At 33.6% G+C, this 144179-nt stretch overlaps 3 protein-coding genes and 1 long non-coding RNA gene across 12 annotated transcripts; 3 read left to right on the top strand and 1 right to left on the bottom strand.

Moving 5' to 3' along the window:
- The first annotated feature begins 10061 nt into the window (after window positions 1-10061).
- On the top strand, window positions 10062-78403 carry LOC123715180 (LIM domain only protein 7). 6 transcript variants are annotated; one of them, XM_045670090.1, is made up of 17 exons: window positions 10062-10081; window positions 28529-28695; window positions 41364-41447; window positions 51293-51493; window positions 55180-55319; window positions 68769-68901; window positions 69122-70774; window positions 72050-72364; window positions 72488-72817; window positions 73310-73465; window positions 74598-74723; window positions 74949-75385; window positions 75509-75629; window positions 75834-75950; window positions 76099-76232; window positions 76346-76476; window positions 76725-78403. In XM_045670090.1, the coding sequence occupies exons 2-17, from the start codon at window positions 28594-28596 to the stop codon at window positions 76910-76912; spliced, it is 4368 nt and encodes a 1455-aa protein (XP_045526046.1). In that variant the 5' UTR covers window positions 10062-10081; window positions 28529-28593; the 3' UTR covers window positions 76913-78403. The 6 variants fall into 6 exon arrangements, with proteins under 6 accessions (XP_045526046.1, XP_045526072.1, XP_045526037.1 ...); XM_045670116.1 differs by lacking the exon at window positions 10062-10081 and adding an exon at window positions 27619-27709 and having other exon boundaries at window positions 69122-70591; XM_045670081.1 differs by lacking the exon at window positions 10062-10081 and adding an exon at window positions 27619-27709.
- Window positions 78404-81271: 2868 nt separating this feature from the next.
- LOC123714089 (transient receptor potential channel pyrexia) lies at window positions 81272-84456 on the top strand. Its single transcript, XM_045668213.1, has one exon. The coding sequence runs from the start codon at window positions 81288-81290 to the stop codon at window positions 84198-84200; it is 2913 nt and encodes a 970-aa protein (XP_045524169.1). The 5' UTR covers window positions 81272-81287; the 3' UTR covers window positions 84201-84456.
- Window positions 84457-85824: 1368 nt separating this feature from the next.
- LOC123706720 (protein unc-79 homolog) lies at window positions 85825-141744 on the top strand. Of its 4 annotated transcripts, none has more exons than XM_045656108.1 (56): window positions 85825-85987; window positions 87401-87520; window positions 88264-88425; window positions 89045-89215; window positions 90023-90115; window positions 90699-90884; window positions 91828-91987; window positions 92317-92389; window positions 92937-93019; window positions 94660-94791; window positions 95379-95504; window positions 96680-96801; window positions 97126-97315; window positions 98063-98162; window positions 98478-98633; window positions 99197-99299; window positions 100392-100513; window positions 101598-101703; window positions 102696-102817; window positions 103243-103371; window positions 104219-104299; window positions 104977-105114; window positions 106040-106186; window positions 107254-107390; window positions 108418-108600; window positions 109037-109193; window positions 109494-109695; window positions 110057-110263; window positions 110945-111073; window positions 111733-111832; window positions 112495-112629; window positions 113305-113410; window positions 115452-115598; window positions 117703-117832; window positions 117974-118070; window positions 118389-118494; window positions 118717-118803; window positions 120605-120681; window positions 120838-120941; window positions 121313-121393; window positions 121632-121749; window positions 122962-123053; window positions 123360-123465; window positions 129024-129127; window positions 129590-129700; window positions 130184-130322; window positions 130543-130697; window positions 131271-131398; window positions 132299-132511; window positions 132878-133106; window positions 133783-133949; window positions 134659-134849; window positions 135786-135930; window positions 139783-139986; window positions 140780-140902; window positions 141008-141744. In XM_045656108.1, the coding sequence occupies exons 1-56, from the start codon at window positions 85933-85935 to the stop codon at window positions 141194-141196; spliced, it is 7476 nt and encodes a 2491-aa protein (XP_045512064.1). In that variant the 5' UTR covers window positions 85825-85932; the 3' UTR covers window positions 141197-141744. The 4 variants fall into 4 exon arrangements, with proteins under 4 accessions (XP_045512064.1, XP_045512055.1, XP_045512046.1 ...); XM_045656099.1 differs by having other exon boundaries at window positions 111703-111832; window positions 123363-123465; XM_045656090.1 differs by having other exon boundaries at window positions 111703-111832.
- Window positions 141745-143028: 1284 nt separating this feature from the next.
- On the bottom strand, window positions 143029-143918 carry LOC123706742. Its single transcript, XR_006753421.1, has 2 exons — window positions 143795-143918; window positions 143029-143184 (listed from the first exon to the last, which is right to left on the bottom strand). It is a non-coding gene; the product is annotated as an uncharacterized LOC123706742 (long non-coding RNA).
- Between the last annotated feature and the right edge of the window lie 261 nt (window positions 143919-144179).

Here is a 144179-nt window from a genome sequence, read left to right as displayed (position 1 = left end):
ATTGTTCCTAATAGCGCGTTCAACCAACCGAATTATTCAGCCATAATATATTTATAACTGTATTTAATGAACATTTAAAACAGTTCTCTGATCTTCTTTGACACAAGAGTAAGGAGATAATCAAATTTAAAGACAAAAGATCATATTCTCTCTCAACACGGGTTTAAAATGTGATAAGGAGCAATAATTAGCGACATTTACTTTCACTGAGTTCGGTTGAGTTGATTGACGTTTTTTTTGATAACGTGCGAGCTGGGAAAGTATTACCTTGAACTTGATAAACACGCCATAAGTGAATACAATTTATTCAAATAGTCATTGATTGGATAACAATAGATGTATATTGTTCAAGACTGTATACAATATTGATACTTTATTTGTTTACACGTAGCATTCTTGTTTTTTATTACTTTGGAATTTTGCGTGTCGTATTTAATTCAAATCTTGAGAGTTTGTTGTTGTTTTTATATTTCAGTAGTTTAAATATGGAAAATATTCAGGTAAAAGAGAAGAATACCCCCTAGAAAATAGTGGTAAGAAGCCATGGATAAAGGTTAGGAAAAAGCCAAGAAAGCCTTACCCAAAAAAGGTTTTAGATCAATGGTATTAAAAGTTACAACGAGGTGTTGTAACGTTGTTGTTTAGAATCATATACAGGAAATAAACAGGCATTAGTACCCTATTTAATTCACTTGCAGCTATTTATTTAACTTCAAAACTTAGAAGGAACTACCCTCAACATTATGCTGGTCTATGTCTCACTGTTTGGTAAAGGCACTGTAAGGTCTACGTTATTAGGTTTGAATGAGGAAAAACAGCGATACAAAATTCAATTCAGTAGCTACTTAACGATTATAAACAAAGAAACATACAAAATAATTAACAAGTATCATACGGCATCAATCCTTCTACAGTCGTCAAAATGCACATCTGTCATCTGTAACTTTCATATTTTAATAGCGTTATTTCGTGATGTTATTTATAAACAGTGTGCCAATTAAACGTATCTGTGCCAGTGAGACATTAATTGAAAATAAGCCTCGGAACTGGAGTAATCCCTGATTGGCCGCCGACGCTTTGCACGTTGAAATGTCAAAGTTATTAGCACTAGGTGAGACACCGATTAGCTAAAAATGCACACGTCCATCATGGAATATCAATATTTTAGTCAAGATTTTCATTATTCACAGATCAAGTAATTAATGTTAGTTTTGCGTCGTATAAATTGTGTTGATAAATATTTTTAAAGGATTGTTTTATATCCGGCATTAAATGAATTGAAATACATTATTTATTTTATAATTTATATTTTTATAGTCGTACTACCGCTGGTACCTTGAGTTAGACCTCTTAAATACCTTATAGGAAACATGTGTTATAGCCCCATTTTTAAATGTTAAGGTCAACAAACGGGCATTACCTACATCTTGTTATCTCTTTTCGTTATTTAATGTAAGAATGAGAGACAAGAAACACTTTCCATCACTGGACTAATGTTCTACAAAAAACCACTTGATCTTATGTCGCAGAATCAGGGTCTCTACTTGCCATATCAAGTGGTGACAAGCGAAAAAATGTCAACTAATTACCGAGCAACGACAGCTGTGCGCAAATGTTTTTGCCCAACGGCGGGTGCCTTATTAGTGGCGGCAACGCAGTGTAAGCGTTTTTGTTAGCGTATGAAATGTATGGGGTGTATGCGGGTAGGATTCTTAAACTTGATATGTTTCTAGTTAAACATGGATTTCCTATTTATTTATGAACTATTGTAACATGATGTTATAGTTGCAGGGTTTAACAAACGTAAAAAAATCTTGGCTATGAAAAAGAGTGACGGAGTTTATTGCGTGTTGTTCTCGTCCGATCTACGCCATCGATTTGAGAACTCACAGTAAATATAAATTTAGAAGTATACATTTTTTGCGACGTTTATAAGAGTACCCTACGATACCTACAAGAATAATAATTTCATACCTGTTATTCAGTGTGGCGAAAGATTAAAACCTATATTACCATTTACAAGTGCCTCGGGTCTATGCTCTGTTAAATAATTTCTTAAATTTTTTTCAGTCTCAAGTTCTAGAATTCATGATAGAACAATATATAACATATCGAAAATATAACATAGATAAATACAATAATAACTGCCTCGCACGAATTTACATTTTACAAGTAATTTGATTTTGTTTTTCATTCGGAAATATTTAATAGAAATGCGATCACTTCTTACATACATATCGCAATCATTAATCGTTTACTCATCGACATGAAAGTAAAAATAATATTAATAAACTTGCAAAATCATTTGGCAAAATTGGTAGTTTGCTTAAGAGTACGGTTACCAATTACATGCTTAAAATTCCTGCCATTGCCTGTTGTTCAATGGAATTTGATCAATTTTTACAATAGTCTACAATTTAATTTAAAAAGTTAAGTTGGTCGTAGTGTTAGCGATATAATATTCTCAACCATGTTAACCTTAATTAATAAGTCCTTAAGTACCTTAAGTAAAAGTTAATTTTATTAATAAGTAATAAGAAAAACAGAGGGCAACTCTGTTTTTCTTTATATAGTATTTTGGTAACAATTGTTAAGTTATAATTTCAGTAACCCGTTAGAAGATTGGAGTACCCTGATGTACAGGTCAGGCTTAGTTCAGGGGCTCCAATATCTGCTACACAATGTAACTATGTAACTTGTTATTGAATAAAGAAATTCTGAATTTTGAATATTATATGAGATATATATATTTCCGTACCTAAAATCCTATAATGATATAGTAGCCACTGTTCTTTGTTGAAAAATTTGTAATATTAGGGGAATTTAGCGAATTAAATTAAATATTACTTTCTTTTAACATTCTCATTTATGGTTTATCTTCCTGCATATAATTTGATGACAACTACTACACTATTAAAGATGAATAAAGCTGTTCATGTACGTAATTTTTTTATATTCCAACCGAAACATATCAAAATGTATACCCGCTTCTACTAAGCGTCTTCCCCGCTGTAACAACAACCGTACAAGAACCGCGCGGTGTCGTGACTAGTGTCAAACAATTCGTCCCGCGGATTGACCTACTGTCGGCGCGTGCGTCGATTTTAGACTTTTATTGTTCCCATTATTCTTAATCGACTGATACAGAATTACAACAACACAACTCAATCAAATCAGGTTAACCAATATCCCTTCTCAGATGAAATCAAGATTGCGATAGTGATTTAAAAAAATAATGTTGTTAGAATTAGAAATGTTTTGTAACTTATTTAAATTAAATTTCATGAAACACGTTTTGTTTCGAGTCTACTTTTGTATATTAAACTAAACAATTTTTAAAATTTAACATTCGCCTATGGAACGAAATGGATAACATACATTCACAATTACGCAACAATCGCAAGCGTATAAGCAGTTGGCGAAGAATTTTTGAAATAAAGCCTTATTTATAAATAAATTTATTGAAATTACATAACACTCGGACAATGTTTATGTTCAGTCTGGTACTCTGTTTAATAAATAAACTTTGTAATATTTAAATACACCAACCCAACGTCTAGCGTGAAAACCAATGGCACTACAACCTTTTAAAGTCTGGGCTTCAGATTTATGTATGTGTTTCATTATCATTTGTTATTCGAAGAGCAGTTTTGGTCTAATGGCTTCAGCGTGCGACTCTCATCTCTGAGGTCGTAGGTTCGATCCCCAGCTGCACCAATGTATTTTCTTTCTATGTACGCATTTAGCATTCGCTCGAACGGGGAAGGAAAAAATATCGTGAGCAAACCGGCTTGCCTGAGACCCAAATAAAAATCGACTATTCGAATAACAATCATCATGAAACAGATACTAGCATTACTAGCATTTAAATAATCCCATTAATATAATAATAATTGATACAGGACTATGTGTGTTAAGTCTTACCCAAGATCATCTAAGTTCATAGTTGGTTAACAATAAATAATTTATTCATTGTTTATATATTGTATAATATAATTATTAAATTACGAACAATCAACAAGTCGTCATTTCATCTAATAAGTATAATTCCACCATTAAAGTGATTGAAAATGTAATGTCAATGTGCCCTTAATACCGCGAATGTGACATTCCCATGTTGGAAATGACTTCGGTCAGCGGGTCAAGCCGGGCCAGAACACTTAACAACTCATCACTTTGATGTTGCGACAGATGCTAAGACAATGTATACTTACTTGGAGATTAACTATTATAAAATCTTAATTAAGAAAATCTATTAGAGGTTTATATAATTAAGGCGAATTTAGTTTCGCATTAATTAATTTTTTAAATAAACTGCTAAAAAGTAACTTATATACGGAACATTTTCGTACCCCTTTGAAACAGTTCGCTATTCCCGAATAATAACCTAAGTACATAATTAATTTTATTTCTCTGTAACAGAATACTCACTTTAAAGTTAAATAAAAATACATGATTTGGTCCAGATCTCTGCGCTTAGCAACATAGTTTAAGATTCATGTTTATTTATATCTAATGGATAGATTTACTCGTTTATAATTCAACATAATCAAATGTTTGTAAAATATGTACTGTAATTGTATAATTATATAACTTTGTATTATTGCACCGCTTAAGGAAATAAATACGACATTTTTAGTATTTGTACGAATAAAATTAGGCTACCTTTAAATAGTTCGAGACTGTGAATAAATGCGTATTATCTCAAAATGGTAACAATTACCTTCAAGAGTTCTAGACAGAATCGCCTACTAACGCAAGAACGGCGTCGACGCAAGCGCATAGTTTTTGCGCGCCGCCCTAGCTTACATGTTGTCTCGGTAATTGGCTTAACACGCATCTGCCATGTCCCGGACCTCCACTGGCCTACTGTACTTAACTGCGAACAAGACTGCTTTATTATAACGTAATTTCGTTTTAAGGTACGCGGTCGATCGAATACCTGGAACAATTATTATCATCATGATTATTCAACTCATCTATATACTGTAAGGAATTACCTTAAGCAACACCTAAGACCGGCATGTCTACCAACCTGCTTCGCTCATTTTTTTTATGTAACAGGAGGCGAACGGGCAGGACGCTCAACTGAAGAATGTACCCCGAAAGAAGATTGTAAATTAGTAAAAAAAATTACTACAAACATCTTACATTAGTTGTATATTGGACACTCGTTTCTACAGTTTCTAAACCTTATTTTTCATAAAAATAAAGTCGTAACATTGTCTTTAGTAAAATAGACAATTGGACGTCAAAATAAATGAACACATAGCTTTAGGAAAATTTTCACATAACACCGACATCTAAGGGACTAAATAAATTGGCTCTGAATTTGAATTTATACTACTCTTTCGGAATGTACAGAAATATGGCTCCAGCCTTAACTCTATCCATCACCTTAACTAAGTCATTTAGAACTGTAATTGCGAAATATATTCATCTCTTTCAAGCCGTTTGACACGTGAAAAAGTGGAATAGTGTTTCACGATACAGTTTTGAGTTGCGTTCGATCAACGTCGATTTGAATTAATGATATTCGAAATTAACGACGGGGACTTGCATTTTTGCGTATTATACAGGCTGTTCTTTAACACAGTAGTTCATTCTTTTTAAGCATTACAATGTGTAAGATTTGGGAACCATTTTAAGTAAAAAATACCTGCGTCAGGATTCCCAGCTCTTCCATAACAAACTTAATTATACATTCCTTAAATATATTTATATATAATAAATTGATATAATTGTTTAAAACAGAAAATATTATTATTTTGGTTTGATAAACAAGTATTGCAATAAAACAAGAAAATGAATACTTTTTTTAAGTTTAATTTAGTTTATATATTTAGCCATTTTTAATAATAATAATAATTATTATATTTTTGTCTTTTTGCGGTTTTGCATTGACATACTGTATACTCAAGAAAGTTGTCGGGGCATGACAAAGATCTGTTTATGTGTAACTGTATTTTTCGTTAATGCGTCAATTATTGCAAACATTCAAACCACATTAATACCTATTCATGTATGCCTCATTAATTTGTCAGATTTTTAATTTAGTTTAAATTCCATGTTAATCTGTAATACATTTAATTGAAAAAGTATTCGTGATTACCTACAGTGGGTACTTATTTAAGGGGCTTAAGGACTTATTAAAACCATAAAGACTAGATGGTTTTTGACAGCTGACAGCGAAAATAAATAATGTAATGCGATTTGATTTGTCTTGATATGTCTTTATATCATTTACCCCATTCGTTCGTTTATATTAATAACTAGCTGCTACTTAATAAACGTACACAACAATAAATAAGTGTGTAAGAACGCACGCATAAATATGTGACAACTAATATATGCCAATAGTTTTTCATTATTTACATTATTCTACATTAAAAAAAATATAAAACACGCCACTTTCCGAATATTGTCGATTCGAAACCTATATTTAAATACGTTCTTTAATTCGAATGAGTTTACCGTATCGACGGTATGTACATTAAATGTTTGACAGATACGAAATAAGTAAAACAAAATAAACATTATACACTGTAATTTGTTTTTCGTAAATTTTTCAATGTTTTATTAGTTATTTGAAACGGAGACAAGAAGCATGAATCGGTGCAGTTACTTATGTTTTCATTCAACATAATCAACTCTGTTTGATATAATAATTGATAAAAAAATATACAGCAATTTTCGAATATACCATATATCTATATATGTAATTGTAAATTCACAAAAAATCATGTTTGCAACCGGTGCCATCAAACCGATACACTTCTCATAGTTGAGCGAGGAGTGTACCGTTTGTCAGCCACACGCTACTTATACCACACTGACCTACTCGGCTTTCCTCTTATGGACGAGATTATTCAATTATCTTTTTAAAATGTAATCTGATGAGTCAATGGTAATACATATTATCTATAGCCAAGGCCGCATGTGTCTGCGATCTTAGTCATAGTTGTACCCCGAATAAACATAGTGTTCTATACTTTAAAACATTATCAGCATTAGATAAGAGCAGTGTTCCCGGCTGTTCCCATGAAAGAAAAAATCGACAAAAAGTCGACAGCGTGTGTCAGACAAAGAGGACTGATCACCTACTTGCTTATTACGAAAATAGAATTATTATAAGACGGATTCTAAATCCTGAAGCCAAGGCCAAAGGTTGTAGCGCCGCTGGTTTTTTCACCAGCAGATTTCTGAATGTTAAGTTAGCGAAATCGGTATTATAGATATTTAAACAATATCGAAGGTTTCCTTAGATGATATCATAATTATTAGAATCAGTATATCACAGTAGAGGTGACTGGAAAAATAAGAGGGGTGTGTTAAGTAACATTTGAAAACCTTGTGTAACAAATTTCCATGATGATGATGAATGATGACGTCATTTACACCTTATCATAATCTATGAAATATTAATTAAGTGTATACCAATCAACTGTATTTAATGTTATAACTTTTTGTTGCAGGTTCTAGCTAATAAAGGATTAACATTAGTATGTATTTCTTAATAATTCACTAAATTATATTTTTTGTAACACATTCAGACCACTAACATTTTAAAAGTTTTAAGAGTTCTAATTTTAAACTAACTATTGAATGACCAGCGCTGTGGAACAACTCTGTTCCTCAGCATAATGCTGAGCCAGGGCCAATTACAACCACAGCACACACGCATTATACAATTAAACCTTTTTATACCTTTTAATATTTTTATTTTTTATTATTGTTATTTTATGTGTTTCTGTGTGTGTTTTGTTAGTAATAAATGTTATGCCTATGTCTATTTGACAGTATTCTTTGTTAGTTTACTACACAAACCATTAGAAAAGGAAACTTAAAAATCATGGTTCTCCGTAAATCGTACGTTAACTGACTAGTAGTAGCTGACTAAATTATTTCCATAATATTATTCTACGCTTGTGTCTCTCTATCTCGTAGCGATTTTATATAGCCTGAAGTGTAAACTCATATTTACACTATTATTATCACTATTCGATCGATAATTGCGTTGAAAAAAAAACAACCCAGAATTGATAAATTCTTCATTAAAATAGTTAATCCGTCACCATAAGTCCTATATAGGCGCAAGTTTATCAGGTACCTGGAAAATCGTCACGTCACAAACATTCCGTCGCATTCAGGCATACATCACGTAGTTGCTCCACTTTCGATATTGTCAAACATTTGTTACTTTTTTTATAACACGACCGGTCGAGCTATTAATGTGGTATTTAGAGAAATAACTGCATTTTTATGTCGTGCCGGGCTTGTTAAATTTTTATTTGAGTTACTTGAAATTGGGATACTTAAAAAAATGTGTGATAATTCATAAATTCGAATTAAAACTTAAAATTGTCTGAACTCAATGTACTTAATTTTTTTCATTGAAGAGGATTTTGGGCCGTTCAAGTATTACGTACGCAAAATTACTGCAATTTATCCCAAACTCTTGTCAGCAGTAGCCAAGCGCTAAAAAATAATAGTACATAAACGTATTAATTCTTTGTAGGATGCCTCCTACAAATGCATTTAGTGTTCAACCATAGACAATGTGTGAGTAATATGTATACAAAAGTAAATAATTACTGTTGACGCAATCACCAAATAAGAAAATCAAGGAATATGTCGATGACAAGCCCGTGGGAAGGTGTACTTTAACCATGTAAATAGTTCTAACTGCGATATATTAATATGCGTTACAGTAGGACATAAATAACAGTTCGTAATCGGCATGTGCGACCCAAATACTTCGTAACGGATCATTCATGTAATTTTGTGGATATAAAATGGCAAATTTCAAATACATTGACTTATAGAGATTTTATTTCTTATAAATTTACCAACTATTTGTTAGTAATAAGTTTTTGGGTTTTCTAATGGTATTAGGGGCGCACATGTTTACTAAAATTCGAAAATCCTTACTCCCTAACGCAATAATAATCCTGTAGCGCTTCAACCCTAAATGGGATTGCATCCGTTATTTTATTTTGATTAGACAAGTAGGTGATCATCCTCCTGTCATATTTGGTGTTTGACAAATGCCGGTTTTCTCTCTTTGTTTGTCTTCCTTAACAACAAGTGCTAATTGTGTACGCTTTGATTCGAACACACGACCTCAGGGTCGCTTAATCCACCAGGTCACCACTACTCTCTATTCTAAAGCATCACCAATCTTTAGTAGATAATGGTTCGACATTGTTTACCGCCGCGTTTTCTAGTGACTCTTGATAGAGTTTATATTGCCTTCCATTTTTTGACTGGTTTATTTGTAACTATTAAGGTCTTTGAAAGATATTAGTATTTGAGTTAAATCTTTAGAAAACAATCAGGATCTTAAAACTATTCACCAACGTGGTAAATAAAGCATAAACTATACCGTTGTAACGGTTCACGTTTGGACCCTAATTAACTTCGCCACTCGATAATTTTAGAGGCTGTGTGCCTAATTAGACAGCTATACAATAGTTTACTGTCCTCAAGAGATGAAGTTATAACGAACTATATTCAGGAAACTCGTACGGTATTTTGAACGACACTTCAATAAAAATTAAATTAAAAGTATTTAAAAAAGTGAACACCTATTAACAAATAATTTTAATTTACAACAGTGTTTATGCGTTATTCTTTTTGGAATAATTACTACATCGAGCTAATTTAAATTTGGTAAAGAAAATATATTGTCTGAAGCGAATCCTTGGATCGCATTAAAGAAAAATTAAAACATTGTTATTTTCTTCCCTAATAATAAGTTACTAAAAATCTAGTACATAAGATACTATTGCATAAGAAATATTTCAAATTGTGTCAGGGGGCTATCTGATTGTTATCCACCTGTCATCGGGTCTTTACTTGGATGATTTCAAATCTTACGTAAAAATGATATCATCTTAGCGTTAGGAAATGTTATGTTCAGTACGCGACTAGAATAATTGGAAGTAGGTTTTTCTTTTGTTTTTATGTACTTACTCAAAGCTGGTCAAGGAATTCGAGCTGGCATTTCGATTTTTGTTTGTAGAATTGTTTCATTATTGCGGTTCTTAAAACAATGTGCGTACCAGGAGCTTGGGTTTGGGTAAGTCAATGCCAAAAACAGATTTACAGCTACATACTTATTTATTTCGTAAACCTACAGCTAACAAATTATATTATTAAACAATTACACTAAAAAATATAGAGATGGAATACATAATATTCAGATACAAAAAGCTTTAAAATATTAAAAAAGGGTACAAAGAATAAATATTATTTAATACATTTAACTAAGTGCCACCTTATTTGGCTGTGTTGTTTGATGGTGTAAAAGTATGGGTAAGTACATGAAAGTGTGTATTAGGGTTATGCTCATGATGCAGGTGATTGCGCTATGGATATTTTTAATACTCCTTTTAACCATATTCCGCGATAGCATAGTGTTATTACTGAAGTAATATTAGTTAAATAGACTACATCGTTATCAGCGCCAGCAAAGTTCTTGAGGAGACCAACGCAAACCTTCATTAGACATCATACTTCTTCGCATAAATTTACCGCTTAAATTTTTGACGCCGATTTGCACATCGCAATTTAAAAAAATTGTTTCAAAACTTTACAACCCACAAAACACGTGGAAACCCTAGCAGAACTTAACTTTTTACACTAAAATATTTTCTTTAGTTCTAATTCCTCGTCCCTAGCGTGTACCAACGTAGCCACATAACGGTATGTAACAACCGGCATACCGCACAGTACATAATGTGTAACACTTCGCGACCATGCAAGGTCAACACTGCGTTCGCACATTTTGTTCTTGTTAACTTTTAAGGCACTATTTGCACAACCACTATATCGAATCAGATGTCAACTGAAATATTTCCGAAGCAATTCGATCTAGAGTCATTCAAAAAAACAGCGTACAAATTCTTAATAAGGTCGGAAACGCACTTGCGAGTCTTCTGGTACGTTTGCCCTCGGTTCTATAAAAAAAACCTTATTTTAGGTATGCGATAATTATCATTTGTCATTTTATTAAAAATAAAACTAAATATTTGTTTCTGATGTAGTTTTATCACTTTAAATGTCGGGTATATATCTAAGGTCGATCTTCGTTGCATTATTAATATGTAACTAATTGTAGCTATTCCCAAGATAGTATATAATCCTTGTATTCATGATAGTCAGGTTTTCCTTTTATCTCAAGGTAATGTAAGTATCTTAGAATCGGCATGCATAATGCACTCGGTAACAGAATAACAATAAAGACTGGAGATTTATAGCGCGAAGACACGATTCTAATAAAGTCTTTGTTTTCAAACTTGTTTATTCCTTGTGGGTAGATTGTAAATATTACTTCAGTTCGAAAATTCTTAGAGAAGGCAAAAGCCCCGTCACTGGCGACTGTAGAGTGACTTGAGTGACACTTGAATCAAAGCAAAAGGAATTATCATTTCTGTCAGTTATATGTACTTTGAACTCCTTACGGATAATGCCCTCGTAAGGCCTACAACAACAATAAAACATATAACACCTTTACATGAATTCGATTATACATTCAAAACCATCCTCAACAATTTCGCTTCGATTCGATTAATTCGTGTCATTGTAAATTGATTTACTAAAACTTAATTTAAATAAACTTCACAATTTGTCACTCAAATCAGATCGTACCTACAACATGATAATAACAAACATTACTTGGGCTCAATACAGCAACATTGAACTTCTTAATAAAATTTATTCGGCTTAGGTATATAAATGTATTTTTTCCAGATATTTCATACTTATTCGAGCAGAAGTCGGTAGCGGCGTGGGCGTTAATGTGTTTGTTTACACAACTACACGTCCCACTTAGCGATGGTAAACTGAAAACACGTCTCTTTGTTTCTGTTCCTAATAGCTTTAGAAATAAAGCGAAATATGTGGGTAGTAAATTGGGATGTCAATTGTTCGAAATTTCGTTTGCCAAGCTCGTTGTGTAGCGGTTTTATTTTCACCTGTTAAGAGATTCAGACGTAGATACGATTGATCGATATACCTACCGTGATAGTAATGAGGATGTCAAAGAAATGGATTTCGATTGCCAAGTATATTTTATTTTCGATCACCACCAGGAACAACAATAATGAGTCGCCATCGCCCACAGTTTGTTTTTCTTATTCTTCTTTCATAGGAATTTCTTAATCTTCTTTTCATAAATCAATGAATTTTAATAATTTGTATGTTTGAATTGAATTTTTTAAGTAATATAACGTGTAAAACGATACAGAAATCCGAACGTTTACTTTTAAATTAATATAATGTAAGAATATATTTAATTGTTAGTGTTTTCGTTATATACCTAATCTAATTTAATGATTGACATATGTCAAAACGATTTGTTAGTAACGCTAAATAGACACGACACAGGTTGCGTTAACCAGAAATAGCTGGCCATAACTTTGTTCAATTCACAGTGCAACACCCTTGAAAGTTTATTTTGAAAGCTAAATACGGCGCTCGCGCAACCATATGTTACAACGGGTTCCGATCAATGTGTTAGAAGATTCCCTTATAGATGAAAACAATCCCGGTTTTACGATTTTTCAAATGTGTAGGTACCTCCAGCAGTAAAGTTTAATCAGAATAATTATATATTTATCGCTTCACGCAGAAGATGTTTCACCGTTGCGAACCAGAGGCCCATGAATAAATGTTAGAAATTTTAGTGGAATGAATTTTTCAGACATCTTAATATCTATCTTATATCATCTTAATCTGAGCTAAACCCTACGAAACCTATATAACCTTTATTTTTTATTAGTGTGTATCGCCACCAACAAACTGCGACTACAATCACTTATGTTGATGTCTTAGTATGAGTCCATAATCGCGCTTTCACAGATTTTCCGAACCCTAAGTATGTATATAACATCTCGACATCATCCACTTGGGCCTTCGGGCCGTTCAGTCCGAATACTGATTCAGGATGCTTTAGATTGGAGAAACAATAATCTATACATATACAACTTGAAAATAAATGATGTAAGTTAACATTGCTATCTAAAATCTATATTATATTTAATTTTTCAACGTTGATTTATAATACTTATAGTACTAGCTATAATCTCTTCCGCCTGCGATCTCACTTGTAACTTCGAATACAAATTAGCCTGCTTCCCTTGGGCCCCTAACTTTCTTATGTCTGCAATGTAGCTTCATTATGTACTGTGGATTTAATTGTCATCCTCTAACAGTATTATTTAAAACATATTTGAATTATATGCAATTATCTACCATTCTTTACAGACACAAACAATCGTATTATAGAAATTCATCATTTTAAAATGCCAGATGTAAAATCACTTGCACAGATTAAACTACCGATGGCAAATCTAAAATTGCGTAGAGCACAGATAATGAATTTCTTCAAAGACAAGTTCACGCATTGAACTTTGAACTTTGTATTGCGTGATTTAAATCATTTGATATAATTGTTTTAACGAACTCGCATAACGTCTGTAATAAAAATTAAATACTAGTCATTTTAAGTACTCATGCCAACTTGAATGTATAACCCTTATGCCTGCATATTAAGGTTTAAAATTAATATTCTAAGTGAATTCTACAAAGTTATTTTTAAAGCATAAAACACATTATGAAGACAGTTAAGATGATCTCAGAAAGGTGTGTAGATTGCAATGATAAATTTGCTGGATTTAAATTATAAGCTTTCAGGTTTCTGTACAAGGTCTGCGATATTACAATTTTATTTAAATTGTATCTGTCATTGTAATCGACTTTAAAAAAATCATTTTAAGAAATGTATGTATGTACGATTGTCTACCAATTTGTTGTAAGAAATAAACTAAAATCAAAGACAATTAATGTTTTTAATTATTTAATAATGTTGGTTTTAAGTTTTTATTTACTATGAATTTAGTATGATGATTCTACAGTCTAACTTAGGGAATAGTCAGACGTATCATTGAGATATCGGAACATAAATATTGATATGGTTTGATATCATTTACGATAAATTGAAAAAAAAACCTTTTTTATATGTAAATTCCGATTCCACTATGTAACGTACCTCACATAGGTAAATTTAAGCACAGAATAAAAAAAGTAAAGCATTACTATTATCAATCATAACGATAATTGTTATCAATTATATTAAGTAAGCAATTCAAACTACAATTTATCTCGCAAACAAAACTGGTAGTTACCAAAATTACATACAATAAATAACAATTAGACGAGCGATTTGAATGAAACCTTTTAAACCTAATATAATTATAGTAGCCACGATGTAAACGTTACCACACCCATTTCACAATGTTTATAAAGCCATATTACTCTTGTATACATTGTTGCTACCGTTAGATTGTGTATTCGCAAACTGAAATTTACGCAAAGTATATGGAAATGTTTTATGTTTGACTAATGATCAGTGACAGTGCAGCGGTCCGAAAAATAGAGGCATTCGAGATATGGTAGAGACAGAGACGGAGATAGATGCATTTTGAGATGTGGCATACAGAAAGAGATAGAAAAGAATGTTGCGGATACAATGGCCTGCGAAAGAACCAACAAGTCTATACTCAACCGACCAAAGATACCACCCCAAGCCTGTCATCATTTACAAATGGGTGCCTAGCTACTTTAGGCCATATTGCTAGGAGAGAACATAATAAGTCTGGACAAACTGGTAATGGAAGGGAGAAGTGATGGCAGAAGTCAATCGCCTACCTGTTGCTCTGACAGGATTAAGACTATTACACGTCTCCCTAATGCACTGAGACAATCGAAAGATAGAAAAAGTGATAGCAGCCGACATGACGGTTAAAGCTTTTCAAAACGCAACTTACCTAATGAAGACTACGAAGAAGAAGAGTGATCGCGCTTTCTAATCCCGCCTGTGCACCAATTGATTTTTCTTTCTATTTAAGCCTCTAATACATAATGAAGATAAATATAAGGAAACTGACCTGTCGGGATTTAATGCAATTACACGTATTATGGCCCCCGTAGTTTAATCCAATAATTTTTTTTATATATACTTGGCGCTGAATCTCGTCTAAATATCGGGCCGGACGGCCTTTTAATCTGTGGTTAGTCAAAACTATCTTAAGTTCAATAACGAGCCATGGTTATATGCTGCTAAAAAAACATTATTCGTTCTAAAGTGTTTTCAAAGCCGATGGAGTAACTTAAAACAGTAATCGAAAAGTATTCCAATCTAGCGCATTGTATTAGCAATGACAATAGCTGGGCTTGCGACACGTATACTCTATGGTGAATTTGTGGTAAATGGTTTTCAACCTGCATATTACGAAAGAGCGTTCGTATAGTCATTGTTATTGTAAAATTGTAAAGATCTTTTAATGTTTTTGGTAAATTATTATAAACCTTGATTGCCATACAAAAGGTGTTTTTCCTATACAATTCCAGATAATTTATTGGTACAACCAACTTCTTCCTATGTTTACTACTATTCCGTTGTCTATTCTCGTTGACTTAAAAATATTTTTGTTTTTGTGAACCATTATGAACGTAAATACAGAACGTCCCATGACTATGGGACATTAAGAAGTACCTTAAATATCGTAAGATATTTACCTGAAAAATACTTTATTTTCATAAGTAAGTACTGCATTCAATGATTTTATAATAAAATACTTGTCTCGTCTGGAAATTGAACCGTCTTAAATGTGAAAAAAAAACACCTTATTTTTTTGATGCCCATCAAGAGAATGGACCAAAAATTCTTCTTAAGTAACATAGTATTTTTAAAGAAAGGAACGTGAACTTAATTATGTTACGTGAACTTCATTTTAATCAAAATAAAAACATAGATGAAACTGGCAAAGTCAATAAGGTAATTTTTAGGAAATTTGTTAATTATATGCTGAAAATGTGATTCCAAGAGGAATCTAACGCAAATCGCAAATCTTGTAACAAGTCCGCAACCTGTGGATTTTCTTATCATATTTTGAATACTCTATACGATATGGCTTTAGCTTCGCCTTGAAGCCCCATAGTTTTGGGACGCCCTTTATGTTATAATATGAAGCACTTGTGTCTGGTCTGTGAATTTAAATTATTTTTATCTATCTACAAAGTAATGAAACATTAAACCAATACAAATGGATTTAATATACAGAAAATGGATAAAAGTTGCGTCATAAGCAGAGAAATACCATTTCACTCTACTCAAAAGCATTTGCAGTTCTCGAGTGGGCACTACAGATAACTTTTTCAATTTCACTGCATTTCTGTATACGGAATTCTCTTATTTAATCACTAAGATATAAGACGCATAATAGCGTCACATGAACCGGCTTTATCTAACCACTTATGATAAAATATATTGTTTCGAAATTTCATACACTCCATCATGTTGTCAAAAGGGAAATTCTTGGATGAAAAGTGAAAACTAAGATTAATATAGGTTTCGGTTTTTAGAGTGTGACATGTAGTTCCTTGTTTAAGAACTTTGTTAATTCTGATTATAATAAGTAAGAATTTACACGAACCAAGGGTAACTAAAAAACGGAGTCTTAATGGCAACACATAATATTTTTAAAAATGATTAAAAAACATTAGAATTTACATTCATAGTACCAACTTTACTATTAAATGTATGCATTAAAACGAAGTTAAACCAATTATTAACTATATTTTTTTTCGAAATAAACAGTTGTGCTTCTTTGTTTCCTTTTATTTAATTTCTATGATATGGTTTATAAATAATTAATGTAAACCTGAAAGCAACACTACACATGACGTAATGACATCATTATATGTGACGTACATTAAATTTGATCCAACCAAATTGCACTCGTAACAATTGAAAGTGGTTCATACCATTTAAAATTGTAACCCCTTTTTAAGAAACACGCCTAAAGGGCTTTTAATTTATAATTGAGATAATAGTGAAATCTAATTGGCAATTACGAGAAATTCTTAATATAGTCCATTTAATCAATCATGGCAATTAGTCAACATATTATGTTATTATTAAATAATATTTCAATTTAAAAAAAAAACTAAAGAAAATGTATGAGCAGTCATTGATAAGTGGCTTGATGTGCGCCTTACGTTCAAATGACGACTGGCAAATAGACTTTTCTTTCTTATTGCGCTTTACGGTGAAGGAAAACGTCCCGAGGAAACCGGCATGCCTTTTACCCAAAAAGTAGTATCCAGTTTTTTATAATGATAGAAAAGGTACATCTCTTGTTTCATGTCATGTATATAGATAGATATATGTCATATATATATGTGATGTACAATTTAATATATTATAAAACCAGAACATGCAAATCTTAAAAACGGTGAAAGCGTTATGAATAGCTATCTGCTTTTTTAAAGAATTATTCTTTATCGTGTGCAAATGCGTATTTGTAAAATCTTTATAACTTACAAAACCTTCAAGCTTTAGAGGCTAAAAGAATTGCGAACATTCCAAGAATATTGGTCCAGCGTGGGTGGATGACTATATAGGATAACCGATGACTCAAAACAGATACAAAATATTTAATACATATCGAAGGTTTTGTAACAATTCTTGAAACACTTACAAAACGTGTCGCAATGAAGAAGTAAGAAATATTGGCAAATTTTTACTGAGAAATCTTTACTTAGTGTAGTATTAAGCTATTAAGGTGCAGGAATGCTATCCGACCATACTGGTACCTATCAACCTAGATTTAAAGAAATTTCTTGATAGCAAGTTTTATAGAATATAAGCTACATATAGAAACGCGTGCGATACAAAAATTGTATAATATTTATTAATAGTTTGCTTTCACAAAGCGCCTTAAAACCTTATGACTCAATTAGTAGACAATTTGCTTAGACATGTCGTGTCTTACGACGAGTACAAAAAATCACAAATTAACAGATTATCAGACGCATAGACGCATCTACATTTGCGGAATTAAAAAGATTATCTGCAAGAGTTTACAATCCAAGCGTCAAGTACCTTATTTGCCTAGATCTAAAATAAGCTGTCTTGTTAGAAGAGAGTTATTTGCAGTATAAATCTATGCGCTTACATTGTTTCGAAAACGACAAATTGTAATTGGCAACCGTCATATTTCAAAAAGTCCATTAGTTTCAAGTGCATCCTCAATAATTTACTAAAATATGTTCAGAAGAAAGGAAACGCATTATCTCCGAGAATCTCGTAAGCGTTTCTAGCCATTACTGCATGTTCATAAGGGCGATAGTTGGTTGGAGTATTAAGTAATTTTGCCATAATGTGTAAGCAAATAAATTTCACCTACAGGCATTCAGAATCGATACGTAAGGAAGATCTTGTAATAGCGTTGCCAATTGTGGAATTATGATATGGTCAAAGCACACGATATATTTTACATAAAATTATTTATATTCCGCAAATAAGGTTCTGTTTTACTCGTAAAGTGAATGCAATGCGATAAAACGCATTAGGGGTTTCTTTGACAGGTTTAATAATTTTTAATACCGGATTCCTTTTGAACCAGAAAGTAATAGCCGTCTTTGATTGATACATTGAACACAATTTTTTTTTCAATTGGGTGAAATTTATTATTGAAATATTTTTGTTTGGTTATTTACTATATTATATTATACTCCTCTGAAACGAGAAACGCTGAGGCTTCCCGCGAATTGATAGCTTTCAGCTGCAGCAGAAACGTCTGACGATCCAGGTATCGGACCTGGCAAAATAATAAATAAAACATTATTCTATCGTTGCATTATTGTGCATTACTAGGCTGTTCTGATGTACAATAAAGAAAATTACAAAAATGAGTAGTTAAATATACAAACAAAAACCAAATATACAGTTAATGAAAAATCATGATAAATTTGAGTGTGGGGAGTATGGGTGTGTAATATGTATGCACGTGAAACATAGTATGAAAATGGCTCGTCATTGTTAGAGTCTCGGCTTAAATGTAATACTGGACTGCTTAATAAGGTATACCAAATTCTAATTCGAAACCATGAATTGTTTAAGCTTTATAGCAACTAATCTACGTTATGTCCATGTAAGCCGCGCGGCAGATAAACGAGTTAAATATAATATCAGAATCTGGCACATTATACGCGGTAGCTGTGTCGTAACGGCATTTTGTTGACTTGCAAGTGCACAATACAGCGCGGACATGATTATAGACTGGCGCTCAATTATCTACTCATTTGAATGTTATTATTGCAAGATGTGTTACATTGAAGAGATTTCATAAGGTCCGGTACTTTTTGGGGTTATGCTGTGCGGAAATGGTTGGTCTGACAAAAATCTGTTAAAGAAAGGTACAAATACGCCTTCAATATTAATTACCTTTTTGATTTTACGTTATTTAATTATATGTTGTCTGGAAGAGGTTGTTTGATAGATAACGCCAACCAGTGTCGCCAAGTATATAAGTTTCTTGATTGTTTTAAATATAAAAAAACACGATTACTATTTCGATCCAACCGTGCTTTATAAAATCTAGCTATCGCGATGCAAAAGTTACACTACAAAGCCATTTTGTATTTATTTTAAAGAGATAGTAATTCACATCCGTAGAAAAATTTCTTAATTTTATATTAAGGAGAAGCCCTATAAAAAGGTTATCTTGAACCAATATACATCATAAGCTAAAGAATAACAGGTATCGTTTTTCGCAACTCCAATTCGAAAACAATTATTTGAATAAAAAACTTTGATTCGATCTGTTACATTAATGATAGAATAGCCATGGTGAATGTAAATTTTTGTTGCGAACGCTGCGAGGTCGTTGCCCTGGCCGCCATATTTGACCATAGACTAAGCCATAGTGTTGGTTACCAGAGCATGACCATAAAATATAGAAGGCAACATTAAATGTTTGTTATAGACATAAAGCGATTACCGGTTTGAGGTTTTTCTAATTCTAATTGCAGCATTGACCGTTAGTTCTTTCACATGTTCATAATCCTCTTAAATTTGTATTGTTAAAAGGCATGGTATACCTACAGATCAAACAACTTTCATTAAATTCAAACACTTTACGGTCAGATTGTCGGACCCTATATAGTTCTTGGAAATATTCATTAAATTTTTAAAAACTTTTTTAAATAAATGTAGAAATTTCTTTTAATCAAATTATTCGTGTTTAAGCGTTGTGGCGTGCGTCAGCCGTCCCTGAAGTCGTGCGTAATCCCGGCTGTAAGGCAGTGGATTTTCCTTTCCATGTGCGCAATTAACAGTTGCTCGCACGGTCAAAACAATAATAAGTCTTTAAAAAATAGTCTATGTGTCAGGCAAAGGAGAATGCTTTAATTAAAAACTTGTCAATAGCAGTAAAACACCGATTTGACCTTCTTACACAATTTTGCTCTACATTCCGCATTACCGAATTTCCGTCACCTTCGTCCTTGCAAAATTTTATCATCCCATGAAATATTCAAATAGTCAATTTGTATTCAGGTTAAGTCTATGTCAAGTGTTGCAAATGGCAAATTGCCCACAGTGGTATAACCTTTTGTAATCAAGATTTTATTAACTTGGTCAAGTTGCAACTGTTTCAAAAAATGTATTGCCAATTAAAATTAACGAGTCGGTATTTTTATATTATTAACGTGATATCAATCATTAGTCCGTTACCCAGCAGTAACAGTCGGTAATGTAATGTAAAGTCTTGACCGGCAACAGTACTTCAAACCACGTACGTGTCTCCAAGGATGTCTTCTTACGGGCCGACTATTGTAACGTTTTAAAAACGCTGGAGACGTGCTTAGCCAGGCATCGTTTCATTTTGACAACACTAAACAAAAGACAAGCGTATAAAAAGCATCATCGCTTAAGATTATCAATGATTATTGCTTTTTAAACAATATTCAATTTCATATAATTAAAGCGCCTTTCCTCTAGCTCCCATAAAAAAATGTAAATATTTCATTAAAAAATCACATTATTCCGGTAAAGTGTAGTTTATTCTATAGATGTGCGTATATTCTAATATATGAACTTTTCTTCTCTTAGTCTATTGAGTATTAAGAATAATATTATTAGTTTAAAGTTAAATTTAGTTTTTAATAATAATTGTCCATAGACCTAGATTTTAAATATCCTAATTGTTAGGCGGAATCGTGTAATTGTTTTCTCTGATTAAAATATTTCTTAATGTTAATAAAAAAATACTTATTTTAAGACATTTAATTTATCGTGTTATTCGCTTATATAAAATATAACTAAATCGAAGCATTCCATTCTCATCTAGGCTAAATATAAACTCGACCAGCTTTCAAACTTACTTACTTTAGTACTATATTCTCTACCTTAATATATTGGTTACTGTTCAACATAAATATCTGTGGGCATTTCTAATGAGCTCTATATATTCTATGACACAATGACCTGCGCCCACAGTTTATTCGAAAATTAATAATTATTATGAAGGTTTATAAGATATTTTATCTAAATCTTTATTGGTCGTCGCTATTTCCCTTATTATGGAAAGTTTATTCACTTTCCGATATTTTTATTTATAAATACATTCCGAAAATTGTAAGCTATTTTCGATGGCTGCCTATAGATACACCTAGATCATATGTATTATGATTTAATTTCCTTCGCTCAGATCACAACTCACACACACATTTCTTAATAATATTTAAATGGCAATACAATGTCAAAAATAGCTATGATTACTACAGACAAATAACGCGTATAATTGTTTAATTGCAACTATTATCTTATATTTAACAAGGCGTTTTGTAAGTCACGATAGCTATCAGTATTTCGCAGTCAAATTATATTGAAAAGAACGCCCTCTTGTTTCAAAATATGTCAAAGTATTTATATTTTAGAAATTGCTGGTCAATAGTTCTACTCAATAGAAATTGTTTCAGTAAGATGCTTAGCGCATAGTACTTTTAAATTATCTGTTATGACAATGTATTGGCTTAAAAGACATATAACACACACCTACATAAAAATATGAAGCCGAGTGAATCCGAAGAATGATCCTGTCTGACCTCATTTTCATTATTTATCTTATTTAAATAAAATTTCGTAGTTAATGTGGTACACTCGTGAAGTAAAATTTAGAATTTTTCAAAATGAATACGTGAAGTAAATATCGTAGGCAGGCGACGTCCGTGTAACGGACAACCGTAACCCCTAAACCTTGAAGAATGAAAAACTGTTGGCTTTACAATTATATAAAAAGAGACTCGTGTTTAAGATTTCCCGTGCCAACTTTCATTCCATAAAAATCCATCCTCAGAGTTCAAGGAATAAATAAAAAATACTTGAATTGATCCAGCCGTCTTCTAGTTTTGAGCTTAGCAACATATTTTGCGATTCTTTTTTATATACAAATTTAGACAGCGCTTTCTAAAGAAAACATGGTTACATGAGCTTAATCGAGTTAACTGTTAGCTTATCACGCAAAAATCTTAACTAAATTATTGTCTTAAAAATTGTTAGTTCTCCGCCGAGCGCCAGAAACCTCAGGCAATTACAATTTTATGCATTCCTAACTGTATGTAATACCGTTGTTTCAATGTTTTGACAATACCATAAAATATTATTGTGCTCTGCATAGCTTGGGGATCGCTGCAGAACAGTCACATGCGTCAAGCAACACTCAATGAGAGATTCTTGAAGAGCTCGAAACAATTAGAAAGGTTATACTTTTGATTATCTTATTTATATTTAATTTATAATAATAAATTGCTTTAGAATGTGATGAGCAGCATAGTATAATGGTTTCAATTCCTTACAGAAAGCGAAACCTGATGATTTAAAACAGTAAGGGAGAGTTTATTGTTTTTCTCGTCTGTTCTATGCCTGATGTCTTCTTACACTGGGGAGTATTATCTCGAATCTAAAATATTATTAATCGAATCTTTGTGCAAGCATAAATATTACTGAAACAGGCATTTTGTAGGTTATGGTCAATTTAAATTTAAGAACGTTCCCAAATGCATTTAATAGCTTTATATTCGGTTCTGGTTCGTTGTACTCAAGATAAAAAATTGATTTTAGTTTTATAGTGTTCAATGTTTGAGTAATATCATAAAATTTGATTTATAGCCAATCAATTTGGGCATTGTACTTTTAAGCATCAGCGATATATGCTGACAAACAAATTCCTGAGATCTATAGAATCTATAGAAAGGCAATATTTTTTGCTTAAACCGCTTCTAGATTAAATTTTATAAAGATAGTATAGCCGTGCATATGGGATACGTTTTAAAACATACTTTATTGTTCGATGCAGTTAGGAACTTCACTACAAGGATTAACGACGATTATGGATAAAGTTTGCTTTGTAAAAGGATACTAATATAGCACTTAAGTCGAAATTGTAATAAAATCATTTAATTTTAACATTATATTTCTCACGTTTGTTAGGCATGAGGCTGGGGGGGGGGGTATCGACGCACCTAAGAACTAAATTTGTAAATTGTGCTTCGTTTATGTGGATAAGCAGAATCTGACTAAATGGTCAACCCTCTCAGCTGTCGGCTAAGATGAAATTTATATGTCTATTGTACATTTTAACGGAGGTAAGTTAAGTAGACAAGAAGAAATAAAGGTATTTGTTCGCGCATAAGTTACCGGGTCCTGTCTGGGCCCCTTAAAAAACCAAGAGCGACTTGAGGGATGAAGGAACTAGAACAACTTTGTCATAGGAAATTAATCAACATCACAATAAAATAAACATTGTCGTTCGAAACCACGTGTGTGAAAAGTAAAAGTTATTAGCATAGTGTTAAAGCCAAAAGTTATCAAAACCCGTCTTGATGAAAGTCTCGATATCCAGTACTATAACCTGATCAGAGAATAAAATTTCCCTTCAAAAACCATAAAACTTCGATACACATCCATATTGGTCAATCAGCTTTCATTAAATTTTTGTATCGCTTATTGTTATTCTTAATTAACGCATGTTTTTTTTTATAGCACTATCTTATTCGACGAAAGTTACTTTAAATAAATTTTAGTCTCGCAAAACATTCGTAATGTATTTTGTTTTTTTTAAATTTTTATTCTTTTAGTAAGGTAGACTATTTTGCTACAAGAATATGCGAACACAATGGTTAGGACTTTTTTCTAGTAAATCCAGATTGTACCCAAACACTCGAGGCAAATAATTGAAATCACAAAGCTGAGCCCCAAAACACATCCATCAAAAACCGGCCGCATACCTCTGGAGGGGCAAGAGCCGGTATGTGGCCTAGTGTACCCCAAGGTCGTACGTATAACCGCTTCCATACTTTTTGTACCTTTCTTTCACCTCCCCGGCAATTTTCAACTCTACTCACACTCAATACAATTCAAAGTTCATTGCGCCCTATACAATTTTTGCAAGTTTTTGTGATAATGATAGGTTCGGACGCGCATCTGATTTCGGTGTAATGTTCAAGATGGTTCAAATTTTAAAGATAAAAAACCTTTGTCCGAAAAAATTTACTGTAACGGTGTAGTAATTTATAATGAGAGATTAATCAGGCTTGAAAAAAATACCGCGAAATAAAATAATTGAGGCTTTCAGCCCATTTTCCGTTATTTTAAATTTTTAATAACGTATATTTTAAATATATTCAGATAATGATTTTAAGATTGTGATGTTAATGAATTACCACTACAGCTCTGTTAAAAAGTATTTCTTTATATATTATATTCTTTATCACATTAGTCACAATAACAGACTTACCAACGCAAAATCTCTATAAAAAAACGATTTCAAAAATCAAGTATATATAATTTTTTTGAATTTAGTTACTATCAGAATATTAGCGAGAGATTACGTTCAAACAAGTACTACCCCCAAGTAAGGATACTTCATAAACTTTATTCCATTCGTTTCGCAAATTCTTTCCTAACCGTACAAGAATTCGATACTAAAGATCTGCAATGCAATAGATAAGTGATAACCTTAGGACCTGTTAGACTTGTCTTAGGTAATAGGTTTCTGGTTTCGTCATTTTACGAGAACACTTGTTGAATACCTAAAAAGAGGTGGAAGTATTAGAGTTATCTAGAGGACTAATTTAAACTATCAATTCGTAATTATTGCTCTATATCTCTAAACTCCTGCAATTTAAAACGTAAAACCACTTTCACATATTTTGTTTATTCCTCAACTACCTTCAAATTATATAAACACTACTATCTGTATGAATTAATATTTTAATACATTTAATTAGTATTTAGTTAGTTTTATTATTTAAATAATATTTTATATCTTTTTGTACGTCCCATAATTAATAGCAAGTTTGGTTCGTTAAGTTTCTAATTTATGCGCTTTTTTGACCTTAACTTTCGTTGACATTGAATATATTTGTGATGTTACAAGTGCATATTCAGTTGATGCAACCTTGCTTTCGAAATCGATAAAAGTCTAACTGTCAGTAATTCTACGACCGTAGGAGGTAACTTCAGGGCCGACCGAGTTAAGGGTTAAATTATAACTTTATTTTTCTAAAATTAGTTAATCGATTTTTGTCTTTATTTCGTCATGGGAAACCTGAGTTAAATAATATATAAGATAGAATAAAGTATGCATTATTTAAATTTTACTTTCTCTACAGGAAGTTCAGATTTATTGAATCACGTGTAATCATTTTATTTTACACTGTTTTAAGCCCAGGTGTTCTATCCAAATTCCACCGCAAATTACAAGCGTGTATCATTTTACGTTCAATTAACCAGTGAAGGAAACTTAAAACTCAACACAAGGCCTGTTGCCACGACCTACATGTTTTGTTCAATGTGCTGTAATTTAGTAAAACGCGTAAATTGCCACTGAATTCGAATTTCAAATGTTAATTATCTTAATACAATATGGTATATTAAAAAAAACGTGTGACATTAGTTTTTGGAGAAACAAATGAAATCTAAAGCCGGTTTGGAATATATATATATTTAATTAAGTACGATTTATAAAACTTGGCTGTTCAGGGTCGCTTGGAATTGTATGTCCCCTGATTTCCCGTTACGCTGCCGTTCGCTTCTACAGTTACGGTTGTACTATAAGGTTGACCAAATGAAAGAAGAATATATATAGAAATTAAACAAAAAAAATAATATATATATAATAAACAAATTCCAAAGAACCTTTGCAAACAGCTTTAAACTCATTCTTCTTTCGAAAAAAATAATAACTTTTCTGCTATAAATTTTTACGAAAAAGATCATTAGAATAAATAGCAGTAATTGAAAGGAATTCTTTGAATTTTATTACATATAATAGTGAAAGTATTATGAGTAAAACTTTAAAATAAATGTTTACTGTCCCCACTATTAAATTATTATCGTCAGTTCCATCACGGCCAAAGCTATGTCTCCATCCCGTAGTAATATGAATCTTCCATCAATTATCTTTACAATAACAGACCTAATCATTTCCCGGAAACATATCAAGCACAGATGATAAATAAATCACAGTATTCCTGTGAAATGTCAATCAGATGATTGCAAGAAACCATTACTCTGCGTCAAGTATATAGGCTACCATACTTTATCGGGAAGCCGCTTTCTCCCCATTGTCCTTTAAACAATACCAATTTAATTTCAAAGACAGTAGGTTACAATTTGAACTTATCTAAGGATGTTGTCAGGACTACTTTCTAGTTTCAATTGCCCTTAGAAGCCTAGTTCTGAATTGTGTAGGCTTTCCGAGCGTAGACACATTTTATCTTATTATTGATTATAATTTTAAAAAACCTTTTGAACTTATCTTATGCCGAAAATGAAACTGTCTTTCTTGTAGTAGTAGTAGAATTAGCTGTTACTTCAAATACGCATGCCAAATGAAAAAACTGGCAGCCCAATGAATCCTCATGGATATTTTTTTTTTAACTGTGTAAAAAGTTTTTTTACTTCAAGTTTCTGTCTGTTTATTTTTTTTCTAATAGGCAAGTAGATCAGCCTACGGTAACACACACATCGTCGACTTTTTGGGTCTAAGGCATGTCGGTTTTCTCACGATGTTTTTCTTCACCATACGAGCGAGTGTTGCGCACATAGACAGTCCATTGGGATACAACTATTCGAACCCCCGATCTCAGGGATAAGAGTCACACGCAAGCCACTGCTTTTAAGTAGTTATTGACCGAAAAATTTTCTCTATTTTTGCTAGATCTTTAGTAGTGTTTACCACTGTTCCGTTGACAGTAAGTAGGGTGTCAGTACAAGCAACTAAATCCCGATAACATCAGAAACAGCTGGTGTGGTGGATGTTGCGACAGTTACAATTATAGATTGTTACAATGCTCAATAAAATGTGAACTACATTCGACACGACTTCTTGGACTTGTTAGAGTCAGGAAGTGGTATAAATAAACTTGTAGTTTCAAATGAGAAATGTCGATTTGAGAGATACATGCAGGATTTGCATGTTTATAATTTAAATCAAAATCCTAATTAACGCTTTTTACACGTGCAGAATTAATACACTTACATTATAAAAAAACAAATTAAGCAATGTTCGACGTTCAATAAAATCAGTGCTCATTTCCAATTCGCTTGTACTCATCAATTTAATTTTTATGATCCTTCTCAATTTATGCAAGTTATATCAAAGATTATCGTGCCTCTTGAATCTTGACTGAGTGCTATCACTCGATCAAAATTTGACGTCAGCTGCCTGAATCACGCCAGTACAGTCAGTTCGTTTCGCGCAGTTTTACCGCGCGGTCGTGTCGCTTGCTAGCGCGATTATTTGCTTGATATTCGGCACTTAGTAAGCGTCGTCTGTGTATATGAACTGTTTCGGTAATTAGCATTGATACTAAATTATAATTTTCCATTACGTTTGCCAGTGTGAGTTTTTGTTGTATTCAAGTGGTCTTATCAGATAAAGGATCTTGATATGGACTCTAGAAGTATCTTATTAATCATTTTTGTACTGCGGTTTCGTTTTTATCGTCCGTCCATTTCTTAAAAACATTTTCAGCTAATTAGTTGTATTGCTAATTTTGACAAAATTATACATAATCAATTGAATACAATATTAATTAAGAATGTCATGGTTAGCAATCACTGATTATCAATAATGAAAATTTTCATTACGAAATACGCTAGGTATAAAATAAATTGCGAAATTATGCAATTCGTTGTGTAAAAAGTAATTTAAGTGAACAATAGGAAGCTTTGCTTAATGACTACTTATACACATTACCTCATTATTCCATGTAAATGTAAAATGAAGCTTGTAAATATGCAATGAAATTCCGATAGAGAAATAATATATAAAATCTAGTCTCATTGTTGGATTTGTCCTTTTATATTTACAACGACCTCCTTTTTATACCTTGTTTACCTTATATCGTTTTTAAATCAACCCGTTCAGCTCAATCTAATTACATTTTAAAAAGACATCTAATTGTTGACACCCCTTTCGAAACATTTGAAATATTCAATTAAACGATGTTATATAAGTTATTGAATTTATTAACCAGTAATAATTGATGATTCACTTTCAATTCTCGATGTTGTTTAAGATAATTTCACACGTTTTGCGTTAAATTTTTCGATTTAAACTCGATAACATACTTACTACTATACTATACTTACTGAGATCTTTCGTTCCAGATATATCCTTACAATGGACACTGAGGAGGTGTGCAGTGTAGTGTAAGTGATCTAGTGATGTGACTATGCCCTCGGATAGTGGTACAGCGTGGTCGCCGCCTGCCTCCACGGAGCGGCGACTCAGCAACTCTTCCGATGGCAGTGCCGGCAGCGGATACTCCAAAGCTGTAAGTATTTTCAACCTCTAGTGATAGGGTACTGGATACTGAAATACGCATATTTGCATGGTCAGGAATATTCAGACGTAGTAAGACAGCCTGATTCGCGATGAACAGATAAATATACAGAAGAGTAAAGAACGATTTTATAGGGTTTAAACTTTTAATTGTAAACGATGCCTCTATGCTGTTCTATAATCGTTTCTTATCTCTTAAGCTATAAAGTACATTCCATAATTTAACAGAAATAATTTTATTCAACTGAAAATATCAGGTACTTAAGAGTGTTTATAATTATTTATTCTTTATACAGAGCGGTAAAAACCTCGTTATTTCACAAATACTACGATTGAAGTTAATTTGCAAGTGATTCGTAACGGTTAGCGTAAAACGTTATTTTGCTGTAAAAACTGTTTCACTTTCGACGGAAACTGCTTATGTCGAAGTTTTTTACTCAATCTGTTCGTATTTTTTTGCAAAATATACCCAGAAGTTGGTATTTTTAGATCACCAGCACGCTTGTAAAGTTACAAAAACGGGAAAAACGACTATGTTTTTGTGCACGTTGTAGCTACCTAATATTTTTTATTTGGAGTCATTCGCTATTATAAACTATTTACATCTATTAAACACTGCGATAATTAGTTTATTGCCAGATATTACTGATGATAAAAATAATACATCTTGACTATACTCATTTTTATTTAGGTATCGAACAGGTTTTATAAAAATTATAAATAAAATAATGGTACATGTTGGTACTAACAAAGATGTACCATGAACGCCTACGTAAATATAATACTTATAGATATTGTTCCACTGTGTTTGTGAGATGGTGTGTGTCACTATTTACTTAATAAATTTTGTATATCATGTTACATATTTTCTATATTAAAAATGTCCAATTAAGAAAATAAATTATTGTACTAGGCACAAATTCTCGTAATATTTTTTTTTATTTGTCCTCAAACAAATATTTTTATTTGTGCTAGCCGAGAAAAGAGTGTACTACGTATGTCTTGTTCTCCGTCTAAGGAATCGTTTATGTTTTGCTTAAAAAACGGGGAAAGAAAATTTCAAGGACATAATGCATTCTCTCACCAGATAAATAATGAGTAATCGTTATGGTGTTAGTATAATACGCCAGGCAAACGCTTTTCTCGAAACAGTAAGAGGATGCAGTTGATTATTCAATATTTGCATATCCTGTGCTTTCTCACGATTTATATGTTCAATGACTAGCCATAAACTTCGTAACTAAATATTATATCTACTGGTAGTCTGTTCCAGAATTTACAATCTCTGACAGCACACTAACTGTACGGCCTCAAGATGATGAAATTATCACGGTATAATATACAGAAACTGCCATATAACATGAGAAAGAACCAAAGTGATCTTATTCATTACTAGCTAAATAACTACGTAATATATCTAATCAACGAAACCATATTCCATTAATAACTGTTGAAATTGTAAAAAGTATAACTTTTGCACTAAAAATGTTTAAAAAAACGAAATAAAAGTACAAATCCGGGTGGGTCGTAAAGCAATAAAATAAATTAAAAGTTGGAGTTAAGAAAAGGCTTCGAAGGTTGCCGCCCGGTTTTTATGCCTTTCGCTACAAAATTGTCACATGCCAAGGGCATCTGATATGTCAGATAATGTTTCAAACTAGTTATTGAAAATCTTGTATGAGATATTAAAATATAGTGCAAAAATACTATTTTAAGTTAAGAGCGTTTTCAAAGGCAGTTTTTGCCGCGCACCACCGCTATGTGGAACCAGCTGCCCACTGAAGTATTTCCGAACCAATTCGACTTAGGGTCCTTCAAGAAAAGAGCGTAGCAATTCTTGAAAGATCGGCAACGCACTTGCGAGCCTTCTGGCAATATGTCCATGGGCGGCGGTATCACTTAACATCAGGTGAGCGTCCTGCCCGTATGCCTCCTATTACATAAAAAAAAAGTTTACTATGGAATTTGACGTTGTGTTGGGAGTTAAAGAAAATCGTTTTAACTAACAATATGTAGATAGGATGTTACTACAAATTGCACTTTAACTGTACAGATCCCTTACATAATTGTATAAACGAGTATTGAAGTCGGACGAGATCCCCATTATCCTTGATTGTTAATAGTAAGTTAATTCTTTATATCTGTATACTCCTGTCTGACATAGTCTGTGCTTATTAAATAGATGCTTATCTGTGGTCAAAGATTTGGCGGCTTTATTTTCCTAATGACATTTTATGGCAGTTGTGAATTTTAACATTTTTAATTGTATTAATAATAAATAGGGAATCATCTTGTATGGTTTCTTCCGCCCCTTAAGGGTGGTTACCGCAAACACGGACATCCGATACGAAACCTTACAATGTTTTTAACAGATGAAAACTATTATGTGATTTACAATTGATTGATTTACTTGAGGAATATTAGTAGGTTAGTAAATTTTATCGAAATCAAGTCCGCGTATAAAAGTTTAGACGCATTTTAAATAATAATACGTTCGTTCATAGCTACGGTTGTATAAGGTTGCGCATGCACCTGTCTATATGACATTTGCCGGACGACCTTCGAGGCGCCACTGATTTGAGCTCAAATGTTATGGGTCGACTCAAGAATTCAGATATATACGAACTTTTTACATTTTCTACCATTATGGATGTGTTTTGTGTTACGGGTTGGGTTAGTAATATTTTACAACTTTTACTTACATTTTACTAGGTACTGATTCTCTATCTATATGTTCTTAGGAGTGTCAAAAATGTGTAATTTTAGTTAAATAATGATGAAGTATAATAAGATCTAATAATTTGTTATGTTTGTAGTATTTCCTTAATTTTTTAGGGCATGTTACCTAAAATCATTTTACCACGAGACGGTCGTTTTTATATGTTCACAGCAAAATCAAGTGTATTTTTAATGTATAATTTCTTATTAAGGTTGTCAGTAAGTCTTAAATACGCGATTCCTGATTTTAACAAAAAAATTATCAATTCAGCGAGGAAATGCTGCCAACGTTAAAGTTACACTGTCACAGGGACTAAACTTTTTAAATTTGTTTTCAATTTTCAATGTATTAATTTTTAATTATTATTACTGTTATCAAATTATTGGTGTATTGCCAAATTAAATAATTTTACCTTATTTATTTTTTGTTAAATAATGTATAACGTTACTTAATATATATCTTGAAAATCTAACATATTGCGAATTAGGCTTTTTATTCTCGACACAAAAGAGACATACCAATTGACAATTGACAGATAATCTGTGAATTAATAAGTACAAAACCACGAGTTATTTATAAACGTTAAATTTATAACTTTATTTTTCATTTCGTATTTTAGCACTTTGTCAGGGTAATAAATGGCAATGAATACAATTTAAATAAACTATCAGAATGTTGTTAAATGATTAATTGTCAGAGATTGTTGTTGATATTTTGCAAACAATGAAAATATCTTTGAATACTGTCATTGAACTTGATATAAACAACAGAATTATCTATATAGTGTATATTTTAATTTAGTTTTCACGTCAACTGAGCTTTTGTTGTTTCCTACATAACAGTAAAATAATAAAAAGTGAATTTGGTTGAAAAAGTGTACGATCATTTAATTAACAACTTATTAAGAAGAATGTACAAATTAAATTTCTATAATACATGAAATCTTTTAAGTACATTATTGCACTCAGGGTCATCTAGTACCCTTTCGCTGATCTTTTCTTTATCAAAATAACCAGCAATCTATTACCTTCCTGGTATTTGCATAAATACATGCCTTCTATAATTTACGCATACGTAAACACTGTAAACATACTCAACTAAATAACAAACTTATAGTAGAATTTTTTGCGCTAATGACGCAAATAGTTTTGAATATCAAACAATGCCGTTAATAAAATTACAGTCAAAACCGTTTACACATCGTTTAAAACAACATACCGGTTATATTGACCAAAATCAAAGGTCCCGTCGGCTAAAAGTATTAGGTACTTAATAACAATATCATCCTGTTACTATTATTGGTTTTCACGACCAAATATGAGTAGTCCCTTCGTTATAACAGTATTGACTGTACGTTAAAAGCGTATCATGATGACAATTAACATGAAACTCATTTATGTATATTTTTTTATTTATTTACAAAAAAACAAACACGAAATAAGTAAAAAAACTTGAGAAATGAGTTAGGAAAAGAATGCTAAAGAATTGACTAAGAATTTAAAAGTATCCAACTATATAGGCACAAATAGTAGATCTTTTGTCAGTTCACCCCTATGGAATTCGTTGACTAATGTAATACAGCGAATCATATGTACCCTTGTAAGGTCAGTCCTAGCTTTAGGCACGTGAAGTAACGGCGGACGATGTCGCCTTCTGAGGATGGGTACATAATCATCATCATCAGGCACATTGAAGCTTTGCCACTGTAGTACTGACAAATTACTGTCCTTGTCATGTAACACTTTTACATGATGCAACAGAAATATAACTTTAGATATGACCAAACCTGGACTGACTTATTATTAGACGTTAATGATTTTTTAATAGAAATAACACCATTTCAAGCGTGATCTAAGATCGTGTTACCTTCTGTTCGTGTTCTAAGATGGTATAATGTAATGGTTAAGCTCTGCACTGGCATTTCTTACAAAATGTCCAGAATGACTGAGAGAAATTGGGAATAGGGTATAACCCAATTCTTCTCGTCCGTCCCTTAATGTGAATAAATTATATTTTGACTTAGTCTTTATAATACCAAAGTCTTAAAACATTTAGAAAGTTATCATTTTAAGTCACATCATACACAGTTACTAGAAACAATGTGTTGGATCTGATAAGGATGTGGTTCACAAACACCAATCAATCACCGTTGACTGCTAAATGTGACCCCGATCAAGGTCCTCGATCTAACGCGGAAATTATAATGCCTAATATCATATTGTTATTTTCTAAGGGTTTAGACATACTGTTTGTTGGAAATTGGCAATATTTTTATTTAACCCTAAACCGGTGTGTTATTTCAATCACTTAATTCATTACATCATTTCAGATTTTTATAGGATAGACTAAAAAGGTTAACGCCACCTAGTGACGTTTAAAAAGGCAATTGGTAAGAAAGTGCCCACAGATACACCTATGAACAACAAAGTTCAAAAGTACCATATTATCCGTATGCTACGAAACGCCTTGTCGATAAACCTACCTCTCCAAATAGCTGATTCAGGGGGTTCCCAACGTAGTAATTCTGTCGACAACACAAGGCCCAAGTTGTGGTGCTAAGTGTCAAGTGCCTATTCCAAACATGTTCTGTGTTCCCATGAATTTGTTAGACGGTAAAATTCCGAGTCCAGACTTCGCAAAAATGTTTTGAATTTTTAATTTAGAGTTATAACAGAGCTCCAAGTTGAAGACATAGTTGCCCCAAAACGCTTGCGTACACCCGTCTGGTAAGTTTTAAATGAATTGAAGTTGACGTCTCACTGATTTAAACAGGAAGAAATCGCTTGTTAGCGATAAGGCCGCCTGTTGCCTAATAACTTATGTAACCTACTTACTTTTTTGTTTTTTTTTTTATTTGTATAATTATTTATATTATGATAACAAAGTATAACAATAATAAATAAACGTATGATGAATGAAGTAATCATTCAACCAAGATGATTTCTAGTACAATACTATACGATACAGTTAATATATTTTGTTATTTATTCTACATTCGTATATTTTTATTTGTCGTTTAGTATTTCCCTTATATGAATTGAAGTTGTACGCCTAAAATGTGACATCGTTCCACACTGTTAAACGCAGCCTTAACATTAAGAATTCACTTTCTGCTCCAATGGTTAAATAAAAACGAATCTTATATAGACAACGATACAGTTTATTTTCTAATAAGTGTTCGCGCAATTGCAAGCTATTGTTATGTAAATAAGGGTGATATTAGTATAATTAGAGCGACACAACCAGTCGTATTGAGGTCAAGTGCGACAATCACGTTTCCTGATCGATTTTACGGTTTAAATCTTCTATAATACCTCTGTGTCAAATATAAATAATAAATTTATACGTTGTATGCGAGTAGGTATTGAGAGTTTCGTGTTAATCTTCTGCGAATAAAGAACTGTCACGCTGAAATTCCCATAATTTAAATTAATAAGTCTTACTCATAAAAAAATCCTACAAGAAAAGAGCGTACGTGTGCGACGCAGTGGCAACGCTCTTTCGAGCCATCTGACAATGTTACGGGCGGCGGGGTATCACTTAACATCAGATCGGCGTCCTCCAAAATAAAATAAAAACATTTTTGTTGGTGCTGTTTGCGACTAGTACTGAAACTTAATAGGTATCTTTTATAAACTTAAAAATCTACTTATATTTTTCTTAATATTTACAAGAGCAAATTGCCATAAATTTTAGACTTAGACAAGGTTTCTAACAAGGCATTATATCTTTCATGGAGCCTTCATTTTCTAAACTAGTTAACCTAAATTGCCCGAAAATCATTAGAACATCTTTTCGACATTAATATGCGCACTGTTTTACAGTTAAGCCGTGCACACACTCCGCGTCTTTTTTTATTAAATTAAGATAAAGTGTTAAAACGCTAATTCGAAAAACATTGATCTTCCAATGATGAAGCCTTTCAATATAGTTCATACAATATACAAATTTTATTTATTAGCATATTAAAGTTGCTCGCTACTGAAGTTACGGGGTCTGAACTTCAATCTGGGTGAAAGAAATCGTGTAAACATTTTATTATACTCTGATAAGACATCGCCGTTAACGAATATAGATAATTAAAATTGAGCTTACAGATGTATTTCACTTACAAAATCTTTCTCGACTATATAATCACTGAATATAGGTGAGATAAGTATCCACACACTATGAAGAACATTAGTAGCTTTCATTATTTTCGTTCCTGCGAAGGTAGCTATTTGACGTATAAAATATTATTGAATTTTCTTGTTGTTTGTTGTTTGCTGTATTACATTAGTCAAAAAATGTTTAAAATATCTGGGCATTGCGCATACGTCGAAACCGCTTCATAGACGTCGCGTTCCGACCGTCCAGTTTAATCACCTCATCGTCGTGACATAATCACTTTCCTTCCGAGATTGTTACCAAAAAAGAAAACCTCTTCATGTAATGTCGGTCTTATTGCATTTTAATGTGTGCGTGAGTGCCGTTTATTACAATAAAATTTAATGTTTAGCTTTTTTCATGTACAACAAATACTGAAATTAAAATAATTTAGTTCACATATATAAATGATTTTAAACTCGTTTTAATTTATAAGATACTATATGGTGGTACCGGTGTCTGTTTCCTTAATAAGCAAAGTCACTTACCATGTGATTAAATCTAAAATACCTGTTACTAAATAAATACGGTTAGTAAATTTCTGCATACAAACTAACGTATAGAAATTCCATAATCTCCAATGTCCAAAAATAGTTTTAAAAATTCCTTATTATTAATATTTTCCAAGTCATAATATGTAATAAAAGTTGATTACATTAGCAAATCTTAAGAGTGCACATTTAGCTCAAGGTTAATCACGATAACCCCAATAATTACTTACTTATTAATTGCGACTAGTGTTTACATTATACGTATTAATATTATTATAAATATATAGTTAATACAACGTTTCCTTCTTTTTTTCTAAAATATTATATTTATTTTGGAATTTATTTACTACAAGACAAAAAATCACTAGATTTCCCGGCTTTATACATATAAAAATAAATATTTAACGAAACATACAGAAATCTAAGGTTTAGTCCGAAGTATGACTTCCGTATGTCAAAATCCAATACATTTTTGACGTAGGCAGACTTAGCGCTAAGACCTGCCCTTAAACTTGAAGTGTAGGCCGGCTTTTAAAATTATGAATCTTGATTTCACACATCTAATGATTTTTCTTAGATACTTCCTACAGAGGCAGATTGACCATCCGTAATACTGCGTGGTTACGGGACTTTATGGTTAAGGTATGTCTCCAGTGTGTCTACAATCGATTCATTGAATACAACTTTCAACACGTTATTGCCGCCTATTGAAACGTTGCTCCACAAAGTGTAAGTAGAACGACCTACATACAGTGTTAAGTGATGACACTATGCAAATGTTTGCTATGGTATAGGATTAACGTTTCACGAATTTATGCTTTACAATAATTTTATTACACAGATTCCATTATCTTATGTTGCTAACTTCCTTGACTATCTTCACTGAGGGACTTTGTAACAGCTGCAATAACTGCTGCAAACAAAAACCTAGATAACATTTTGCTATTTACTTCTCAAATCCCAAAAATAGTTGAATCGAGTAAAGGAGGCTTTATTGCAGTTTCTAGCCATCAACTATACATAAACATACATTATGAATACTTTTATCAATTAATTATCATTTGTGTTATCAGTTGTTATATATACAATATTATTCATAGGATTAGTGTTTATATCAAATAGGAAAATTTCTAGTCTTAATCTATTTAATTACCGTATACGTGAATAATAAACCTATAGCGACCAAGTTCGTTCATGTGACAGTCTTCTTTAATATATTTTTTGTAATTATTACAATGGCGTCCTTCCGTATTTTATTTGTTTTTATCTTTTAATAATAAAAATAAGGACACAGTTGAAAATCGCTATTTTATATTATCTTGTTTATCACAGTTATTATTTTGATAATGCAATGCGCGCGAGTCAATAAATTTATAACGAATGCCCGGTACGTTTTTATGTTTAAAAATAACATTTTTTTTTTCTAATGTATTGCCGTTTGTATTACGTCCCAGGCAACTTTCCATTTGGAGCCGTAAAATCATCAATCGACAACTTCAGTATCACTATCCAGCAACTGGGTAGTTAGCCTACGCTTTGATTCCTATGTTAAAATATTAAATACATTCAGTACAAGAAAAATATTACCTGTAAGGTCATCGACCTCCAATTATCGCATGTCCGTCTGTTTGATATTGACATGAAACATTTACTTCCGCAACGCATCGTGTGAACTTCACAGGAAACGCATTCTTTATACATTAACATAACCATTCTTGTACAACCAATTTCACATATCCAGGCATCTTCGAAGAAAATGTAAAGAACTGTATTAATAGGTTTGCTGTTGAGGTACAATTCTACAAAGCATCTATTACTAAATAGAATAAGTAACGAACGGATGTTTGTATTGTTTTCATCAAAATGTTGCTATGTTTGAAAAGGTTCGCAAACACTTGACATACAGGAAATTCACGCGGGCGAATCTTAGGGCGGATTACATGGAGAAAATAAAAGAATTTATATATAAGGCAAGCTTATTGGATAATTATAGTGTTCAGTACACTCAATAACATAGCACTGAAAATTTTCTTTTAACAAAAATTGTTTCTATATTGAAATATATAGGCTGTCAAGTATAATTTGAAGTTCTTGTGGTATTTTACTTTGTGTTAACTTCATTGTTCTTTGCAAACTCTCTTGAAAACAATAAGTTTTTTCTATGTTATACTGAACACTGAACAATTGTCATTTGTCAAAGAATCTTTTTTTCACCACATAAACTAATACAGACTGTAGACGATTCGAATTTAGAAAATCACTGTAACAGACATTGTTCAAGAAATACACTTGTTATAATGAGTTCGTTAACGGTTGCGGCTTCCGGTGTTGCTTGTAGGCCAACAAGCAAAAAAAATGTTTACGTTATTATCTATTATAAATTTAACCTACCTTTATTCTAAATACTGTTATTACAAAGAATTAAACACTTATAATTCAACAGTTCATGTAATAACATTCGTTCATAGTACAAAACAGTAGCATCCAGGCAACATTGGTAGGGAAGTTTATCGGAAAATACAAACTCTTGAACATAATAATATTAGTGTTTCCACTAATTAATAAAGCAAGAAAGCCGGTAAAGACAGAATATCCCGGGAATTAGGAAGTAGAACGTATCTACGGGAAAACAAAATTAATAGAAGTACCTTAGAATAACAAATATTTTTTTATAATGTACGTAAACTTCATGCAGATAAATAAGGGCTTATTAATAATAACCGAAGTGACATACTATATCAATGTATACATGAATAGCTCTGTACATACATATGTTTTGTACACATAGTCATAATAAAGAAATATTTATTTTTGAAAGCTTCACTTTAAATATCGTAATAGCAGATAAACAAGTAAAAGCTAGACAAATGTTCATATGATATCGCTTTCATCACGACACACAAGTCTACTTTATCATCTGAACTGTTCCTTTGTTCTTTAATTAGCGCTATCTATCTCACTCACACGCCGCATTACAAGTGCCAAGATCACCAACATTTGGTAACTGATGCATTTTCAACACTTTTCGTAAGACGTGTGTCAGATTTTGACATGTAGTCGGCCAGTTTGTTACTATGTTATTAATAGGATTGTAAAAATTATCACACAAAATTAAAGCCTATCTATTTTTATTGCTTTTTTCTTGTTCATGAAAAGAAGAGTGTATCACGCTTGACTTTTAAGAAAACTGTCTACGTATACGTTGTATAGACCATTGGCAGTGGGCCATGCAGTTTATGCTTGAATATAAACAGCTTAACTTAGTTTTAATCATTTTTTCCCACTTTAATGATGTATTTGTACTATTATTTAATTCGTGTTCATATCAGGGCAACAAAAAATTTCAAAATTAAATGAAAAAGGATGACTCGCAAAAACGCAATGATTATCAATTTTCATTTATAATTTCGAAGGTCAACATCTAATTAAAGCAACAAAAGAACCTCTTCAATAATCGAACACTCAATCAGCCCACATAAATACTTATATGTTTAGTTTCTGAATGTTTATTTTAACACACGTGTCAAGGACATCTGCTAATTTACCGCTGACAGATTGACAGGGAACAATGTTTGAATTTATGAAAAATGTGTTTGACACCTGACTTTATGTAAATTGAGGCTTATTAGTTAATTGCGAAACTGGTGATTAGTTTTTCTTGTGAAATTGTGAATCAATATGATATTGTATTCTTAACTATTTTCAAGGTACTTATTTTCGACATAATTATTATTTATAATTGCATTATCTTGCTTTTTTTTAAATAAATGGTATCTGTACTGAGACATCATTTAACATTAAATTCTAGCCTAACTTAAAACTTTTAAATACTTTAAGTTTAACGACTACTTAAGACTAACGTGCACTTACATTAATTATTTCGAAAGGTTTTGGCCTTTTCAATCTTCTTCCTAGGCCCGTGGTGTCAATAAATTTATTATATTCTAGATAGTCATTGTATTTAAAAACGCAAAAAAACAATATACTATTTATGTATATTTTCATTTATTTTATTACTAGTAATCTTACAGCTAACATACACATTATAAAACAAAACACTTAGTCAAACAGAACAGTCTTACAGAAAGCCAAAACAGATTACATAGATTAACAATACATATGTAACAGAAAACAAGTAAGTACATTTACAGACAAAATATATTTCAAAAAAAAATTAAAATAAAGAAAACTGAAATTTAACATTTGAAACAGCAAATAATAATTAATATTTTAAATTACTGTCATTAGCTATTATTAATTAAATAAATCAGTAGCGCTACAACCTTTTTGTCTGGGATTTCTGTATCTGTATCGTGATCATTTGTCATTCTATTAGGCAAATAAGTGATGAGCCTCCTGCGCCTGTGTGTACACAGGCTGACATTTTTTTTGATATATTCCTTCACCCTTATTCAATTTATGAGCACACTTATTAATTGGCATGTGTTGTTATTTAACATTATATACATATGCAACACTTGTTATATAGTTAATAATAAAAATCATTCTCGGTATATAATTTATGCCTGTTGAACAAGATTAATCGAGTAATCGGCACGTCTATAAATCTTGAATTGATTAGAAATATGCAAGTTCGATGTTATCAATTGACAGCGATGCACATCGAACTTGCCAATAGATGTTGAAATTACCGAGGTTTTAATATGAATACTAAATATAGTTAGGCGCATACGCCTTATAGAAATTTATTAATTGTATCTATAATGTAGAAATTTTACAAAGACTTCATACGTAAAAGAAGTATTACTAATAAGTGACTAAATAAAAAATAGTGATTACTTTAGATTTCGCTAATGACAGAGCCACTTAACGAAACCCCAAACGACGTCTGACGAAACCGAATTGATATAGCAATATACATCGCGCTAAAATCGCTTTGCTTTACATTCTTCGGACACGTATCTCGGCGTGGTGTTCAGTCCATAGAACGCCTTGTCGTCCAGGGGAAGATGGAAGGCACTAGACCGCGCGGAAGGTCACCTACGCGTTAGACTGACCTGATCAAGTCTGCCGTAGGAGGTACACTCAATGAGTGTAGCAGGATGAACACTAATAGGCAACGATGGCGAAACGTCGTGAAGCGCATCACATCTGCCCCGTTTAATAAGAATAAGAAGAAAATCGCTTTGATTCACTTGATACGAAAGCGAAATAGAAATGTGCTCTAATCCAGGGCTTGAATGCTTTAAGAAGATTTTTATATATACATAATAATATTAGTAATAGCATTTTAATTCTAATACTTTTATATTTAAACACGTTTATATTTAAATCTTCTTTTAGGTATCTGTGACCCCTATTTTGCGAAAGGCCTCCTCCAAGCCCCGCCATTGCTCTCCGTACTCTGCTCCTCTCTGCCATGTTATGGTAATGTTTGTTTAATTAAGTCTATACAGCATCTATATTGTCTTCCTGTTTTTCGTTTACCATACATAAATATTCACTATTAAAAACAAAACTAATATATATTCTAGAATTTATTACTATCAAACTCAATAATAAGCTTATTTCCTATTTATATTGAATAAATTCTAAATCCTTTAATGTCAAATATTTGTATGACTCACGTATTAGCGCCAAGTTAGGTTATAAATTTGAATAAATAAAACATTTCAAGCAATTAGGTATTATTATGTGAACTGACTCACACAAACATAATGTTTTTTTTTGTTGTTTTTAATTCTTTTATATGCCATGTAGTAGACTTAAATCGCGATATATTTTACCACATTTTTATTTTTATGTGTATAAAAATGAATTAAGACTTATTATAAAAGGTTAAATATAGAAAAGAGTTTTGTAATATCTAAAACGGAAATCACGGCGCCCTTCATTGCTATAAGTCATAAACTAATACTTAGTCTATTTACCAGAATATGTTCCCGACCAGATGTCCAGCATCCCTAGAGTATCACTACATCAGGTTCGGCATTTTTAACCTCTGACTTCGTACGCCCTACCTAATTTTTATAAATTTCTTTAAACATACCCAGAATATAAATCTTGTATCTCCAGTCCCATGCTAACTTACTACTAAGACTAAGATTGCCGTATAATTTTCTCGTCTACACCTTCATTATTTTCATTACAGCAGTAAAGTTCTAATGGTCCCGACCTATTTGTATACAAGTTTTTACATGTAGTTCTTTAAATGTGCCTTAATGATTGCAATCACATTAAAGTTGGAATCGCAATTGGGAATTACAAAGCACCAGGCATGATAAATAGTAGAAACGGTTATCTATGCTTCACTCAGTAAAAAGATCACCATGATATGTTACCGTCACGAACAATGAACAATAGTATGACCTTGTCGGGAGAAAGTTACACCATGACCATGGGTATGATGACGAGAAAAGGGAATATAAAAAGTACACTGTAGTGAGAATGATAGGATTTTAAATCGATTGTTGTTCGTGAGTTAGTGCTTTAACCGCAAACCCTATTTAATTATGATTGCCTTAAGAAGGGAGAAAATGGTCACGTGTCAATGAACTAATGTCCTATACATATTCGGTAAAAAAATCTACCGCTTTAATTAGCGAAGTTTTATATAGTTGTCCGATTAAAAGCGCCCCTTAGTGGCCTATTTATTTATTTTCTCATCAGTATTACTACAGCTACTCACTGAACAATATCCAAACAAATACATTATACACAAAAGCCAAAACCGGAATACTAAAAAATAAAACAAAACATATATTTATAATAAATTTTAAATTCTTATAATATTCGAAGAATATATATATATGGGAAGAATAATAACAATGCCATTATTTATAAAATATTCCAGAGTTTTTAAAAATAATGTTTTAATCATTTTTTAGTTACATTATTTTAATATTATTATTAAAAATATATATATATATATGTAGGTATACGATCCATGAGTTACGTAAATAGTTTGTATTAGATTATTATTTGCTTGTTGGCTTGGTTGAGTTTTACGTACATGACGTATACCATTATGATAACCAGGTTTTGTTCCGACTAATAATTGGTACTTTAATTATAGTAAATACTTTAAAAATAAATAAAACACACAGAAACGTAACGTAAGTGTTCCCTTGGAGCTCATGTCTTATATGCTATTAATGCTATGATTATTCTTACTCATTAGACATGTTCTCGTGAACTTTCCATGTTATCACTTATCAGGTACTCGTTATCAATGATAACACGGAACTCAAAATATATGACTTGTTTTATCATCTGTGTTACGCAAACAGTCATAAGACTAGTCTAGATTGGTTAGCCTATTGTTTGAGTTCTAACCTAACTTTGATACATTTGTTAAGATTTTCTACAGCCTTCACTGGTTTATATTGTAAATCATTCTTTCAATGTATAAATATTAAATTTAGTGTGTACTTGGTAATAATTACTGTGTATAGATTCTAAAGAAGATAAGATGTTTTCATAGCTCAAGCGTGACTAATTGCAATGGTCGTATTTAGGATAATTTGTAAGAGAAAAAAACCTTGAAAACACAACAACAATTTCTATGTGCAAATCGTTGAAAATAGACAGCTGTCACCGGTTTTTCACTACACGTTTCTCCATATAATTATAATAGTAAAACTCGACGGAAAAATGTTTTGTCATAACCCCTTTTAGGAGATTGATAATTAGATAGTAGAGCATGATGCATGTTTAAAACAATTTAATGAAAGAAGTCTAAACATTTACAAGAGAAAAAAACTCATAATACGTATAGTTCCGATTAGAAAACCCCCAAACAAAAAGGTCCCCTTTTCACATCCTTTTCCAGTCCTTGACTCCTTAATATCAAGATCACTCCACAGAGATGAGAGTCATGCGTATACAAACGCAAATTGGTCTAAACACAATGCGTGCAGTGACGCACACAAATAAACTCAATGTCATAATGAATATCCAATTATTGGATTGTACTTGTCAGGTTTCCGTACGTTACCGATCGATTTGGAAAAATCACTTCCTACACTAAATCTTGTTATTAATAATCCTACTACAATTGTATTGCTTATGATTATTTTACAAGGTAAAAGTCGTAAAATGTTTATAGGACACTTATACTTGACATCGCAAGAATATACCAATATACGAATTTTATAAACATAGAAAGGAATTTGTGATCGATTCAAATTAAGTTCAATAATTATTCGGGTAATTCTATTTGTAATTTCATTCTCTAGTTATTAAAATATCAAACTAAATTATGTCTTTAATTATATGAGCTCCCATATTACATCCACTACAATCAATCAAAATCGTACTTAACAATAAAATGAGATTTGAATTACCTTCGACAGACTTATGCTCGTAAGTAGAATTTAAGATCATCTGTACGCACTATCAGACCTTGTATTAAACTAACATCTGGCGACATTTGTCATATTTTATCTCCGTCTAATTGAAAAGATATGAAAGTGACAGAGTTCCTTTGTGTTATAGGTTCACGCTAAAAGGATTACGCTTGATGCTAGATTAGAATTTTTTATGGCTTTCTTGACATATGATAACCTTATAATTCATTTGTTATATGTTTGAATTGAGGTTCTCTTGGCATGCATGGTCTTTAAATTCAGTGCGATTGTAGTCAGTTTTGGTAAAGCGCCTTTTGATCTTGCTGGAAATTTTCCTTTTTTCTTGTTTATGGAGGGTACAAAATTGTTTGTAAATACATACTTTAATATACTGGAGCAACAGTCTTGGAACAATTTTATATGAGCCTGTTACAATACTTCAAATCAGTTTAGTAATGCAAGCATACAAACAAAAACAATCATTTTTTTTTTAATTTTCTTAAGTTACTTACTAATTTTATTCTCTAACACATCATTTTTCATTCGCCCACTGTACATTTAATTCTTAGTAATTGTTCTAATGATATTAATTAAAGTACTACGTTTTTATGCCCACCTTTATATCAGGAATATCGTGGGACACTACAGCGTGAACAGTAGCGTAGTTCGGACCGGTCATTGACCTCGTATCGGACACATTAAACTCTTAGTAATAGTACGATAACAAATATCACTTTCTCCTTGTTTATTATGACAAGATACTATGTAATAACTTTTTATAAGAGTAGCAATACCATTTATTTTTAATAGAATCTTTGGACTTTGAATTCTTCAAATACTCAATAAAATAATGTCTTCAATAAATGACAGTAAGTTTTGTGTATAATATTATTTTTATTTAAACACATTATTTGGGAATATATGAACATTGTTTTTATTGTATTCGTAGTCTAATTTTGTCTTAAATTATACTTCTTCAGCATGAATCATGTCAGTGGCTTAGGTCACGCAGGAACACGGTTTAGATGAAGGATTGGTTTGATTCCCTACGATAAAATTGTTTTATTTAGGATGCAAGTACAGGAGGTTTAGCAAGATAAATAATTAGCAAGATAATCAATGTCAGTGACACATCAGTATAAACTAAAGCTTTTAAATATATGTAATTAAATGTCGGAAATGAACCAACCATTTAATTATGTATACGAGGAACATTAGTAGGGTATCTTAGCATTTAGATAAACTGTTTGAACATAAAACAAACACTTAAATCCCATCTTAGTAACACCTGATAAGATTACAATTTATTCAGGCTACCTTGAGTCGACGACTTTAGATATTGGATACCTGTGACTACGTTGGCGTAAGGCGTTGCCCTTTTGAAGCCGGGTGTGAATTTTAGTTTTTATTTTGTATTTCAATATTTAATTTGAATCTTTATACGACTCTAGTTTTGACGCATGTCACGTCTTCAACAAATATATAACTGTTTGTATATGAGTTCATAATCTTAAATAAATAATAAAACTTTAATCTGTTTATTATATTGTTGAATTATTTACAGACACTTAGTGCCCACACTAGATAGACCATTTTGTGGGTGACGGCTCGGCCTTTAAACCCTTAATTTCAGACTAGCATACGGAATAGTGAAACTAGGTTGGAAAGGCCCTTAGTCGAATGTTGTACTAGGACTGGTGTCGCGCCATTTTCACATATGCAAAATCTAATATTTACGTTTCCTCAAGAGTTATAAAATATCTATTCCGTGCTGAGGACTCTGAAATTTAGGCGTCTGTGCATACTGTATGAAAGAGTTTAGAAACTATGCCTTTAAACAAGAAATGATTCGTAGATTTCCTACATGAAAACGTATTCCTCGTATCCCCATGAAGAATTTAAAATAACTATCTTAATTCTATAACCTAAATATAAAATACTTAAAGGCTTTTAAGGAATAGTTCTTTACAAAATTAAAATGTATATTCCATCCTACTCCTCGAACGAAATATGTGTATCTCGCCTTAGATTTTAAAAATTTATCCGACCTAATCGAACTAAATAAATCTAGGTCTCAGTTAATATTACAATCACACTATGACATAAGAATATAATCTTAAGTCTGACTGCGTATATAAAATTGCTAAACATAGTCACGTCTTTTGTGAAAGCATGGTGCGGTAACTTGTATGAGCCTTGTATGAGGCTGTACCGTTGCAGTTGGTGTTCTTACGTGTTAGGAGTCGCAGGTGGCATTCGTCAGGTATGTAACGTACCGTAAGAAAATTGAAGGAAATCTTCGGGAATATTACTTGTATTTACTATTTACGTATTTGTCTTTTCATTTCATTGCACATCGAAGATTTAATTAAAAAAATGGTGCAACGGGCTATCGTTCCTAAACGATATCTTCCAGTAAACCCTGGTATAAATGTAACGATAATGTAAAATTCGCAAGAGTGCGAAAATTATAATACAAAACAAGAGAAAATCTAAACTTATTAATATCCAAAAATCATACCAGGAGAGAAAAACACGGAATGAGAAACTCATTACAGCCAAGTCTAAATCCTGTACGCCAAAAATGTATTGGATACAGAAGCCATAGGTCGCGCTACGTCTAGTTTCTTAATGTTATACTAAAAAGGTACTCCTAGCATTGTGTTGGGTAGGTTCTAAATTTATTGAATAGAATATATATACCTTCTACTACTACGACGACTGCTACACCTTACGTTGAATGCGATCGTCATTTGTCAATTATATCGTGCAAAATGAACTAATTCATTAATTGTTTTTGACATTAACGTTGTATCCAAATCAAACACTAGAGAACTATACTGTCATGCCTATATAGACGTTTTATATACATTATTTCTCTGTTAAATCAAATATGTTTAAAAATCAGTTTATTTAACTTTAATGATGCCTGAACTAAATTCAACATATTTATATGTACTGCGCTTCTGTTACCTATTATCAACTATAATTGTGTAGTTTCTCATTGCATTTTTACCAAAAAGTTGCGGAAATATGCCATCTTGCACCAGTGCACAATTGCATAACAACGAAAAGTGGTGAAACACTGGTACTAATTATTCAAAATCACGAAACCTCTAATTATCTTCGCAATTAATAAGAAATTGCGATTCTCTCACGGTTCGCCGTTATTACCAACGAAACAGCGTGCCTAAATGTTAGTTACATAGTATTTAAATTATCGTGTGTACCTATGTCATAATACTAAAATATATCGCATTTTATTATCACAATATAAACTATGCAACATCAAACTACGGTTTGTATAAGCCTTGTTTGAGGTACATTGATTTTTAGCTTTTTTTATATATGAGGTAAGATCGAAAAAAATGTGTTTATCTATTATCAATGTAAGAGATCAAGATTTGGGAACCCCTTTTAAGTAAAAATAACAGTGACAGGGTTCCCAGTTCTTCAAAACCAAACTTAATAGTAAATTCCATAACGATTTTTTTTTATTACTTACAATGTTGATTTTTTTTCACAGAGTCCATCGTAAAAAAACCCCACTACAGAAAATTACAAAATATTATAGGTACTTAATTTATTATACAATAAAACAATTTAATACCGTTTCGTTTACTTTAAATATCACTGATTTTCTTGTTAATATCACATACATTTATACCTATTGTTTATATTTCATTATAAATAATGTACATGAAGACCCTACTTCGTATGAGATTCGTATTCTAAAAGCGTGCAGACTCGAACGACGTGAAAACTAATGGCTCGCGTCGTAATCTGTATTATAAGGTTTGCAATGTATTACCGTTAACGGGCAATTGCAGTTTCTGCGAACGAAGATGTCACAAAAAATTGCATAAATCAACCTGGATAATTATCTAAGTCAATGAGAATTGAATTATTTGCTTCGAAGCGGAAAATGATACGTAGATTTGTAGATAACGGACACGCGAGGGAATATGCTGGAATAGTCATTCATAGTAAAATCCTACTTTTATATATGTATTATTATGTGTTTGTAGCATATACATATGTTCTCTGGTTTGTTGGAATTGTGATATTAACATAAATTAGTATTATACACATAACGGAAGATTTTATGAGTTTTGTTTCTGCGAAAACAGCTTATAAAATGTATCCGCTACATTTACTTTTGCTGTACATAAATTATCATTAATCAATAATAAAACAATCTTACTTTTTATTCAAGTTGCCACAACGCAATTAGTCGATAACTTTCCCGGCTGGTGGAAAAGCGGGAAAGTCAGTGGTTTGCTTCTGTTCACGCAGAGAACGCGCGCGTGAAGTTAAAAATTATATCAAACAATAGTTTTATGTTGTGGTAAACCGTTTCGATATATTAGGTCATAAGGTGGTAAGAATGTCGTGAAAAGAAGACTTTTTAGTTTATATATATATTATTGTAAATGGCTTGAAATAAAAGCACCTAGGTTATAATTAATCTTAAATTGAATTCTTTTGTAACACATATACTATTTCTTTGTGATTAATTCCATATATGATGTATTAATAAGAAAATACAAAAACATATTAAAAATAAGTCCTTAATATCGGATAAATATTAATTGTATAGTGTTTTCGTGTTTGAAATTGAAAACACGTGTTTTTTTACCTTACATCATTTCAAAATCTCATCTCCACTTACGAATTAGGTTACTACAGATGCGTCACATTCGATCGAGTTCTAAAACAAGCGCCTGTGACTGACAGGAGTGAACAGTTAACTAAGTCTACTCTAAATATAAACTGCATACCGAACATTTAGAGCGGCCAACGCATTGCCGGTTAAATTTAACTAGCAGCTGCCATTTTAAACTTACGTTTTTACTAAGGTATGTTTTGCTCATTTATCTTATCTCCTCCCATATATCAAATGTTTATAGAATATGGTATTTTAAAAGCTGTCAATAATTACCCCATTTTTATCGCTTTTAAAAAATAGTTTTTCCTTTCCTTTGAACTACAATTTTTTATCTATAAAAAGGGTTGAGACTAAATTATGGAAATCTAATAGTGAACATAATTTCCCACAAAAATAAAGCGAATAAATCACATTAGTTTGAGGTGAATGCTATAAGTGAAAAATGGAGACACAACATTAAACTACAAAATTTATGACTCTTTTGAAGCCATTGGATGACAGAAAGGTTGTAATTCTGTTTAGGGTTGTAAAGATTTTCGTAATCAAAATCATAAAACAAGTTACCAGTTGTTATATGATTTAAGCTTTAAAAGTTTGCGATCACTCCGTTTTATAAATGAGGAACATTTACCATTATGAAATTTAGTTTTTTACACGTAATAGGTGCTAAATTGTTCGTGAGAGGGCGTGGCTGTAGTAATTCACATTGACAGTGAAAGTTGCGCGCGCGCCGATATTGATTCCTGCACATAATATACCAATTATGTTTGAAGAAAGTGTTTTGTGGCATATGGAGATTTCGACAATGTTCTTTGTTATTATGACAGTTGTATGCGATTATTTGTTTATACGCTTATAATTTCTTTCAATTTTATTATTGCTTGAAATTAAGAAAAACAATCATCTAAAACTTTTCTTCCCAAATTAATATGTATCTAAATAATAGTTACACGAGAATACTTTTTACGGAATTTGTGTTAAGTAAGTCTAGTCCACGGGCAGTCGCAATTCAATTAATTATTTAAAGACTAACTGAGTTCGAATCCCGTGTAAAATTTACTAGTGTTTAAGAGTTCCTTTCCTGAGAAATTAATTTACTTAACATATCAGACCTACCGTTTTAACCCACCTACGTTACGAACTGCAATAAGTAGTGAGTGAATAAAAACGATTTAAACATGAACTCACCTTGTTATGGGGTATTTGTATAAAATAAAACTAAAGGATTTGTTTATAATACTAAATTGAATCATAAAATTAACTTCAATTAATAAAGAGGGGTTCTAGAAGAATTATCGGACTAAACTACCAATCCTATTGTAATTATTATCGAATAAACGTACTGTTTTTTTTATATTATATAGGTGCGTGTTGAAGGTGTTTCCAGAAGGTAAAATAAACATTAAAAATGAGGCATCAAAAATAACCCCTAAATTAATAATACAACAAACTAAGTTTGAAAATTTCAAATATTCACAAAGATATAAGATTTTAAGTCGGCGACGAAATGCCAGCCTTAATAGTACAGTGCCAATTTCGGGCCAAATTTTAATGAATTTCAAATTTCAAATCATCCATTTTTAATTGTTATTACTATGTAGGTTAAGAATAATTGTGTGTGGGACATAAATTATTTATATGCACATATGAACAACTTATAACCCAGAACGTCCAACACACCGTTTATTAACTACTCTCAATCAATATATTATCCTAAGAAAATAACACATACACATTTTTACACGTGTTTTTTTATATTTAATTATGTTAATAAAATATCGCACTAAAGCGCCATTCAAATCAAGTTTTCTAGTAATTAAAATCATTCGTAACTGTTCAACATCCGCTTTATTTATGGTATTAATGCATTAGGATGTTGTATCCATTTTTATCGCTTTATAATCTTTTAATTCTAATTACATTGTGGTATATTTAACAACGGTTAGATGACCTCAGTGGAACCTTCAATAACAGAGCGTATTATTCCCTAAAAGGCAACACATAAGCCTCTTCCGTTGCAATTGTCCATGGGCGGCGGCATGTTGCCAGTTCGTATGCCTGCTGACCAATTTCAATTAAACGAAACAAACGAGCTTTCGTCTTTTGTTTCACGCACGCAGTATCCCTTGAAACAGACACATAAAATACGAAATGTTATTTATTTCAAAATATTAAATCACTATAAAAATTTAGCATAGACATAGTATAACAAATCGTAATATTATCATTAATTGACCATTTCTTTTTAATTACAGACATCAGACAGCGCAGATTTCCTCGCAACTCGTCCACACACAGCCGCCGTGATCCCCGGCAAGCCTGCTGGCAACCCCCTGCAATTTATCAAGGTTGGACCCGCAGATCTGGGTACCAGGGCCCGAGAGCAGTTAAGAAGAGCTGAGCTCGCAAAGCGAACAGAGCCCGCCCGGATAGAAAGGCAGGAGGAGTGGCAGTCGGTAAGTACTGCATTACGTGCGCGTACGCTGTTTATTTATTTATTAAATTTATTTTTATTTGTTGATGTTGGTACTAAAAATTTTCTTTAGGTTGTACCTACTTAGATGGATCTGTATTATCTAAATGGAATAAATTGTTATTACTATTATTAAAGCACTTATTAAGAACTATTATAAGAAATCAGGCATACGTTAATAACAATATATAATACCTACACGCCAGATTCATTCTTTTACTGCCGTAAAATATAATACGGACATACTAAGAAATATACTTGTGGCCGCAGATTGAGCGTAAACACCTATACCTCAAACGCCAATTATATGCTCATTAACTTGATAAAAACATATCTCGCTATGAAAAAACCTCAACTACTAATAATAATCCCAAAATCTTTCCTCAAAATATTAAATTTGTTATTAATAATCTTTATTATTAACAGTCTATACATACTTAAATTCGTATGTTGTACATTATTTTTAAATGCCATTAGGAAAGAAACAAAAATAAAACAGTAAAATATGTATTTTTAAACAAAGACGCTATCTTTACTCATAATTGCCTTTTAATAACCGACAGTTAAACTTCATCGAAATGTCCTTGAAAAACGACTAAATGTCACACTTCCGGGAAATTCCTCCAATTCACACGAGTTGCATTCAGAGAATGTCGTCATACATAATAACGCAATTAAGTATTTACCGAATCATTAACGTAATGTTTGGAAATCTGATGCATTTCCTGAATTAAATTGATAAAATGCTTCTCAGTTGTTCGATTTGATATCTTGATATTAAATTTAAAAAAATATATAATAATAAAAAAAATAGTAAAGTTTATTAATATGAACATAGTAAATGTAAAAAATAAAGCAGGCGCCAACTTAAATATTTAAACTATCTTTAAATTAAAAAATATAGTCAAAAGGGTTAACACCATATAAACGACCATCATGTACTAACAAACACACTAATAATTTACTTGTTGAGGTGTGTGGGAATGTGCAATGTGTGGTGGTGTATAAGTGTGTGCGTTTTTAGGTAATCTTAAAAATCCATCCGACCTGCTTATCTCCTTAAAAAGATGTGTTTGGAGATAATATGGAATAAGTATATTATTTTGGTATATCTTAACTAAATTAAAAACTTTGCTTTGGGAGCGTTCAAGTATTACGTCACGCAGTTTTTGGAGATTCTTGACTTCCGTAAAAGTCGTTCAAGTAAACGCCGCCTTTTCTGTTTCCAATAGTAAAACGTTTCGTGACCAACTCTAGTGACTCTTTAAACCAAAAACTTACCATTATGTGGTATAAAGTACTGGAAAATAATATTAAGAATAACGCGTAATTCAATCCCCGCCCCATCGTTACATTTCACAAAATGCATTCTTAGCATATCGATACATATAAAATACATATACTTATTTGCTAAACTATTTCAATCAAATTTAGCCCCTTGTCCTTGTAATCGGTGTTCGTCTTTCCAGAATGAAATTTAAATTTTGATTCATCCTTTTAAAATTGCACTACAGTCTTATGAATATTGACAAGCATGCATCAATAACGATAAACAGCAAAATTCTTACAAAAACGTATGGATTCTATTTTTAAAGCTCCAAGGTTGTAAAAACATTACGATATATGAACCGGAAACACATAGTTCGGCGCGGGTGCCTACAGACGGCATTTCCGCCAATCATCGCATGCTTGATACCTTAGTTTTTCATGTCGTTAAAATACTTTTAACGTTTCGATTCAATCTCGAGTGTAATTAGCTTTTCAGAAGTTACAATTATTTTATAGCATCGAGTTTACTTATTTTTATTATTATTTATAAACTGTCAACGTACTTGGTGACTTTAAAACTATTATCATTCAACATAATATCACTAAGATATTATGAAATGTAATATTTTGTGACTAAAAATGTCGTATGAATGAAATCAAAGAAATTTTCAGTATTTCGTCTAATTCTCAGCGCTACACACACTAGAATCAAACAGTATTTTTAAGAATAAATTTACAATAAATAATTAATGGACATCATGTAGTCTTCATCACAGAAAATGTGTACAAGCAACCACATTGATGCCACGATCCTGAGCATAAAATTATTTAATTAAGGTTAACGTTTAAATTACCATCTCCACTCATATCGAAGTGAAAGAACATTAAATTTAACATATACATTAGCATAAATGATGATGCTAAGCAAGGAAAGCTGTTAGAAAGCCTAGGTCTGAAGGTTCTATGAAATTTCTTAATTTCAAAATTGACTGAACAGATGTTATTTAATTGTATCGTCGTATCCCGTAAACACCCAAAGGAACTGGAGGCAAGTAAATGGCGCACATGGAATGAAAACTGAATGCTATCTCCGTCACTATCGACATTTTAGAGTGAGTTCTCAGTATCGATAGTGATAGATAGATGTATTAAACATAATATATTTTATTATGTTTCATTACTTTTGTTTTTTTTTTTCAACATTATCATATTGGTTTAGTACTGTAAGAATTATGTATGTTTGTTTTGTAAATTAATAAATTAAAAACTCGTAATATCAATTAGTGCACAACAGGGTCCGAACTCAGGACCAGAAAGAAAGAAGTAAAATTCATTTTTCGAGCTAATAATTCAAGAGAGACGCTCGTTACTTGTCAAGTCACTTTAAAAATCCAAAACAATTCATGTTAGTCTATAAAAAATTAACATGAGTGATTTGAAACATTTAACCTGATTGTTTAAGAAATAGTACTATGATTTTTTTTTAGTTTTAGGATCTCTCGAATTTGTTTTGAACTCTCTAGAATCTGTTTTGAAACGGTTGAAAATAGTACTATATTACTTATTCTAAGTTTATGTCCTCCAAAGAGTAGAAAGGAAAACTATTCAACTATTCACCTTGATGCCACTGAAAAACTTTGCAATGCTGTCAACAAAAAATATGTTCTTTTCGCAAGAGAAGTACTAAATTCAAATATGCCATTTACACATAAAGTGTTAAAGAAAAGCTAATCTGTTGTAAGAAACGCGAAGATTCTGCGGTTTTTCTTTCGCTATTATCGAAAGCCATTACGTAGATTGGTGTAGTTAAGCCGCGAGCCATTATGTAATCGTTCTTCTATGTAGGGTTTCCTGGATTTTATCTGCGTGTAAAAATAGATTATAACCTGTCGAATAGAAACTGTCATTTTTCAAATAAACATCTCGAACACACGAACATGACAAAACATTATAGAACACGGAGACTGCGACTTAAATTTACTTTAGTTTAAGCTATTCACTAGTATTGTAGAAAATTAATTCAAGATTGTAATTCATGTAAAGTGGCACACTCTTTTGTGAACTTTATTGTAGGAAAAAAAATCTTTTTTAAATTATTATTGGTTATTTCCCAAATGACATATTTCTTAGTTTATGGACATGATTGTGCTGACCCTAGATATTATTGTTTTATTTGAAAATGTTTGTCTTACTTTATTGATAAAACTATTCAAACATAAATGCAACGAAGGATTAGGTCAAACTTTATAAATACACTTTCATTTTTCAACATAAATCAGTGTTAAATGTAAAATGTAATCACAAACATCTTCGCGTTTTATTTTTGATGTATATTTATATAATACCCACAGTCATGACATTTTCTCACTGATTTATGACGTACTTTCTATTTTTTTCCAGAACCTAGACAATTGGAAGTCATCACGGCGGAAGCGAGTTGAGCACATCATTGAACGGTGCGTTGAGGTAAAGCGGTTTGAGCACGAGATCAACCAGCCCCGTGGCAAGGGCAAGACATTCAACGAGATGCTGGAGGAACGGTCAGTACCATTATCAACTTTATGCTGCCTTCACAGACAAACGCAATAACACTGCTTTAGCCAAAGCACTTATCTATCTCCTTTTATCACAGCTTAAAGACCATTTGGCAAAAAGAAAAGAATGAATGGTTTGCTTGAAACGGTGTTATTGGACTAATTAGGTTTATAAGGACGTAAGAATACAATATACCATTCACATATAATTTTTTAAAAGTCCTCATTTATCTCTACAATTTCAGTATTATTTATTTCTTTTTAAATATACATTCAATTTATAAGTTATTTCTTTATAACATATTTATGTTCTAAAGGTACTTATGGTTATTCAGAAATAGTATTAATCTTAAAAAATAAATTTCACAAACAGGTCCAAAACAATTTCATAACCCTAGGCATTGTCTGAAAAATAGTGAAAACCAGCAATTAGCTTCGCAACTAATCGTAAATTAATTACTTATTAAATTAAATTTTTGATTACATAAGTTTTGGTAAACTAAGTGAAAGCGTCGATCTGATTTGTTTTCGTCAATCTATTGTTACGATTATCATAATTAATAACTAGTCACGCTTTGACTATTCCAATCTAGAAGGAATTAAGTTAGTACTTACTAAACTATATCGATTAATAGTAACAAAAATAATTGCTGTAAATGACAACCATTGGTTTTACTTTCCAATGTAGTTCTCTATATCGGTAAATGTTTGCCCAATTTGGCTATCTTAATAAAAATATACATGCCAATTTATTAACACATCAAATTCCTTTAAGTCATTAACGTTAAAGCTTAGATTAAAATCAAATAACAAAACAGTTTCGCAAATAGGCAATAAACGTACAAGACGAATGAGCTCCACAATTCAGATATAACCTAATAAAATCGAATGTCCTTAATTACCATTGCAATATACGCCATATTAGATGGTAAATCAATCATTTCTGCAGAAATATTACGTGGGAGTATGGCATTAGCGATTTAGAATGCAAACCTTGGTTTTGTAGCTTTTTGTACTTAACAATCGTTTAGACAATGCGTTACGGATGTGGCGTGAATTGACCGTGGTCTAAAAAACGTAACAGAAGTCTCGTTTTAATCGCGGAAAATTAAGCCTAACTGTATAGAATTAATAATTATTTAGCGATAACTCGAGTGTTGAGAAATATTTGAAATCATTTTCTTGTTCTGTCATCGAACGGTGAGTTTATTTTTCGCATTAATAAATGTTTTATTTAATTAGCTGTGTATTTTATATATATTGCGAATGACTTGTAGAAAAACATAATCAACTTCTATGTATGGGATAATTGCTAGATTAAAAACTAAAATTCTAATGTAATTAAACTTTCATTCACATGTCAGGTGAAGGGTGTTGATTTCGTGTGACTCGGTCGGTGGCCGCGTGACGACTGATCGAGTTACCGGCGCAAGCGCACCCAGCTGTTACATTTTGTTACCTTACCCACTAGATTTCTGCTCAAGTGTCAAAGTTGGTTGAGCATGATGAATTACTTGTACTAAAGATTTCCCCCAAAATTTGTTTATACGTTTTGGACAGTTACTTCAATTTGAAGATCTTATTTTATTCTAGAATCCAGTCGTAGTACAGCCAACAGCCGAAATTTGGTGATAATAAATTAAAAAAATAGGAGCAGTTGGTTAAATCATGACAAAAATAACTGTTTAATTGCCCATAAACTGCTTAACGGCGTGTTTGAAGATTGTGTACTGTTAGTTTAGTAAACGGTGGATGTTTGTATAGGGATTCGTCGAATGCACCGTTTTGCTTTATTGATGTTTTTATTTCGAGAAATTAAGCCTATTTTTTATCACATGCGCTGACATACAATTTCTTGTAATATTTCTCGGCATTATTTACAAAAGTATCATTCAAAATCCCTGAGTATTTACTTTCATTTATCTACTTTATGTACTAAACAGCCGATTGTTTCCCACGCAGACACATAATCTGCTTTATGTAATACACAATAGGGTTAAGTAATATCCATTGAAAGGCAAACAAAAGAACAAACGTGTAACACGAATATAGCTATTGTCACAGACCGCATGTCTGTCTGTCTCGTCCAAAGCGCTCTGATGGTCAGCGCGGAATTAAACTTCTGGATGTATCAAATAGACAAGCGATACACTGTTCTAAACTTTAAATAACAAAACACATTTATTTTCTACAGTGCACGTCTTTCAAAGGTACTTACAAAAGAGGCATCATGGTACTTAAGAAAACAAATACAATTAAAAAAGTATATTTAATAGAATATCAATTATTATATCATCTGTCTTATTGATTACACGTCCCACCTGTCAAAGTCAATGCAAAGTGATCTGTTTTTATTCTGATATTCGATTTAATCTGATATCAAAATCCTCTGAACTGAATGCATTATAAAAACTAGCGCGTGACAGACAGCTACAAAGGTTAATCATACGGATTAATTTGCATTTAATTACTAAACATTATATTATATACATATTCTCGATATATGTTATTCATCAATAAGTAAATTGTGTATTCATACTTTCTATATTACAAGCATTATGTTATTAAAATATCATAAAATTTAGCATGTGCGTGAGTTATAAGCTAATTCCATCCAATTTACCGCCATTAAACACTGATTATCCAGTCAATAAATTAAACATAATTGCTATAATGCTGATCATATAAAAATTGTCGCAGTGTATTGGACAGATTTGCATGTTTGCAGTCTTAAGAATTAGGAAACTTATACAATTGTTATACTCTTACGTAAGAATTGTACAATACTTTTCCGGGTATCAAATTTTCTTTAAAATTAATACATTTGTACTACATTCAAGTAGATTTTATTACGTAATTACGGTTAGGTAAAGTTGAGAGCGTATCAAGTGACGGACAAGCTGAGTGCAAGGAACGCTCTGATTCTCTCCATATATTATATATCCGTGACGCTGGTCAACTTTGTGGTATTATTCATATTAGGGTTTATTTTTGTTCACGAATCGTGTGTCTCGTCTATCGAAGTTTTTATACAGCTTGTTATACAAATTTGATAATTGTACCTTGTTTGCATTTTAGTCAGTACTTGAATTCAATTAATGTTATAAACATGCTGTGACACGTACTCGTATTTACGGACGTAATCTTTTAAAACTCTTGACATTATTTGCGGTGTGTAAATAAACTCAATATAAATAATACTGTGAATAGTACATTCTACTTTATATATTAAGTTAATTTAAGTGTATCACGTTAGTCTGAAACAGTTAATCCAGGAATATTTTTTCAATAATACTTAGAAAATCGTAGGAATTACGGGCGTTTAAGCGATCAGGCAGACAGACAGATTGGACTGTAATTGTAACTTGTCACTTTCCCCTAGTTTCTATAATTTAAATGTTGCGTTTTATTCTGATTACAAGTAGGAAGTTTAGTTATAAGCAAACTCTCTACCGCGACTTTACTTGTCTTTAATAACGGGTATTAAAACAGAATTATAGAATACCTTTAGGTGATATTCAGAAATGAGACTTGCTCGAATCATTACTTTTTTTTGTAATAAACCAATACATTTTGAGGGACGCGGTAAATACGATAGTGTAAATGTTTAATACGAAGAACGCTTAGATTTTTCTCAAATACAATCTCAAATCTATTTATTTTTATTTATTTATTTTCTCCCATATAACATTTACAGTCAACTAGTTAGGAGTTAGTAGAAATAAAGTTGTTTGTGTGTGAGATAGTGGGAGAGGGTATATACGCGTGTGTGAGTGAGTGATAAAAGCATGTGTGTGGGTATGTCAGGCACACGCCTGAGAACATACTATTTTACTATTATTATTACTATGTGTTTTTGTGTCTGAGGCGCAAACTAACTCTCGTGGTATCTGGCAGAATTATCAGTGCTGTAACGTCTGCTCTACAGCATAATGTTAAGCTAAGTTACCAAGCCAGTTACTTCTACAACACACACATTACACACTTAAAATGTACCTTATTCCATTTATAACTTCCCAATTTTTTTTTTCTTTTTTCATTTTTACTATTTTGTGTGTTTCTGGATGTGTTTAGTTAGTAATCAATGTTATGTTATGATGAATTAACTTAAATTACCTAAGCATTAGTGCATTTGCACCCATCACATGATCGCAATTATCATAACGTATGTTAAAGCAATCGTAATAATTCAATAACCGTTATTATGAGAATCAAATGTCACTGGCCACTTGCAAAACTAACATTATAAATTTATTACGCCACATCATTGCGTACTAATAAACCTGGGCTTTAATTTCCGTAGCAAACATTTAAGACCCTAAAAGCCTCATTATTTGATGTAAAACCACTTTATTGCAGCTTGCTGCAAGTCATGATAATGGCTTACTTAAAAAAACTTATGTGTTTTATGGAAATAGATTTTTTATTGAATTGCTGTTGTATTCTATTTGTTTGTTATGAATCAATTGAATTTTAAAAACATAAATTCTTCCTGAAAGTTAATACTAATTAATAAATTGAATAATTCAATCATTGTTTCAATTTCTGACAATATGGTTTACATACAATAACACAATCTACGTTAGATATAAATGTATATAAAAGGATCGTATTGCTGAAAGCGATTTCTTACACACAACCAGAATTATTTATTATCTTTAAATGCCAATAATAATCAATGTAAGTTTAATTAATGGGTAGATTATAATGAATAAAACACCAAACAAAGAAACACCTTTTTTAATAACTTGCCACAGTTTATTCGGATACCTGATACTAAAATAGTTTGATTCCTTAATTATTTCTAACATATTTACCACTCGCATTTCCTAATGTCAAATTAAAGATCAAAGACAAGTAGACCTACCTTCCGGTAGGTCTATTTCCGGTCACCGTCCGCCCCCGGCGAGCTTTCCCTGCACACCGGGGTTCATTCGTAATTACACCCTGATAACACTTTCTCTATACATTAGAATAATTAAATGTTTACGATTGAAGTAATTTATTCAATTATATTAGAAGTTAACTGCCTCTTGAAACAAATATAATTCTAACATATTATGTTTTCGTGTGATATCTGACTGTGAAATCATACTTCTATAGGTACAAAAAATACATGATCTGCGTATTAAAGATTTCACTCTCGTACATAAGACAATACCATATAAATTATGTACTAACCAGGAACTTGACGTAACACATACCAGTGCAATAATCGTAACGTTTCTTGCGTACGCGCATTGCAACATGAGCTACGCACTATCGTGTGCGCTTTAAAAGGCCGTAATCCCAATAATATTCGAGCCATATTCGTACTAAGTTTGGTCTAATGTATAAGCTGAAGAGGAACATTCAAACGCTATGTATTATTAAAATTGTGGGGTTTTCCAAACTTTTTCTATCGTATAATAATGCTTTTTTTATGATTTTAATAAACGCAAATTATATAGTTTAGAAGAGTTATTATATACTAAATATGTAGTTACATAATAATTATGTAGTTACATTATTTTATTTTGCTGTTAATAAGTTCCACTAAAGCATCGATTTGTCTCTGTTTATTACGTAAAATTTACTTGAAAGAATGAGACTTACTTGTTCTGAATAAGTGGATAGGTTTAATTTGGACAATTACCGTTAATGATAGAAAAAAATTATTATAAATTTATTACCGCTCCCTCCTATAACTTTCTCGCTATAATTAAAACGGTCCACGTATAGTCGCTAAAATTACGTCCCATTAGATAAGAGCTAGAGATTTATCTCATAATTACACAATTTCTTATTTTAACCACTTTAAAAGTCACATAGTAATTTATGTCGGCTACCATACTTTAATGAAGATGTTCGATGTGGGAATAAACCAATGGACATTACGTTAAAGGAAGCGGGGCAAGTCGATTAATCATTGAAGTTAAGCAACGCTTGAAGTAGTCGGACTTTTGATGTTCGTAAATCCTTACGACCGTGTTCTATGGTTTCGTTGTTGACAACAATGACGTTGTTATATTCGTAGTATTTATAAAAAGTAGACAACTATTATTTAGTAACAATTCAGCGACTTAAGAGCTTTTTAAGATAAAGATACGAATATTAAATATATAAACTACGGCTCGATTATGTCCAAATAGGAATGAAAGTATCTTATATTGAAAACCAAGCTCTGTTATCAGTTTTGGGGGCACGCTAATTATTGAATGTTGTAAGTCCAAATTTTTTGGTAGGATTTTATTTGAATATTTATTGCATATTAAAAGATTTTCTTACTATCAAGGGTGACGTTATATTTAAAATTATTATAGTATTAGGTCACCGTGACCACGCACGCTGAAAAGCATGCGAAACGTCGGAAAAATGTAAAATTTAGAATTATGTAAAATAATTATAAGTTTTTAATAATAATACATAGCTTGAATCCGTTCAAAAAGTGTTATTCTTAATTATTATAGCAATTTCCCTTATGCGTACCCCACAAAAAGAGATCTGCCGAGCACTATCTGAAACATACCACCACAAACATTTAATGACACACAGAATCCCATTTATAAATCTCCATCTGCCCTATTTGGTAAATGCGAGAGCGCGTTCTCACGAGATAACCGCTAGGAAGCTCCACAGGAAGTACTAACTAGTACAATCTCAATCCAAGTAGATTGAATCTATGTAAATATAATTTAAAACTGGTTTTATTATTTTATTATGTAAACACAGCCTTGAAACCTCGATATCATCCTTTACGAAATTAGGTTTGACGAATTACAATGTTACGGCTTGAAGTTCTCATTTGGTGAACTTCAATGACACAAGATTTAAAAATAATAATAATAATCAACTGGCGCTACAACCCTATATGGGTCATGGCCTCAGAATCCATACGTTTCTTTGATCATTTTTATTTCATAGACAAGTAGGTGATCAGCCTTCTGCCTGACACATGATGATTTTTTTCTCACGTTGCTTTCACCGTACGAGCGACTGGTAAATGCGCACATAGACAGAAAAAACATTGGTGCACGGCCGGGGTCGAACCTCGGCGATGAGAGTTGCACGCTGAAGACTTTAGCTATCACTGCTTTTTTGTAACAATGGCTTTGAATGTACATTCTACTTGCTTAAAGTGGTTAGTAAAAAACGCAAAGATGTAATATTACATAATACATTTTCAAAGTGTTTTCATAGCAATATACATGAAACATTGCACTTAGTCACGCGAACCAATTTCGCAGTTAAAGTAAGTAGCTGATACGTAATTAGCATCATTATACAACGTTTAAAATACTATAAATTTATCCTCCTCTGTGACTCGTTGGTCAAGTGGTTTATAAGGAATCCTGTAATATGAAGGGACGTGTGTATATCGTCAATTGAGTAGGGGTCACCGAAATCGTTATATCAGTAATGCCTGATGACAGGACCTTTGGATCGTAGTAGTAGGTAGTCTATTAGTGTGTTATTTTGATTTTTCGTTAATTGTAATGACGTCTTCATTAATTTTCGTGTATGTGTATTTTATAAGCAGAGCCGTGTTGGCCGAGTGGTTTCAACGTGCGACTCTCATACCGTCGTAGCTTCGATATCCGGCTATCCACCTATGTACTTACTGTCTATGTGCGCATTTAACAGTCGCTCATACGATGAAAGAAAACATCGCGAGGAAACCGGTGTGCCTTAGACTCAAAGAATCCACAGTGTGTGTCAGGCACTACTTGTTTATTAGAAATTACTGAACAAATACAGAAATCTGAGGCCCAGACAGTATATAAAAGTATTTTATAATTATAATGTTTTGAGTATGTCTTGCCTATTATAATAACCCCATGGTGAGCCAAAATTGCCAAAAAGCCAAAAAATATTAAAACGACTCGGTTTTTATTATAGATACTAGACGGTAATGAAAATATCATTGTATGTTAGTATGAAAATTAAACGTAAGTGCGATAAGGAATGATTTAAGCAGGGAAATGTATGTTTCCGCGTCATTACGATAACTATTGCAATTCGCTATCGGTAAAGGAATGTGTGTTCATAGTAAAGGACTGTAACAATTCAACTGGACTTGCTGCTTTGACTCGAGTGCGAAATTTTAAAATATTTTGGAAATAAATATGGTCTACTAATTGATTAAATTTAATTCCAGTAATGAATTTAAAAATTGGTCTTATAGCTTCTTTAGGTCATTCGTTGAATACGTACAAAATACAAATCTTTCCTTTCACAAGTATTAAATGATAAATCTCTAACGTAATAGTCTGAGCTCACTACTTTTTTGCTTAGGCAAAAAGTAGTGAGCTAGCTAGAGTTAGTGTTAGCACTATGCATAATAACGTAATCTGTTTTGTTACAATCTAATATTACAAGTGTATTGCTGTTCGTTTGTCTCGCTAAAACTCGAGAATGGCTGGACCGATTTGGCTAATGATCTTGAAATATTTGTATTCTTGAAAGGTCAGGGAAAGTTTAAATGGTGGGAAACATAGCTAATAAGTAAATTTTCTTTACTAAAAACGTTTACTGAATTTTCCAATAAAAGCTGTTTCCTAGCTGGAAAATATTTGATATCTTTTAGGAAATAAAATTGTTACTTGATTGTTTTGTATTTATGCCATAAAGAATTGAAGATGTCTTCAGAGATTCATACCTCTTTTTGGTCTGTTTAAATTTTTTTTATTAAGTTTTGACAAGGTTATACGATTGTCTTTTGTTAACATAGCTTTTACACATTAAGAAACACTTTTTAAACCGATTGAAGCTATGTTATGAATTATTATAAACTTAAAATTATGTAAATAATTATTTATGCCATGAAGAATTGCAGAATTGAACTTAAAATTATGTAAATAATTATTTTAATAGTTATACGATATTCACCGGGTCTTCTAGTGTTGCATAAAAGTATGCGTCTCCTTTTGTCAAATTTTGCAGAATAATTTGTGTCTATGAATATTAAAGTATCAATTTATTTAGTCATTGTCCACTCTCCGTGTGCAACAAGCAGCAAAGCAACCACACTCTTATATTGTCCGTTTAAACTTAAAATAAGTAAACTACAGTATTACTTTTACCTTTATATACCAGTTTAAACCACGGTCAATTATATTTTTCACGCTGCATTTTAAGTAGGCGCTCAACGTAATGATACATCGTTAAATATCATTTATGTGTCTTTTATTACGTCGTCTATATTCTACTATCTTTATAAAGTTAATCATTAAATAGTATTAAAGTGTCGATCTGTAATTAGAGATGTCAGATGGGCTATAATCACAGATAATAAAAAATTAAATATGATTACAAGAACTGGTTACTATACATTATATGTTATATTACTGTATATGGTTTGGTTTATGTAAATGCTAACAAAAAATAATACTTAAGCGCCTTTAAAAAAAAAATCGGTATGGGTCTAGTACGTTGTTGTTTAAATACACGTAGTCACAACACGCTATATACAGAGCAATATACACGCTATATATATTGGCTTGCGCAGATCTCGATGTCATATTTAATATTTTTTGATAACTTGTTGTATTACATATCAGATAAATATATATGAAGATATCATAAATTAGGGAGGGAACGAGCCTTACCGCTAACAAGTTATCTCTTCCAGGCAAACCTAGTATGGAAACAGAGAATATGAAATACTAAGTTCTTTGCACAACACTGCATAACTATATTTAAAAAATATAACTACAAATGTAGGCTTATAAAATTACAAAACCAAAATAAAAACTGAAAGCTAAAAAGAAATGTAATGTTAAGAGTCTTTAATCACGATTCAAATTATAATTCACGAAGTTTTAAAATACATAAAAATATGCCCATTATATTTAAATCCAAAGCATTGTCAAACGTTTCTGTACACATTTTCTTCAGCCGCACTCTTCATTTCTAAGTCGTGTTAGTGGCGCTGCACAACTTCCCCCACTCTCCCCTGTCTTCGGCAAGACTCTGCGCCTGGGTGATGTTAAGACCTGTAAGGGCCTTTACTTGATCAGTCTAGCGAGTAGGGGATCGTCTACAAGGTCTGGTGCCTGAAACTATAACTAAACTAATGTATATAAATTTTTTACAACTATAAATTAAAAGTTGTGTCGATTTATGTTCGAAAATGAATGAAATTCGAAAATTTCGCAATTTTGAATTACGGACGAGAATTAAAACGTAATAAAATTTTCGTACATGCTAATACCATCAATTATCTTACAATAATGACTCGTTCCTCAATTCTTAATAGTGTATGAACTTGTCGTGACAGTTTTCAAGCATTTCATAGTCACGTTAGATTAATTGAAATTCCGACATTTCTAGTGTTGCCAACATCTACATGTGCGGTGATCACGTACAGTACGTTAATTCGTGGATTTTTGCACGACATTTCATTTGTGGCGTACGTTTTTTATTACAACACTTGAAAACGTTTTGCGTCGCGGCGGTATAAAAGTTAACTTATAATCAAATTAGAATATATAAACGATTTTTTTTAATTAATCATCTTGATGAGGATGTACCTACTGATTATATGCAGGGCACCAACATTCAATACAAGAAATGCTGTTAGCCTTCACCGTCATAGGAAATATTACAAACAATGCAGTTTTACATTTCAGTTTATGATTTATAGATTACTTTAAATTTAAATGCAAGTTAATGTTGGTTAACGCGAGTACACTACATTTAATTCAAATTCCTAACCTAACAACGATAACTAAATATCACTCGAAACTGTATGATGTATATGTTTTAAATTAGCGTTTATAATTATTAAATAAGTACATATATAAATGTTTTATGATACAAAATCAAAATGCGGCTTACAAAGGTAACAGCAACCTTCCATTATAACAGTTTTGTTCTAGGAACTACAATTTGCTTATAGATGTGAAAAGCTCAGCTTTCAAACGGCTCTTGACTTATTTGGAAGCTGACGGCTCAGGAAGCGTTGAAGAGCCACTAGTTTTTGCGTGCCCATACCGAGCACAGCTCCATAACACGCGAGAAATTCCCTGTGAATCGGGAATCGCTTTTTGTTCTGTGGTCATTGCCAGTTACTTTATAGTGTTATTCTCTTCCTTATCTATTAGATTTACAAAAGACGGCTTTAACTTTATAAATGATACCGTTAAACAAAGGATGTTTAACTGATTCCCTTAACTGGCACTCACTGTTGTATCTAATATTTGTTATAAGAGGAATAGGAAAAAAAAATGAAAATTTGGAGGCAATTATTTATCTATTTTTTGTCACTATAGGTGTCGTAATTTATTATATACGTACGTTTATGATTTAAGTTAAACAATTAAAACATTTACATAAATAAATTTTAAAATTTATGCAAAATGTGACCACAAATATAGAATTTCAAGCGACAGAAATAATTGTTCTCAACGAATATAGTATTCTTTTTTCTAGGTTTTAAAAAAAATTAAAGTCGATCAAAAAGTTAAAGTAATTTTAATAGTAAACATAAAGTTCCAACTTAAACGATACGGGCCACAAGATTAAGACATAAAATGTAAAATGAGCAGTAATAAGAGATATATTTACCACACACTTACAAAATCTTTGTGGTTTTGTGCCTTACAGTGGATAAATTACTTTTATTTAGAACAGTACTGAATAAATTCCCAAGAATTGTTTTAATTGGAAAGCGAATGAAAGATATAGTCGATCCTAAAACTTTAAATCTCTGATTTCACGATCCTGCAATTGGCATATCCTTGCTACAGGAAAATTGATTCGTGAGAAGAGGCACGAGCTCGTGACGCGGGTTCGATTCCCGAACAAATTGCATACACGTTTTCCGTGTTCTTGACTATTAACAATCTTCTAATACGACTTCATGATATATGTGGGAAAATTTATATTATAGTGATAATGGGTGGTCAGTCTTATAATTTATTTTTAACAAAATATAAGTAGTATAATAGATATTTGACCCGTGTATGTTACTTATCAAGATTGCGTGGTGATTTGCGTGGGGGCGTAGAATATGGCGCATGATTGTTTAGTACGAAGAAATAAAAACAATTTTCTCGCATCAATTCATACGCAAATCATCATTCTTACGACCCGACGCTACTTTCTTTCTACCAAGTATGAGTGAAATATTCTTTTTTCTACTAATAAAAAGTCATTGAAATTTTAAGTAATATTTTACACTTTATATGCAATATTGCACTTTGTTTAAAAATAGAAAGGTATTCCACAAAAACAATGATATAATAAATGGTACAAAATTATGGTCTCGGGTCAAAAGCGTCACGTTTCTAGTACCAAATTGCCGTACATGCTGTTATGTAAACTTGTTTGTCTATGTTGTCTTACGTACGTGAGTAGTACTTTCCATTTGTCATGTTAAACGTCAAGCTCGAGCTTTGACAATTACCTCAGAGCTGTCAAATTTTCTTTTTAGTATCTACGCAATTAAAATTAGTTTAGTTCCGGGCAAGTAAGCTAAAGTTTAGACGAGCAAACATTTTATATTTATTATTATACAAGGAATTTTATTTTATTATTTTTCATAGTCGCCTAGGTCTTATTTCCCACTTATCACATATTATATGACTGTTGATAACTTATGTTAATATAAATGTATCTTTCACAGATGAATAAAGTATTCCAAAAATTAATTCCTAATAACTCTTCTAAACGATTTCCTGAAATCAGAAAGACATTTGTAAAATCATAGATTATATCATCACAAACGTTCGTAAAATTATGCCAAACATGTATCATCAAATCATAATTCGTGAAGACGAGAGTGAAAACAAACCATACTTTCCCCGTAACACTTTTGGACATTTAAATAGAAAGCACTCCTAAATTAACGTAGTATGTATACATATGTCCAGTCAAACCGGCACTATTATATAAGGGACCGTGACTTTACATTGAACTTTATTTATTGTTCTAACCAGTTAGAACAAGATAGTGACAACTGCTAGCTTTGATATAATACTTCTCGATCTGCCTCCGAATTCAGAAAATGCTAATTTTTGCGTTAATTTGCGAACTCACTTCATCTTACGCGATTAGTATATTACATGCCTTTGGCACATTACTTAATTAAATAATAAATTACTGTCTCTATCACGTATAGAGAAGAACGCAATCGCATCAAATCAACATTAAGTCGGGATGATTAAAAGCACGAGTATGCAGTAATATATATTTATCTTTTACAGGAAAAGAAATTACATGTGTATAAAAGTCTTAATACTTTATTGCTTTCTTTAATATAGCATAAGAATAATGTAATGCGAAATTTAGTACGTTGTAAATTATATTATACTCACACAAACAAAAATCCAAATTAATGGAGATTATAAGAATTTCAAAATCAAAGATTCACGCAACAAACAAAAATCAATGTTTTGTATGAATTATGAGGTCGCGCAAACGTTTAAGGGTTTGGTTCTTTCATAAACTAATATTTTGGTTAAATTTTTTCAGGGCTGGAAGGAGACGGCGTAACCATCTCGCCTTATATACAGATGATGATGCACACGACCTCAGTGACCTTGGAATCGGAACCTCCAGCACCAAAAGCAGCCTTAGTGAAGACTGTGACTCGCAGAGCTTGGCTGTAAGTAGTCATTTTGGAATAAGACATCATAAAAGTTTTTTAAATATATTTTGGCTAATTCGTTACCCTCCAATAATGTATATTAAAATATATTATATACATAAATGTTTTTCTTATGTAGTCTAAGTAAATAAATAAAAAAATAATCGCTTAAATAATATAGTAAACTATTCTAAGTATTAAATAAAAAAATGAAAACATTGATTATATTTGTTTTCAGAGCGATGGCATGGATTTGGATAAAAACCACTTAGATATGGACAATATGTCTAATTATGAGGGTAACCGAAAAGTAGGATCCAGTGCCAATGAATACGACACTAGTACGACTACGACTATAAGCTCCCCTGAGCCAGAAGAATATACGTACGAAGGTGCGATAGAAGGATATAAGTCCAGAATCATCTCGACTACAAACAGCAACATTGTCAAAACTGTCGTCAATAATAACAGCAAGGACAAGTCTCCGGAAAAATCGAATGGTGACATACATAAAATAAGAACATCTGTAAGTAATAAAATTGAAGAAAAACTTTTCTCATTCCAACAAGAGAGATCTACCGACTTAAGGAACAATAATCCAAAGAAAGATTTACCTAAAGTCGACATACATAAACGTAGAGAACAGTTTGAAAGGGAAAACTCGCAGGAATCCCAAGTTAACAAATTTAAATTGCCTGATATTGCGAATAAAAAATCAATCAAAGAAAGACTGTCTAGTTTAGAAAAATTCACAGAAGAAAACCAAGTGCAAAAATCTACAAGTGATCTGACAAAGTTACCAACGGAAGTAAAATCCTTAAAAGACCGTTTATCTTCTTTAGAAAAAGTTAAAACCACCGAGCCTGAAAAAATTAAGCGACTCTCTAATGGAGATTTAAGTAACACAAAATCACTAAGAGAGCGATTGTCAAGTCTCAAATCACAAACATCAGAAGAAGAAGTAAAAGTAATGAAAACTGAGGTAAAAGAGGTTTCAATGAGTCTTAAAGAAAGATTATCATGTCTCGATGCTGCAAAAAATAAGGACATACCGAGGATATCTGTGGAAGAACAAATAAACAATATGATAAATGCTGCCGAGGCTACATCAAACACTTTAAAAAATGAAGCTCCCGACGACAAGGTGTTGAACCTGAACTCAAACCTCACAGCAATAGAGAGTCAAATGCAGAGCTTCTGTCGCTCTTTAGACAGCTTAGATATAAACGATCAAACATCTTCTAACTCGTTCGAAAGAGTTCAAAGTCTAGAAGATTTATGCGCGGACATGCAAAACAATACAATCCCAAGTGATATAGAAACAGAAGATAGTGGAATACATACCGCTAGAGATTCTTATGCACCTGCAGATGATATCGCTGATCTCACCCAAGTGGCTTCTCCCATCGGAGAACCCATGGTTGAGGTTTCCGAATACGAATCATCGAATGAGGATTGTTTAACATTTGAAAGTAAAATGGAAAAGTCTACAGAACAGCTTACAGAAATTCCCGGGAGTGAAAACAAAGATCTCTTCATAGAGGAGTTTTGTGATGACAGCAAGACTGAAGATACCGACAGTGCAAGTAATTATACACAAGCTTTGTCACACCCTGATGAGCTGAGTGTCACAGAAGACGTAACAGAAATTCAAGTCGATAAAGACGATGAAGACACCTTAAAAAGTTTGGAAAATCAAGATTCCAGTGTAAGTTTAAATGAGCCGGTATCGGTGGGGTCGGACGGCGATGCCGTGGTGTTTGAGGGAAAAATGACCATACATCTGAACTTGAATGAGATATGTAACAACTCTGGTGCTGGGACCGCTGCTAGCGAGACTAGTGCAAGCAACACTAACAGCAACAACTCTACTAACAAAAGCATGCCTATGGTAACTGTCTCTGATATTACCACCACAACTAACAATTCGCCAAAAAATTCCATTAAAACATTTAGACAACTTGAACAAAACGCGCATATTAACAAAACCATTAACGTAGTATCATTTCAGTCGCAGAGTTGTAGAGTAGGTCACGAAGTAGCTCAATTTAGCCATATCCCATCTAATAATGTATGTATGTCTAATGATACTCGTAATATTCCCAGTAATGCAGCTAGTGATGGTGACGCGGTAAGTACCTCACAAGATTCTAATCCATTCTGGCAGAAAAGAACTAAGCGATGCGTCGAGCCTAATAGAAGAAAAACTATTTTACTAATAAATAATAAAGTTATACCTGTCAAATCTGTAGCTAATTTAAATAGCAAATAATTCAAGTGATTCTATAATAACTGGTATTACACATTCTCATGTATTGCGATAGCAAGATGGATGAGAGTTCTGTATGTCAGTACTAGATCTAAATAACTATTCCAACGAAATTCCGTGTTCCAAATCCTTTATCGATTTTGATACCACTGCTCGTAATCAAAAGTAAAGTAACATTCATATTATCTATCAATACTAAATCATCACGTGCTAAACAAATAACATAATCCTAGCACTTAACAAACATATTCAAATCATATTTCATTAGGCTAGTGATAATTCAGGGTAACATAGTGCCCAGTAATACGTCAATTGTATGAATATTTATTTTTTCATGTAGATCCTTTAAATTAGCATCTTAGATATCTTTGTTTATCGTGATATCTGTAAATTCATTATCGAAAATATATGTTACATGTTATATATGAGTTTTATTTATGTAATCTTTTATAATCCTCATAATGTCATTTCTCGAAACGCCAATTATAATTACTTTGCCAATAGCTTCAAATACGTTCATACAAAGGTAGGAAAATAAGAGCGACAAGAATGTTATCTTTATGAATGATATCATATGTAAACAGGCCCACTGATTAGGTGTTAGTCTAATGATATGGTTCGGCGAATAGGCTCGTTGCTCAATTATCTTAGATTTTCTCGTTACGTTTATTCCTCAGCTTGTGGTGATGGGCTAATGTAAGGTAAGAAATATATAGTACGCTTCATACTAACACGCATCTTCGCCGCATTTAGTGCTACATTTTCATTTGGTTACATTCGCATGTATTTTAATTTATTGTATCTTTTTAATTTTTGCTGAGTTATTTCTATACAATTTGTGGTGTTTTTAAGGTTCCTTATCTTTTTATCCTATTAATAATATTATAATATCTACAGGTCATAGACGCTTTAGAACTAGCGTTCAAAGAGCTCGATTCGGAAGAAAGTGCAAACATTACGATGGGTGACACTGATAATTTGGATGAATCTAACGTAGAAATAAACAAAAACAAAGTGTCCGAATTAGATTTTGGTAACAAACGGGTGCCAGTGACGCCATTGTACGAAAACATAGATATATTTGGGCAAAGCAATGTCGTAGACGCAGGCACATTTCCGCTGGATTTACCAGCAAATATATTAGAGCCACCCAAGGAAAAACCGCCTCCACCACCAGCCGAAGAAAGTCCCGATGACGAACTACTTGGAAATGTATGTACAAAACAATTTGATCATTATAGTTAGGTAGTATATGTAATAGTTTAAAATTGAATGTATCCAAACTTTATTGAGTAAAACTATAAATCATTTTCTAATGATGTCATCAATTTTCAGGGAAATTTCAAACACACGAACTCCGCGCGTCGTATCAAAAAGGAGATTCGTAACAAACGTACCAGTTTTCTTGGTATCGAGGGCCAGGATGACAGCTATCTCGACGTGGACCTAACCCTGGCTCCAAGACCAGACATCACCTCTTTCCTGCAAGAGGAGACGAAAATAGAGAAGCTCCTATATAAGAAAACCCTGTCCCATGATATGGACGCAAAGTTGAGGGATAGTAGAGATTCAGGAGTCGATATTGATAGAGGACCCTCGGCTGAGGCATGGTATAAGGGATCATCGCCCGAGACATCTACACCGCATAGCAGACAAAATAGTGAGGTACACGCTTTAAATTATTATATTCTTACATAAAAAATTATCATTATTGTTTGAAGTAAATAATAATTATATTTCAACTGACTTGCATAGTTTGTAAAAAAAAAGAGATATAGTGTATTAAAGCTAATCAAATTGAATTTTAAAAGAAAAAAAATATATTACTGAAAATCGGCCATGACTAAGTTTGAGCGTGACAAAAACGACTAGATCGTTAACAAACTATGATTCCGTTTCTAATCTAGCATATACTACTTAAACTGATTTACAAATGGCGAAACGAATATATCATCGTTGTTTTAGCCTTCATGTTGAGTATGAAAATATAAAAATGTCATATACTACATCATTAATACAGTCAAGAGTTGATGACCCTTTGATTTACATTCTAAGTTCTTTTGCAAAAGAACAAACGATAACTTTATTTAAACTTAAAGCTTCGATCCATAGAGTAGCTTGCAGATAGTTAAACGATAATTCTACGTCAATTTACAGCCATATTCCCAAATGACAGTGACGTCAGACGAAGAAGAATCTGCGAAAAAGAAAGATGAAACATTTGCTAAAGATCTTACTGATAAATTGAGCGACTTACCGAATGAATCGCATGATAAAATCGATCACTTAGACAAGAAACTACAACAACAACAGGTAAGAGACGAATGAGGATACCCTGATTTGTTTACTGAAAACATAATTTAATTACTATGCCTTAAATATATAAGTAGCGGTAGAACCCATAACTGGGTACAATCAACTGCGGCAGAATAACTTTGAGAATATTTATATGGGATAATGTCATCTTACATTAAGTTCAATTTGTATAAGAAGGCTTTGGCAGACTTTTGATTAGTACGAGCTGCTTAAAATCTTTCCCGTCTCATTATAATGAAACGATTTGAAGATTTTATAAATAATTTTGCATTTTTGTTGGAATGTTAAACTTTATAATCCGAAGTTATATCTTTAATGTATAGTTAAGTTAACTGTTAGAACTTTATAAAAAGCGTAGCGTAGATAAGTAAGTAACGGTTAAGTCAGGTTAAAAGTGATTACCAAATTGTCGGTTACGGGATTATCGCTTTTTTGCAAATTTCGTAGCTTCGTAAGACTGGCCGATTAGCAACAGACAATTAGTTAAATAATTTTAATTTATAACAATAAAAAAAATAGTTTAGTTCACATATATGCAAGAATGCATATGCATATGGCATATCTTCATAATTAAAAATTCGATTAATGTTTTTGAAACACCGACCTCTCATAGATCTCATATTATTGTCTTGAGTCACGTCTTACGATCCACGAGTTTGGTGATGGTATATTAAGCATAAAGTAATATTACTGTAATGCTGCTCTAACATCAGCACTGCTTGTTAATGCTTGTATTAATAAGGTATTATCCTAAGCTGTTCTGTATATTCAACGGAGCCTAGTTCTGTTTAGAAATTACCTATTTGTAAGAGCACGATATTGGCTGTAATAAATATTTATGTAACGTTTATATTGCCTTTTATTTGCACTTATTTTGCACCCTATCTCTTCAATTGCACTTTGCACGATATATTTCAATATTTATTCTTAACTATTAATTAATCCCCAAAGATCAAATAATGTATCTGAAAAGTCCTATCTTTTCCACGCTTTTCTTCTATTTATAAAGGAAACCCTTTATTTTTTTAGATAGTATTTCTGTATATATGTAGTTGGAAAATGCGTTTTAACCGTTCGCAATTCATGCTACCACATTAATATCTAAACATTCATTTAACTTTTTGAACAGCGTGAAAGTTTAACTCATCCGCCATTTTATGTGTGTGTAAATAACAAGATGGTCGACATAGTACATTCAAAGGCTCGCGTTAACGAAGATTGGCACGAGCGCCATTTTGACGATGCCCACACAAAGGTGATTAACTTTTTTCACTAAAATTTTAATTACTGTCTTATTTTGATTTGTGTGTGTCTTATTTGTTAATAGTTCTTAGGTAACGTTAGATTTAGATACATGCAAATCAAATGCGATAATACCTGTTAACTTTATGTAATTAATACACCATGCTAGCTTATTGCACTAATCATTCACTAACCGTATTGTACAAAATTTAACTTACTAAACAAATATTTAATGTAGGAAGTACTGCGATTCGAAAGAGAACTCTTACAACTCGAGCAAGAAGAATTAAGAAGACAAAAGGAAAACCTACTGCGTGATCAACACAGAATCATTCAGAAGTCCATACAAGATATTTCTGTCGCTAGTACTCCAGAGAAGAGAAAAGGCGTTCAGAACTACAGGCACTCAATGCCAAATTTGTTATTGGCTGAACACAGTCCTATTCACAAACCTCCACCGCTACTCGAGAATCCAATTATAGATGAGAGCTTGAAACGTAAGCCGTTCGTCTCAGAAGAACATATCGAGAATCATTTTGGTGTTGAAGAAAGCAGAAAAGTATTGTATGACGACAAACCGAAATATGAAAGAAGAGTACCAATAAGACCAGCCCAACCAGTTCTTCCACCCAAACCAAAAAGCAGAGAATCTATAGAACGGGAGATTACCATGAGGTAATTTGTATTCTGTATCTATTAAACATTACTATTGTCGCACTAGTGTCGCATTGTTAATCGAATGTGAGGCAAACTATTACTTTAATACTTTGTGTTAATAGCCAATATTAATGTTTTCAGGAGTAGTAGAACTCCGTCAGCCGTGGAGTACGCGAATATTGACAGAAACGGTGTCCAGCTCAGACAGAAACCTTTGAATGCCAATGGGCAATATCATCCCATGACCAGACATACACTACAAGTATGTATTAATGTATATACTCGATATTTGCATCATCACAACATGGGGTGACGATATAAAAAATAATCGATCAGTAAATTTAATGGGATTCTTAATTACAATGTCTAACCATTCTCTAAAACTACTTTATTACTGAAAATAACTTATAACATTTAACTAGTATTAAAGAGCTTTGTGTATGTGATAACAAAAAAAAATTTCCAGGCCCTAAGTGCAGCTCCTACCCCAAAATTGATCTCAAATACGGAGTGGATGCAGAACCGCAACTCTCCGCGACAAAAACCTCCTAACTATAACTACAACCAACATTGGCTTGTACAGGTATATTCTTAACTACTATTGTTATCTTACTACTACTGTTAATACAATCATTACTACTAACTGTTTTTGATTTGATTTAACTTTTCACAATTTATAGTTTTTCGGCCGTATATTATATTAATAAAATATTCATTTTAAACGTATTTAGGAGGCGGAACATCGTCGTATAGAGGAGCAACGAAACAAGATGCGAGCGCGTCACTCATACCACGACCTTGCTCCGACTGCTGCGCCACACACGCCCAATCTCTCACCCACCAAAATCGTCCCACATGCGAACAGGTATATTATTAATAACAATGTTGTTAGTTATTCATATAGAGTATATTATAATATTACAATTTGGTAGAAATGCTAACATTTTATATATAACTGTCTATATCTATTGATTTCAGTCAACAAGTTGTACAAGAGCGGCGACCTATCCGACCAGACATTAGCCGTGACCGTCCTGAAGCTAACCGTGATGACAAACTTCTTAGTGTGAGTGGGAAAAGGAAATGCTCGCATTGTGGAGAAGAATTAGGTATGGTTTAAGACGCTTCCGTAAAACGCGAAATTATATCAGTCTGGGGATTGCAAATTTGTCTGCACAGAAATTTTAAAAAATATTATCAAGAATATTTGTGTGTCCATATTTTCAAATGTATGTTTCAAAAATATCTGTTCTTATCAATGGCTGTTCTTTTATCGAAATGTTTCAAATAGTAGCTGTAAAATTACTACAAAAAGTTTATACACATAAAGAAACACTTGCTATTTTTTAATTTGCAGGTCGTGGTGCAGCTATGATAATCGAGTCTTTGTCGCTCTGCTACCACGTGTGGTGTTTCACATGCGCCGTGTGTGGCGGTGCCTTGGGAGACGGCCGAGCTGGGGCTGACGTACGCGTACGACATAACCGCTTGCATTGCCATCATTGCTACTCCACTGACGATGGAGACAAGTACTCCAGGGTCTGATCAAAAATATCTATGTAAAGGAACAAAATTGATTTATTTCAGTTATATTTTTCATGTAGTGTCGTTTGAGATTTGGTGATAGTAAAGAAATCATGTAACATCGCGGAGTTTGAAGAATAAAACTACCATTTATTCTGCTGTTTCTAAGGTTGAACTCATTTTAATTTCATTGGGATTTGTTACAACGGCATCTAGTGTGAATATTACTTACTATTTTCATTAATATTATTAAAACTTTAAATCTAATTTTTGTATGGTAATCAATAATTTCTAAAACTCGAATTACATATGGGGCGAAAACTTGTTGCATTAGTTGAGTCGGCCATTTATACATATGATCAACAATAATGATAGACTTACATGTTTATGCTGGCCATATTACCGCGTTTTGTCATTTGTTTGTAATTACTAACTTAAAAGATCATCTAGATAAAGATACTGTATATAAAAACTCTTTTGAATTTCATAATGCCAAAAACTTTCCCATTCTTTCTATTCTTTTGAACTTTTCTAATAGAAGTTAGTATTTATCCTATAAAAGCGGATCCTTATTCAGCCTTGTCGTGTTATTATATATATTGTATACGGTAATTTTTAATCATCAATACATTAAAATGTGTTTTTGTCTTACTAATACTTCTATACCACAGCTGTTATGTTACGTATATAATCGAGTATATCTTCTGTGGTATTCTTGTGTCTTCGCTGATGGCGTCACGCATCAGTTAGTTCTCTCACAAAACGTCTCTGAACTCAGCCAGTTCTGAGTTCATTATTGCACGCTTTTGTTTTTTTTTACTTTTGTTTAAGCGCCATCTGTTAACTATAGCTCGTTCTATTTTCACAATAGTTTTGTTGATTATAAATCTTGAAAAATTTTACGATACTTCGTCATGTGTTCAATGTAAGTTACATATTTTAAGTTTTCGTATCATTAAACCGATAGCATTGTTATGAAACATTATATATATTTTGTGCCATGCCATAACATGTCTTCACCTAACCTTAAAAGCATATATTTTTTTAATTTGTTTAAGAGTTTTAACTTGGGGGAGTGTTGTATAGTATTGTATATAAACTTATTTATATCAGTGTTAAATTAGCTTTAATAGACTATTTTAGGTTTATATAGAAAACATTTATCCAAAAATGTGTATTGTTTATTTTTCATGTAAAATATTAATGGTAATTTAGTTTATTTTGTATCGCGTCTTTAACATCTTAAAGTTACTTCTAAGAGTTCAGTAAAGAAACTAGTCGTAATCGTTTGACTAACTAACATCATTATCACATTGTTTTGAGTAAGTGTTAACTTTAAATTTGAAAGCAAACATAAGTTTCTTAAATCTTAAAATACGATATGTAAAAAAAATGCGATTAGTTTCTATAATGAAGATATATTTTCTGTGTTATTTTTGCACTAATTGTAATTATGTGTACATTGTCTATGAGCCTAAGACGATCTGTATATCAATAAATGTTTCCAATCTATGTTTATATTTTTTTCGAAAACTTACATTAAACTTTCTACTCTAATGTATTCCTTATACTGCAAGAACGTCTTTACTATTATATTCAATACACCAAAGGTACATGGATGGATGTAAGGATGGGTACAGTTGGAATAAGTTTTAATGAATTACAAAAATACGTGTGTACTTTTGTACACGCGTTAGAAGTTATACTTCTTTGACGTAACAAGATCTTTCCAAAAAATGTATTCTACGTTTGCAGAAAAAACGACATTAACAATAGAACTAAACTGTTGGCTATAGCTAACTTCTGGATGTCGGTATCGGTACGGGCATCGTAAAAATATAGTCATCATTTTTCCCTAACTCGCCAAAAGCAGTATAACTTCAAAAACCGCTACTTCGAGCCTACAAGGAGTAGGTTTCATCTACATAACTTAAAAGTCACATTATGTACGTGTTCTACAATAAAAAAGATCTATTACGATATCTTAGATATCAAAAACTACAGTGATCATTAAAAATTGTATTTTGAACCTATAACAAAGCGCCTTTCGCTCAGATACACATGATTATGACTAAGAAATAATAGCTAAAGAGGTTTATCTTTACGCGATCTCACGTGTTTTTGTCCAGCTATTAGTTCTATTGCGATAAACAAGACAAAGGAAGCTAGCAATTGTAATGATCATCCTTAATCACTGGAAGGATATATCTCACTGGCGACTTCATAATTATACTGGAATTTTCTTGAATAACTCACACCATCGCAACACCTACACACCCGGATAAGGATCACATGGAACCTTATGCTTTAACACCACAGATAGCCTATAATATTGTCGGGATTGGTAAAGTCACTTAAATAGGATGGATAAATATAGCGTACAAATAGCTACATAATTGGAATGTATCAACTCATACAGTATAATCAAAATACAGTATTAAAATTCATTAAATTAAAGAATAGTTATTTATTTTAGACCATTTATCTATTTTGTTAAAAGGGTTAGTAACAATTCCGTCTTAGTTGCTATGTTAGTAAAGTTACTTCGTCTCATAACACAGTTGAAACCGTCTTGCTTCATTGTTACATGCATTGAAGAGGAATCCCTAATCCCGGAACAATGTATATAAGTAATTGTTCATAGCTTATATTTTCATACGAACCATTTTGTACACTGGGCCGGATTTAGAGGTCTCGAGGCCTCGGGACAACAAGGGTTGAGGCCCCTTGATTTTCCAAAAATTTCTTTTTTTTTCAGTCGAGTTTTCAATCAATGATTTCTGTAAATATTTACGAACAATATGCTCATGTTTGTACAATGGTAAAGATAAAATGCATAAAATCGAAAAACAAAATATCAGAAGAAAGGCCCCTATATAGTCCCTGCTGCACTCCCCTAAATCCGGCTCTAGTTGTATAAAATAGCGAGTATTCGAGATTCGATTCGAGAGATAACCGTACCTACCTTTTCCTACATATTATAATGTTTAAATAATGCTAACATACCTATAGGTACCTAATTTGATGTAAAATTATGGTGGAATTACTTTCAATTTGTTAGGCTTTATGAAAAGGCAGGAAGCCTTTACAATTGAATTGCACAAGCATTTCAATCGATTGAATTTCCATACATTATTGTTATCAATTCGTAACGGTACAATATTGTAGTTCCAAGGTAATGGGAACGCAAAACCCACGTCCTGACCGTAGGTAATTTGACTAAAGTAAAAAGTTCGGGACTTGTCAAAATATAGCAAAATTTATCGGACCAACAAAGAACCGATTTCCGTTGAGGTTGGTTCAATACTCTCAACACACAACCTAATAAACAAAAACTTTTCTATTGTCTCTGAGAAATTTGTCCTGTAGCGAGATGTAATTTTTTTTACGTTTATACGAGCCCGGATGAAAAATAGTTCGTCTAGTATGGAAAGTAGTGCAAAGCATAAAATATAGAAAGTAAATATTGGTAAAATAATTAAGAACGTTGAGTAAAAAGTAAACCACAATTTGTTCCACATTTTAAAGTTTATTTTAACATAACTGAAATTCTTTCATGACATTACATAACAGTATTACAGTAAGCCAGAGGAGAGGTATCATGCGGTTAGTGTGTTCAATTATTAAAATAATAATATTGACTGTTCGTTGGGTACACCAACAAGCCACACAACGCCAAACATGCAATATTATTGTTGTATATTATTATTGGTTTTTATAGTTAGTCCTCTATATCGTGTATGTAGAAATTAAGATTTATGTATATCAAAAATTAAAATATTTGAAAAACACACAGTAAATGGCAAGTAAATAAAATAAAATAAATAAGTAATAATATTAAAATTTGTTTTTAGCTTAAGATAGGGCCACATACAACTTATTTATTCACAATAAAAGTTATTTAAAATATCATACTAATTGCTATTTAAAAAACACCTGTAAAAAACAGTAAACACTCAATATAAGCAAAAAGTAGACATAACAAACGTCTCAACTTACCATTGTTAATCCATTTGATTCTCCATAAAGCTAGTTATACACAATACAATGTGTACGTGTTTATTATATGAAATAAGATCGTTTTAATTCAAAATTAGTTATTAGTTATTTTGTGCATTATAATACAAAATGTCTAAAACTATGTCGGTGATATTTAAAAAAAAGTCTCCGGTACCTATTTTAATGTATTTATTATGTAACTATTATCTATTCACGACCATTACAACTTCTACAACTTATTGCATATTCAATAGAGGGTAAGTACCAAAGTACGTCGAAAAAAAATATCTCCAAGACAGTGAGTTTAGAGCTTAACAATGAAGGTGCGCACGATTCATCTGATCAGCAATTACCTCACAATGGTTGTGCAGGAGTCAGTCCCGCACAGAACGCCCGCATGCCCACATCGCGCAGCTTGCTTCCCAGGCGGTGGTTTCGCTCGCGCCGCTCCCCACATCCAGAAGAGCCCGATGTCGCTCACAGATCCCTCCCTCGCGATATGGAGCGTCGCCAGCGACCTTCCAGGATTCTTGCTCCACCGCCAAGAACCCAGAACGCACCGCCAGATGAAGAATCCCTCGAAAGAGCCTATCCTTCCATGGGACATCTCGAGTATGTCCTTGCTGGATCATCACCTCCAGCTGAAAGTGCTCCTAATATGTACGACAGCTTCGAAGAACCGCCCTTGGATTTAACTGCGCATATTTGTGGGGACTCGATACGTCAGAGCGCTTATGAACAGATGCGCACTGTCGGCGGAAGACTTAGATTACTTGACGAATTAGAATCAGGCGTGATCACATCTGATCTTGCTGTAAATATCTTTGCAACAGCCTCTGAAGCAGAAAAGAATGTGTGTTTATTTTGGGCAGCGTTTCTTAAACTAAGTCCGCTATTAACACAATTGGTTGAAGCTGGGGCAGACCCATTACACTTCGACGCTCTGGGACTATCTCCCCTGCACGCAGCGGCGTTCAGTGGGTCTACGGATTGCGCCAATTATCTCATAACAAGTGGAGTGGATCCTAATTACATGCCAAGATGTTTTGTACCCCTCCACTGTGCTGCATTCGGCAATTCTGTGCAAGTGGCTAATTTACTAATCAATAGAGGTGCGTCTGTACATGCTGTTGTTAAGTACGTAAACTGCGAAGGCGGATTGTTACATTGCGCTGTACGGGCTAACTCTGTGGAATGTTTAAAGTTATTTATCTCTCACGGAGTCAATGTCAATCAGATTGAGCCTGGCGGAACTAATGCAATACATTTAGCAGCTGATTTGGGAATGATACAATGCCTCATTATACTGCTAGACACATCTGGTGCCGACGCGAATGTGAGAACTAGAGTTGGCGATCGAGAGTCTACAGCATTACACTTAGCCGCTGATGGAGGATTTATTGAATGTGTGGATTTCCTCCTTACAAAGGGTGCAGATGCCAGTCTTAAGAATCATCGAGGATTTACAGCTTTACATCTCGCAGCAAGATCTGCTAGTTTGGAATGCGTGGAGTCGTTGTTAAGAAAGGGCAACGCCGATCCAAATGCCATGGATTTTGATAAACGAACTCCGCTTCACGCCGCTATAGGAAAATCAGATAGTGCTTGCGATATAATCGAAACCTTAATTAGTTGGGGGGCAAATGTTAACCAGAAAGACGAGTACGGCTTTACTCCCTTACATCTAGCTGCTCTTGACGGATTATCCGCATGCGTTGAAACATTGATTTACCATGGAGCTGATGTAACAACGCGATCTAAAAAGGGAAACTCCGCACTTAATGTGATCGCTCGAAAGACGCCTGCGTCACTGGCTATGATAACGAGGAAATTGGACTGCGCTATTACATTACACCACTCACAGACGAGTAATCGAGAAGTTGAACTTGAACTTGACTTTCGCAGCATACTACAACATTGTTATCCGAGGGAAATAAGTTATCTTAACACATTTGTCGATGAAGGCCAGAAGGAAGTCCTGCTGCATCCATTATGTTCGGCGTTTCTATATATAAAATGGGAGAAGATAAGAAAATATTATGTTGCGCGACTTTTTTTGAGTTTTATATTTGTTTTATGTCTTACACTTTACGTTTTGACAGCACTTGCACATAACTGTTATAACGGTAGCAAGGACATGGAAGAGACGATTCAAGAACAAGAGTTATGTCAGAAACAATCAATTCTTGGTGACTTGCTTAGAAAAAATCCCTTTGTAATTGAAATGCAGTGGTGGGTGTTAGCCGGGATAACAATATTCGAAATATTTAGGAAAGTTTACGGCATAGCTGGATATTCGACAGTCAAACAGTACCTCATGCAATCGGAAAATATGATAGAATGGTTCGTCATCATTAGCGTGTTTTTGATTTCATACATTTATACTAATATCACGTATACATGGCAGAACCATGTTGGGGCTTTTGCTGTTCTAGCTGGATGGACAAATCTTATGATGATGATCGGCCAGTTACCAGTCTTCGGGACTTATGTAGCTATGTATCAGAAAGTACAAAAGGAATTTGCAAAACTGCTGATGGCTTATTCATGCATACTTATTGGCTTTACAATAAGTTTCTGCGTAATATTTCCAGACTCTTCATCGTTTGCCAACCCTTTCATGGGCTTTATAACCGTGTTAACAATGATGATTGGGGAACTTAATTTAGATTTATTACTGAACGAACCGGATGGAAATGATCCGCCTGTATTATTAGAATTTTCTGCGCAAATAACATATGTTTTATTTCTTATGTTTGTCACAGTAGTGCTGATGAACCTTCTGGTTGGTATAGCTGTTCACGACATTCAAGGGCTTCGAAAAACAGCAGGGCTCTCTAAGCTCGTTCGGCAAACTAAACTGATATCGTACATGGAATTAGCATTATTTAATGGCTATTTACCCAAATGCCTTTTAAAAATTCTACATTCTTCCGCACTTGTATCACCTCAAGCCTATAGAGTTGTGTTGAGCGTAAAACCTTTAAATCCAAGCGAGAAACGGTTACCTAGAGATATAATGATGGCGGCTTACGATATAGCTAAAATGAGGAAGCAGTATGGACATACCATTTCATCAAACGGATCTACTACCGGGGCATATTCATGTTTTAAAAAGTATGAAAACAATAATGACTCAAGCTATCGAGAATACGGTTATTCTTCTGGATTGGGAAGTTTGCAGGCGCGGCTAGATGAAACCTCAGAGAATGTACGTCAACTGACGCAGGAAGTAAGAGAGTTGAAAAAACTAATAAACGCCCAGCAGCTTGTGATACAACAGGCGTTGGCCGGTGCTATGGATCGTTGATGATATAATAGGCCGTTTATTTTCAATGCCAACGGTACAAGTCAATAAACTATAGCGAGCATTGTCGTTCGTTTAAAAATCTATTGTGGACCGTTGCGAACTTAATATGGAACGTGATATTTTGCACTGTACATATCGAAAATAAGAGCGGTAAACGCGTTCTGTGATCATATATATATATAAATTGTAGATTTACTATTTAACTATGGTTATTGTGATATTTACCTATTTTATAAATAAAGCATTTTTAAATATGCTGATTTATTTTCGTGCATATTTATAATTATTATATTAATTCAAAAGTCAACATTCATTTAGCAAACAAGCAGAAATGTGACAAATACCTACCTATAATAATTACCATGTGTCCTAAGTATACTATTATTAAACCATCACATGGTAATCTTAGGCTCTGTAATAGGGATAAAATAATTCAAAAATAAATATCAATAAATCAAAAGCGTTAAAATTCTAAATGGGGTATAAAGAGAAGAGAATTTAAATTAACAATCAACAGATCGAAACGTCATCGATCCTAGTCATTTGCCTAGCTGTTTGATCAACTGGCTGAACATCTTTCAGGTCGCTACTTAAACGGCTAGGCTAAGCTAGTTGGCTGCGACGTGTAGGTATATAATTTTTAACCGCACAATTTTATTGATATCCAACAGCTAGCTACATTGTCTCATATTTTATTTATTTATAGGTATTTTTACTATTGTGTCATTATCTATAAATATAATAATAGAACAATTGTTTTTTTTTTGTTTTTGTCTTTTTAATTCAGATTTAAAAAAGAATATTAAAAAAACAACAAATACATAATGTCTTTGCAAAATAATATATTTAAATAAATCAACTCACGTCTCAACTGTTTGGATACTGAGAAGGCGCTACTCACACTCATAGTCGACACATACGTTACTATGGCTGCGTCTGACGCCCCTCAATAGAGATAATACAGGTAAAGGGCCCTAATAATTGGTTGTTATAAATTTAAGTAAGCTGTTGGTAGAACACAATCTAGTAATTGTCTTTATCTGTATCCTGTAATCGTATGGTGTCTGACCAGGATTACATAATGTAAGACGACATTTTTAGACCGATATCTAGCGGCGGTCTTATTAACATATCGGTTTAATAGGTGTTAATTTCTTATTTTGAAATAGCTTGAGACTTAAGACGTCAAAATTTGTTATTTATATACAGCTTTTCTATAGCAACGATTTGTTTATTCATTTTAATTGTCTTTTGTATATGAATATGAGCCACATTCTCGGTATGTCTTAAAGGTCTCGTTGCCATAAGAAATAAAAAAGTCACATCGTCTATATTTTAGTTCGTAATTAATGAAATGTTAAATAATATTTAAATACCATTAATTAGATACATGAAAATCAAATATTCAAACGTCATTTATTGTATTATAGGAAGTGGTAACTATGGTGGGCGAAACATTTTGGCCTACCCGTTGAGTGAATTAAAAAAAACAGATTTGTCCTTCCATTTGTGATTTGACAGTTGACCAGGATCAGGAATTGCGCGCGCAATTACGAACTAACAAGTAGAAGTGTTTACTAGGCTAGAAGTGGAAAACGATCGATAGACTGAAGAGAATGGAAAATCTAGACTAGGTCTTATCTCTTTCGCCCAGCTAACCGCACTACCTAATTTGATTCTTAATCGGGTTTATCGATTAGTTGTTTCTGTCCGCGAGTGTCACTCAGGACAAATGCAGGGCAGTTTCAAGATTCAACTGATTAACATGGGGACACGGGCGGCTGCCTGTAAGACCATAATAACTCTTTGAAGCTCAATTAAATTGCATGCATGACTAACGCATTTCATTTTTCAGAGTTCGCTGCGGCATTTTGCGTAGTGAAAGCTTTTTATGTGTTCCTAATGCAGACCACCCAGCCATACGAAATGCAGCTTGCCTTGGAGCCTCTGAATCAGAAAGGTGAGCTCGTTCAATCGAGCTATTTTGTTGTTGCACCCTCAGCCCTGTGGCACGCTTCGCGAGTGGCCCTTAAATGTCTGTCACCCTTCTTCTAGTCTTGCCATCCAACTGTCTAGGATAGATTGCCTTATCCCACTTTTTGTAGACAAATCTTTTACTCTATGTACCCAAAAGCATTTCTTTAATCACTTTAAATTGAACACTTTTCAAAATTTTAAATAATTTTTAGAATTGATGGCAATTCTATTAATGTTGTATTGTGTACCTGACCGAATGCAGACTTCAGTGTTTAAAATTGATGTCGTTTTCTATGTGGTGTTACAGTTACCCTATGTACCATTGTTATTTTTATGTGTTTACAGACAAGTGTAGTGATGGTTCAAATAAATAGGTTTTAAAGATTTAGTGCCGAACAAGTCATCAATAACTAATATATATGTTTATTTGTAAGTATTTGATCTGCTCACCTTTCTTTTGATGCAGGCGCAAGGCTAGTTTGAAAAGATTACATACTTTATCATTATTACATAATCAATCCACTGCACCAATGTTGCACTTACATACATTCTTTTACAAGATATTCTTAGAGTTTATTTAGATTACATTAAAGTTAATTAGGAATATCATTGGCAACATCACCAAGACCAAGCAGTTTACTTTTGAACAGAAATAAAGTATGCATGTATACAATTATATGATAATATATTAGAATACCTCCAATTTAATTCTCTTTGCACTGAACAATAATTGCTATTAATATGTATAAAATAATTTACATAATAATAATGATTACCAATTTTATGAGAAAGTGATACAAAATTAAGTTGTGCATACTCAATCAAATACTAAATTTCATTAATGATTTATTACATATTAATAATTAACGTTCATTACTCAAATAAAAGTTCCTTGCTTGATAGTTTTCTCAATAGTTGCTTCTTTTATACAATTCTTGCATGCTTGTTCATAAGTATTGAATTTAATTTTAAACCCAAGGCAACCAAACAGTAAACTGGGTACCGGCATTGTGGCATTAACAAAGACCTATCGCATAATTTCAGAATAGAAGTTTCACATTAAAAGAATGTCAATATTATCAGCTGCTTTGCTGGTTACAATATACCGGTCTCATTAAAATTTATGTAATAGTTTAAGATCTCTCTTAATAGTTTGCATGTAATGTTTGTATGTTGTTTATATTAAGGAACCAGCAATCAAAGTAACTTAGAGTTGTTTACAGTCACCGCGAAGATCCGCAGCCTTTATGACTGCCAACTTCGTCTGATGCACAACATTCAGCCGCTACCATCCGGTATTGACATCGCGAACACTGTTAAATACTTCTCTCAGACATTGCTTAGTAAGTACTTCATATATAAGCCAGTAATAGCTCACCTTACGCAACTTTAAAGCTAAGATGGACTCTCTTTTTCGTAAGGATTGTGAGTATACATAGCTACTTATTGCGAAATAAATGTTTGTGTCTGATATATTAAACCTGCCGCTTAAATCAATCAATTAAATCAACTGAATATTATATATCGTGTATTAATATTAATTATACTAACAAGATTGGTTTCTTTTCTTTTTCTCTCGATATGCTCCCCTGCCGTTGTGTCCAGGGACGTTATCCATCTCTTATATTTATACTAAAAAAATAGATTAATTAAAATCATACTAATTCGTGTTACGCGTCTCGCGAGATATCACGCCTCGGTTACATCGGTAATATTATTTACAATAGTCATAGGCGAGTCGTGTTGTTTGCTTCCTTCAGATATTTTTTTTCGAAAAACCGATCAAGGCACGGTCTGCGCTTTGTTAACATGTCGGCCGTTACAGTCTACTGTCATCTGTGTTTGTTGCCCTAGGCCGTGCCTGGAGGTTGCGAATATTGGTCCATTGGTAAGAATGTTCGACTGTAACTCATGAGATGTCAGGTTCAACTATCTCAATGAAGACAAGCTTGCTGCCGGATTAAAAAATTTTATATCATACAAAAATGTGGATCAATGAGAAATAAAAAATAAACAATTTATATTTTAATTTTAGAATATTCGTGTTATAATATATAATGTAATTAAATATATAAATAAATTCCAGGTGTACTGAAAGATGTGCCGAAGTCCCCTCTCGAAATGATGAGAGATGCGGATAACGATGCAGAACGTATGGGTCTCTACCCTAATTTGGATTACAAGGGTCTATTCAATGCGATCTCTCAGCTGGTTGACTCAGCACCACATTTGCAGTATGGCGTCCAAGGTATATTGTCATAAAATTGTTTTTCTAAGTACTTAAGGCAATAAGAAGTGGCCTAGTGGCTTCAGTGTGCGACTCATCCCTGAGGTCGTAGGTTCGATCCCCGGCGTTGCACCAACGGACTTATCTTTAACATTCGCTCGAACGGGGAAGGAAAACGACAAAAAGTCGATGGCACGTGTCAGGCACTGGAGGCTGATCGCCTACTTGCCCATTAGATTGAATAATGATCATGAAACAGATTCAGAAATCTGAGGGCCAGACCTAAAGAGGTTGTAGCGCCACTGATGTATTTATTTTCTAAGTAGTTAAAGATTATTTGATAGTGTCGTATATCAGTATGAATTTCCTAATCTGTTATATTTTTTTTTAAGACACAGTGTTTTACCTTTTCTGTGCCTATTAATCCGAAACAGTTATTATTTAGCCGTGAATTGAAATCTCGTTCTCCATCTCATTGGGGTCTCAGAAAATAAATTTAAGAATTAAAACATTTTAGGGGACACCTTATTATATTAATCATAGCCAACTCTTCTATTTATAGAATAAATAGAGACTGTATATAGTCCTTTAATTGTTTTAAATTTATTTTCAAACCAATAATTATTCAAATATATTTCAGCATTCGGCCAAGCTGTCCTCCAATGCCTGGGCTGCTTGATGCCTTTCCTGGAGTATGACATGATCGACAATCTGCCATATTTAGTGGCCTACTGTTTTGCCATGTTCCCTGCCAACCTTCACCAGGATATATTGCATTTGCTGTGTTATTATATACTACCATTTACAATAAGTAAGTAATCTTTCATTTAATTCGAAATAAACAAAACAATTCCCATTAAGAAAACACTTTTTAAACGGATTGAAGCTATGTATTATTATTATAAACTTATAATTATAATACATAGCTTCAATACGTTTAAAAAGTGTTTTCTTAATGTGTAAAAGCTATGTTAACAAAAGACAATACTATAAAACAATTCCCTTCAAACAATTTCCGTCATTGTTTTAACACGATGTTGGGTCTTGAGTCTTAATTTCCCCTGCCGTATGTTTATATATAGAAAAATCCATTGGTGCATGGTTTTCGGACAGAAAAACCAGACTTACTTACTGAATCTACTGAAGCTTCATATTAAATTGGTGTATATGTCGCAGTAAAGTAGTAAAATCAGAGAGTTAATTGAATCTCTAGACAGTTAATAAACAATCTATGTTCAATCAAGTCGCTAAAGTACCGTCATACATGTGAGTGAACGAAACGTTTAACGAGTTTCCTAAACGTTGCTAGGCAACAAGACTAACCTAACCTAACCAATTTACAATAAAGCATAACACGGAATTGCCAAGCTCTCACGATCGCAGCGAAATAACAATAACAAATGAAATAATCATGGCGGAGTCTTGTTTTACATTGTTAATCAAAACGCTGGCTTTCGGTCAGACAGATAATTCAACGTTTTCGACGCTGTTTTATTTAAATCAAAACGCTAGCGACTTGATTGAATATCGATTTTTAATTAACTGTCTAGAGATTCTACTAACTCTCTGATTTAACTACTTTACTGCGGCATATAAAATGTCGTGTTATATTCCATAGCACGACGCTACGCTGGTATGGAAGAAGAAAGCGAGGCGTCACAGTCTGTCGGAGCTGTTATCATGATGGTCTTTCAGCACTCTACTAACCCTGGTAACCATTTCATATAAAATTTATTTAAAATAAAGGGCAGCAATAAAAGTTTTTTATCACTTGCAACTCAGCGTATTTTATAAGCAATGGGTGTGATAGGTAGGTTTTATAACTATATGTAGTCGATTATATAATCGATAAATATTTTAGTCGATAAATATTTTAGTCGATAGTATATGTCTATAACTTTTCACTAGAACTCGATCGTATATCTTCCGTTCGTTCGCTGGGTTCGTTAAAAACATTTTCGTTAGAACTTATTTCAACAAATTACTTAGACCAGTTGGTCCATTATTCCGCTTAATATATATGATACTCACAAATAAGGTGAGTATCATATATATTAAGGAAAAGACTAAGTGGCCATCTATAAGTAAAAGACTTTTATATATAGGTTCAGTAGATCGAGACATTACCCCTACAAGCACACAAACCATAACCTTTTATAATATTAATATAGATAACTAATCGCCTAACTAAATGTAATTAGTAACTTTTTTACACATATGGGTATCGCATTGTCTATGCTTGAAAACAAAACGCGTTTTCGAGGATTCCTACAATATTTTTTTAATACTTTCAGCCCACCACTGCCAACTCCTAGAATGCCTTATGTCAATGAAGCAGTCCGTTGTTAAGGACGTACTGTGTGTGATCGCGTACGGCACATGTGGGGCGCGTTTGTCTGCAGCTAAATTACTCTTCTACTACTGGCCACCGTTTGATGCCAAGCTTTTCGATAGGAAGGGCCTGCTCTGCAAGTTTTCTAGTAAGATTTTTTAATAATTTTATATGTTTTTGTTGTGATAGAAAAACGTTATTCATAAACATACTATATGTTTTTTCTAATTAGTCTAGTGTCAAACGTCAAATAAGAGGACGTTAAATGCCTTCTAAATATCTAAAGAAATTATAAACGCGGTTTAACTAATAAACTCTTATAGTATGTTTATGAGGCTGGATTTTAATTTGAATGTCATTTTTCAGTAGTTCTACTATAAGTTTGATAAAGCATGTAAATATGTAAACATAACCTTATCTTACCGTTTAGATATGTTCAAACTATATTTTCTATACATTATTTGTTAATTTCATAGTCTGTCCAAATTTTTTTGTAGAGAAAATATATTGGAATATTTTTTTTTATAATTTTATACTCTTTAAAATAAATTTAATGTTTTTAGCTTTAGATGTATAGTAGATGGTGTGAACCTGTGAAGCTTAATGTCGTGTAAGTTTATTTTTATTATAATTTATTTTACCCTATTTTTACATTTTAATGTTAACATTTATATATTAACTAAACTAAATTAAATTTTGCCGGTAATCGATTCCGGGGCCAAAATAGCGCGATCATTACTAACTGCCTAATATAACAGATGTGAAAAATAATTAGCAAGCAAAAAAAATTGGCAAGGTACCTTCATATAGGGTTGAATATTGCCTGTATATTAAAGTCTTGGGCAAGTTTCAGATTCAAATTTCAGGGTGAATTCATTGTAACGCAGAGTCGAATAACATCAAATCCTCAATTAAAAACATAAATAGCAAATTCATTCCACAGCGCACATATTTCTTCTAAATTAAACAAACTCTCGCGCATTCATAGTTCTTCTTTGATTTATTTGTTAATATGGCGCTGTGTTATTATGTATTCGTCCTTATTACTTATAAAGGCTACATATTGGAATCACTTCACGCTAATTCTTCAGATGACCTGGTGGCGTTCCTATGCCAGCGTGACATGTGTCCCAACGCGGGATGCGCAGAAGCAGCCAAAGTGTGCTACGATCATTGCATCAGTGTGACATTTGCTTCAGATACGCCGCCGCCATTGTACCTTTGCATCGAGTGCGCTAATGAGATCCATCGGTAATTTATTATAATATTTTAATTAAATGAAGAAATTTTCAATAATTTGCGTATGGCATTAAACGTGTTTAATAATTATGTATTTTAAAAGTTTTGCGCGTATATAAATGTGTAGTGACAGTTTTCATAATAAACAATTTAAAAAAAAAATATAATTCAATCCGACATAGTGTTATTTTATTTTACATAAATAAATTATAAATTTCTGTATTTAAAATACCAAATTCAAGTTGTAACGTTTTTTACGTTACAAATATGCTTTTTATTTTGTATTTAAAAAAGGCTCTATTAAAATGTTGATACAAAAATGGTTATATTTTTATTTATAGGGAACACCCAAATCAACGGTTCTTTGATATACTGCACCCGCAACAACAAGTCTCCATGGTCTGCGAAAATAAGGTAAAATATAATTAATTTCATCACGTATATTTCATTACGTATTATTAATAAAATAGTAATATTCCTTATATTATACGAGTGAAGTATTATACTATATAGTAGACAACGTCTTTCGACCTCCGTCGTAACTGAGCGTTCTTTAAGACCCTCTAGCCGGACACCACCAGTATGGAACCAGCTGCCCACTGAAGTATTTCCGTACAGTACGTTACGGACGTACGCACGTACGTAACATAAAAGAGTGTACCAATTCTTAAAAGGCCGAGAAAGCACTTGCGAGGCTTCTGGCAGTATGAGTGTCTACAGGCGGCGGTATCACTTAACATCAGGTCAGCCTCTTGCCCGTTTGCCCTCTGTTACATAAAAAATACAAGTCTCTTTGGTGTTGCCACATGAAATAAGCATTTGTAAGAATGTCTGAATTTTAAACGTTAAATCACTAGTCTCACACACTAGTGTAACAACTCCTCAGATTTTCCTCATTGATTTTAAATTCACAGTCATGTTATATCCAGTCGCGGTTCTTAAAATAAGTAATTATTTTCAGAATTGCAGATCAACAGACAAAGCAGCATATTCCATTTGTTTCTCAAACGAATGCGCGAGTTACAACGGAAATCATCCTATCAGGTAATAAAGAGGATATAACGAGGCATACGATTTATCTATTTATGATCTGCGCTCTTTACATAAGACCCGTAGGATTAGTCCTGGCGGTTATGACGAATTGAATTTGTTCGTAATAAAAAATTGTTTCGATATTTACCAATTTTATTTGTTAAATATGCCATAAATTATATATTGATAATGAAAGTAAAAAAAATTTAAATTAAAGCACACATATATTTAAAAAAAGGAATATAAACAATAACTTTAATCAAAAATGGGTCCAACTAAACTTTTAATTGCTGTATCTAGCAACACTGGTTTCACCCGTAGGTCTACAGACATATTTTAGAGTGACAGCTGTAAACAGTGAATAAAACAAGGTGATAAAATTATTCAAAAAAAGAACAAAGAAAAAACCACATTGCAAACACAATGTAAAGTAGGACACAAAGCAGTTAAATTCCCAACCCAGCTGACTGACATTCCAAAAGATAGTATTGTCTTTTGTTAATCCGTTTATTAGCTTTAATCCGTTCAAAAAGTGTTTTTTCTTAATTCCAAAAGATATTTTTTTATGTATTAAGCAGTCAATTGTTTCGTCGTCCCTGCGACTGACCATTTTCATATCAAGGTATACTGGGGCTTCATACGTCACCCAAGGCTTAGTATTTATTGTTAAAAATAGTTTATGAACGGCCAAAGACACGTTGGGTGACTAACGTATTAACGAATTACACACTTAATCCAAATCGAATCAACGTAACATAAGTAGTGTTAAATTGAAGTCCAAATTTATTTGTTTTATTAATTATCTTACAGCTAGCATACATATTATAAAACAAAACACTTAGACAATATACTAAGCCAAAACAGATTACATAGAAAAGCAATATATATGAAACAGAAAACAAAAGTAAGAACAATAATACACAAAAACATAAAATTAGAGAAAACTGAATTTTAACATTAAACAAATGACAATTAATACTTAAAACGAAAAACTAGATTGTTACTGCTAAACAATGTCAAAGTCCTCTCGCCTCTTCAAATACTTCCTCACATCCTCTTTGGTGAGATGGCAAATATCAATATCCTCATAACTAGTGTCATTGTTAGATAAAAACTGAAACAAAGAATCTGTACGGTTCCTGGGTCTTTCACTCTATATCACTCACGTACAATAAGATAATAATGCTAATTAATTAAATGCTATGCTTACAATGCTGAAGTGAGTGATTGCGTCTGGCTATGGCCTCGGCGCGTAACTACGAACTTTTAAAACTAAGAAAGTCAGAGTATGCAACGGGCGCAGGGTCGTACGCCACAAATATACAATCTTGTTTAAGCACGTTCAAACGTATACGAGTAAAAATGTTTCCAACTGTTATTTAACCCTAAATTTCAAATTTGAAGAAAAATAATAAGGTATTACCAGTGTAAAGGGCGCTAGCTATGATATTGTAAACGAATGTTAAAATGTCTGTAACCAATACTTGGAAGGCCGGCAACGCACTCGCGAGCCTTCTGGCATTGAGGTTGTCCATAGGCGGCGTAACATCAGGTGAGCATCCTGACCGTTTGCCCCCTAAAAAAAAATCAATGTCTATAAGAATTTACGTATATATATACGTGTTTATACGTGTTGTATACGTATTTTTCAGATACTGCCAGCAATGCCACGGCAACCGCCACAACAGCCGTCGTGGTGGAGATCACGTGCTTCACACGCGGTTACCTCCTGCTTGGCAGATGGACAGTGATATGCAGACTAATCTTGTCGAAGCTATCATAAGGTAAGTTACAGGTATGTAGCACAAAGAGTATGATAGAGATCGAAAATGGTAATTGTGTCTCAGATATATTCTCGGTATGAAATTGTTTATCAGAAGTGCATCACGTTGGCTGAGTCCTATATCATAAATTAGAATCTCTAATGTTTGCATATTTTTGGATTACTTTTCCCATAAAGTATTTACTCGATGAAAAGACAGTGTTAATATAGTAATAATCAAGTGGCGCTACAATCCTCTATGGGCCTTGACCTCAGACTGCATTAGGGATCATTTTTATTTTATAGACAAGTGGTCACGGTGAATTCTGTTAAACGTGTATCGTCAACTTTTGGATTCGAGACGTGACGGTTTCCTTTACCGTTCAAGCTGTTAGATGCAAACATAGACAGAAAGTAGATTGGTGCATAGCCGGAGATCGAACCTACGACCTCAGGAATGAGAGTCGCACACTGAAGACATTAGTAATAATGGCTTACCTAAAACCTACTTCGATTTGTAAATTGTAATTGTTAATGTTTACATTTATGCATATTTTCACATTCTTTAGAAGTAAGAAATTTCTATAAAACCTCTAATATCACTTACAGTTTACTCAAAGAAGCAAAACCAATCAATATGGAGGATCCTGATAGTTCAGCGGAATTAAATAAATCTCCGCTGAGTGTCCAATTGCCTGATCCCATCTCAGTTGAAGATCGCCAACTGCTTGGAAGGTAGTATCAATTATTTTACATAAGTTAGAGGTAGTTGATCTAGTGATTAATGATGACTTAATTTACTTAACTGATATTACGTAAACTGTATAACTTCAAACTTGTACAAAGGAATCGCCCGTGTGCATGTGTCACAACCTCTTTTATAATCACCTCCCTACTCCGACTCGACCATCCCACTTCGGGGAGATATTCGAGTCAATTCGTAAACAACCTAACTAGTCAAATGAATAACTATTGCACATGCGCACTTGTAGCAATATTCTTAAGAATATGTTTCATAAAAATGTTTAGAATTAAAAGAATATTAAAAGCTAACACATAGCTTTCCATCAAACGCCAATGACTGTTTTACGAACAAAAGCGTGTAGAAACCTCTCGCGACGTGAATCACATACTATGAGATTAAGATTCATACATTGGTAACAAGAGGCGGCCTTACCCATTGCGAGGCTACGGGCGGTAGTCTTGACGAAGCCCTTTGTCCTTCGTGAAAAGTATGTGATGCGAAAGTAGATCTGGTTGTTTGGTATAGGTATTTGTCACGTTTGATACTTAATTTAAACAAATAAATGAAATTCGAGTTTAATTTTTTTTTACATTTTTGTTTACAAAACTAATAAATACGAAATGATTTGATGATGACATTTTAAAATTGGTGTTTGCGTCTTTTCCTGAGGCTAAAATCTATAATTAAAGCACAATAACCTATTGAATGAGCTACATCATTATCAATTAAAACAATAGCAAGGGCTGAAAGCCGATCTTGTGTCATCGAATTCATCAAATATGTTTTAACAATTTTAAGCCTCGAAAACCTTCTTTCAGCAGACGCAACTATAACAGACTGTGGTAGAAATAATTCTCAGGACTATAATAAAATAACTTTAGTAAATCTATAAAGTTGCCGCTTATCTCACTCGAATCTGCGAACGATTAAACTTCTCTCTATGGCCACTGAATGCCAAATTGTGAGATGCTAAAAAAATTACATTGCAAGCAATCGTCCGAAAATATAGATATCGACTAAAAAATGACGGGTTTTTGCAGAAATGACTCACGTTGTCCTCTATTTTTTGATTTTTATCTTGTTACGCCAAATAAGTATAACTTCTAACGCGTGTACATAAGTACATACACATATTTTTAATTGTTAAAGAGTCTTCCTAAAACAGATATGGAGTATGGCTAATGGTAGGCCTTTGCACGCCCAACCCGGACACACCTGACGAAGTATTGGGGAGATTACTTTCTGTGCTTTTTCACTGGTTTCATGTAACATCCTTTTCATATTCGGGTCAGTATTATTTTATTCATAGTAATACGTTTTAAATTAAAATATATGCAACTTACTTATAAGTATTGTATTTATGATTTTTCAATTTGCAATTCAATAACCTTATCTAGACCCATTTATTTTACTAGTATTTTAGTCCATGAATTTTCTCTTGACTGAGTTATATAAAAGTTTGTCGCCGAATTGGTAAAATAGTAATTTGTAGAACTCGATTTCGATATAGTACTGGAAAGATTAGGTAAATAATGTAATAAATTCGTAATTATTTGCGTCTGTGAACCAAAGACAATATTATGTATGTAGTTATATTGTATTTATTTCCAGGCGAGATAGCTCACACAGTAGAAAAGCTGAAATGGGAGTATGTATGCGCGTGGGTCCGTGCGATAGGTGAATGCAGACGAAGAGTATTGGTATCGTGTTTGCTGCCACATCCACCTCACCATATACGACATGCTGGGCATTGGGACACGTTGGCGTCAAGAGCTCATCATTTACGGGACGGGCTTAATCGGTAGGACTAAAAAAAAATCAAGATTTGTAAGTCATAACAAAGATGTCCTTATATATACGCTTGCACAGAGTAAAAATATGTATGTAAACTAGAAGTACTAATTATGCTCTGTTGAAGTTCAAGCGCTATGAGTTCTGTCGAAAGATAGGAAATATATAAGAGGTGCTACGATAAAATATATTGAAATTAATTAATCATTATGGCAATTAAAATAAAATAATCTAACAACACGATATTTTTGGTTCTTTTGCGACTGAGGCGAAAACTAGCTGCTGTGGTCTCTGGCAGAATGACCAGTGCTGTGGAACAACTCTGCTCCTCAGCATAATTCTGAGCCAGGGCCAATTACAATCACAGCACACACGCATTACACAATTAAACCTTGTTCTTTAAAAAAATTGTTATCTCTCTATATTATTTTTTTTGTAATTATTTATATTTTTTGGTTATTGTTATTTTATGTGTTTTTGTTAGCAATAAGTGTTATGTCTATGTCTATATTTATTAAGTTAAAATTTGAAACATCTAAAATAAAGATAACAACAATTCAACAAATATACAAAAAAAAAAATAATGATTAATTTCACGCGAATGCGATATAATGTTATCTTATATATTTATTTTATACAGCTCATATTGGCTAGTTATGCGAGGTACATACACGGAAATTCAGGAATTATGCTATTAAAACGTAAAAAATGTCGGAAATAAAACTATTTTGTAAAAAAAATATTTTAAAAATTTCAGATTATATTGCTTGGTACCATACGGTATCATTACTCAATCGATCTGGGACCAGATTATGCCCGCTTGGATGGAGGCTATTTGCACTGATGTGCCCGAAAAGGTTATTAATTAAAACACATTAAAAAATCTTAGTGCAAACCCAGAAAAAAAATTTTAGTGTAGTTCAAGCCTTCAAATTCAACTTCAATATTAAATTTTGATACTGCATAATTCTAAATTTGCGACGTTATTAAAATATAGTTCACTAATCAGTGAATAAGTTAAAGTTATGTTAAAAAAATCAAATATGTATCGTATATATTTTTATAAATACTAACAAGTATCCGTAAAAAATCAGATCCTACAAAAAGCTCTCAAAATTTCTCGTACTCATAAAAACATCTCAACACTATACTGATAAAAAAATATTTCTCAGGAATTACTAGAACTGAAAGTACCAGTCGCAAAGATATTGGAAACTGACGGCAGTGCGGTGAGCGGAGACGAAATCAACTTATACAATTTTGCAAAGATCAAAGTCACAGACAAACCACGACCGGATACTGTATTGACGGTCCTTGAATGGTTTCAGGTATATTGATATTTTTTTTAATCTATATTTATCTGTATTATACTTTTGTCAGAGCAGTGTTGGCCTAGTGGCTTCTGCATGCGACTCATCCCTGAGGTCGCGGTTTAGGCTGTGCACCAATGGATTTTCTTTCTAGGTGCGCATTTAACATTAGCTCAAACGGTGATGGAAAACATAGTGAGGAAACCGGCTTGTCTTACACTTGTCAGGCACAGAAGGCCGATCACCTACTTGCCTATTCGATTAACAAATGATCATGAAATAGATACAGAATCTGAGGCCCAGACCTAAAATGTTTGTAGCGCCGTTGTATTGTTTTTTTTTTATACTTTTGGCATACCTGTGGGTTGAGACAAAATCACTTCGACTGGCTTGACACACTAACGCCAAAGGATTTTGTATGAAAATGGTCACGTGACATGTCTCTGAATTATCTAAAAATCGCGAACATTAACTAACTACTACTAACAATAATCTAGTTCTAATTTCTTTTGATTTTGGTCGTTTTCGACATTGAAATTCGTTTATTATTATTTTTATGTATAATTTGGGTTTTCTTTCAGACAATATCGTTACTAGAAGTGAGGATACCGCTTTCAAACCTTTTCGAGTTGTTCAGCCACTGCGTTATTAATCTACCGGAGAAAGTTTTTAAACCTGAACCAGGTAATTTTTATCTATCTATTTATATCTAATGTAGTAAAATATACTATATATTGTTAATCTGTATATGTAAAAATAAATCGCAAAATATTGCTAAGGGCAAGCTCGAAGACGGCTGGACCAAATTGAGATATTTTTATTTAATTTATTACTTGAACTCGGTTTTTTATATTTTTTTTTAAATTCGCGGGGACCGCTCCTTGTAAATTAATAAGGATACGCCGGGACGCTTTCTTTTCATATTTTGGAAATAAATATAGCCTCTTGCCCAAGTATAATGTAACATTCTAATGGTGATAGAATTTCTGAAATATTATTTTTCTCGATCTACTCCCCTGAAATTGTGTTTAGGGATTTTTTTCAATCTTTAATATTTTTATTAAAGCGATAGATAAATTTAATTTAATTGAAAAGTTGATTTATTTCTATATACGTATTCCGTTAAGCGCAAAGTAACTATCATTTCCAGAGATTCCACTAATATAATATTACTTCATTATTAACTATATTTAATTGATTATCTTTTAAGAACTCCAAGTTAATGTTACGACTCAGATTTCAGACCTAAGTTCAGTAGTTAAGTTTATTCGTTTAAAATTTATAACATTGCGTCTTAAAAAATGTGTGCCTGTACTAGTGAACACACGTAAGTAGTGAAACTTCTTTATGATCTTATTTCTTATTTTTCGAAAAATGATCTACTTATGCAACTTTACAGAAATTGGTTAAATAAAGTAAAATAAGATTAAGTTTAACAAAATGCTTTTATTATCATAGACATGAATACAAATATTTCATTTTACCTAATTACGGCTAAGATTATTACAGAATTTCATTAATTGTAATAGAATGATTACTATCATTGTTATCGTTATTATATATTTTTATTTTTAATGGCTTCGAATCAACCGTGGTAGGGACAAGAAAAAGATGGCGCATGACGGAACTTTTTTTACGCTGATAAAGAAGTTTCATTTCAGCCTTGCCCCGCGTGGTACTAAATATTTTAAATGGTTAAGATTATGTATCTATAGTCTCAATATTCCCAAAAGTATTTTAGACATTATCACCTATTACTATGTAATATATTTACAGAAAGTATGAAGCCAAAAGCTGGCGAAACGAACGACTCGCCGCCGGACGATAATGATGACGATCAAATGAAACCTCAGAATTTGACTTGCTGTATTCTTATGTTGGACATTTTGCTTAAACAGGTATATTTTTTCCTAATACCGTCTTAGCCTGTTTTCGTTTTTCATTTACTTATTTTGAAGGAAAGAAGGTTTTTTTATGTAATAGGAGACACATTGCCAAGGCTCGCAGGGGCATTGCCGGCTTTTTAAGAATTAGTATGCCATTTTCTCGAAGGACCCTAAGTCGTATTGGTTCGGCAATACTTATATGGTTCCATATAGTGGTGGTGCACGAAAAAAATGTCTTAAGAAACGTTAAGTTGTGGAACGGACGTCGAGTTGATACGGATCGTATTTTGTATTCTGCCTTGACGTCCGATAATGAAACTCAGCTACAGGTTCGAACAACTGTTACTCCAACCTCGACCAGTCTAAATGACGTCATCAGTGATTTGTAAACCCGGATTTTAGGTGTCACTACATTATTACTAGCAATTAATTTTGTTCTAATGTTGACTGAACGAAATCGCTTCTTAGCGATGAAGCCGCCCGTTGCCTTTATGTCTGTTTTTTAAATAACGATTTCTTTAAAAAAGTATTATATAGCAGTTGGTTTCTAGTTGGTTGTCTCGGCTAAATATCCTTCATAAAGACAAGATTATACTGTAATTTGCCTTTTTCAAAGCTTGTATTGAACCGACACGACTGAGTAATTGGCGTTCAAATATTTATTTCACCGAAAATATTTACAATTGTCATAAATAATGACATTACAAACTACCGTATGACTATTTAATATTTATTTAAAGACTGACCATGTCATAAATTTATTTGACGCGATCATCACTTTACGTTCTCTTAATAGACGTTTGCTCGTAAAGTACAGAGTCCAACAAATGTAATCTGTCCTGTCACAGCGTAAAAACAATATGCCAGAAATGGATAATTATTTTTTATGATTGTTCAAGGTATACTTATAAATATAGCGGATTAAATACATTGAAACTTACATGAATATTTACATATAATATCTGTGGCCATAGGTCAGAATATGATAAATTAAATTAAATTATTAAGAAACCTTCAAGGCACTATTAAAATATAAAACACTCGATAAGTCATACTGAGCAAAATGTCTAATCTATGACCATTTTGTGTTTCGTAGTTGGAGCTTCAACAGCACCGTATAAACATTCAAAATGTAAGCAGTGAGGCGACCAAACTTCTGCGACTCATGCTTAAGTCCAATCAGATCAACACTATTGAGCATTGTAAGTTTTATTTATATATTAAAAACACGATGCTCACGTCTTTCTCTCCTCTTCCTACTACTCTTTTTTCATATTCTAGTATAAAATATGTGTGCGTGTACTAGTGTACACACGTAAGAAGTGAAACTTCTTTATTACCTTATTTTTCGAAAAATGATCTACTATATGCAAATTTGCAGAAATTGGTTAAATAAAGTTAAATTAGATAAAGTTTAACAAGAGGCTTTTATTATCATAGTCATGAATATAAATAATACAATTATTTCATTTTACCTTATTACTACTAATATTATAACAGAATTTCATTAATTGTAATACATTTATTAGTATCATTGTTATCGTTATTATACATTTTTGTTTTTAATAGCTTCGAATCTATTCGAATTAACCGTGGTAGAGACAAGAAAAAGATGGCGCGTAACGGAATAATGTGACGCGTAACGGCAATATGTGACGCGTAACCGAAAAATGTGAGGGCAAATTTTTTACAACGCCGATAAAAAAGTTTCACTTCAAAAAACCAGTCATCTTAGCGTCATATTTCTATATCTATATTGTGATAATTTTTCTGAAAGACAAGCCTACCCATTGTCTAAGATATTAATAAGCCTTTTGTGCTAACAACGTGGATTTTTAGATCAAAGCCATTCCGGTTTCCTCACGATATTTTCGTTCGCCGTACGTAGGTCACTTAGAAAAAGTCCCGTGGTGTACAGCCGTGAATCTAACTCACAATACTGCAATCACATATAACTATTTTATATATTTCGACGATGGAAAGATTAAATTTCAATAAAACCTATTTAAGTCTTGTTCAACAACGTCGCCGCATGAAATAAAAGCGCCCGAAACGAGTTATGTAAATAATATTCTCGCGTTTTAATCTGTTATAGAAGTTAAAATTTAAATATTTTTTTGTAAATTTTACTAAGGCGAGTATCACATTTTTTTTTAATATACTAAAACAGCATTATTTTTATTTTTATATGTAGCGGTTTGTGGTCTGGGTGTATCGTGCGGGTACTGCAGTGCGGCGGCGCTTTGCCATCAACTTGCCGTTCGCCTTGTCCGAGCCCTGCTACCTCGGTATGAACATGCGGCTCCTGGGCTGGAGGTATTCTATATTTTACTATAGGTTTTATGCTTTAAAAGTTTGCACTCCAGGTATAAAGGTATGCACTCCAGACCATGAGCACTTACATCAACTGAGGGTCCAATGGGTACGTTGTGTCGACCTTTTAGGTAAGAGTGTGCTGACAAGTAAAAAGAGGTTATATTTTATATATTCATTAATTTTTTTTAAAGATATTGCCAATTGTAAGCGTTGTATATAATCTAAAACATATATAAATTCAAATCGGAATATTTATAACTAATTATTTATTTAGAAAAAATATGAAATACCTCAGGTCTATTAAAACAATACGCGCCTAATAATCAGTTTTTTATTTTTATTTTAACGAGTTTTGCTATTCGCTAAATCAACCAGCAATATTTAGGAGAAAAAAAATAAAACAGCTAGTTATATTCCACTTTCAGCCCATGGCGGAAGAGTCGTGGTCTGAAAAGCGGTCTACGGATGAAGACGCCCGGCGCCCCGCACCTCCTACCCAGCAGCATCCCGCGGAGAGATCGTCTCTTGGCGGAGTACTATCCCATATGCCCCATGTATGTATTGCAATAGATCATTGTGTAAGGCGGGCGAAAGACAGCCTGCCCCCGAAGGATGTATAATATATGGGAGTGGTATGAAACTATGAACGTGGTTCACTGTTATGTCTTGGGCAAAGAAACTACTTTATAGCAAATAGTTGTAGTCTTGAAGGACGAGTTAAAAAAACTATGACTAACATTTTCTATCCCAAAAGATGACATTTTTATTTTTTTGCATACAGTATCTAATAAATCGCGATACTTATACGTCGTGAAATGAATCATAAAGCAAAAAAAACCTTAACTTGTCTAAAACATTCGATAAGTGTTCCACGTTTGTAAATAAAGAAAAATGTTCTTTCCTGTAAGATAACGTGCATGATTTGAAATTTAATTACTCTATTTCTTATACAACATGAAGTAACCCAGCATGAATTACCTAGCTATACACGGAAATGTTTTCTTCGTTTAGGTGAACTGACTGTATATATTTGTTCGTAGATTATAACGCCTAAATATAAAGCAAAGATGTTAATACTAAACAAACAACCTAAGTTCTATTTCTGGAATGACAGTCTATTTGATTTAAATTTTGCTATAAATGTAGTTCATATAGCCCTATACATACAGCATACCCCATACAAAGAAAGCTGGCTAATACACATGTTTTTGATTGGTCAGTATTGCTACGAATCGTAGATTTTTCTATTGAACGTTTTCTGTTTTTTTTCTATAGAAAATTTAATGCTCGTAGCTAATAAAATGTTGTCGTAAATGTAAGGGGGTATGTTGAATTGATCTAGAAACTTCCTTGAACTTTACTTGCATATGTGTAGTACGGCTAAATGTAATAGATGTATAGTTTGTTCATTTCATGCAACTGTCGTTAATAAGCGACGTCGGTTCGGATGCCTCTCTCACTAAATCGTCTGGCGATACACAAGTATGTCTTTCCCCTTCATCTTCTCTTCTCTTTAGCTTCTGTTCTCGTGTTATGCTAGTATTTATACACGATGTCAGTTGGTGCTTAGCTGATGCATGTCATTGCTTTTGATGGCGCTTTTTTTAGTGCTGTACACAACAAATGAATGAAATCGAATGCTTTGCAATGGCTTTATAATGTATACGTAAATTCGTTTAGTAGGTCTACGTATGCGTACGTATACGTATAAAGTATAAAAATGTACGATTATGTTTTAGAACGAGGCCTTGAATTGATTAAACGCGGATAATTTGGACATATTTCGAATATTTTTGGCTTATGTTTTACGGCGACATATGTCAACAGTGAGACAAACCATGTCTCAAAAATAGTCAATATTAGACTAGGTTTAGTTTAGTGAGTAGAACGTGCACTTCTCAATTAGGAAGTCATGCATTCGTATTTTACACCGCTCGGTACGGTAAAGGAAAACATCGTGAGGAAACCGGTATGAATTGGACCGAATTGTCATGTGTCGCCATATTTCAGGCAAAGAAGGCTGATCATCTAATACCTATTAGAAAAAAACAATTGATCACGAAACAGATACAGAAATCTGAGGCCTAATCCTATTAGGTTGTAGCGCCACTAGTTTTAATTTTTGAGAATTCATAAGACTAAGTTGCTTATGCTTTAAGATAATGACGGCGACCGTGGAGACGATAACCGAACAGTTGGATATGGCCGTCTCGCTCCCTCCTACGGAACAGCCTCCCGTGGCTATAGCTCACTCTGTCACACTTACTGATACAGATGTCGCCACTGCTACAGCGAATGTGAGTAGTAAAATTTTACCTAGTTTAGTTTGAAATTTAAGGTGAGATTAAATAGGTTAGAAGTACAGATGCTTCGATGGCGATTTAGGAAGATTTTCCTCTTAAAAGTTGTTTGCAGCTTTAAACTAGAACTATTCCAACATTAGTTTGTTAGAATCTAGGAGACGCGTATTGTACATATGTCGATACTTTTCAACTGGATTGAGTAAGTAATCAATAGATGGCACTGCACTGCTATGGTAAACCGACAAACGTGTCATATAAGCTACAATTCAATATCATGATTACCACGTGTTATGGAGGCTAAAGTATAAATTAAATTTATTTTGTAGTGAACGAAATAACGTGAAATTCAATTATTTCTACTTTTTTAATTTTTGGTGTTAGCATAGCCAACCACGTGTTACTTAGACCGAAGTGTAAATCAAATTCAAATTATAGTGACGATAATACAGTGAAATTATTCTTTTGTGTCACGGTATTAAGGCTAACTTAAACCACATTAAGGAGAAACTAAGTTCGCGGGGGCAGGTAGTGAATAATAAAATTTAAATGAATATTTCATACATCGATTTTAGTATTGTTTTTTGTTAACATAGGTTTTACACATTAAGCTATGTATAGCTTCAATCCGGTAAAAAAGTGTTTTCTTTAAACATCGATTTATTAACACATAAAGAACATGTCAGTATAAAACGCAATATTAGACCTAAAGCTAAGTAAAAATCATAAACCTTACTAAGGCTATATAAATATATATATATATATATATATATATATATATATAATCATACAATTCATAGAATCAGTATTGTCTTCAATGTTAGTAATAAAGCTGTTTAACACATTAAAACAAGCGAATAAGCCGTAGATTTACTTTTTGACCCGAAATACATCCATTATTAAATGCTAAACCTGTACATAGGTATCCACACCAAACCTTCTAGGCGAGCACGAAGCGGAGTCCGTTGATGACGATATCACAAATTTCTGGCCGACCTCAGCTGGCCGGTTCCACTTCTGCATTGACGAATTGCCACAAGAGCTGCAATACATACACCAGTTATTACAGGTACACTCAAAATGTCGAAAATCAGTATCTCAGTGCAGTCAAAGGGCAGCTGATATTTTTTTAGATACTATGTTATAGATTTGGATTTACGGTCATTTCTGAATAGTTGTTTTCTGGTATTTACTGTCTTTAATAGCGATTGTGTGTATGTATGTGGGATTCGAAATACACCGGAATCTCTGCTATTCCGGGACTGGGTGAGCAATACCCACTAAAGCCACCTCGGGTAGTTTCTACAAGGCCGCGTTAGAGAGGCTTCAGGTCTTGCAGGCTGGGCCTTCTACCGGGGCGGTCGTTTTAGTCTAGTGAATTATTTAAGAGATATAACATAATTTCGTATTTAACAATAATTGCATAATTTCTGTCATAAATATAAGTCGACATACCTACTGTAGCGGCGAAGACAAAGAAAAGTAGGCCGAGGGGCAAGTGGAATGCGGAGGAAAAATATGGAAACACTACTCACCTATAGTCCTCCGTCTCTTCACCTGTTGTATGATTAATGTCCCATCACCTACAAGGGAGTGAATTAAAATTAATGATAAACCAGGACTTCTCATCTAAATTAAGATGCAGGACTCTATTTAATATTGCTTCGATTACTTATTGATTCGCTGTTAATCGATGGAAATATTTGCATGTTATGGAGCGTTCAAGTATTACGTCACGCAATTTTTGGAGATTATTGACCCCCCTCCCATGAAACGCATCGTAACATTTCCTGTATCCAATAATAAAAAGTTTCGTGGCCAACCCCAGTGACTCTTTATACCTAAAACTTACCATCATGTCGTGTGAAGTACTGGAAAGTCGAAAATAATATTATCAATAGCGCGTAGTTCAATTCTCGCCCCGCATCGTAACATTTTACAAGGGAGCCCCCCCCCCATGACCCCCCTCCCTTATACATAATACGTTTTAGTTACCTACTAAACTACGGTCAGCCGCTAAATCTTCTGGTAATAATTGATTGTGTCTAATTTATTTTTAAATATTGTCAAATGTTCAATTGGTTTTTTTTTTGAATTTGGCTCAGTTCGATACTAAACCAAAAATGCTTATTTTAGGAGCTTAAGAACACAACTCGACCAGATGTGCTGTATTACCTCCTGCAATGTCTGCAAGTGCTGGTGTTGAATACTGACGCATTGGCTGAACATAAAGGCTTTCTTATTTGGTGCCAAGAAAATCTTCTTATTGACAAGTAAGTGTACATTAATACATGACCTATAGTAATGTTATTGTTAGATTGTTTTTTTTCCATTTTTTTTTATATTTATAATTATGTCTTTATTATGTCGATATTTTCCTTAAAAATTGATAACATTATCTATCTCATTTCATACATAAAATTATTTGGTTTGTCATTAGCGTCGTGAAATTAAAAGAACTTTATACAAACAAAAATATTCTTTATAAATTATTTGCACTACTTTTGACATCGATTCTTAATGTTCTAAGTATATTTATTTATATGTATATATATACCAGACTACTTTTTTCCCGAAAAGGTAGGCTGGCATCACAGATCTCCACTTGCTACGGTTCTCTCTCGCTTCATTCACTTGATGACATTTATCACGAATGATCGGTTATGGGTACTTTTCCCTTGTCTTGTTCCCTTCTCTAGTAGGTCCTGGATTTGGTCCAAGTATGTACGACAAGGCATACCCAACCCGACTTCACCATCCACGGCTTCCTTGTATATCCTACTTGATAACCGCTTCTCATTCATCCGTTCACCACGCATCCACTTTCGCATCCTTGTCATTACGTCCTCTTTTAACCCCTACTGCTCGCGTATCTCACTATTACTTAACATACTACGCAATGTTACACCACACGTTCTTAACGCTCTCATTTCCACGATTTTCGTTCTTTTTTTGCCACACCATATATTCACTCCCGTTAGTTACGTCCGCATGGCCAGTCGAGCCTTGTTTGAGATTACACATGAAGGAATGCAACGATCCATATACTCTACTCGCAGCATTCACTCGTCATGATGAGATACACTTTCCATCCGAAATAAACCTACAGCCTATGTATACGAACTTATCCACTTGTGCACTTCTTCTCAATATATCAAAATATCACGAATGCGGACTGTATTGAGACCTCTTTCAAATATTATATATTTTGTTTTTCCTATGTTCACTTTCAACATCTAAAAATTACATAAATTTAAGATGATTATTGTCAATCCTAACTTATTAACTTATGTCTTATAGCCTTTGGAGCGTATGTGACGCGGCGCAGTCCCATATATGCTCGGTCGCTGTACCGGTGTTGCTACATTGTGTCACGTTGCCTGGAGGGGCTGATGTATTATGTGCGCTCGTGAGGGACAGCTTCCATCACCATGATGAGCAGAAACGGTTTATAGCTGTCGAGAGAGTCACTATGCTTATACGGTAAGCTCATACGCCCGTGTTCGAACCCCAATCAAACTTAAATTTAGCGTAAAATTATTTTGTAAGTTTGACATATTTTAACATATAAACACGCGTACATGATGTTATTAAAAGAAAGTCGTACAAAACAAATCTGGACTTTGTCAGTCTCGCGTTAAAATATATTTATTTGCGCGCAGTCCTCATAACAGATTAGGAAGTATAACTATTCATACGTAATAAAAAGTAGTAATGTGTGGGTTTACACACGTGTATCACGTGAATTTTAGTAGTAACTATAGTTTCTAAGGATATGAATTATTGTAAGGTATGTCGACGACTATATGGTGGACAGAAAAATTTATCACCGTACACACATATATTAGTTTTTTTTAAGTTATTATTTTTCAACTTTCAAAACTCTGAAATTATCTTCAACGCATGAATTTTTGTACAGCTTTATGGATGGATCACCTATAAAGTCTAGTCTTCCATTGCAAACGGCTTTAGCCACAGCCTTCTGCTATTTGATATCTAGTATGGACGACATCAACGTATACGTGGCGCAGCGTGCAACTCTCTACATCGGTACTATACACGATAATGCTATTGAGGTAAGCTATTTAAGAGTTTTAACTCAACGCAAATCTTAGTTCTTTCGAAATTAGGAAATCATTTTACTCAATCTATGAGAATTGAGGCATGCAGCATGCTAAACATTAAAAAGGTACAGAACATAAAACACATGAAGATAAGATCAGAGTAGTATAGTAATATAGTATTAGTATAACAATATTGTCAATGCAGTTATTATATTAGTTAGCGGATAAAGTTCTTATAAAGAAATAAAAACGATTTCTTCAAATGGTTTTAACGTACTTGAATCTACAAAAGTCGTTCCTATTTCTTTCCAGCTGTTACTCTATTGTCTAGAAGCCCAATTCGATCTGGTGATAGTGGATCGGCCGATGATCCTCCAGTCCATATACCAACTACACAACACACTTAGCGACAGACGAATTCTCACCTGGGAGTTCTTCTTGAATCGATTTGAGGCATTGTTTTTAGAAGCGCAGATCAATACAAATAAAACTGTTGATTTTTCGAATTTAAGGGGTATGTATTTATTTACTTATACTGAACTAAAATAGTAATTATTCAATAGTAAGTTATATACGTAAAAAAATTAATAAGAGAATTGAAGTAGGAAGTAGTGAAGAGGCTTAAATAGCAGTATTAAGAGTGAAGATCAAACAGTAATGGGAGCCGCATTTTACATAATGGCTGAAATGGCGGTGGACATAGCGATCGGAAATGTATATTTTGACTAAAACTATAACGACACCAAAAAAATTTGTAATTTTTTTTTCTAATTGTTTTTGTATTATAGAGTTTGAGCTTTATTTTCTAATTTAATTTTAAAAATGATTATAAAACGTCCCTATTGTATCGTTATGGTACTTCTTGTAATTCTTAGAGTTCGTGAGCAGCTCAACAAGTTCAGAATGGTTTTTATACAAAGTCCGTCGTGCGCACGAAGCCCTAAGCGCAGCGGCTCGTTCTCCTGCAGCGCATACGCACGCACCGACTGCGCACGCGCGCTCGCTGTCTGCATCCTTTGGGGCTAAGTGGCCTTATAAACGGACTATTAGTGCACCGGCCGCTGTTCCTCCGCAACCTGCTGGTAATATTATTTTGTAAAATTTAATAAACGTAAAATGGTATGGCTATATATACATAATAAAGTGGTAGAAATGATTACTGCCGGTACCAGTGACGTTAACTTTTTGGAAACAACTCCCAGTGGAAATACCTCTTGTATTTCCATACCGATACAACTTAGGAGCTTCATGAAAAGAGCATATAGTGAAAGGTTGGCAACACACCGGCTGGACCCCGGCGTAATAGTATAATTAAGTATTATTAAAAAATAATAATAACACAATATTGCCAACCTTATGTTGGTCTTGATTATTTACACTAATTGGAAACAGATATGTGTCGAGTTAGCTAATGCCAATCATAGATGGCACAATTTCCAAATTAATAAAATTATCGTATAATATAACAGATGAATGGTTAAGCTTAAGAATTGATACATAATTTAGAGGTTATGTAACAAAAACGATTCTTATATCCCATTTTTAATCTGAAATAGATATGTACTACTGATTGATACTGATAAAGAGATGAGTACTGACTGATTCTAAAATTCACGCCGTGGAGCTTGTTGCCATTTCATGCCATGGTTTACAGTGTAATGGCCATTAACTTACTCCACATTACCTTAAAGATTTTATGACTCAATTAATTAAAAAACACAAATAGTTATAATTCTACTTTTAAAAGTCTTTCCGTATTTCAGAACGCGAGAAGATTTACTCGCGTCAATACTCAGCGCCGCTACTGAAGCGCAAGACATCGCGGTTTGGTTTGGGTCAGTTGCTACCGACGCCCCAACAGGCTTCATCTCAAAAGACTAGCAGTGCTCATGGTATGATCTCTTTGGAATTTGTAATGTGTGTATGTGTGAAAAATATATGTTTTTGTTATATATTTTAAGCATACATGTTGTTGTAGGTCGTACGTAATAATAAATGAGTAAATGGAAAATGTATTTCCAAATAAATACAACTGGGTTTAAAACATTATTACAAATAAATATTTCTTGTTTGTACTAAACTAAGATATTAAAAAATATTAATTCTTTAATAAAGCAATTTTTTGCATAAATAAAGCAAGTTATTCGATTAAAAACCTTCTTCGGGGATTTCAAGTCGGTTAAATAAAGCGATATCAGTTTTCAACTTCAAATATTATTTTCATGATGTATATTTTTGATATGTTATTTGTATCTCTTTTAAAACGTGTTTATAATGTTTCAAAATGATAAATAAGCGAACGTACAATTCACACGATAAAATGAAAACATTTTTGTTACATATGGGTTTACTTAAATATACATCTCCTGGACAGGCGTGTCCAATAGTCAACATTTCACTTTACGTCACGTAGTGTTGTGACCAAACGATCTGTTTAAAAAAATACACTTATAAATGCATGGTTCAAAGGAAAATATCTTACAATAAACCTAACATTATAAACAAATTGGTTTATTTATAGAAATTCATTCTGTGTCGGGTCGTTCGACAGATGAGTCAGCCTCCGTGATGCCCAAAACCGTCGATCTGGAAGAGGCCGATAAGGAAACCACAAATCTACTGGTTTTTCTACTGATGCAGTTTTTATCACGGTAGGTTTCATGTTAAATATCGGAATAATAGTCAATTTAATAAAGTGAATTAAATGTGTCATTTTAATGAGTCAAAATCTCATTATTACCTATCAAAGGGTCGTCCATTAATGACGTGATGTTTTCTTAGAATTTTTCAAAACCAACCCAATAAAAATCACATGTATTTGTTTTCAGTTCCACGTACAATGAATCTATATCTATCTATAATGATAAAAATGTCTAGATAGCAATGTTGCAGTTTATTTTCAACTGGCATAAAAATAATATTAAAGGAATGGTGTATGTATATTGCACTAGTACATGAACATATTTAATGTACATTGTCCACGGACCACGGATTACCAAGACTTTCAACACTAACTTACTATACCCCTGTGTGATGTTCCGTGATTTTGACGTCACGTGATCAATGGAGCCAGACAGATTGGACCACCGCTATTTTCTATTGACACTCACTCATAGATATTCTAAAACAAATGCTTTAAAATCAACTACTCTGTAGCTGGATGGGAAACGTTTGTCTGGCTCGTGTCCGTTACGAAAGTTTTACGTGCTCGTTTCACGTGCTCGTTTCACGTGCTCGTACAATATTTTTAAAACACATAAAAAGGAGACTCGTTTTAGGCGAAATTTTATTTAAAAATTCTTTTAAATTCCAGGTCAGATCAAGCCCATCCGACAGATGAGAAAACAAACAATAACAAGACGCAGGATTTGGTTCTCAAACACTTGTTCCTACTGCTCGGGTACAACTGCATTGAGAAGTACTTTACTATATCACCACAAACCTTGAGGTACAATCGGTTTATTCTTCAATTATATTTTTTTTGAGATATTTTCAACTTCATATAAAGACTTATCCTTGACCTGTTGGTATCTCATATTGTTGTAGTTGCATAATATATGACTATGATAGCCTATTAAGGTCCATATTCTAATTCGTATATTGAGTTACGATCTTGTAACGAGTGCCATCAAATATCTCAAATTTTATACAGAAAAATGGTTTCCACGCGTCCAAACTTAATAAATGTATGTTCACAATCTTGCGGAATCTAAATCATACAAGAATATACTAACTTCCAAGTTTCATCAACATCGACTTAGTACTTCCCGGGACATGTATAATACAGCTACTTAAATAGATGATATAGTAAATGTGTCGTTTTCAGTTAAAAGTTAGTACAACGTTCATTTATTAAATTACTTTTTAATATTACGCTTTTAAACACATAGGCAAAGCCGTTCTTGGGGCGCACTTGCGTTGTCCGCTTTTTAGTGTAACTTGATTGACAAAAAATTTGATTCGATCATTTAGGTTCACAGAGATTTATAATCCCATCGCAATGGCATTGTTAAACCTGTTATAAAAGTTATTTTGGAGGTCTTAATTCGTTTTCGTTGTACAATTGTATTATTATATTCGTCGCCTACTTTTAAAATTAATTTAACTGTCTGTAAAATTTCAGGATGTCGTCTATATTTAACGCGTTCATGGCAAATCTACCACAAGTATTGGATCAGAACTATATGATGGGTGCGAGCATTGCTGAACCCACTCTACTTTTGCTGCAGGTATTTGTAAAATAAAAGATTTTACAGACATTTAATTCTAAACGTTTTTCATAGTCAATTAGTTTGTGATTTTTTTTAGTTTTAAACAGTAACGATATTTCAAAAGTTATATTTATTTATTTATAGCCTTATATCAGAAATACAAAATATATACATTATAACTATTGTTTTTCATAATCTACGATAACCGATTCTGTGTCCCTACGGGCAAAGGCCTCCCCCATTGTCCTCCAGTTTTCTTTATTGTACAATAATTTCGTCCAGGTCTTTCCAGCCATTTCCATGATTTCACCGGCCCACCTTTTAAATTGCCTACCTCTTTTTCTTTTATGGCCTCTTGGTTGTCATATTGTTACAATTTAGCTCCATTTATCTGCTCCTCTTATTGTATGTCCAGCCCATTTCTATTTTAGTTGTTTTATTTTATATGTAACGTCAGCAAACAATGAGATAAAACAGTCATAAATTCTTGTTACTTACTTATTTTGTCAATTCTTCTTTTCTTTATAATGCTTCTTTCCATGGCTTTCTGGGTTACGGTTAATCTTTCACATTGTGCTTTAGTAAGTGCCCATGTTTGGCAGCCGTATGTGAGAATTGTATAATTTTTTTCCTCTCAATGTGCATGCTTGTTTTTTACTATTTTTCATGACTTCTTTTAGGGACCAATATCTCTTCCATGCATTTCCAATTCTTCCGTCTATTTCCTTTGTAGTTGAATCATGGTTGGATATTAGTTGACCTAGATATAGATATTCTGATACATAATCTATGGTGTTCTCATCTATTTTTATTACTTTGTCCTTCCTACCATTGGCCATGGCTTTTTTGGATGTTCATTAAGAGTCCAACTTCTTTGCTATCTGTTCTAAGTTCTAAGAGCATTTTTTGTAATTCTTCTGCCGTATTGGCAAAGACCATTATGTCCATAGTGGTCAAAAGTTACATAGATCCTTGAAAATACTTTAATTGAGATTCATTGTTATCTCAGCGAAGTCAGAAAAATTTATTATTTATGCACGCTATTCTTAATGGGCGGATAGATGGCCTCTATTTTCTGTCATTAATTTCTTTAAGAATCCCTCTCCCGTATGTGACAAGAGATTTACAATTATTCCATGTGCCTCATACGATCACGAATTATCTGCTTATTTCGCCAATGTTTCGAGTTAACCTAACAATATAATTTATGAAGATATTGATAAATATTGAGATATTTAGACATTTTCCACCTTACCAAAGAGTGTGTGAGAAATATTTTAGGAAGCGGAAATACTTTGATTTTAAATAGTAGTACAATTATATATATATTATAAAAAAGCAGTTGTAATAATTTATTTTTTAATATGAATGTTTAATTTCAGTTTCCTTTTTTCATCTATTATGTAATTTACTGACTTATGTTTTCTGTTTCGTAGATTTTGTTTATCAATGTAATCTGTTTTGGCTTTGTATCTTGGTAAGTGTTTTCTTTTATAATATCATATATGAGTACTTATAAGTAAATAAATTGTTATTCCCAATCACTAAATGGATGATTAATATCGGAGGTGACTTCGCGGAAAAGACGTCGTTTTTCAATATAGTTTTAAATATAATACCATAACATTACCTGGATATATAACGTTATTTATTTAACAATTATAAAATAAATGGGCCACTGCAACCTTTCTGGTCTCGGCCTCAGATATCTACATCTGTTTCGTGATCGTTTCTAATACATCAATCAGCCGTCTGTGCCTTACACACGCCGTCGACATTTCAAATTCAATTAAAAGACATTTTGGGTCTAAGGCATGCTTTCCTCGTTATGTTTTCCTTAATCGTATGACAGAAACTACATTGGTGAACAGCAGGGGCTCGAAGCTACGGCCTCAGGGATGAAAGTCGCACGTTGAAGGCAACACTGCTTAAAACAAAACTTTACGAAACAAAATCCTCTTGAGTTGGAACTAAATCTCAATATTTCGCAGTATTAGACGAGTCATAAAAGTAAAATATATGTGATCTCTATCTGTAAGCTTATTATTATGAATTCCAGTACTGCTGTCGACCTTCAATAAACAGTGCAAATCTTGGAGGCATCGGATTGGAAGCAACTGGTCCGGCTGTCACTCACTCTTTGGAAGCGTTGCAGCCTCATGTCAGGAGACACTGGTTGATGGCGCTCTTGGTTGTATTGTATAAGGTGTGTTAATATAAATTGATTTTAAATTTGTGTATATGTGTGTTGATCACTGCTCAAAATAACTTTATTCATATAGGTAAACAAGTACACATGAACGTCAGAAAAGAAAAAGAAGATCTGGCAAGAGACTTTCCGCCACACTTTCTAATCGCTAAGTTTTAAGTCATACACATTGTTCCCACAGTATTATTAGCGCTCGCCATTCTTATATGCTTAAACTAGGTTAAACTTATATTATATAATTATTATATTATATGATTTTGTAAAAAAATATTTTGCGATTTAAAAGAGTGACGAAAAGTTTCTTACTAGTTCTAGTTGCAAATTAGAATAATTAAAAAAAAAAATTGCTGACGTTCGTAAATGTCAATTGTGTTACGTAATAAAAAATCAATTAATGAGATTGGAGAATTGAGTCAATGAAATTAGCTATACATGTGTGAACATTCCGCCAACAAGCGAAATTTAAAGCAACAAAAATAATATACAAACTAAGTAAAGAAGATTATTGCGAGAATTTAAATAAGAACGTTAATAGATCAATGGTTAACTTATTATCCTAAATTAGATGCCGTCTTTATAAATTCCAAAATTGTTGGCTCACGATGTATATAGATAAAAGCAATAGAACTCCGTATAATGTCTATATTCAAATGTTATTCAACCAAAGAATGTTACAAATATTTAGCTAAATAATAATAATTTATTTGCTCCAACATTATTATACTATTATCCTTACATATGAAATTGGCGTTTTGTCGTACTAGCCACTTTGACCTCAAATACCTCCTCATTGGTTAGGAATTTCAATTTCAAATTTGTACAGCTATTTACTCATGTATTTGTACTTCGATGACCGTCATTTATTTATTTTTTTCTTCTGTTTTTTTTCTGTTTGCGTCACTCATTTTACAAAATGGAAAACTTAAACTATCGCATTATTTACGAGTACGAGTTCCGCCGTGGCACTAGTGCTGCGGAAACGACTCAAAGGGTGAATGATGTGTATGGCGGTCATGTTGCAAAGGAAAACACAGTTCGTTTTTGGTTCCAACGTTTTCGTTCTCGAAATTTCGACCTGCAGAACAAGCCCTGTTGACGGCCTGAGACCCAAGTTTTTAATGAAGTATTGAAGGCTATTGTGGAAGCGGATCCATCGCAAACCACGTCCGAGTTAGCTGCAGGCTGCGGTGTTAGTGATAAAACTGTTTTAATTCACTTGAAGCAAATTGGGAAGATTAAAAAGCTTGAAAGGTGGATACCTTACGAATTGACTGAAGCAAACCGGCAAACGCGCGTCGACTGCTGCGTTACATTACTGAACTGGCACAATAATGAAGGTATTTTAAATCGAATCATTACCTGTGATGAAAAATGGATTCTTTACGATAATCGGAAGCGCTCAGCGCAATGTTTGGATCCTGGCCAGCCAGCGAAATCCTGCCCCAAGCCAAAATTAACCCCAAAAAAGTTACTTGTAAGCGTTTGGTTGATTAGAGCCGGTATTGTTCATTGCAGTTTTCTCAAATCTGGCCAGACTATTACGGCTGATGTCTATTGTCAGCAATTGCAAACCATGATGGAAAATCTAGCGGCTAAACAACCTAGGCTGGTCAATCGCTCCATGCCACTGCTACTTCACGACAACGCTAGACCACACACTGCACAACAGACGGCTACCAAATTAGAAGAGCTTCAATTGGAATATCTAAGACATCCTCCGTACTCCCCGGACCTTGCTCCAACAGATTACCATTTTTTTCGAAATTTGGACAACTTCTTGCAAGGGAAAAAAATTAACTCTGATGGAGCAGTCCAAATCGCGTTTACAGATTTTATTGATTCCCGTCCGACTGGTTTTTTTAGTAAAGGGATCAATCAACTACCTATGAGATGACAAAAGTGCATAGAAAACAATGGTTCATACTTTGATTAATTTTTTATATTTAAAAATATTCGACTTTTTGTTCCTCCCATACAAAACGCCAATTTCATATGTAAGGACCATCTTTTCATATGTATTCTGCCATCTTTTGAATTTAATTTTATAACTATTGCTTTTTAAGGTATAGGAAATATATGTGTAACCAAAAAAATTGTTTAGTACCACTACAGCAACGGGTCCATCTGCTCCCTAAGCAGCTGGTTAGTGCGAGTGGTGCTGAACTGCGTGGAAGCGCAGCATCATCGCTGCAGGCGACTGCCTCCGCCGCATCACCGTTTGCCTCCACCCGGTACGTATACGCGAGACTGGGATGCGTATACACAGAGTCTAACAATCAAAATTCAAATATGTTCTATGTATTTTAACAAAGGCTCTGTTCCCTATGGCGAGTCCAAATAGTAGAAAAAATATTCTAATTTCTTTGTTTTAGTGTGTATAGAGACTCGTGAGCCGCTAGCGAAGCCCGATGAACCAAGTTCGACACAGAAATCACCCGCACATTGGACTGAAGCGCCTGAACCAGCGAAGTATGTTAAAAAAATCGCAATTTTTAAATACTGACAAAAAGTCAGGTCTGCCATCAATTCCTTTATATTATTTTTATCGCCTTTTACGTTACCATTAAATGTTATGCATTATTTTAGATGAATGTAAGTCGCATAACATTCCTTTTACTTAATTTTTTAAGTTAAACCATATAAAGATAAATTAAATAAAAAGTTTAATTTTTTCTCTTTTAAATATTCGCCTTATAAGAAATAACCCTTTTTTTGTTTATTTTCAAACGATTTACCAACGAAATGGGTTGATTATTTACAATTCTTATTAATGTAATGTCTAAATAGATACAAACAATGGAGCGTAGAACAGGAATCATCTGAGAGCGAGTTAATTGCGATTCCGGAAACCAGCGACAAGTCGGATACAACAGTTCATGGCAGCACTGCGCCGGTAAATATTTTACTTATATTTTTTTTTTAAATTTAAAAATAAGCCCAAATCTGTCATCTGTCAAAAGTAATTTATGAGCTCGTACTCGTTCGTATCTAAATGTGTTACGAAGCGAAATAAAATCCACGTTGTATTAAAACAAGCTATGTGTGTGTATAACTTCGTTTATCTGATCTCTCTCTCTGATCTTCGTTTATCGTAAAATACTGATCCATTTTTCAGGGTTCTTTCGATGAGCCGTCCCACTACGAAGATACACCAAAAGTTGATTCACAAACCGTTATAACGTATCCAACACTGAATAGAATCGTAAGTTTTTCATTATTTAAATTATATATTGTACGTATAAGTGATACGTTAACGTACGTGATTATTCAATGCCGGAAATCACATTCCGGCAACGTGCTGTTCGCAAAGCACTATCTTCCTTGGACATTCATAAGTCGAGCGGGCCGGATGGTATCCCTCCAATTGTGCTGCGTACTTGTACTCCTGAGTTGGCTCCGGTCCTGACGCGCCTATTCCGGTACTTGTACTCGCTCGGCACTGTCCCGAAGTGCTGGAAGACCGCTTCGATACATCCGATCCTTAAAAAAGGCGATCGTTCTGATCCGTCCAACTATCGCCCAATAGCTATAACCTCCTTGTTCTCCAAAATAATGGAATCCATTATTCATGGCCAGCTCTTGAGGTATCTAGAGGGCCACCAGCTGATTAGCGATTATGAGTACGGCTTTCGTCGTGGTCGTTCGGCTGGTGACCTTCTAGTATACCTTACACATAGATGGGCAGAGGCGATTGAGTCCAAGCGGGAGGCGCTAGCGGTTAGTTTGGACATAGCGTAAGCCTTCGATCGGGTGTGGCACAAAGCTTTGCTCTCGAAGCTTCCAGCTTACGGGCTTCCCGAGAAATTATGCGACTGGATCTCCAGCTTTCTGGCCGATCGGAGCATCAAGGTCGTCGTCGACGGAGCATGTTCCGACCTTACACCCGTGAATGGTGGGGTCCCACAAGGCTGTGTTCTATCCCCGACCCTGTTTCTTCTGCATATCAATGACATGTTGCAACTTAGCAACATTCATTGCTATACGGACGACAGCACTGGGGATACTCTTTACACTGGCCGGGCAGGTATTTCTCGGGCAGTTGTCGATGAGTACCGGAAAAAACTTGTGTCTGAAGTCGAAACTCTACTACGTGGAGTCTCGGACTGGGGTAGACTAAACCTAGTCCAATTTAACCCAAAGAAGACACAAGTTTGCGCGTTTTCCGCGAAAAAAATACCATTTGCTACTCCTCTTTTGGAAAACACTCTTCTTGAAGCCACAGCCAGCATCGGAATACTTGGCGTTGACATATCGAACGACGTTCAGTTTAGCGGTCATTTGGAGGGAAAGGCTAAATTAGCCTCCAAAAAGCTTGGTGTGCTCAGCAAAGGAAGACGGTACTTCACTCCGGGCCACCGCTTGCAACTCTATAAAGCGCAAATACATGCATTCCACATGGAATACTGTTTTCACCTCTGGGCGGGGGCTCGCCAGTACCAGCTCCTTCCACTTGACCGTATCCAACGAAGAGCGGTTCGAATCGTCGATGACCAATCCCTCTCCGAGCGGCTCGATCCTTTGGCGTTGCGTAGAGATGTGGTGGGGTCACTCTGCATCTTCTACCGCATTTACCATGGAGAGTGTTCAGAGGAGTTGTTCGGATAAATACCTGCAGCTGAGTTTCATCATCGGACGTCGAGGCAGAATACAAAATTCCACCCGTATCACCTCGACGTCCGCCGTTCCACGATTGAGCGTTTTTCAAGGCAATTTTTGTCGCGCACCACCGCTATGTGGAACCAGCTGCCCACTGAAGTATTTCCGAACCAATTCGACTTAGGGTCCTTCAAGAAAAGAGCGTACAAATTCTTAAAAGGCCGGCAACGCACTCGCGAGCCCTCTGGCATTGAGAGTGTCCATGGGCGGGGGTATCACCTGGTGGCGGTGAGCCTCCTGCCCGTTTGCCCCCTATTTTATATATAAAAAAAACGTACAAAGTTTGACATTTTTGATGGCGCTCAATACTATACACAAATAGTTTAGATAAAGGAATGTCATTACAGCCTCCCATAGGATCTCGTTCTGCTTATCAACTGTCTACAAGTTCTTCTGTATCAATTGGCAGTGACTCCTCGAATCTGTGAGTCATATTTTATTGTTTATCATTACTTTAATTTATAGGTTTTCTGAGATTCAATAGCTTAGAACAAAACAATATAGTAATTCCATTGTATTAAACTAGGCTATGCAAAACAATTGTAAAAATAATCATAAAATATCACTGAAAACACTTCAGAAAGTCAACGCCCATGAGCGGTCAATCAGTGGAGATATGGCCAGACCAGTTTCACCAGACGTCTCCACGTGCTAAGATACTAGGAAAGCAGAAGAGAATTGTCGGTAAGTTTTAATTTTTTTATTACATTTTCTTTTTCTCTGTAAATAAGTCTGTCTCTTTTCATCACAGAGTAAACCCTTTTTGACAGAAAAAGACGGAAGAGTACTAAAGTTTAGTTTAGTTTAGTAGACTGTTAATTTAGTTTTTGAATTGACTAGAGTTCAAATGTAGGATTGGTATTGTGTACCGAGAGATCAATTTTAAAGTATATAGATGTTTTTAATATTCTTCAAATGTGGGATTTGAAGAATAATTAATATTCCAGTTTTAATCGCTTCAATTATTACAACCTAACAAGGTTGAAGACTCTAATATAACTTTGAAAAATTAAATTAATATTTTTATTAATACGAATAATTATTCTTGTACGTAGCGGCAGGCAGCAGTACATCTCCCGATACGGTTCCGTCTTCTAACGGCGATCAAGTAAATCCGCAACTACTCAAAAGCCCTGGTTAGTGTTTAGATTTTGATTGGACAGGTATTTTATTTAAGCCTTTGTTAAGAGTCGTAATTCTAAGCTTTATTTATAAGGAAATTTATAGCCGTGCTTCATCTAGTCTAGTAGTACTAATACTGTAAAAAATGTCTAAATGGTTTTTATAAACTCGTTCCATTTATTTGTTCATCATTAACGTCAAATTATAGCTTTATTATTTTATATAAAATTGGTTTTTTTTTTCAATTTACAGGTATAGCGTACGCATCCCCGGAATCCCCCCTATCGAAGATGGAAGTATCTTGGGCTCCTACTTCTGCACATACGCCTCTAACGCATACATACCATATACCTACACCCGCACCAGAAAGGTATATATAATTATTTTCAGCTTAATTTCTCTTTAGTGAGTAGTTTAGTTCTCTTTTAGTGAGCAGTGTTGGCCTAGTGGCTTCAGCGTGCGGCGCTCATCCCTGAGGTCGTAGGTTCGATCCCGGCTGTGCACCAATGGATTTTCTTTCTATGTGCGCATTTAACATTAGCTCGAACGGTGAAGCAAAACATCGTGAGGAAACCGACTTGCCTTAGACCCAAAAAGTCGACGGTGTGCGACAGGCACAGAAGGCTGATCACCTACTTGCCTATTCGATTAACAAATGATCATGAAACAGATACAGCATCTGAGGCCCAAACCTAAAAAAGGTTGTAGCGCCATTGATTTTTTTCTTCTCATATTTAGGGTGGTTTTAGACAATTGTTTCACAAGTACAATGTTACATTTTGCTTATAGGCGTAGGAATTTGATTGTTATTAATATTAGTTTCCACAACTGGAAACCGGCTGCCCACTAACGTATTGCCTAACCAAATCGACCTTCAAAAAAAAATATCTTAAAAGGCCTCTGGCACTGTGTACTTGGGCGGCGGTATAACTTAACATCAGTTGAGCCTCCTTTCCCCTGTTCTATAAAAAATATATTTAAACAGTTGTGCTTTTAAAATAGCAGGGCTAAACTAATATTTTTCCAGATTTGCATACTATGACTGTATACATTGACTAGCGAGGCGTTTTTGAGGAAACATAGTTTTTGTATGTCTTGTCTATAAGTTATATTGTTTTATCATAAAGGTTATAATAATAAATCCCGTGTTATCTCCAAAAACAATTATGATATACATCTTAGATCCTTTTTACTTGTTATCCTATATATCCTATATCCTAGCCACTTCTGTTTTAGGGCATAATTAAGGCATCCTTGGGTAGAATGCCTGGTAAACCCCGAGGGCCCATCTTAAGGGCGTGTGAAGGGTTGAGGTGTTTTTAGTGGGTGGGGTCTCGCTACCCCTCTGAATAGCAGAGGGATTTGAGTGTAGACCCAGCCCCAAAGTCCCCGCGTCAAGCTCGATATCCTTGGCGCGGGCCTGCGCAAGCGCATTTTCACCTCATACAAAAAAGGGCATAATTAAGGCGTAATGTAATGTAATCACTTTTGTTTTTTCGCTTTTTATGTATTTTTTAATGTTATCATAAAGGTTATGAGAAATAAAACTTTTATAGTTATCATACGGTTATTTGTTTTACAGACTACTACCTATAGGCCCTAAACCTAACAAGGAACAGTATCCAGTGTTCAACGCTTTGGTTGATCGAGTGAGGGAGGCGCTTCATATTCATGGTAAATACAAATAAATATTGTATAGAGGTGTTTATTAAGAACTCTGTTCTTTAAAACCCCTAAACTTTTCGGTCGTAAAATTATTTAATCTTTTTACTCTCTGCCTTTATATTTTGTAGAAAATCGTTTTTTGACGGCTTTCAAGGCTGATTTGCGTACAGTTTTTTTAAGGCCGGCAACGCACTTGCGAGCCTTCTGGCAATGTGTATCCATAGGTATCACTTAGCATCAGGTGAGCCTACCCGTTTGGCTACTATAACATAAAAAAATTAACAGTTGTAGATATTTTACGTGTTAATGTTTCAGAAGAATCCCTCCAAACGGACTCGAGCCTAACGGACCAAGAAGCGACTCCCACTCCAACATCACGTCCTCATGATTTGACTAAAGGACTTTCAACAGACAATACTAGGTCAGACTAACTTAATAACATATTTTGCAATATTAAGAAAAAAACATGTCTTAGTTTTAATTGATACGTTGATAAATGGAAACTTTTGATAATAATTGTGACACGCGTTTTAGTTTTTAATTATCAAAAATTTCTAATACAGCATAAACATTCGATAATGATATTTTTCACTTCTTTTTAATTAAATTTAATAATAAACTTTCTACGTCTAGGCCTCAGATAATGTTAAATATGTTACGATCAGAATAAAAAATAATATCAACAGTTTCCATATATATTTAACAAGTGGGTAGTGCAATGTGTATTGGTGTGTCTTGTGATTTGTACTAAAATAAAATAGTATTTGGGTTTGAACTTTGTTACTTACAGTTCCATTGATGAATTAATGTTCCACTACACATTAATCGCAATTTTTCCTTAATAATATCCTTTATTTAACTAAAATTAACTTAAAGTTTGATAATCACTTCTTCAAGTACCTTCATTTGAACTATTAATTTTTCACTTGCACCTTATTATGGAGGATCTTAAAAAGTCTTTAAGGGATGTATCCGAAATGGTGTCTACCAGAATGGAGGAGTTCCAGCAGCGCCTTATTGCAGCTCAGAATAGGTCCCCATCGCTGGAACAAACTCCACTTGCTAGGGAGTTTGAAACATTTAAAAGTTCTGTTCTATTCTGCCTAGAGAATCTCCAGTCTCAGATGGCGATTCTGTTTAGAGTGCAGGATGAGCAAGAGATGCGTAGTAGGCGAAAGTGTCTGTTGCTGCATGGAGTAAATGAAGCGAAGGATGAAAGCCCGGCCTCCATTGCAAATATGATATCCATCCTTTTAAAGTGTCCAAATGTCACGGAGCAGTGCCTTACCCGTTGCCATCGAGTAGGATTAAGATCCAATGAAAAGCCTAGGCCTATATTATTAAAGTTTCGTGAACATGCCGATAAGTTAAGGATCTGGGCTGCCAAGACTAGCCTTAAAGGCACTGGTATAACCTTGTCTGAGTTCCTAACAAAAACAAGGCACTCACTATTTATGGAGGCGAGAAAGCGGTTTGGTGTCTCAAAATGTTGGACCCAGGATGGACGTGTACAAGTGATTGGGGCTGATGGGAAACTTCGCCGCATCTCTTCGTTGAAGGAACTTGGTTCAGTCCCGGGCAGCATCCCGTCATCGTCCGCAGCTGATGATGCAAAGCGAACAAGAGACATGACCCGTAATAAGAAGGTTCCAAGAAAGGGTCATTAACTTCAGTGTCGGTGTTCCATGGTTCCGGAGTTATAATCAACTTTGTTGTCAACTGGTTTGATGTCATTAATTTTAAGTGTTAAACAGTTCTTTTTTGTTTTCCTTTTGTTTTAAAATATTACTATTTAGTATCTCATAACCTTAACTTTTGTTTACTTAGTGTTTTTAAAGACCCCACTGACAGATTATAACTAATAACTAGCAAGTGATGTGACACTGTCAAAAGTTGTGATTGTCAATTAATGATAGATTGTATCTATTTCCACAGTTCATAAAATTATTCTCTTATAATAAGCTTTTACAGTAATTTATCACTGCAAACTATATATAAATTCCCTTGTTAAATTGTTTTTTTTTTTTTTTGGAAATAGTTACAATTAGTTTATTGAACCCCTTTAAGTTGATTTGTTTTTGTTTTCTTAAAGTGTGTGACTATATTTTCTGTTCACTAATATTAGCGATTGAGTGTGAACACAGGATCATTTTTGTACATAAATTAAAAATTTATATAATTAGTAGACTTATACATAAATATTATTGGCTAACACATGAATCACGATAGTGAAGCTCTTGAATTTGAATCGGTCTCTTCGTCGGATTTCGAATCATTCCATAGCGCTGAGATATCTCCCCCTCCCTTGCATAGTATCCTCACAGCTTTATTTAAAGACCAATCGCGACACTTGAATGTCATCCATATTAATGCTCAAAGCGTTCCTGCTCACCATTTGGACTTGTTGACAACATTTGTATCCAACGAAATTCACGCTATCCTTATATCAGAATCTTGGCTGTGTCCAACCCTGTCCTCCCTCAGCTATTCTATCCCCGGCTTCAACCTAATAAGAAATGATCGAGTTGGAATGCGTGGAGGTGGCGTCGCTATTTACCTACGATCGCACATCCCTTACACTATTATCAGTATGTCTCCTCAACCACCACCACCTAATGAATGCGAGCATCTTCTGGTCGAGGTCATGCTCAGTAAGACTAAAATTCTCCTTGGAGTGTTTTACTCTCCTTCTCTTTTAGTCGATTATTTCGCAGGCTTTGATAACACTCTTGAAAAATTTTCGCCTCTCTATAAAAACATAATAGTTATGGGTGATTTCAATACCTGCTTAATCAAAGACGACTGCCGATCGAAAAAGTTGCTCTCCATCACCGAATCTTATAATCTTCATAACCTGCCACTTAATGCCACACACAAAGTCCCAGGCTCCACTCCTTCCTTATTGGACCTTATATTTACCTCTTCTCCTGACCTAGTTACCAACCATGGCCAACTTCCTGCTGTTGCTTTTTCTCATCATGACCTCATTTATTTGTCTCTCAATCTTAAACCTCCTAAACTAAAACCCACCGTAGTCCTTAGGCGTAATTTTGCTGCGATCGACACCGAGCGTCTGCTTATAGATGCGGCCAGAATTGACTTTAGCACGATTTACGAGTGTCCCACCCTCAATGGTAAAGTTGATTTACTAAATGCCTCCATCACTAATCTTTATGATATACATGCTCCTTTGAGGCCCGTTAAACTCAAGCATTTACCTGCTCCTTGGCTCAACGATGAAATCAAATCTTTGATTAAACAAAAAAACCGTGCTAAGGCCAAGATGAGAACAGCCAAAACGGATAAGGAACATGTATTTTACAAAACCTTGCGCAACCGTTGCAACACGCGTTGTCGCGATGCGCAGAGACGACACATTCACGACTCAGTGTCTAATGGGGATCCCTCAAAAATATGGAAATTTTTAAAATCTCTGGGTATCGGTAAGCCACCACGTACTGCCATGACTCCCGATATCGACGTAAACAGCCTAAACGCCCATTTTACCTCTCACTCCACTTCAAGTAATATCGATCTGGACTTAACACTTGAGTATATATCATCTCTCCCTCGTCCTAGTTTTCCATCTTTCTCTTTCGATGAATTCTCTAGTCAGAAAGTTGAATCGAGTATTTCTTCTATTCATTCCAACGCTGTTGGTTCTGACCTGATTAGTCGTGCTATGATCATACCTATTCTCTCTCTTATACTTCCTGTAATCACACATATTTTTAATTTTTCCATTTCTATAGGTGAATTTCCTTCTTGCTGGAAGGATGGACTTATCATCCCTATCCCCAAAAAGGCTAATCCTAGTACTTTTTCAGATTTTCGACCCATCTCGATTCTGCCATTTCTATCCAAGGTACTTGAACGCCTCATACATGAGCAATTAAATAATTTCCTAAACAAAAATTCCATACTGAATCCACTTCAGTCTGGGTTTCGACCTCGACATAGCACTACTACTGCTCTGGTCAGAGTAGCCGATGATATTCGCGAAGGCATGGACCACAAACAACTCACAATTCTCACACTGCTAGATTTCAGCAACGCTTTTAATACTATTAATTTTAAAATTCTAATGGGGTTGCTTAGATCTATTAATATTTCTTCTCATGCTGTTAACTGGTTCTCTAACTATCTTAATGGGCGCCGCCAGTGTATTAAGACAAGCGATTGCATATCTCAGTGGAGTTTGATTGAATCTGGCGTTCCGCAAGGTGGCGTACTTTCTCCTCTTCTTTTTGCTATATATATTAACTCCTTAACTTTCCGACTTTCAACTAATTTTCATTTATACGCTGACGATCTTCAAATCTACGTACAATCAAGTCTCGATGATCTCCCGCAAGCCATACAATCTACCAACAATGAGCTGGCAAAGATAGTTGACTGGAGTAAAAAATTTGGTCTTCTAATCAATCCCAAAAAGAGTAAGGTATTAATTATTGGCAGCCCCTATTTCACGACGAGAATTGATTGGGCCAGGATATCCCCTATCCATATCGATGGTGTAATTTTAAATTTTAGCCGTACAGTAAAAAATTTGGGGGTTTTATTTGATCAAAATTTATCCTGGGAGCAGCATGTTAAAGAAGTTAGCCGAAAATTATACGGTGCCTCCAGTATCCTTCGACGTCTTAGTAATTTTCTTCCCTTTAGTACCAAAACCTCACTGGCGCAATCTCTCCTCCTGCCTTTACTGGACTACGCCGATTCCTGCTCCTCCGATCTTAACGAGGAATTGCTAAATAGACTGGATCGTCTCCAAAATTTCTGTATCAGATTTATATTCGGTCTAAGAAAGTACGATCATATCTCTGCGTTCCGTAAGCGGCTAGGCTGGTTGCCAATTCGTCAGCGACGCGATGCTCATGTTCTTCATCTCCTATATTCCATCCTGTTCAACCCTAAAACTCCTTCCTATCTCAAAAATGATTTCAATTTTTTGGGAGCCCATAACTATAGCTTACGCTCTTCCGAAAATTATACCCTTGAAACTCTCATAACTCCTCCTTTCTTGGCGATTCCTTTAAGGTCTCCGCAGTTAGGCTATGGAATTCACTTCCCGTCCCTATTCGCTTAGCTCCTTCTTTATCTTCCTTTAAATTTCTTCTGTACAAACATTACCTGTCCACATCGTATCCCGAACTTTCTTACTAACTACTAACTGACGTGAGACTTATCTTAAATTATCGTGATTTATGTGTCTTTTTACTCTTTAATGTATCTTTAATATTTTATTCCTGTTTAGTTGTGTTTAATAACTGTGTATTACATGTATTTTGCACTACTTGCCTATCTTATTTAATACATTTATTTTTTTCTTTACTCACAGTGGTTGCCTGGAAGAGATCGCTCGTAAGCGATAAGGCCGCCAGTTGCCCTCCTTTTGATTTAATTATGTTAATTTTTATTTTTATTTTGTAGTGTAACGAAGTGTAAATAAATAAAAATAAATAAATAAATATTTTTAACATAATTAGCATTAAAGATACGATCTGAGCTCACAAGACTCAAATTACAATTATTAAATTTAAAAAAAATTAATGGTACTACAACCTTTTTAGGTCTGGGCCTCAGATTTCTGTATCTGTTTTATAGGCAAGTAGGTGATCAGTTTCAGTGTTGATTTCTGTGCCTGACGCACGCCGTCGACTTTTTAGGTCTAAGGCAAGTCGGTTTCCTCACGATGTTTTCCATCACCGTTCGAGCTAATGTTAAATGCGCACATAGAAAGAAAATCCATTGATCCGGGGATTGAACCTACGACCTCAGGGATGAGAAATGCTCGCTGAAGCCACTAGGCCTAACATTACTCACTAATTAAGTCGTATAAAAAAATATTTTGTTTATGATATAAAAAAAAAATCTTTTAAAATCCGCTGTGCAGCATATGCTACGTATCTACTAAGTACTCTTTTCGTTTCAGTAATTGGTATCATATAATTTTCCTTTACTTTTTCCGTTAAATAGGTCTCCCAGACGCTTAGCCCGCCAAGTAGCACAGTTGGACTCGCCAGTGCTTCACACGCCGCCTCCAACGCCTCAGCGTACTAAACCACGAACGCAATCTTCTGGTAATATTATTAATTAAATAAACTAATTAATTTAACTGGTTTTCATTAAGAATTAAAACAAAACTATGATCATTTTATGTGAAATATTAACAAACTTGTCATGAATATAACGTGTTTATATTCAGAATAGTCTCTCCCTGATAATTTTTCATGAATTAAAAGATATCTCATATAGACAAAAAGTGGACGGCCGGGGATCGAACCTACGACTACTCAGGAATGAATGTCGCATATTGAAGGCACTATGCCAACACTGCTTGAAAGCAGTATACGGCATAGAGTTTTATGTATGTTGGAAGAATATATAAGGGCAAAGCAATTATGTAACATTAAGTGAATCCCGTTGGCAAGTGAATTTGACAACTGACATTTAAAAAAATACGGTTTTGACAGGTGTCGATAATATGACAGCATCAGTCGGGGAAAAAAATCGTTATCGGGAAATGGTAAACAATGTTTCAGAGAGTGGAGTTTGCAGCGGAGGGTGGTGGAGTGATTCGAATAGAGCAGCGAGAAGAGCCGCGCATGCCTATACAGCACCATACCGACCTGAAGCCATTCTTAAGCATAGATGTAAGATTTGGTATTGGAAAATACGTAAGGACACTTGAACACTTTAAAAGCTGTCACTCCAAGACAGTATGAGCCAACTGAATACTACTTAACACACACATTTTTGGTTAAGGTTGTATTTTTGTATTTCTTTTTTGTTAATGTTGCTATTCATTAAATAAATATATTTTCATTATTTCTTATATAGACAATGAGGGTCGAGTTCGTATTTTGACGGTACGACAAAATAATTTCTCAAAAACCATCAAAAGAGTTTAAGTCTAACTCTTTTGATGGTTTTGATAGTTTGTATACAACTAACGGGGACGCTTGTAGTTTGCTTCCTTATTATAAACTCAAATAGTAATTAACAATATTCTTTAATAATATCGAAAAAGTGAAGAAAAAAAGTAAGAGTAAGGGAGCATTATTGTGATGTCATCTCATATAACAACGCTTAGATACTCGTTTGGCCTATAAAAAATGTATTAAATAATTATTTAGGTTCTGAATGTGGTGGCTCGGTACAACAATACAGTGACGAAGAACTAGGATTGTGCGTGATCGTTCTCGGCACGTTCGTACGTCGCGAGCCCGCGGCTGCGGCGCCAATGTTGCCCGCACTGTTGCATACTGTGACCAGGTAACACTTATAAGATTATTATTTTCGGACAGAATTGTTGAATTAATTATGGTTTAACTGTGTAATTTATATAAAAAAAAATTAAGGTCATTTAAGGTAAAATCAATTGTCAGGTTTAATAAAACATTTTGAATGACTTTTCTTTTAAATATTCAGATATTCGGTGTTTTTATCGTTTTCAAGGTAAAAAATGTGATCTTGAAATATTGAATATTCCCAGAGTGGTACAACTCGGCAACTACTCATGGCAGACGGAGACGAACACGCGTCTCCCAGGAAGTGCGGTGTTCGTGGCTCATCAGTTCTTGCGCTGCGTATTGCATCAGTTGGCGCCTAATAATGTCTTCTTACAAGTGTTTTTGCAGCGGACCCCAGGTTATTTTATAAAAAAAAATATGGAATAAGAAGGCAAACGGCTTGCCCAATCTTAAGTTTACCGCTGCCCATGAGCACTCAATGCCAGAGGACTCGCAAATGAATTGCCGGTATTTTGAGAATTGGTACGCTCTTTTCTTGAAGGACCCTAATATAAGTCCCGAATTGTTTCGGAAACATTTATGATTGTGATTAGATTTCGATTTTCTTAGTCACTTTTTATTATAAAACTTATTTAATATAATTTTAAACCCTAAAGTAATTTTTAGACCCTTACAATAAGATAACACAAAATTTTGCTAGTCAAGATACAATTTGTGAATTTTAATTATTTCAGTTTAAATTGTGTCCTAGTATTGTAGAATTTAGTCTGGATAATATAAAGTATATAGTGTAGTTTTTATATATTAAATTATTCATATAATTTAGGAATATTATGTTAATTTAAATGTTAAAATATTTACAGAATTACAATTATTATGGTGCGTCACTAGTTTACCTAGTATATTCTATTTCATTTAATTTATAGTAGTACTCGAATAAAAGCTATTATGGAATGAATAATAATTTCAGAAAAACAACGAAGAACGTTCTTCAAAAGCGTAGCGCTCTCGTTCGTGGACTTCAACGAGCTGTACCCGTGTGGGCCCTTGCAGTTGGTCATCGAACATTTAAATTCTAAGAAGAGCTTACCTATTGATGTGAGTATAGGTCTTACCTTCTTGTTTAAAGTCGGACTTGACATTCAGAAGTCGTATTTAGTACAAATTTCGGTATGATGCGGTTCAATGAAATTTAAAGTACTTGTGACTAACTTACCTTTATTCAATAGGCATTAGTAATTCTTGAGTTTATCGAGATCATAAATACGTATTCGGTACTCATTTTGTAATATATATGAATCCATATAGATGGGGACATAGAAGTGCTAATAAAACTTTTAAATACCTAATAATCCAAATACCAAATAATTAACCAAGATAAGGATCCTGACTAATGCAGCCTCTCGTATAGTTACTTTTAAATTGTATTCATAAATTATACAACAAAATATGACATCAGACACATACACGTCAATTATACTTATTAGAACATAAGCAAGAAGGAAAAAAATTAACAAGTAACCACAAAATAAGAAACAAAAAATATAACAATTAAATAGAAACTTAAACCCCATTATGAGCATGATAAACAAAGTTACGGTAAGTTGGAAGATTGTTATTTTTTTATTTATTACAGAAATACGTACATTATCTTTACAGACTTATACCAATACGATAATATCGAGACAAATAAAATATAATAAAGTACATATAATATATACAATATCGCTACTGTGAATTCACTCTGACATATAAATATCTCGATAGTGTCGGAGACGACATTTAGTAGGCGTCTCGTCATCTATGTATATCAATATTTTCAATATTAGCAATTAAGTTATAAGAGTGAGATAGCACTAGCATATACACTGGACCATTAAAAGTAGCAAATAAGCGAGCCGTAGGTACGTATACCAGACTTTAAGGTCTAGTAACTCTAGGAGTATTATTGGTTGATTAAAATAATTTTAAACTATTTATATATCTAATATATTTCAGCAAATGCCAACAATAATGGGTAACATGGCGCTATACTTGGAGAGTTTAGCGCCCGAAGCGCTCGGCCCTCCAAGCGCTTGCAGTGCCGTTCTCAGCGCTTTAGATACATTAATACGTGGAGTAGTACTCCAGTTACCACAAATGGATGATGTTCTGCCGTCGCTTAAATTATGTACAGCGGCTTTACGAATACCGGCGGCGGCTCAGCACAAGGTGATTTTTATTTTTAAAGGATATTAATATTTATGAATGTGAGTTATCTCCACTTAATATCGGATACCTATCAGCACTGAATTCAGCCATTTCTATTATTACCAGACAGGTGGGTTAATTTATACGTACGTAGTTTTTAGAACCTAGAACCAGTTAACCTTTAAAAAAAATCTCTTAGCTATTTTATTAGACTGGGGTTATTTTTTTGTAATTAAAAGACAATTATAATAACAACTATACTACCATCTTTTAGTACTAAGATCCCTTTGTATTGGGTTAAAAAAAAGATGTGTCTACCATAGCAGGGCGGCATATAGAACCACCAAGCAACCAAATATTATTTTGACTGTTTTTATTAAATTTCAGAGCCTCCTGGAGCCAATGTCCAAAATCTTAAGTTACGGAGTACAAAATTTCGTCCTCCGTCTATCTTTACTATGCGAGCTGTGTGCGGCGTGTATGAGGGCCTTTGGTCGCGACAGAGATAAGCTGCTGCTCTGCCGAGTGCTGGTGTACGAGCTGGTGCAAGCCTTAAGGACCAAAACCACGATACCCGACGACAATCTGTTTATTCTCATACAGTTTGTTCTACAAGGTAAGAATTTTATTTTATTTAGAATTTATAACCTAAAAAAAACTTATTTAAACCAAAAAAACTTATTTAAGCGGCATACCCTCTATTTTTTGACATTGAACTCTGTAATAGTATTATTGTCTTCCGCTTTACATGAGTACTACACAATCCAATCTTCTTAAAGGCGAGGCGTAGGCAGTCGCTTGAAACCCACTCCAAAAGTCGAGTTATGTAAATTATGCAATAAATTCGTTTCATTTTTTTAAATATATGGAGCGTTCAAGTATTACGTAACGAATTTGGGGGGGGGGGTCTTCCTGTAAAACGTTGCGGTGCGGAGATTGAATTACGCGTTATTGTTAATATTATTTTCGACTTTCCAGTACTTTTCACCACATAATGGTAAGTTTTAGGTATAAATAGTCACTGGAGTTGGCCACGAAACGTTTTACTATTGCATACAGAATCGTAACGGTGCGTCTCATGGGGGCGGGGGGGGGGGGGGGGTGTCAAGAATCTCCAAAAATAGCATGACGTAATACATGAACGCTCCCTAATTATTGATCGTAGAGTCCGGTATACTGTAATTCTGAAAGTAAACATTTCCTAACACCCGCTTGCATACAAAAAGGCTAGTTTGTTCCAATGGAAACTTGTTGCTGTATTTTTATACTAAATATATTCTGGTCAATTCCAGGTCACGGCTGCACTCTTCTACTCCCACCTCAGCTAAAGACAGGTGATCTTTTATCCGGGGGTTTGGAAGCCAGGGAATTGGGAGCGGGACCCGTTGACTGCATGAGGCCACATCTGCCTGACATGATCGACTTATTACATGATCCTAACCTCATGAATAAGATCAAGGTAAAACTGCCTTTTTTTAGTAAATTATTATAAATATGCGCAATGCGGTGAAGATGTAGTAGAAGTCATACAGTCAGACTTATTACATGATCCTAACCTCATGAATAAGATCAAGGTAAAACTGCCTTTTTTAGTAAATATTATAAATATGCGCAATGCGGTGAAGATGTAGTAGAAGTCATACAGTCAGACTTATTACATGAACCTAACCTCATGAATAAGATCAAGGTAAAACTGCCTTTTTTAGTAAATATTATAAATATGCGCAATGCGGTGAAGATGTAGTAGAAGTCATACAGTCAGACTTATTACATGATCCTAACCTCATGAATAAGATCAAGGTAAAACTGCCTTTTTTAGTAAATATTATAAATATGCGCAATGCGGTGAAGATGTAGTAGAAGTCATACAGTCAGACTTATTACATGATCCTAACCTCATGAATAAGATCAAGGTAAAACTGCCTTTTTTAGTAAATATTATAAATATGCGCAATGCGGTGAAGATGTAGTAGAAGTCATATTCTGTTAGTATATCAAATAAATCCAAAAATAATCCAAAGTTATAGTCTAGAATATTTCATTAATTTTTATAACGTTCTAGAAAATTCAATGTAATTGTTTCCAGTTGTATTAACATTTTAAAATATAAATACACTATGTAACTTATCATATTATTTAATAGAAATATCAATGATATAAAATTCCAGGGCTCAGTATCTAAATCAATAGTGAACCGCAACCTAATATGCCTGAACGAAGACACCCTGGGTGCAATAATCAAGGGAGGAATAGCGCAGTACGTTGCCATGGAGCTGGCCCTGGAACAGCGGGGAGGAAAGCAGGAGAGGGGACAGGCCAGCCGGCATCTCATGCCACCGCTCACTGCCTCTCCTACTGGGTAATTTTATATATATTTTATATTTTAACACTTATACAATTATTTTTATTTCGATGTTTTCTTTTAATAAAATCAGGCTTGAATTGATGATTCACTGTAACTGGAGCACTACTGTATAATGAATTATATGGAGGGTAGACCCATTTGTTTGTTTTTGTACTCCAGCCAAGTTTAGTACTCGCAAGAATAGCTGGTTTTAGTTTTAGTTATAAGATTTTTCCTTTAATAAAATCAGGCTTGAAACCTACATTCACTGTAACTAAACCACTACTGTGTAATAAATTATATGGAGGGTAGACCCATTTGTTTGTTTTTGTACTCCAGCTAAGTTTAGTACTCGCTATAATAGCTGGTTTTATTTTTAGTTATAAGATGTACGTAGATTTTTATTGTAGAAATTTACCTGATGTAGGTATTATAAAATATAGATTATACATAAAATGAAGTGTTTTTAATTTAACAACAATATATTTTATTATAATGTAGTAATGTATATATAGTAATTTATGGGTAATTAGGTACTAACACTGCCTTAAAAATCGCGTAATATTGCTTAATGGTTTCAAATTTAATTTAGTAAAATTAAGTTTTAGAAGAAAACTAATCAATCAATGGCGCTACAACCTTTTAGGTCTAGGCCTCAGATTTCTGTATCTGTTTCATGATCATTAGTTAAACTAATAGGCAAGAAGGTGATCAGCCTTCTGTGCCTGACACACATAGTCGACTTTTTGGGTCTAAGGCTTTAGGCTTAAGGTTTCCTCACGATGTTTTCCATCACCGTTTGAGCTAATGTTAAATGCGCACATAGAAAGAAAATCCATTGGTGCACAGCCGGGGATCGAACCTTCAACCTCAGGGATGAGCCAGCACTGCTCATAATATTAAACTCTAAGTAGGAAGGTGTATTGCTTTGATGATCACGATAACCCCCAGATCGCGTGAAGTGGCAGAGTGCGTTGGTCGTATACGTGTGGCGTCATGGCTCGTACTCGGTGCGTTGACTAACGCACGTGATGGTGCACCGCTGCACGCCCCCTTGCCTCTTGACGCCACTTGCAACCTCACGGATCATATACAGGTACTATTTGAAAAAAAAAAACAATTGCCCTACAGTCCTTGTGCTTGGCCCTAGATGTTTGTACCTGATTTTGTTTTAAATGTTAAATTTCAGTTTTCTTTAGTTAACTTTTTTTAAATATATTTTGTCCATTAATGTACTTGCTTGTTTTCTGTTACATATATATTGTTAATCTATGTAATCTGTTTTGGCTTTCTGTATTGTCTAATAACGTCCAAAATTAATAATGTATCCTGATCCAATTTTTGCCATCTAAGATTGGTATTACAATCCGTTTTTATTTTAAGCATGCCAATAAACTATATTCGCATTGAGTTTGGTATCTTAAAAAGCAATCCATCTTTGGGAGTGCAGATTCAGATTAAAGATTGGCCTCTGTTCGATAAAAGTAAATTGTGCGTTTCAATAACCAATGTGTCTACTTTGACGTTTGTTTAAATCCGTGTAAATAATCTTAGATTGCAATCTGAGAAATTCCACCGTTTGCTGCTTGGATTACAAGTTGGTCGAAAGAAGAAATGGCAATGGCTTTATTGTTTAGTGACAGTGAAGATACTGATGTGTTGTTGCTATCGGATAGTGATAGCGAAGTAGAAGACGAACTGCATGCGAGTTCCCGAGGGTTAAAAAGGGTCAACTATATGCAGTCTCGATGATGCCGAATTCACATTTAGGTTTAGATTATCTAAACCTGCAGCGGAGACTCTGTTAACACGATTGATTCCATTTGTACGTGTAACCTCTACAAGGTAGGTATCTACTAGTATCAATTTTTATATTTAAATCGCCTTTTTATAACTAATACGTGGAATGTTTTTATTTGGCAGGAATCATGCTGTATCAACACTGCATCAAATGTTGCTAACATTATAGTTTTTTGCATTAGGCACAATGTTAATTTCTGTAGCTGACTTTGCTGGAGATTGCGCGATATCATTATCATTATCATCAGCAGCCCACTTATATGATGAATATATTTTTGTCGACCAATAAAGTTACCAAATTGGACGATTCCCTCGTGTATTTGCTTCAGTTGATTGCACTCATATTCGTATCCAGTCACTATGTAAGCGTTTGCTAGTTTAATACACTATTGAATATGTTTTTGTCTTTATGTAATATTAAAATTTGACAATGGTAACTTGCAGCTCATATAATAGGAGAAGAATTTAGAAATCGCAAGGGTTACTTTTCCTTTAATGTCCAAACAATATGTGATGCTGATTTAAAGTTTATAAATGTAGTGGCTCGATGGCCAGGTTCAGCACATGATGCTACAATTTTCAATAATTCTGTTCTCATAGGTAAGCTTAAACTGTTTGAACTTGTTCTATTAATTTTTAAAGTTGTAACAATTTTTTTTAATAAATATATCTTGTATATAGCGCAATTTGATGCAGGTGTGTTTGGTAGCCGCTGGATGCTCGGTGACAGTGCTTATCCAAACAGATCATATTTATTAACACCAATTTTAAATCCTGTTACTGAAGCAGAACGGAGATATAACGAAGCACACATTAAAACTAGAAATACTTTAAAATATATAGTGACTCCAAATATAGTACATAATAATTATATGTTTTAAGGCTTGCCTACATAACATCTAGTAGTATTTTGCTATTGTAGGACCATACTTCCATAATATTATCTGGTATCAATTTATTTCTTCTATTTCAGAACTTTTGGCATTTGGAAGCGAAGATTTCCTGTAGTGGCTCTAAAAATGCGCTTGTCATTGCCCAATGCCCATGCAGTAATAATTGCAACTTCCGTTTTACATAATATTTGTCGAAACTACAACTTGGAGGAACTTCCTGCAGATGTAGATCTTCTGCTAGATGATTCAGAAACTGATGAACATTTAGATACTGAAGTCCAAAATGTCCAAGAGAGAGCAGTTCTTATTAGGAATTATTTTCAGTAGCAAATTTACTTGGTTTTTGGTTTATTTTTTTATTAATGGGCAGTAATTAATAAAGAATTATAGATTTCGACTCTAATGTTTTTATTATAATAATAATAAATATGCACAACTATTATATTTATACTGCAAGTATTACTTCTTTAATTTCTCTAATTCTAATTTTAACTTTTCAATTTCTAATGATACTTGTACATTTTTTTATTTATAATGTTCATTTTCTAAAATGAAATTATCTAATGTAGCCTCTAAGCATATCTTTTTTGCTGAGTCATATTCAGCTATTGACTTGTTTTTCTCAGTCCGGCAGTCATCTTGTTTAAATTTCTTTCTCACTGAAAAATTAATAAATGTTAGGTTGCTGAGTTCATTATTTTGTAGGAAAAATAAAAATACGGCAGTTAGTATTAAAATAACAACCCTAAGATGCAATATGTAATTATTAGTACCTGTCCTAGTTGCACCAAGCATGAATCTCTTTGGTCTCACATTTTGACAAACATTGTCCTTGGCGACACCACCACCCTCACCAACACCCTCACCACCACCTTCACCATCGCATACCACAATCTGCATACCACCCAGTGGACATGGGCATTAAATTTACCACCTCGGTTAGTTCCACAGCTACTGTTGCATCAACATCCCTTTTCCCACCATCACCGCCCATCAGCATGCCAACATCTAGCCCCACTTTTTCTCTATCACCCCCAAATGGCACAGTAAATCCACTGGCAGTACTCCCGAGCATACCAGTTACTCGGTCCAATATGTCATCTGGGGGTATAAAATCTGCGGGACCACCACCAGTCTGAAAAAATAACAATTGCAATTAGAATTTAAGTTGTACTAAAATCTGATAAAACTTAAAAATAAGTATAAACTACTCAGTGGGTAACCTTAATTTGGTTCATACTAATTTTAGTGCAGCGTTTGCGAGATTTTTTTCAAATTCTTCCCATTAATCGAAGCTGCTGCGGAGTCCGACGACCGCTCGTGGCACAAGCATTGAAGCGCTCGGTTATTTGGGCCCACTCTTCATTTTTCCGTTTATTGTTCGTGGCATCTATGAGGTCTATCAGTAATTGGGTTTCCTCTTTTGTAAGAGCCTTGCTTTTTGCCTTGTAACAAAAAATAAATGTATAATATTATATTAGGCGCATAACAGAGCGTCAGTGAAACATATATTTTGTATAATAACAAATTAACTATTGCCGTTAATATGCTGGTGAAATTGAAGCTCAAAATATTTATTGGTTTATTATATTATTCATTTACAACAACCAAACGACACTTATGATTAGAAACTTGTCACAAAATAAAACGTTCCGATTCTTACAAAAAACATATTACCATAAAAAACATAAATTATCATATATCTTAATATAAATAGACCTTAAACGTTTTTATCAGTAGCTACAACCAAAAATATTTGGTACTATAGATACATAGTCCTACTTATTTTATTTCATTCCAAAAACAGCAACCTTTTAGTATGCTTGAACAAACATATTGCGTTTAACGAAACGCGGTCGAGAGGGAAGGATCACGCATAAGATTACGTGCAATCTATCGTCGGATAAACAATCGGGTAGCAAAGTGTCATATTGGCATGCAGATCGAACTTTAGATATGAATCAATCCAAGATTGCCTATAATCTTAGATTTAGGATACATTATTAATTTTGGGCGTAAGTGTTTTGTTTTTATAATATGTATGTTAGTTGTAAGATTACTTATAATTACATAAATAAATAAATCTGTTCCGTGATATTTTTTATTAAGCAAATAGGTGATCAGCCTTCTATGCCTGACATATTCCATATATTTTTGGGACTAAGACATGGTCATATAGGAAAAGAAGTCCATTGGTGAACCTGTTATTAAAAGTTTTCCTGTTACACTGCAAACTGTATAAAAATAAATTTTAGATAATAATGTCGTCCCACGCCGAGCAAGGCCGCTCCAGCTGGGTTTGGGCGGCCTTAGCAGCTTGTCAGCTTTGGACCCTATACCTGGAAAGGGCGGGCGGCCCACCTCATTCAGAGCTGCATCACACGGCAGCTGCCTTACTGCTGCACTTCTGGTGCAAGCTGGTGCCTACGTTGTTACAACTTACGCACGCTTCTAAAATGGTGAGTTCAGCCTTAATTTCAAATTTTATTTTTATTTATAATACGGGGCAGTCGGGTAGGTGGCTTTTGTCTTGTCTCTAAGTCGAATCGGTTCAGAAATACTGCATTTAAAATTTAAACTTTTTTATTCAAATATGTAACACTTATAAAAAACAAATATATATGAAATGCTTCTAACGATACAGTTACTGTCAATTCTCAAATCAAGGGCGTAGAACGTAAGAGAACTGGCAATAAACTCTACGCCACTCTTTTTAATCGCCAAGTTTTTAGTTTTACACAACGTTTGTAAGGAGATGTTGAAAAAAAAATGATTTATTTATTTATTTAGATGCAACCAATTACACCGTGTTCCATTGGGCTGCTGGTTCCATCTACTAGTAGCGCGCAGCAAAAACTGCCTTAAAACGCCCAGTTAATGATGGACGTCGAAGTGATAAAAATATAATCAATGGCGCTACAAACTTTTTTTTAGGTCTGGGCCTCAGATTTATGTATCTGTTTCTTGATCATTTGTAAACTGAATAGGCAAGTAGGTTATGGGCCTTCTGTGCCTGACGCACGCCGTCGACTTTTTGGGTCTGAGGCAAGCCGGTTTCCTCACGATGTTTTCCTTCACCGTTCGAGCTAATGTTAAATGCGCACATAGAACGAAAATCTATTGGTGCACAGACGTCGAAGTGATACGAGTGGAATTTCGTATTCTGCCCCGACGTCTGATGAAACTCAGCTGCTTAATTTTTTGTAAACTTGGATTTTTAGCATAAATCAAACCCACTGTATATGCTTGTAGCTGGCAGAAACAGTTAACTTACACTTTCTGAGTCTTCTGGAGTCGTTGCTGGAGTGTAACTCGACGTTGCTCAACAAACTACTCCCACTGTGGACGCCTCTACTACAGTCACCGCTGTTTAACGTGAGTTTTACTTTTATTTCAAATTTTCCGCTTAACTGAGAGCTTGTTTAATTGAACAAGCATTTAAAAATAATTTGAGAATCGAATTTCGCATTTTGTGTGCAGATGCCGCGTCATATAGAGCAACGTCTGGAGAAATGTCGCGAGCTGCAACCGGATGTGGTGGCAGGAGGGGGAGTGGCCGGAAGTGGTCCTGCGCACACGCTGCCCGCGAGGGAACATCGTCGCCTGTACAGGCTCCTCTCCAAGATGGCTCAGCTTGAGCAGCAACCGCATTCTTTCTACTTTATTTAAGGACGTATATATGAAGCTCTTGATCGAATTCTGACAGTGGAAATTTTTTTAAACACTATATTTATTGCTAAACTAAACTATATATGGTCTTATATTTTAACCAAGATAATACATTTGTGAATGACATAACACGTAGCTAATATAAAAACGAATAAAATATAAAATACGTGTAACACATTTAAAACAATTACGCCCTTTTTAACTATACATTGGCGATATCGATCATTAATAACTGTAGTCAATGACCGAGTTAATATGACATTTATATCTGCAATCATATTCCCAAAGCGATGGGCAGAAGAGCAAAGCTGCTGCAGTTGAGCAGTGAGAAGAGCAATTATATTATTAAGTTTATTGTGTATTTAGATGAAGTTTTAGAGGAATTTATTACAGGGTTCCGTAATGTATGTCTATGTTAGGTCCATGTATTAAGGCCTATGAAAAGTTAGGCGTAGAAGATTTTGGTATTTTAGTCTTGCTTAAACCAATATCTAGTCTATAAGGTGAAATAGGAATTTGTGTAGATGTCGTTTTACAAATTAAATGTTATATCGTAATCTAAAGAAATTTTATTTGTTAATACATTTTCTTAAGATACAAATTTGATTGCGAAAGATATTGTTCAATAAATGATATTTTTATTTCTAAGCTTTTTATTTATTAAAATAATACTTGAAACTACCTTCAACACTATAAATACTATCGTCGAGTACAATTGACAAGATATTAACATTATTTCCATATAATCCCAACCTACAGGAGTTACTAGGATACCTATTCATGATTTGTTATTTTAAAAGAGATTTTTACGCCGGCTTTTTGTCTCGGCCCACAACCTCTACCTTCTTTGCCGATGAGTAGGGATATCTATCGATTTAACTTTTATGACGTGGAATAAGTGATAGCTGTATCTTATATTCCCTAATAAACATATTTTTTTCATATACACAAAATGCATTTACTACAAGATTTTCCGCGTACTTTAGATAACGTCAGTGCAGGTTCAGGCCTTACGAATCGTCTTGAACGGAATTTACTGTTCTTGTGTAGACCTGTGTTTTTAACATTGTGCGATTGTCGTGTGTTTTAATATATGAAGTGTTATCATTATAACTTGTTGAAATAACATTTGACGTGTTCCACTATATAAATGATAAAAGAATATCACTATGATATCACAGACTATCATAACATAAACCCTAATTAGCCTATTGTATCATTGTCATCTTGAAATTTATCTGAGGAATAGTAGGTAGAAATCGACGAAAGCGACACGGCCCCTAGAATCACCATTTAGGTGGATGGTTTTTGGTATTGGCAAAAAGAGTAAACAATGTACCGTCTTAGGTTATATCCTATAAAAAATAAACAATCAAGCAAGCACATAATATAATAGTCACTGGGTACTACGGTATTTGAAACCGAATAAAATGGTAAAATCTTCTGCAACACCTTGCGTTTAAGTATCTAGTCTTAAAATTAATTATAGTACCTAGTCGACCCGTCACAATTAATTTCGTATTTATATAATAGGTTGTAGAAATTACGTGTATTGTTATTTAACCTTTTGCATCTTATTAAGCGACCTGTAACCTCTTAACGAAACTTTTCATTAGTGAACTATCCCCAAACTAATTAATTATGTATAGTAAAATTCATGTTTCACTGACGATCGTGACAAGTCATTCGTTAATTTTAATGATCCATTATCATTCTTGATTATCTAAGATATATTTGCGAATTCCATAACGACTGTACTATGTTTTTGTATTGTCTAAGCTCGAAAGCAAAGAGGTCACAGGAGTATAACTTTAAAATGAATTACAACTTAGTAGTTTAAAGCTTTTTATTTGGCCAATAATAGTACAGGAAATGCTTAGTTTAACTACTGCTTCTGGGACAAGTCCACATTTTTTTCGTTTTATTAACTTTTTGGATATAACACTGCCACCGCACTTCGGATTTCACTTATACATATGAAGTTAACGCTGAATGTAATGAAAAGAAAGATATATAATTAGTCAGGCCAGAAGTTGTTACGAATGAAAATGCATTATTTTTTTCACTTTTTAATTATTTTGAATTTGGAACACGTATATTATTTTAAAAACTTTTGATTTTCCGCAATTTCACATAATGTTTCGTGTTCATTATCAAATTACAATATGGGATGTGGTGTTAAAGAGAATAGGATTGCGGAAAATAGATTGATCGCCCTGCACAAAGTGGGTATGGAGCCTGGAATATTTCCCTGGAAACAGTGCGTGCAAATCCATTGATTTGTTACCACACATATTAAACGTCTGTATAAAAGCCTGCCTATAAAAGTCAATCAAATAAAATATTGTTTTATTTTTTGCTGAGACTTTAATAAATATGTAGGTATAAATTATAATGATATTACATTACTTTTTTTAAAAAATGCATTTCCATTTGTATCAGAACTTATGGCTGGACTAGGTATACTGGCGTTAGTTAATACAGTATATGTCTTGATTACTTTCCAAAAATTTCTATTTCCACACACGATGTTTAAAACATACAGAAGTTAGCCTTCCTACTCATTACTCTTAAACATATACCAGTTTCTCTACTCACCAAATTTTTTAAATCTCATTTTAAAACTGTGCCTATTACATATACTGAAGAACGCTTACTCATAAATACAATAGGCTACTCGTTCAGTAGATCAATACAACCCACATGTTCGATTTGAATAGTCTCATTGCATATAACAGATAAGCGTAATCCCAGCCGTTGTATAACGAATTTTCCAATTATAGAGGCGTATTGTCGGTATAAGGTGGACTTCATAATGCCTTGTCAATTTGTTGCGACAGATAGATTGCATAAAATACATCATTTGTGATCATCGGTCAGTTGTTCAGTACGAGTTTTGATCTTACATTATTTTTGTAATATGAACGATAAAAGTGTAAATAAATACTCAAGCACTAATCATGACACTATCTATACGCTGTAA

This window comes from Pieris brassicae, chromosome 1 (assembly GCF_905147105.1).
Source record: "Pieris brassicae chromosome 1, ilPieBrab1.1, whole genome shotgun sequence".
In the NCBI taxonomy this organism is placed as follows: Eukaryota; Metazoa; Arthropoda; class Insecta; order Lepidoptera; family Pieridae; genus Pieris; species Pieris brassicae.
Note: the sequence above shows the minus strand (reverse complement) of the source record. Positions and strands in the feature narration are given on the sequence as shown.

What these genes read in the sequence shown, in the direction of transcription:
- LOC123715180 (XM_045670090.1), top strand. Translation starts at nt 28,594, where the DNA reads ATGCCCTCGGATAGTGGTACAGCGTGGTCGCCGCCTGCCTCCACGGAG. An exon ending in GGCAGGAGGAGTGGCAGTCG is followed by an intron (nt 51,494 to 55,179) that starts GTAAGTACTGCA and finishes ATTTTTTTCCAG; the next exon opens with AACCTAGACAATTGGAAGTC. An exon ending in ATAGCAGACAAAATAGTGAG is followed by an intron (nt 72,818 to 73,309) that starts GTACACGCTTTA and finishes GTCAATTTACAG; the next exon opens with CCATATTCCCAAATGACAGT.
- LOC123714089 (XM_045668213.1), top strand. Translation starts at nt 81,288, where the DNA reads ATGCCCACATCGCGCAGCTTGCTTCCCAGGCGGTGGTTTCGCTCGCGC.
- LOC123706720 (XM_045656090.1), top strand. Translation starts at nt 85,933, where the DNA reads ATGCAGGGCAGTTTCAAGATTCAACTGATTAACATGGGGACACGGGCG. An exon ending in GCACTGATGTGCCCGAAAAG is followed by an intron (nt 98,163 to 98,477) that starts GTTATTAATTAA and finishes AATATTTCTCAG; the next exon opens with GAATTACTAGAACTGAAAGT. An exon ending in ATATCACCACAAACCTTGAG is followed by an intron (nt 112,630 to 113,304) that starts GTACAATCGGTT and finishes GTAAAATTTCAG; the next exon opens with GATGTCGTCTATATTTAACG.